Source organism: Bos grunniens, chromosome 5 (genome assembly GCF_055505025.1).
Source record: "Bos grunniens cultivar Pamir isolate PY7600 chromosome 5, Bosgru_T2T1.0, whole genome shotgun sequence".
Lineage (NCBI taxonomy): Eukaryota > Metazoa > Chordata > Mammalia > Artiodactyla > Bovidae > Bos > Bos grunniens.
Window position 1 is genome coordinate 70,463,011 of NC_141169.1, and position 144,179 is coordinate 70,607,189.

At 45.6% G+C, this 144,179-nt stretch overlaps 1 protein-coding gene and 1 long non-coding RNA gene across 2 annotated transcripts; one reads left to right on the plus strand and one right to left on the minus strand.

The window, feature by feature from the left end:
* Positions 1-9,407: 9,407 nt before the first annotated feature.
* On the minus strand, positions 9,408-88,781 carry NUAK1 (NUAK family kinase 1). Its single transcript, XM_086403981.1, has 7 exons — positions 88,239-88,781; positions 54,873-54,993; positions 34,149-34,300; positions 31,012-31,077; positions 18,789-18,908; positions 16,894-17,026; positions 9,408-13,970 (listed from the first exon to the last, which is right to left on the minus strand). Exons 1-7 carry the CDS (start codon positions 88,479-88,481, stop codon positions 12,817-12,819), a joined length of 1,989 nt encoding a protein of 662 aa, XP_086260107.1. The 5' UTR covers positions 88,482-88,781; the 3' UTR covers positions 9,408-12,816.
* Positions 88,782-90,025: 1,244 nt separating this feature from the next.
* LOC147372369 (uncharacterized) lies at positions 90,026-91,112 on the plus strand. Its single transcript, XR_015164865.1, has 2 exons — positions 90,026-90,817; positions 90,908-91,112. It is a non-coding gene; the product is annotated as an uncharacterized LOC147372369 (long non-coding RNA).
* The last annotated feature ends 53,067 nt before the right edge of the window (positions 91,113-144,179 follow it).

A 144,179-nucleotide genomic window follows, 5' to 3' on the forward strand; every position in this document is an offset into this window, starting at 1 on the left:
ACCTCGTTTGGGTTTTGGAGTAAATCTGGGACCCATCATTGGATCCAGGAGAAGGAGAATTCCAACTCATTAGAGTGGGTAAAGCACTCACTTGTGCAGCGCAGAAGGTCATTACAGCTGGTGGCACCTCACAGGAGTCACATTGCTTTAGGAGGGACTATTCCCCAAAGGAAAGTGACACAGAACATGCAGAAATGACAAAAAGGGCAGATTTCCACCTGGGAACCATAAGCGGCACAGAGTCGGTAGTCAATAAAAGCCAGTAGAAAGGAAACAAAAAGTCTTCTCCTAAAACCAGTATATTTTTCTCTCTCTCTCCTATCTCACTGGCCCATACATTCACATACAAGGAAGTGGATTCAAACAGTCCTGGGATCCTTGGAAAGTGGAAGACGATCACCCCACTATTACTTAGGCAACAAAGCTGAAGTCTCTTGTTACATCAGGAGGAAAAGACAAACCGTGAACTGAGGCATAAACTTCCTATTGTGAGGCCCCTAACTGGCAGACAGTGAATACCTCATCATTCTCAAGTAGATCATAAGCTTCAGGAAGCTTTCAGTAAATATCCTTTTATGTTGACATGAATAAAGTTGATAAGGTGTGGGCTATGTTTGAGGTAGTAGAGACTGAAAAGAGAAAAGAAAAAAAAACCCTGTGTTTCTGATGTCCCTTTGCATCTCACTCATTTCCAGATACTGACATTGAACCACCACAACGAGCCAAGTATCATATTCCCAAAATATCTGCCAGACATTCTTGCCATTTCAGCCTTATTGAATTACAATGTGGTGCAGCCTTAGAAATATAAATCATGGAGAAGCAGGAAATGCATTTATTTCATTAACCCATGTAGCCTTCATTTAAGGCCTGCTTAAGCCTCTCTTAGGAACAGCTCTGCAACCTCACCCTGCAAATACATTACATTTTGCTTTCCAGCTGCCGCAGACCTAGTGATAGACCATCATTTAAGTCCTGCCTCTCCTCAAAAGTCCTTTCTTTCCAATGCAGTTGCCCAGATGGAGTGCAGAGCTTTAAGATGAGAACATCTTTGTATGTTTTTGTTTGTCATTTCTTGGTCTCCTGGGCAGTTGTTGGCCAGACTTGCTTTTCGCTTCCATTCCAATCAACCAGCCACATAGGGGAAGAACTCATTCCTAAGTTTGGCAACAAACATCTGGATGACATGCAAGAGCCCTGATGACCTTTGGCACAGAACTTGGTGCTCTGTGGAGGGGCTGCATAAGCAAGATGCTCAATTGATTGCACGAGTAATGAAGATGGATGATTCGGTCATAGCAAGCAACTTTGCATGCTTAGATGACAGAGCAGATTTTAGGATTGGAGTCTCTGGAGTTACATGGCCTGAGTTCAGATTCAGGCCATGCACTTACCAGCTGAATGACTTGAGTCCATGACTCCCCTTCTCCAAGCATCCATTTTCTCAGTGGAATTAATGTTTGCCTCCAGGGCCTGTTGAGAGGCAGCTTCAAGGAAAAAGATAGTATGGAGGGAACTTGTAACCCAGGGGTCCCCAACCTCTAAGATCTAATGCCTGATCCTCTAAGGTGGAGCTGCTGTAATAATGACAGAAATAAAGTGCACAATAAATGTAGTGTGTTTGAATCATCCTGAAACCATCCCCCACTCCTTCCAATGGAAGGAAATTATCTTCCATGAAACCAGTCCCTGGTACCAAAATGTTGGGAACCATTGCTGTAACCTACAAAACATTACTTGCTTTGTTATTATGACACCCAGACCGAAAAAGGCAAGAAACATATGCTTGCCTCAAGTGGCTCAGCTTGAGGCAAATTTCAGAATGTATCCTTGCCACCTTTCCTGTGAGAATTTCTTTGTTTTCTCATCCAGTCCCATTTCCCAAGGAGCCATGTTGGTCTGCATTCTTATTCTCAGTTAGCCTTTAATACATTTCTCCTGAAGCACTGATGGCTGGCTTATGTTCAGTGGCTTGATATGTGATTCCTCCTGGGGGTTATGGTGCTTAATCAGGAAGGAGACCCTAACTTCTCTCCTAACCACTAGAGACCTCACCAGAGTCCAGGGAGACATTCTGAAAACGTCACCATCTGGGCATTTCCCACACGATCACATTAAAGTTTTGGGAGAATGAATAAGGAGAAGAAGAAGAAAGCAAAAGAGAACCTAAGAGGAGTTACTTCTTGTCCCCCAGCATGAAGAAAAGCCTAGTGTCTGGGATGTGGTAGTTATTCCATAATCTTGAATGGATAAATAATGATAGAGAGAATGAATGAGCAAATTAAGTGAAGAGCCACCCTGCATATTCTTCAGTCACAAGTAAAAAGAATAAATGAAAGCTCACTTTGGCAGGGCACCTATGAGAAGTTGGCACCTATGTAGCCAACTACAATGGCAAGCTCCTGGACTAATCCTCTTTGCTGGAATTACCAGTAAGCAGAATAATCAACTTGCCTTTCACTGACAGGATTTTTACCTGCCTGCTTTCCAGAGTGTGTTTTTAAACAGAGGGTGGGGATGGTGAAGAGGAACATGATCTTAGTAACATTGAAAGCCACAGGCTCTAAATTCTGTCATATCTGAGTCTAAGATCCAGTTCTGCCATGAATTATTTCTGTGTTTGGACAAATAACTAAACTTCAACTTCTATCTGTGAAGGAGAAACTCCTGTGGGATACGCCTTGCCCCACTGGTTTTTTGTTTTGTTTATATTTTTTTCTTTTACCAAAAAACCCTGCAAGACAGGGCAAATATATTAAACAGTTGTTTGCAGACATTAGACAATAAGCAACCTAGGACTATAATTGCCAATAGAAAGGAAAAAATGAGGTAACCAGAGGGCAGTTTCTGGTGAGAATCACCAGGAAGGGGAACCAGAGAAAATGACGGTACTCAGGAAGACCATGAAGACTAAGGCAGCTCGATTTGGGTCACAGAGTGCTGGAGAGGAGGGCACTGTGCAAAGAAAGATCTCCAGAAGTCTGCACAGGGACACTAATTTGCTAATGTGTAGGGGGAAAGTAAGCAAAGAAAAATAACATGAAAGAGAACTTTCTCGGGAGCAGCAAACCAAACAACTTCTGAGCTTACCCAGGCTGGAAATAATTCAAATTCCCACCAGCCAGAGTACAGAGACATTGATGAATTCATGTAAGTACCCAAAAGTACTTTTAGAGATGAAAGTAACAATATCTGAAAATCACACATCTAAAAATTTCACTAGATGAAATTAACAGCAGATTAAATACTATCAAAGAAAAGTGAACTTGAAGACATACTCCCCTGCCCGCAAAAAAAAAAAAATCCAAAACAAAGCACAGAAAGACTAAAAAATATGCCAACAAAGGCTCATTGTTTTAAAGAATAAAATGTGTGAACAATATCAAGCAGTATAACATATATAACTTGAGTTCTGGAAAGAGAATAAATATGAAGAGTATCTGAATACATAATGGCAATTTTAAAATCAAAATTTTAGCAAAAACAATAGACTTATAAATGTAAGTAGGTCAATGAACCCAAAGGATAAACACACAAAAAAAGCATACCAAGAGAAATCAGAGCCAAATTACTTTAGAAAAAGTGATAACTAGAAAACATGAAATGTTGTTCAGAAAAAAAAGACATGCTAGACACGCTATACACAGAGAAGAAAGAGGAAAATTTTCATAGACTTCTCATCAGAAACTATGGAAACCAGAAGACAGTGGCATATCTTTAAAGAACAAAAAATAAAAACTGTCACCTAAAATGTTATAACTGGAGAATATCTTTCCAAACTAAAGTTGAAGATTTTTGTCAGACAAAAGCTCAGAGAAGTTGTTACCAGCTAATCATTACTAAAAGAAATATTAATGAAAGTTTTTTCATAAAGAAGGAAAATGATACCAGAAAGAGAAACTTGGCACACAAAGTAATAAAAATACAGCAAAAGTGAAATCAGGAGTACACGTGAATTATATGGTCTGATTCTTTAATGAAGCTAACTCTATTTTAAAGATAATATTAAGATAATTAAAACAAACAGTAATGTACTGTGAGGTTTAAAACATGTAAAAGTAAAATGGGTAAAAACAGTAGAGGAAGTGAAAGTTTTTACATTATATCAAGTGGTATAATATTATTTGAAGGTAGATTGTGATTAAAGTTGGATGCAGTAAACTGCAGAGCCATCAGTTTACCAAAAAAAAAAGGTCTGTCCTCACTCTGATATGTAGTTGTGAAGATCTGGGGGATTTCTAGCCATCCTTGGGCCATATTTTTGCAAGTTTCGGGAAAATAATCTCTCCATATACTCCATGTGGGCTTCTGTGGCTTGGGATGACACAGCCGTCTACCTCCGTGGCATCATCTCCAGTCATTTTCCTAATATTCCTCTGCTCCAGTCACCCTGGTCCTTGTTTCCTCTTGAGTTCCTCAAATGTACTCCTTACTCAAAGCCTTTGCACTTGATGCTTCCTCTGGCTGAATACTTTCTCAGTACACAGCTGCAGGGCTTACTGCGTAACTGTCACCTAATCAATAAAGCTTTCTCTGACAACCGTACCAAAAATACTGCTCCTCATCCCATCCCCATTTCCTTGTCCTGCTTTATTTCTTCCATTGACTCATCATCATCTGTCACATTGTGTGTGTGTTTGTTTGTTGCCTGTCTCCTCCGACCCACCATGATTCTGGATCCCAAAAGGACCTGAGCATGTGATTATGAGTTGTTTCTCTCAAAGGGGAAGCATTTTCCCCCAAGTGTCTTAATTCATCATCATGATGCCCCAAATGGTGTTTATGAGAAGTCAGCCTAAAGCAGCACCCACTACCTGGGACCATCTGTACTTCATAGGGATTAAAGCCACAGCCATGGCCTCCTTGGAGCTAACCAGCAGGCTTGGTTCAGAGGTCCACATCTGGCTTTCTGCTTTGCATGCATCTTTCGTCTGGGCTCCAAAGTCTGATGGCTGATGCTTCTGGAATGCCCTAGGCACTGCTGAATCAGATGTTATTTAGCTTCAGTGATTCACAAATTCCAATTTGCAGGACTTTCTCAGGATGGCCATTTTGGGGAGCTCCTTTTCTCCATTGCCTCGTAAATGAATTTTTCCCACCCTGAATTTCACCTAACCGCAAGGAGTTCCTCTGGAAGTCCAACTGGAACCATGCCTGTACAATGGCCCCCTGCTCTAGGCTTTGAAGACACGGTGATGCTCTGCATCTTGTGTGATTGAAGATGCTGTTGCTGTGCCTGACCCTAAGCACATCCATGCAACCCAGACTGATATCCTGTGTTTCCATATGTTTCCAAGAAGTTGCTTTGTGCTCTCACGTCTCTAGGAGCAGGGTTGTGTTAGGCACACTAGCACAGGAAAGAATGTGTGGAGCCCTCTTTGGGGACACACCTGATTACATAGCTTTGGACAGAAGGGACCTGGCCACTGAAGGCCTATGTCCTCTTTACTGAGTTCTAAGACCCAGCAGGTTCTCAGGATGGGAAAGACTCACTGTTCATCCCATGCCAGTCTAGCATAAACAAATCTGAGTCAACTATGTTAACTCCATCTACTGATATCAGGTCTTCTAGAACCTGATGCCAATATCAGGTCTTCTAGAACCTCCATGTTTGTTGGGAGAATGCACAGACTTGGGCCAGCATCTTCATTTCTGATGGTATCTACTTAGCTTCTGCATGGAAATGCCATTTCCATGAACAGGAATGGTGACAGGATGGGTCATGTGATCAAGGAGCCTGACTTGAAGGATCATCCCAGGTGCACAATAGAACAATTAAAGTCTTGGACTCAGAAGCTGGTCAGTCTGGTTTGTATTGGAACCCAGGTCCACATTTAACCATTGGATGATCTGGACAAGCTACTGTATGTTTCCAGGACTGCTTCCCCATCTTTGAAGTGTTAGTTGTTCAGTTGCGTCCAACTCTCTGCGATCCCATGAACTGTAGCCCACCAGCCTCCTCTGTCAATGGAATTCTCCAGGCAAGAATACTGGAGTGGGTAAGACATTCACTTCTCCAGGGGATCTTTCTGGTCCAAGGATCAAACCTGGGTCTCCTGCATTACAAGCAGATTCTTTACTCTCTCAGCCACCAGGGAAGCCCTTCATCTTTAAAAACCAGAGATAAGGAAACACAAGGAACATTAAAAGAGGTAAAGCATTAAAGGGAAGACTCAATGCTGCAGCTCAGTAGGTACCTGGTTGCTATTAACAATACTGATTTTTGTTTATGCTGCCCGCTCACCCATGGTAAACAGGTGGAAGTTATGACAGAGCCATTGTTATGGGTCCATCTGATTTTATTTTACTTTTCACTTTTTTAAGTACTATATACTTGAAGACTATGCAGGAAGTTAGGTTGGGGTCAGGTGACTGATTTCTAATGATGAACACCACATCCAGTCCTGATCATTAAGAAGTCCTGACTTGTGCTCTCTCTTGCCTTCACTGGAATAGATAGAAAAGAAGGACCCCAAGATGACAGAACCACAGGATGAAAGAAGCTCAGATCCTGGAGTGCCCACGTGGAGATGGCATGCTCAGAAGAGCTGCCCAAGTTATATTGCACTTGGTGAGACTAAGGGCCCCTGAGTAACCCACATTTCAGGGCTGGCTACTTTAATATAACATAGCCCATCCAGACTAATTGAAAAATGAAAACTAGCACAGGGAGTGGACAGAGGAGCCAGTTGGTCAAGATAGAGTTGCTATTCCCAGTCAGGTAGGGACAGGAAGTGTAAATTTTTTATCAGTAAGAAAATAACTGTCAGTTTTAAAATAAAATGGATTGCTAATTTTCTACACAATTCCTTACTGGAACCACACAGTTGTGATAGAATGGGGCAGGTTTTATGATATGAAAACTTTAGTCTGCATTTTTCTGATCTTTATAGAACATCACTGCTCCACGTCCATGCCCCAAACTTCACATGGTTCTGTGAATTTAAAAAAAAAGAACCCTCTCCATAAATGTCAATACATTGGCAGCGATTTTCTGCAGTGGAAACATATTCTCCTTGAAAATTGCATGTCCTGGCATATGTCTCGTCTGGGGACCACCTGTCAGAGGAAGCAGCCATTTGTAATTAAGGATACACAGAATCATAAATGATCACAGCCAGTTCACATTAGAACGTGGCCACATATGTTTAGCAAAACACCAGACTTCCTGGATCATGATTGTGCTATACAAATGGACCTGAATTTAACCCTATAAAGCTCTGTTTTAAAGACACTAAAGCCTTTGCATACATTGTTCCCTCTGCCTGGAATGATCACTCTTCATATAGTTAGTTCTTCATCTTCAGACCTCTCCCCAAGGGTCATCTCTTCAGGGATGCCCTCCCTGACTACTCTTTCTACAAGAGGTAGCCTTCCCTTAATTCTCTGATTCTGGGCCCTATCCATTTAATTTATAGCTGTCACTGCAATCTAATTTGGGGTGGTGTTTGTGTGTGTGTGTGTGGGGGGTGTTTGTTTACTATCCATTTTTGGTGTTTGTTATTTACTATCCATTTTTCCCACTAGACCTAAGTAACCATGATATCCGTCCTATCTAAAATCCCAAATATATGAACTACTAAAGCCCCTGTAGTGTTTAAACCAGTCTCAGCTGAATTTTCTGATGTTATACCTGATTGTACAGCTAAAAATCTTCCTAAAAAATGTATTTCCTCTCTATATTGCCTTTCCTGATCTCTTGTTTATAAATTAAACAAGAGATCTGTGTCAGATCCTGTATTAAGTGATTTATTTCATTTAATCTTTACAATAACTCTGAAAGTTAGGATCGTTTAATGCTATTTTATAGATGAGGAAATTAATGTCCAAAAGTTGCAACAAATATGGGTCACTTTTTGTCAGGTTTACACATCCCTTCTTTTCAGACAGCAGCCCTCCCCCACTCAGTGATTCTGAAGGAGCTGTCACTCAAGTATACCACAAGGGTGGGCACATGATCCAGGCTAGCCAATCAGAGCATCTCTCTACATGGACTCTGTGATTGGGTCAGAGTGAGACATGTGACCCCAAAAAGCCAATCATGGTCCTTTTTTGGCACATAAAAGCTAATATATTAAACATCTCTCTTGACTCTAGGATCAAACTCTAAGAGGACTACATAACTCTGTTACTAGCTGGAGCTCTCTTGCTGCCATACAGAGAGAACTTGCCCCCAAATAAAGCTTACATCCGGCAAACGTCAGTGAAAAAGAGACAGAGGAATCACTTGAACTCCTGGATCAGCTGTGCCTGAGACATACATCTTGGACTTCTCAGTTGCACGAAGCAGTAAATTTGTCTTGTTAGGTAACAGGGTCGCTTCAGTCGTGTCTGACTCTTCCCGACCGTATGGACTGTAGCCCACCAGGCTCCTTCTATCCATGGGAGTCTCCAGGCAAGAATACTGGAGTGGGTTGCCATTTCCTCCTTTAGGGGATCTTCCTGACTCTGGAATCGAACCAAAGTCTCTTATGACTCCTGTATTGCAGGCAGATTCTTTACTGCTGAGCTACCTAGGAAGCCCTAACATGGTCTAAATTGGGTTTATACCACTTGCCACTGAATAGGATGAAGCGAGCACCCATGTAGAAGCTCAATTAATACTAATTTTCTTGATTTTCCTGAAAGTTACCACTTTACATTAACCTCACATAACCTCACCGACATAGTTTACAATATGTTAGCTGTGGCAATCCAGACAGCTCTATTTTCTGGCTACCCTTTACATGTCACATTTGATTCAGCCTCTACAACAGGGTTTCCCAGGTGGCACAGTGGTAAAGAATCCACCTGCCAATGCAGAAGACATGAATTCAACCCCTGGATCAGGAAGATCCCCTGAAGAAGGAAATGGTAACCCAGTCCAGTACTCTTGCCTGGGAAATTCCATGGACAGAAGGAGCCTGGTGGTCTACAGTACATAGGGTCACAAAAGAGTCTGACACTTCTTTGCAACTAGACAACACCTGCCCAGATGGAGAGAACCCTGGCAGGGTGCAGGCAGAGGAGGCTGACATGGCAAGCAAGTGTGGCTGAGTTAACCTTTGATGCTATCTCCAGTACAGGTTGCAGGAACCTGGTCAACTTTTTGGAAACTAAAACTGAGAACATGTGAATTTGTAAGCTATCGGGTAAGCCAAGGTGGGTCATTAAAACCTGGGAGAAGAAAGTAAGGCTATGGAAACAGAATAATAAAATCGGACTGTGAGAAGGAGCAGAAAAGAGGGCCTGGATCCTACTTTTTCAATTCCTGGTTCCAACTGCACTGCCAGCTACATTTCCTCTTCTGAGAACTTTGAAGAAATTTCCCTTTTGTACTTAAGCTAATGGGTGGGTTTCTGTTACTTAATACCCAGTCTATCTCTTAACTAAGAGAAAAACAACCAAATAAAGACACAAGTTTCCAGTTCAGTTCATGGCAATTTATTTAATTTAAAAATAAAAACAAACAAAAACAAAATCAGTTTCCAATGAAAATACAAACATTTTGGGTGGTTATCCAGCTTTTTTTTTTTTAATCCCCTATAGGCTGTCCTGGGCTCAAACCAATCAAATGAATGAAAACCAATTTTGACTGGAGCCATAAAGCATGTTGCACCAATTAAATTACACCAATATATTATTATAATACCTTTGAAATGCCTTTCAGACCAATAAATAAAAAAAGACAAATTCAAATAAAAAAGTCAACTTTTTATTACCAAAAAAAAAAACAGAAATTAAATAAAAGTCACAACATGGATTAAAAAAAAAAATGTGCAGTCAAGTTTCTCTCTTTTTTTTTTTTTCTTCTAGGAATGATACCATGCCAGTAAATCCCTACAGAACATTTCCAGTTTGGCAATAAGCAGTCAGTCAGTCATTCACATTTGTACTCAAGACAACAGGCTTGGCCTACACTCACCTGAGTTTCACCCCAAGAGGTACTCTTTGCCATCTGCAGAAGCAGCACCTTATAACAGGGATGGAAATTCAGAGAGCACTTGGCATTTTCATTTCACCTGAGGTCTTGAAGCACTTCCTGAAAACTGATCATGCCTTGAAATTTACCTGTAAAAAGAAGTATTAACTCTACTCCTTTGGCAGATGTGTAAACTAAGACACTGAAAGGCCCACGGAGGCAAGGAAAGGACCAGGAGAGCTGACCTCGAATCTCCTGCTTGGTCCACCAGGTCATCAAAGTGTCTCTCACTTGTAATTCCATGGAAATAAATCAAGCATGATTTCCTTGGCTGGAAGGGATGAGAGGACTTACTTAAGAAGGAAGGGAGCTGCTTTGCGGTCTTTTCCCTCTATTCCAAGTTTTTTCTTTCTTTAAAAGGACAGAGTCAACATCATATCCAGAATCAGAGGACATTAGCAGAATGTCAGAACTAGGCAGGGACTTGACAGACCAGCTAATCCAGCCCTCATTGAAGAGAAAACTCAGCCCCTGAAATACTGCAGGTGCCTAAGACCACCAGCAGACTAGGACTCAATGCAGTCTCTGCCTCTGAGTGGAGAACCGTCTTTGCCACAATCCACTGTCTGGGTCTGCTGAGAAAGAGAAAATACATGTTTTCTCTTTTGGAGGCTAGGGATAGAATGACTTTCCTTAATAGTGTCACTTTTACTTAAAGATTATAAGGATGGAAAATACCAAACAGACACAATCACTTGGGCAAAAGGAAACTACATCAACCAGTAGGTAGATGTTATACCTAAGTCACACTGACAGCCACTAACTAGACAGGCTGCCATGCATGAGGGACCAGCAATGTGGCAGTATAGGCTATCCAGAAAAGGTTGCATAAAGTGATACAAGGAAGAGGGAGCTTTAGAGGTTGGAGAATGCCCTCCACGCACCCACATACCCCACATACAATTTGCTAGCTATAGGTTTTTTTCCCTTTGAACCTATATTGGAATTCAGGAAGGAGGTGGAATTGAATGAAAGGAAACCCGCAAAGCTTCCCATATTACACTACTCGGCTCAACCCGAAGGGATGCACAAGCCAAAACCCCAGAGCTGGTGACAAGGGGAGAACTGGAGCCATCTCCTTTGGCAAAGGGCAGTTTCATTCTAATTAATGTTCTTAGTGTCTGAAGGTAAATTCCAATCTCAGCTCCCCATGTTGGTTTTCCCCCCAAACACCCCCCAAGACTAGTTCTTCTTAAATATCCAGGTGGCTTTCAGAAGTTGACCATCTTGAAACAAGAGTTTCAATTAGCTGGGGCCAGTAGAATCTGAGGTCGTCCCAAACTCCCAAATATGACCATCAATCCCAAACTCAGTATCTGAAGATGTCGCACTGTGGGAGTGATGTCTTCTCACTTGCAATGTGGGTGTCCAGGAGTTACACAAGTGAGTTATGTGACTTTTCAAGATAAGAGTCCTGTCACACCTCTCGTCTGTCTTCTCCAGAACCATCAGGAAGACGTCCAGGGAAATGTTCCCTCTCCCACTTTCTTCCTCCCAACCCACTCTGCTCTTTCAGCAGCTTATTCATTTGAGTGGCTGGAACCTTTCCCTCAAAGTCTAGGGGTTCAAACCCATGACAGAGAATACCTAGATTTGAGGGGGAAAACACCTTCTGCCTGACTTGACTTTCCTCCTTCAAATATCCCACCTACGCTCTAACACCCAGAAGCAAACTCGCCTACCTCTGAGGATTCTACACTGAGTGGATGAGGAAACTGTTTACTGTGAGTAAACAGGGTAAATAGTTGAGTCAGTTATTCCTTTGGAGACTATAGCCAGTATCACATCCAATTCAAAACATTCATGCAGGTGAGAACCCACAAGGCAGCATTCCAGTTAATATTGAGACATTAAAGAAATTGACAAGTTGCCCCCTCGCTGGTGTGGATCAATTTCCGTTCATTTAGAAAGATCACAGAGGGTCTCGAGCACTGTTCTACACCATAGTTTTGACCTCTGACACCACCAACTTTCCCCCTGTCCACCCTTGGGAGGTTGTGCTAAAGAGCCAGGCAGACACTAGGAAAGAAGAGGCAGACAACAAGAAGCCAAACAATCACCATGGGCTGACTCTAAGTCCTTAGCAGTGTCCAGAGCATTCTTTCTCTGACCAAGGCCCTGTCTTCCATTCAAGGTAGAGTAGCAAATTAACAAATGCCCCACGGTGGCATAAAAGAGACAACATAGATCCCATGGGATCTACACTAACACTCCCAGGGCTTAGCCAGGTCAAGGATGACAACTACAAGGCATGAGTGCCCCCACACCCCTTCCCCTCCCCATGACAGCCATTACTAATCAATCACAGCACTCCTTCCCACTGGGCTACTCAAACCAATGCACCCAGCAGCCCTTATCAATTGATCACTGATTCAAGCTCAGATAACTAAAATCGACATGCCCACCCTATGCAGTCAGACCAAGCCTGCTAACAACATGAGAAGGAGCAAGCTCTGAGTGATTTCGCAACAGATGGCTATAGTCTGTCCTGCCCTCCTCCAGAAGCATGTGGATGACTTCTAGAGAAATGCTTCCTCTCCCATATGCTCCCTCCCTATCCTGGAAGTGCTGGCCAACACCACCTCCCCTGGACAGCTGGTCCCCTAGGAGATGCCATAAAGCAAAATGCCAATTAGGATCCCAATTCTAACTGGCAGTCAGCAGGACTGGCCAACTGCCCACCTCTCCCACATAGGCACTGACTCAGCTTTCAAATTTGGCCAAAGCCAAACATCATCAATCCCTTTGTCAGTCTGTTGTCACGGCCATCAAAGAGGTAACCAGCTCCAGAGCCCAGTTATCATTCCCACTCCTCTCCCTCATACCCACCCCACCCCACCCCTGCACCCCGGGAGCTAGTTGAGCTTGTTGCAGATCTCTAGCGCCTTCTTGTAGACCTGAGTCACGTCATCCATGTCCGTGAGGAGGGAGAAGCTGCTGTCTGCCAGCCGGTTCCGGTACCGCTTCAGGTACTGGGGCCGGGGCCGGTTCTGGAGCCCCTCAAAGTCCTGGATCTGGAGGAAGTTCTCGGCAGAGACGCAGCTGCGGATGCGCTGGCGGGTGGGGCGGTTCTCCTGCAAGTCGAGCAAGTCGAAGGAGTCGCTGGACAGGACGCTGTCATCGCTGATGACGCTGGAAGGCCGGCTGTAGCTCCGGGAGAGGCCCTCAGAGGGGACACCCGGCTCTAGCAAGGATTCCAGTGTGGGCATTTCGGGGCTGGCCAGGGCCGGGTCCATGGTGCCCGCTGAGTACTTGCTGTTGTGCTTCAAGATGCCCTTCCTGCGACAGGAGAGGCTGTGGGATGGCACCCTGGCCGGGTCCGGGGGACTGGGGGAGGGGATGCTGCTGCCAAGCCCATCGTTACTGTCAAGCAGCTCCGAAGACTCGCTGCGCTCCGGGGATGAATAGTAACCCGATTCTCTCTGCTGGGTCTTTTTCAGGATGCCTTTCTTGGGCATCGTGGCCGACTGTTTGGGGCTGAGTTTACCTGGCACTTCGGCCTCTGGGGGGCTTGGCAGGGGCACAGCAGTCCGGCACAAGTCCTGTTCCAGCTTGAAAGTGGGCGGTAAGGCCGGGCTGACGACACCCTCGATGAAGCCAGTGCTGTGGGAGCGATGCTCACTGTTGCTCCGCTTCTTCAGGATCCCTTTGGGCCGCTTGGAGCTCAGCTTGGATGGGCTCTCGGGCACGGAGTCCTGGCCAGACTGAGGGAAGTCGTTCTCTTTCTTGGACTTCTTCAGCGACCGCTGACGCTCCAGCACGACCTCAGGGGCCCCAGGTTTGGCCAAGCCTTTAACTTTGGCTTCGGCTTCAGCCTGCAACCCTGTGGAACGGTGGTGCCAGTCGATAATGCGGGCCAAGAGTGGGGACTCGGAGCTGTGAAGGGCGTCACAGTCGCAGACACTGCTCTTGTAGCCCCAATTCACCCACCAATGGTTGGCGATGTCCTCGATGGTGGCCCGGCGGTCGGGATTCACCATCAGCATCCACCGAATGAGGCCTCGAGCATCTACGGGACAAGAAGCAAAAGGAACAATAAATTTTTTTGTTTATTTTTGGCCATGCCCTGCATGGACCAGTGATCGAACCCACGCCCCCTGCCATGGAAGTGCAGAGCCCTAACCACTGGATCACCGGAGAATTCTAGGAACAATACATTTTATGGGAGCTTTGGGCTTTGCCACAGGGCTGACACTCCAGGAGACACTCATTTGAGGAAAATCCAAAGGAAGCCCTAGTTCAGCCACACTGTGGAGCAGGAAGCTGCAGCCTTCCAGACTGGACATCAGAAAGCACCAGCCAGACTCAGAGCCACAGGCCGGGGTGCCGTCACAGCCTGGCATGCTTCTTCACACAGGTGATGCAATGTCGAATTGTTGAGCTTTCCATCAACTCAGATCTTTATAAAATGGGGAAGACCGGGTAACCAGGAAAGAATCCAGGCCCAAGCCCAAGCAGGGCCCCACCATTCTTTTGGTGGGTATCATCTTACCAAAAGGGAAACAGGTGTAGATTACCATGACTTTCTTTAGTCCTCCAAAGGTAGACTTATATAAATACACACTGCTCGAGTCATTGGGAAAGTATGTCAGCACAGAGAGGGAATTTTAGGGCTAAAATGGCAAAAAAAAAAAAAAAAAAAAAAGAGGCTTATCAGAGAGGGAGAGACAGAGAAGGATGGAGCGGTGCTCATAGCTGGCATACCTGGGCACTGAAAGGCACTGTACTCAAGGCTGGCCTGAACCCCAGGGCCTCAGCCAGGCTGAGACCCACACCCAGCGTTCACCTCCTATCCCTCTCAGACATAATCCACAGCCTACCCAGCTGTCGGATCAGAGAGCTGATCTCTATCTGCTATCCGTTTATGGCCCGTCTGAAAAATTCCATTTGCAAATTTCTGCTGCCAAAGAATTAAGGGAAAGCCCCAAAGGGATGTTGAGGAGGCCACAGGAACCAACTGACTCTCGCAGCTTATAAATCACTTTTTAAGATCAAACTGTGCTTCCCCAGTGGGGGTTGAATTATATCCTGGGAAGGTGCCACCTCCCCTCTGCTACTTATGCAGCTAATGAGTAGCTGGCAGGGGCCTGGCAATGGCGCCGGGGGTGAGGCACACCTCTGTACAGCAACAGGATGTTCATCCATTCGGTCAAGAAATAGTCTCTGAATCCCTGTAATGTGCCAGAAACTGTGTTGGGACCATTTGGCTACTGAGCCAAAAAGGCTACCATAGAGGTCACCCTGAATTTTCTCCAACAAACCCCACAGGTTGGCTCATTGAAAAATATATACAGATATAGATATGTGTATATCTATATCTATTTATATAAAATAAGTCAATGTTCATTATTCAGATTCTATATTTGTAAACTTGCCCACTCACTAAGCTGTATTTGTAACCCCCAAATCAACACTCGGGGTGCTTTCCACAGAGGGGCAAAAAAAGTGTTGCCCCCACTGTGCATTGTGTGTTCCCAGCTGAGCCAGAGCCAGGCAACAACATGGCACTGTCTTCTTGCTTCTGCTCTTGTGCTGTAAGTGTCCTTTTCATAATCCATTTAGTTCATGCTTTTCACATTGTTGCCCTTTTTGTTGGTGATTTCACTGTTGAAATGGCCCCCAAGTGTGGTGCTGAAGTGCTGTCTGGTGATTGTAAGGGCAAGAAGACAGTGAGGTGCCATGCAGAGAAAATATCAGACAGGTATCAGACAAGTATCAGACAAGCTGCTCTCAGGCATGAATTAAAGTGCTGATGGCTGTGAGTTTGATGTTCATGAATCAACAGTATAGTTTAAAAGAGGCATCTTTAAACAGAAATGTACAAAAGACAAGGACATGGAGTGATCCGTTGACAAAAACGTTGTGACCAGAGGCTCACAGGAGTCGAGCCCTGTATCTCCCTAGGAGCAGTGGCTCAGTATTCAGGAATTCAGCATTCACTGCAACTTTACTGAATTGCCACAAATAATGAGAATCAACTTGTGTGTGTGTGTGTGTGTGTGTGTGTGTGTGTGTGTACACATGTAGGATGCACGTATATGAAAGGTCTGTTAATTACATTCTAAAGTCGACTACCTATACACACCCCTTCTATACCCACATGATGCTCTCCTGTCAAGAGATGGAGCTTATGGCCTTGGTCACTTTGACTGATAAAACATGGCAGATGTGACCTTATCTGGCTTCCAAGGAGACATTAAGAAGACCTGGCAGCCACTTCTTCCTCCATCTTCAAGCCCTGAACTGCTATGTAAGAAGTCCAGGCTACTCCCTGGAGGGACAGGCCTGAGGAGGCTGCTCATAGAGACAGCCCACACAGAGGGACCCCAAGGTGTCCCCACAATTGGCCCCAACCTCAGCTACCATCTGACTGCAACTGCAGGAGAAACCCCAGCCAGGCCAGAGGAGCTCTCACCAATCTGGGAACCAAGAGACATGGCTCATCGAAGTCATTTAAACTGCTGAGTTTGCTAGGAGGTGGGGGCAATGGGACAGAGTTGTTCTCGGCCATGGTAATGAAACAACACCCATGCACCAGACCTGCAGTGGGGCAAGGTGTGAAAAAGAGTAGTTGCCACCCTCGTGCACTTAGAGTCTACCAAGGGATTTTATGTCTACACAGACTCGAAGGGATTTCATGTAATACTTTTTCCAAAATGTGCACCAATAGCGGAAAACAGAATCTAAACAGGGTAAGAGCCTTGCCCAAGTTTGCACAGCAAGCAAACAGGACTCTTAGCCTGCTCTGTAGAACAACTGATCTGCAGGTACCACATTGGAAAGGTTTGGGGAAAGCGGACTAACAAGTCAGCTCAGCAAAGATCTGGGGAGAAGAGGAATAGCAGCTGTCTTCCTTACAGACATCGACACAAAAGCGGGACATGTGAGCTGGCCTCGCCCAGCCCAGCCGCTGGCTGTCCATGGGTGCATACCTGAGGGCTGCGTGGGCTCCCGATATTCACCACTGCTGATCTGCCGGATGAGGTTCTTGTGATCGAAACCATCGAAGGGCATCGTTCCGTAAACAAGAGTGTAAAGCAGTACGCCCAAGGCCCAGCTGTCCACCTGAAGCAGAGAGAGACAGGACAAGTAGATTCCCTTCCCAAACATCAGCATCACAGACCATGAGCAGCCACCTGCAACGACCCCAGGAAGGGAATTTAGCACCTGGCAGCCAGGTTCCCACCATGGCCTGACACCTGATATGTAGTGCACCTGGGGCCTGCTTCAGAGCCTGACCTTTCCGTTTCAAACAGTCCTAATTGATAGAACTTTCTTCAATAGATGATCTTCTTTGATCCTCACTATAATTTGGGGAAACAGGTAGGGCCCTGCGTTATTTTCAGCCCCATTTGACAGAGAGGCCCAAGGGAGTTAAATGGTTTCTCCGGAGACGCCCCATCCCAGTGATGGAGGTCAGACAGGAACACGGATCTCTGGACTCCTAATTCAGGAATCCTGCACCGTCTTCAAATGGCTCAGAGGCTGCAAACCCAAATGGCTACAAGAGCCAAGCAGGCAACAAACATGAACAAGGCAAGACACAGGGTGGGGTACAACGTGGAGTGTTGGTTTGAAGGCAAACTGTGGCGGGCAGTCACCCATCTTAAGCAGGCAGCCTCCTCCGGCTAGTGGGTGCCACTGAGTCAAGCAGGCCCAGCACTATTAGAGCCTTTGGTTTTTCAAGAGAAGTCAGAAAACAGACTTTTATGTGAAATCGCCCACTGATTAAATGTTTGTCCACTTTTTTAGAAAGACTAACGTGGCCAAATAAAGTATGCTTGCTGGCCAGATCACAGGCTGCCAGCTTGTAACCTCGGAAACAGACCATCAGCGATCACAGGAGCATCCGTTATCTATGATAAATTTAGTGTCGAGTTTCTGCAGTTTTGTAAATTGGATCCTAGGCTCCTCCCTTACATTCTTATTTTAGAAAGACTTTACTGCAGTTGATGGAGGCTCTTGGCATCCATCTCTCTACCCTCTTGCCCTGCCCCTAAACACTCTCAAACAGATAAATATTTGGAAGAAAACATTTCAATCCACTGAACGGCTGCTATTTAAAGGATCCTAAGTAGATGACTCTGTCTGCAAATAGAACTATCTTTCTAAAAATGAGTAATCAGTCACAACTCACCCATTTTCAAAAGGACTTTCTCACATATACGTCTTTCATTGGCCCTGATAGGTTTAGGCATATAGAGAGATGCATTTCTCATGAGTCAGAAGATGCAATTAATGTATTAATGGAAATGTATTTCCATTAATGTATTTCCTGGATCAAAAATACATGCTGTCCAAAATGCATGCAAAAAGATTCACTGCAGACTGAGACAGTTTGCTTTCTGTTTTGTCTGTTTTGTTATAACAGGGAAAAACTAAAAACAATCTAAATCTAGGTAAGTGATTAAATAAATTATGGTATATGCATAAAATAAGTGTGTCATCACTAAAACCATGTTTTTAATAACAAATTGAGAAAATGTGACAATTTTAAGTTAATAAAAGGTGAGATATACACATATATAGTGGTCTCAATTATTTGAAATATGAGATCTACACTGGGGGGGAAAAAACCCTTTTAAAAAATCACATAAATATTAAGTGCTTATCTCTCATGGGGAAATTTGGAGGCAACTTTATTTTCTCTTTCAGGCTTTTCTGGATTTTTCTTCCAGATATATATATATACACATATATGTTATGGCTTTTATAATCATATAAGGTTTTGCTTGCTTGCTTTTATGGGTTTTTTTTTAAGTATTCCTAGGTTAAGTTCTTTCCTTCCCTTAAGCCCCCCACCTTACACACCAGGCAAGCTGCTTACCTCTGGCCCTCGGTAAGGCCTCCCATTGACAATTTCAGGAGAGGCGTAGAGTGGGCTCCCACAGAACGTTTGCAAGAACTTGTCCTTCTGGTACAGGTTGGAAAGCCCAAAGTCCGCAATCTACAAAGAGAAGTGAGACCCAGGGAGCCTGTTAGCACTGCAGTCAGTGTCTGCACGAGCTCCGCTCACACCTCCCAGACTAGAGCATCTGAGGCGCCCCTGGCTGGCTCTGCCAGCTGGGTTGAGTCATCCTTTGCTCTCCAGCCCTGAGCTTTCACAGAAGGACCAGTTTGCACAACTGGGCCTGTGACTCCCGACTGCAGTGCTTGGCACCCACTGCGTGGTCTATTACTTAAAAATCACTCTGTGCAAGGACTCTCTTCTCACATCAGTAAAGATGTACCCTGAGAAGTACCCACAGAATCACATGTTTGGTGTTTCTGATGAACACTAATGTTTATAGTTGCTACTCTGAGAACTGTCTGCGGCCTACCGAAAATCTCATGGCATCCATCCATGTGGTATATGCACCTACCTGTGCACCAGACATCGCCTACACACTGATCAGAACTGTGTTGTGCACACCTTGGAACCCTAGATGAAATGGACCCAGAGCACCGGGCTCTGTGTCACCACATTGCAGCCCACACTCCACCACCAGCCATCTGTGTGCCATGGAGCAGGGTCACTTAGCCACTCTGAGCCTCAGTTTACCTACAAGAAAATGGAAACCCATGATCCCTACCGTGTTCTAGATTGCAGGACTATTGTGAGAATGATAAGAAAAAATTAATCAAGGTGAGATTGTGAAGGCCAAGGTACTTTGTAACTTTCAAGTCTTTAGGGTCCAGCCAAATGTTTTTCTTAACCTTGCTTCTCTTGTATCACACACCCCTTGGAATCACTCTCTTCTCCTTTGGTTTCTTGAAGTGTTTTATTATCCTTCATGGCAGTGCTCTTCCATGTGTTTGTGTGTGCACCTATTCATATATTCATATAAGGCATATATGTTACATGTATACACATATTGTCACATGCATATGTATATTATACATTATGAATTATCACATATATTCATATATACTACATATGTACGTATAAATTTGTATATACATATATCCTGACATATACATAAGTATGTAGTATATATAAGTATATAGATACTACATATATATAGTATCTATATACTATATACTACTTATGTGTGTATGTATACGTCAGGACATATGTATATACAAATATACACATACATATATATGTAAATTCACCTTGCATACTAGGTTGAGTCCCCTGAGTCAGGTGGCAGGTTCCACATCCACCCCTCATCTTTGTATCATCCACTGCTTAGCCCCTGTCCTCACCCAAGAAACACCTGTCACCAGAATAGGCCTTATATTTTGAAAAGCACAAGATAATTAGTAGATAATATAAAATAATAATAATAAACTTAGTTACCACTTATTGAATAACCTCCAGTTATTAGGCTCTGTCCTAAGCACCTTAGCTCCTTACACTCTCCAATCTAATCCTATCTAAAATCCCATTTACACAACAATGTGAATGTATTTCATGCCACTGAACGGTACATCTAAAAATATCGAAAATGGCAAATTTGACATTATGGATGTTTTATCACAGTTTTTAAAAAACCCACTGAACAGATGAGGAAACTGAGGTTTAGGGAAATTAGGTCTTTCATCTCAGGAGAGCTAACTAGCAAGCGACAATGTAAACCAGGTGTCTCTAAAGGTTCAAGCCGCTGCCTTGTGCTACCCGTGGGCAATCTGCAAATTTCAGCCAGTCTAAGACAGCCTTCCATGCTGAGCCTCTGAAGACTTCTGCCCTACCCTACACCCATTTCCACTCGAGCCTTATAAATAGGGTGAGTGATTTCATCCATCCAGCTGAGGCTCTGAATGCAGGGCCAAGAAGCCAGTTTTGTAAAGTCACCCCAAATGAATGGAATGGCACAGAAAGCAGTTGGCACATAACCGCACTCAGAAAATGCATTCTCGGGACTCAGATTGCACTTAATTGCCCTGAATTTCACTTTCTTATCAAGGTCCCTCCCTGCCTGGCTTGCAGGAAGTTGGTTAGAAGCTTTAGGAAGCATGCCCTGTCAATCAGGACACGAAGGGACCAGCTGCAGCCCTGGAACATTCCAAGAAGTTGGCTAAGGCAGGAGCCGACACAGCACTGTGAATGCTGGTGGCATCTGGGGCACTGCATGAGCTTCCAAATACACACACACACACACACACACAAGACACCCGCCACCACTACGTGCAAATCCCCACATGCACACCCGAGTGCTCCAAGTCTAGGCATCCTCGCTTTCTTTGTAGCCCTTCTGAGAAGCGTGTTTATGTTATGTCCCACTCCCATCCTTACAGACTGATGTCTATCAGCCTCTCCCAGTAAAACTGTCATTGCTGCTGACATAAAATTAATAGAAATCTAGATTAGTCCATGTTCCTGGCACTTCAACAGAAAAGCAATATTAATCAACACATACACTTTTCCATCTTTGAGCCACTTGAACTTGGGCTGCAGCTCTAAAATTCCACACCGCATGGAGCGTATAACAACGGTAAGACAGGGAATGTCCACTGGTTCTAAAACTTCTCAAAGTCTCCATTTCTCACCTGTAAAATGGAGGTAGGAATAGTATCCAACCCCACAATGTCATGGTGAAAATTAAATGACATAATGTATGTGCCAATTACCATTTTAAGCATTTTTACAAAGTTGGAGCTCAAATACATGTGTCCCCTTTAAATCCACATGGGTAACTTGATTAGCTTCATTATACTCAAAGCAATACTGGTTTTCCCTTGGAAGTAATTATGTAAGGTTTCTTTTTCAAATACATAGGATTTTTTAAGTGAATTGAACTCAATAAAAATATGAAAGTGAAATAACACAGAAGATACTAGAAAAAGGCAAAGAGAATGAAATAAAAGATATTTGGGGATTTGGGGAAATGATTATTTTATACATGCTGCTAAGTCACTTCAGTCGTGTCCGACTCTGTGCGACCCCAGAGACGGCAGCCCACCAGGCTCCCCTGTCCCTGGGATTCTCCAGGCAAGAACACTGGAGTGGGTTGCCATTTCCTTCTCCAATGCATGAAAGTGAAAAGTGAAAGGGAAGTCGCTCAGTCGCGTCCGACTCTTCGTGACCCCATGGACTGCAGCCCACCAGGCTCCTCTGTCCATAGGATTTTCCAGGCAAGAGTACTGGAGTGGGGTGCCATCGCCTTCTCTGATTTTATACATAATAAAACAAAAAAGAATCCCAGAAATAGTTCCAACCTGAAAAAGTCATAATGGAGCTAGTCCTGCCCCTGCTCTGGAAGTGAAGCATATGAAGGTTAGAGGACGTAAGAAGATACTATGTATACAACAGTGAGAACCACTGTGCAGCACACAACTCCACTCAGTGCTCTATGGTGACCTGAACGGGAAGTCCAAAAGGGAGGGGTATATGTACATGTATGGCTGATTCATTTTGCTGGACACTAGAAACTAACACAACCTTCTAAACCAACTATACTCGGGTAAAAATCAGTTTAAAAAAGAAAAAGAATCTCTGCTGAAGGTCAGAGACAGAAGACCCATGTGAACACTGGGTTCTCTAAGACTCTCTGTAGCAGAACATCAGTTGTGTATTGAGACTGACTCTCCACCAAGGAGGCATCTGGTTTTGCTTTCAAAGTTGTACTTTGCTGACACACTAGTAAGCTTTGGAGGAAGGTAACCACTTGGCATTTGTACTGCTAATGGACTGCTGCTCTACCTTGTTCGGAACCACCTCTGTCCTCACACTGGGCTGTTCAATTCAGCCTGAACTCTGAAAAAGACGTCAATGCTCATGTCCTTAATTTCTGGAGTTTTGTTGCTTTCTAGAGGCGTGCCCTGCTGGATGAAAATCAGAGACACAAACTGGAAAATGATTATTCATATTTCAAAAGAATTAGCCTCGCTACAATATGGATGACCCTTGAAAATACTATTCGCCTAAGTGAAACAAACCAGACACAAATGGATAAATGTTACATGATTCCACTTATGTGAGGTACTTAGAGGAGTCAGGTTCATCAAGAAGCGGGGATGCCAGGACCAGGATGGGGGACGGGGGATGCAGGGGCAGGGGTTCGGGAATGGGGAGTTTCTGTTGAATGGGAATGAGTTTCAGTTTGGGAAGATGTAAAAGTTCTGGAGGTAGATGGATGCGGTGGTTGCAAAACAACGTGAATGTACTTAATGTTACTGAACTGAAAACCTAAAAATGCTAAACTTTATGTTACGTATATTTTACCACCACTGTTTTAAAAATTATTGTGAGTAATCCCTGGGAGTTCACCCAATGAAAAAGGAAGTACTGGCTTGCTGATGGTTAACCTCTGGGAAAGAAAGTCGATGTTGATAACATAAGCTGTGGTCAGACAGTAACTGCGGTGACTAAGAGGACGTGCATCGGACAGATCAGAGATTGTGCAGCTAGAAGAACCTGGAGCTAGCCTTAGACTCGGCACTGCCAGGTGATGTGGGAACTGCCACCAATTTCCTCATCAGCAAAACAGGAATAATAGTAGAACCCACCTCTAAAGCTGCTGTGAGGATTAAAGACATGTATGTAAAGCCCTGCAATAGCCCTAGTACTGGCCGACTCTATAAACTACAGCCATTAGGATAATGCCAAGGGTTTGGTTTACTTAACAACTGTTTGCTCAGACTCCACCAAAGAGCCAAGAGAAATGATTAACATCCATTTCCAAAATAAGCATGTCCAGCCTTACAGAGGCTGCATCATATGATGAGAAAAGCAAGGGATGCTGGGTTTGAATGTTTGAGCTCAAATCCTGGCCTCACCACCTACCAGCTGGGAACCCATTGGAAACTGAGGCTCCCAAGCCCCGCCCAGAGCCTACAGTGTCAGGGTCTGCACTGTCACAAGATCCCCAGGGGATTTGCTGCATGTCAGCCACTCTGACCCTGGGGTCCTTCAACTGTAACTTAGAGGATGATGGTTATGATGTAACCTACCTCACAGGGCTAACATGAAATCAAATGAATTGGTAGATGTTAGCCTTTGACTGTGTGGATCACAATAAACTGTGGAAAATTCTGAAAGAGATAGGAATACCAGACCACCTGACCTGCCTCTTGAGAAACTTATATGCAGGTCAGGAAGCAACAGTTAGAACTGGACATGGAACAACAGACTGGTTCCAAATAGGAAAAGGAGTACATCAAGGCTGTATATTGTCACCCTGCTTATTTAACTTATATGCAGAGTACATCATGAGAAATGCTGGGCTGGAAGGAACACAAGCTGGAATCAAGATTGCCGGGAGAAATATTAATAACCTCAGACATGCAGATGACACCACCCTTATGGCAGAAAGTGAAGAGGAACTAAAAAGCCTCTTGATGAGAGTGAAAGAGGAGAGTAAAAGAGTTGGCTTAAAGCTCAACATTCAGAAAACGAAGATCATGGCATCTGGTCCCATCACTTCATGGCAAATAGATGGGGAAACAGTGGAAACAGTGTCAGACTTTATTTTGGGGGGCTCCAAAATCACTACTGATGGTGACTGCAGCCATGAAATTAAAAGACGCTTACTCCTTGGAAGGAAAGTTATGACCAACCTAGATAGCATATTCAAAAGCAGAGACATTACTTTGCAAACAAAGGTCCGTCTAGTCGAGGCTATGGTTTTTCCAGTGGTCATGTATGGATGTGAGAGTTGGACTGTGAAGAAAGCTGAGCACCAAAGAATTGATGCTTTTGAACTGTGGTATTGAAGAAGACTCTTGAGAGTCCCTTGGACTGCAAGGAGATCCAACCAGTCCATTCTAAAGGAGATCAGCCCTGGGCGTTCTTTGGAAGGAATGATGCTAAAGCTGAAACTCCAGTACTTTGGCCACCTCATACGAAGAGTTGACTCATTGGAAAAGACTCTGATGCTGGGAGGGATTGGGGGCAGGAGGAGAAGGAGACGACAGAGGATGAGATGGCTGGATGGCATCACCGACTCAATGGACGTGAGTTTGAGTGAACTCCAGGAGTTGGTGATGGACAGGAAGGCCTGGCATGCTGCAATTCATGGGGTCGCAAAGAGTCAGACACAACTGAGCGACTGAACTGAACTGAACTGACTGAAGTGCCTTAAACCATGCCTTATACATAGCAGGCCTTCAGTCAATGTTAGTGATCACTACTTCCAGCTGAGTCTGTTTCCTTTTCTGGAAAAGGGAATTGCAACAGGCCCAACCACACGCTGTTGTGAAAAGCAAAATCAAACTAAATGAGAAAATCATAACAGCAGCATTGCTACACAACAGTCGCCATTCTGTGAGTGGTACGTATATTAAATTCTCACACCAACCCTAGGTGTTATCCCCATTTTGCAGATGAGGAAGCTGAGGCCAAGGGAAGGAATGCAGCTAGTCTGAGATGTGGGTGAAGAGCTGCGCTGGCTGTAAAGCTCCACATAAAGGGGAGTTATGGCTCTCGGTGGGTAAGGAGGACATGGGCTCTCTGTGTCACTCTTTAGGAAGACACACTCCATAGCTCTCTTGGAACCTGGAGTTCACCACCGTGGCTCTCCCCATAACAGCCTCGCTCGAGTTGTCCCAAAGTGAAGGTAGGGAGTGAACCAGTGAGCAGGAGTAAGTGGAGTTGGCTTCTATCTTAAGATCTAAGATCACACCTCCTCCCAAGAGAGACAGGAAATGACGCACCCCAAGCCACCTGGGGAAGGGAGGCGTGTTCAACCATGGTTTCCCGAAACAGCTGCTCTGACCACAGTGACTCGGGCCGCCTGGCCACAGCCACCATCGGCACTTGGAGGGTTTCCCCTTGGGCCTGCTGTCTCCAGGCCGCCTACACACAACGTCAGGCAACTGAAGCAAGAACGCTTGTGAGTGTGAGGATGCACTGTTGGATTTAGGGCAAATTTGGGTGGGAGAGTTAGAGAATTTATCAGGTGCCTGATCTTCACTGTCAAACAGCCCTTAGGATGGTAGCCAGCCCCACTGCTTATCAGCTATGGGAGCCTCATCTGTAAAATGGTGGTAATCAGACCCACCTTAGTGGAGGCATTCTCAGAACCAAATGAAATAAGGCATGTGGAAGCTCTGCCACAGGGTTCTGGCTTCTAGCAGGGGCTTAGACTAGACTTCCTAGTCTAGCCTCCATGACTTGCCCTATTCCTGTGTTTACTGCTTCTTCCCCTTGGAAGGTCATCATCACATTGGGCTTCCCTGGTGGCTCAGCTGGTAAAGAATCCACCTGCAATGCAGAAGACCTGGATTCGGTCTCTGGGTTGGGAGGATCCCCTGGAGAAGAGAACAGCTACCCACTCCAGTATTCTATCCTGGAGAATTGCATGGACTGTAAAGAGTCACAAAGAGTCAGACACAACTGAGAGACTTCCACTTTTTGTTTCACCCCTTGGAAGGCTGTCATCACATTCCTTTCTATTGAACTCCTACTCATCCATCAAAACCCAGTTCAGTCACCACAACCTCAGCAATGACTTTCTGATCCTCCCATAGTTCAGACCCACTGCTTCCTTTTAACAGGAAGGTTACAATGGGGCTATAATGCACACAGCAGAGCATCTGGGCCTGCTAAGAGATAAGGACCAAAGAAAGCTTTCTGGAAGAAGAGGACTTGAAGGTGAGACTCTAAGGATGGGTAGGTAAAGATCAATAGGAAGAGCATTCCAGGTGGAGGGAATTGTGTGTACAAAGGCCAAAAAGCCTAGTGAATTTGAGTTGAGTCCTATGCAAGGGGCCATCTCTGACTGCCCCCACCCCCACTGGCCCCTGGCCAAAATAACACCCCCATCCTCCAGCCTCACCCTGCATGGATTTTCATCACCACCAGGGAACTACATGATGTATTTATTGTTTGTGACCCCAAATGGAATTCTAAATCCATTAGGGCAGGTACCTTACCTTCCTCATTCACCTCCGTAACCTTCTCAGGCCTCATTATTACTACAGCTAGTTTAACAACTGCTAGAGCCTGAGCTCCGAGAAGAGAAGAACCTGGACATCTGGTTCACTATTAAATGCCCAGCATCTAGCACCACATCAGGTACATGGTAGCAACTTAGTAAATACTTGTGGTCGAATAAGTAGTGCTTATGGGAGATGTTCACTCTGCTGAATGGATAAGTGCAAGGATGGAGGAGTGAATACAGGCATTCATGGATATATATGTACCCACACACACACATAAGTGGACAAATGAACAAGCAAATGAATGGATGTGTGAATGCATGAACGCAGCATCCTCACATTCACATAATCAAAGCCCAGAGGTCCGTACCCTGAGCTGCCTATCCTGGTCTTGTTAAGCCTCGGGCCTTCCATTTCAACTCAGCCCTGGCCATTCAGAGCCGCTCTTATCTGCAGCAGTGGGTGTTTCCATTGTCATCAGGGGCAACGGGCCATTTCCCCTGCGTCCTTCTACTCTGAGCCCTGGGAGCTCACCAAATTCCCAGCCCTCTTTTCTTGGGGTCGGTTGACCCTGGTGCCGGGCCCTCTTCTCATTGTCAGGCACTTTAACAGGAGCCATCTATGGGAATTGTCAGCATTCCATTCTCCCAGAGAGTGGGATGTGAATCTGGCCCGTTTTTATTAATTGCAAATTAATGCTATGCTGGGTGTCTATTTTGGTAGACATGCTTCTCCACAGAGGACGGAATGCAACCCAGAGAAGCACATTGCTCTCATTCTTTCTGCCGACTGACTGTGTGAATATTTTTAGAAGCCGCACCCTTGCGCAGTGGCCAGATAAATAATTCCCAACGCCAGATGTGCTCTTTGCAAGTCAACATCAGGAAGGGAAGGGAAGAGGAACGAAACAAGAGCCATGGCTCACACCAAAATTGCAACGACATGTGACAAGTTTCCACCAGTAACATTTTTATAGGCTTCCTGGGCAAAGCCCCTTACCCTTGAAACACAGAAGATGGACCCACCTTTTGAGAGGCACCTGCTGCTCATACTCTGCTGGTTGGTAACAGACCTTCAAGGTCAATGCCCACCTCCACCCCTTCCACCCCCTGCCCCCTACCCCGTCCAGACACTGATGACATGGGATCTCTTGAACTCGGAGGCCAGCTTGCAGCCATGTGTCTGTCTGTCTTTGCTACAAGTGCCCTTTCTAAATATATTTCCAGCAAAATGCTGAGTCAGGAAGAGCTGAGCACATGCAGCCAGAAGAGAGATCAACAGCAGCTGAAACACATTTTCAAAAACCTTGGAAGTGGGTGTGAGATGATGAAAAGAGAATCTTCCTGGAAGTCAAACATGCGAATTCTAATCCTGGCTGTCATCCCTTCGCTGCAAAATCCAACAGTTCAGAGTACCTACTGTGTGACAAGCTCTGTGCCACTTTCCAGGGAAACAAAGACACAGTGATGTACTGAGGCAATCAGACTTTGTAGGCCATAACGGTTAAAACAGCAGTCAGAAAATGACCTAAAGACTCCTTCAAGCTCTAGGTTTCTCAGATCCTTTTAGGAGTCCTTGAACAAGCAGAAGGAAGGGATAGCATCAGAGAAAGGGAAGGTTATAGCTTCCCAGGTGATGCACTGGTAAAGAATCTGCCTGCCAATGCAGGAGGCTCAAGAGAAGTGGGTTCAATCCCTGAATCAGGAACATCCCCTAGAGGAGGAAATGGCAATCCACTTCAGTATTCTTGCCTGGGAAATTCTATGGACAGAGGAGCTTGGTGGGCTACAGTCCATGGGGTCGCAAAGAATTGGACACAGAGCACACACACACTCTTCTCACTCTCAATTAGGCATTTTAGGTTGGTAAATGCCAGGAGTAGAAATTCTTAAAGACTCCTAAGGCAAAAGGATCAAAACCTCAATTTTCATAATATTTAATGTATCTGCTTTTTCCCTACATAATGGTCAGGGACCCTGGAAGGAAGACTTGGTCCTGGGAGCTGAGAGGCCCTATATCACTGCCCTTTTGCTTTATGTAAATGAGCCATTCTCTCAGGCCTCCTGCCCATTGTTCCCAGCACAATTGCTTTCTGAATGCTAACCATTCTTCTCCTCCATTGGGGAATTCTATGACTCCATAGGAAGCTATGTGCCTTATCACTTCTGCTACTACATCGTGGGACCAGGAGGTCAAGCTGTACCACAGAACCCAATCCCTGAATGACAGGCTTGCATTCCAGGCCTTGTAAAGACTACGTCTTGTTTTGAGAGCTCTGGGAGCAGGTGGCAGGAAGAACCTGCAAAGAAAGTTGCCAGGGTGGAAGACACAAGCCCTTAGAATGTGTCTCTTGGAGCAGAACCCAGTTCTCTCGCTGTGGTCTGACCACCAAGCCCCAGGCACCTTCAGTGCAGCTGACTTCCTGTTCAACTTCCTCCTGGACAGCCAGCCTTATCAGCAGGTACCTTGGATATGAAGAGTCAAGTGCTAAGAGCTTTGACTGTCTAAATTCCTCACATCTGTCGTGGATTGTCCAGGACTAGGCACAGGGCCTGACACATGGTAATGAACAGATAACCAACAATCCCCAAAGAAATGGGCTGGCATCTCTACTGGACAGATGAGGAAACTGAGGTTTAGATAAGTGAACAATTCCTCTAAACACTGCCGTCAGTAAGGGGCAAGGCTGCATTACCAAACCAGGCCCTCCAACCCCAAAGTCACTGCTTTTCTTAACTGTGACTCACTGAACAGTGCTCAGATAAAGCTAAACAGAGTATCTTGTTCAGTCCTCAAGACAAGCCTGTGGGCATTACCACCTCCCTGTTTTATGGCTGAGGAAACAGGGTTAAGTGGCTCCCCCAAGGTCAAGCAGCTAGTAAACCACACAAGATGGAACTCTTTTTAACCCTGCAGCCACTGCTCCTTCAAGAATCATCCAACCACTTTGCCAGAAATGGAGAAACCCTGAGATTTCACTTCCTGTTCCTAGAAAGACTAATTTGACCAACTGTTTCCTTCTTACACGATGGACTACAGAGAAATACGTGATCACCGCCAACCACTCACAAAAAAAAAAAAAAAAACAAAGAGATCACCCTGACGTGTCTTCCAGGGGCCTCTCACAGGACGATGGTGACTAATGGTTGCCACCATGATCCACGAACAGAATCCAAACAGCAAGGCAACTCCACTCTCCCTGGCAAGGAAATAGTCTCCCTGTGACGCACTCCCCCAACTGAGAGCAACAACCAAAGGAGGGGATGATGCAAGGTCATTCCCGTGCCTGGTTTGGGGACCAGGGCTGAGACACTAACGTCACCAGCAGCCAATGGGAGGGACCCCTGGTGCCGGGAGTACCAAGGCCATTTCATAATGAAACCCATGCGGTGAGCTCCCGTTTATTTTGAAACTGCATTTGCTTATTTTGTAGCCATGATCAAAAGGCCATTTGGAGTGCTCTGCGGGAGGCACTGGAACCCTGTTGGCCAGGAGAGCTTTCTCCAGCTCCGGCAGCAGCCAGCAATAATATTCCCCATAAAAGTCAACCCCATCACTTTGCTGGTATGTTCTTTTCCCAACAGCATTTCAGTTTCCCGGTTCCACAGCTGGGGTGGGGGTGCGGATGAAGGAGAAGTAGGAGACAGGGGATGGGAGTGACAGAGGAGTGACCAGGATAGATAATAAAATTGGGGGCCTGCGGGCAAACCCAGCACAATGGTTCAAACTTGGGCTCAGTGGATCAGAGAGACGTGGGTTCAAACCCCCAGCTCCGCTGCTTACCACTGTGTCATTTCAGGACAGTTATTTAACATCTCTGTGCCTGAGTTTCCCTATCTGTTAAATGATATAAATAACAGTCTCTATCTCACACGGCTGTTGTGAAGATTCTATTTAAGTGATATCGGGCAAATATGATGTGACGTACAAATGCACTGGGCTACTCTAAGTATTTTGATGGTGATCATTACAGACTATGAGTTTCCCAAGGGCAGGGACAGTATTTTAAGTCAGTTCTTAGGACAATGTCTGGCATGGAGTTGGAGATCGATAAAAGCTCATTGCATGAATTCAACCAAACTGAGGGCTCAAGCCTCGTGATGCTCCCCACCCGGCCAGCCAGGGAAGGAAGTGGCTGTCTTATTCGTAGGCTGCAGCTTGAAGCAGCATTTAACCACCATCTCCCCGCCCCCCACCAGCTACAATCCCCAGGTCTGGCACATCCATCAGCGTGGCAAGAGCTTTACCTTAATATTACAGTTGTCATCGAGCAGTATATTTTCCAGCTTCAAGTCCCGGTGGACCACACCATTCTGAAATGAGAAGACATGCAGGGAATTGAATGGGAGTAGTTGGGATGAAGGAGAAATGTGGGGAGGGGGAGGAAGGGGAAGGAGGGTGAGCAAAGGGAAAAATCTTTGACAGATTAAAGTGCACCAGCGCCGGTGGTCTTCGCCCCCATCCTTCGGGGGCCTCTCTCACTGTCATGAAGCGTCCCGCCAGCAACCAGCACCAGCGACAGAAGAGCATTAGTCACTTGCTGCGTGGTTAAGGGAAAAATGACTGGAATCCATTCTCCCCCAGAGCCTGTAAAACAGCGGGGGGATTCTCTGTGGGAATGTCATTCCACCGTGTGAAAGCAGTATCGTCCCAGGCAGGGGCAGACATCGTCTGTCTGTGATGGCGATTCCCAGGGAAGAGGCAGATCTCCCTGCTGGCGGCTCAGAATGCAGGGCTCACAGATCGGGCTTGTCTCTCTGGTCTACCTGTCTCCCCAACACTGGGTTCAACCTTTTTAGACCCAGAAAACCATGCACAACTGTCCTGAGGATAACAGAAGCCCTTTCAAGGGTTATTTCCTAAGCAGCTGGGAGGGAAGGTTCTAGAAATCCCTCTCTTCTGGGCAGAACTCAATGTGGGGTGAAGGGTGAAAGGCGGAGAGGCCAAGGAGACCAAAGCAGACCACTACCATACTGCAGGACCTTTCCGTTCAAGCAAACACTGGCAAGGCTGGCTGCTGAGCCCAGTGACAAGCACACAGCCAGTTGTACAGTGAAAAGAAATCCTTAACCAATAGGCCGCTGGTCTATACAGCAGTAACAACTGTCCAGTTTAATTCTTTTTAAAACCCAACGATCTTTTAAGGGGGTGGGTGGGCAGGGAAAGAGAAGAGGAACTGAAAGAACCAGCTACTCAGACCGGGAGATGTTTTTAACATCATTCAGCATAAAAGACCTTTGCAATTGAAGCTGCCCTTTTAAGCAAACCAACTGGCTAGGAATTCTCTTTCATTCAGGATTTCTTTAGTTCAGAATCTGCATGTTCACAGCTGGTACTTTATTGCTTAGTTTCCTTTCCATTTGACAATTCTTAGTTTCTCCAAAAACACTGACCGAAGAGGTTGAAAACATGTATTTCTACCACTCTTTGTAATTCAAACCTTCAGGGATGTGTTCTGAAATCAGAAATGCACAAAGCAGGGCTCCTGAACAAAAGATACAGATCACAAGGTGGCTGATTTTGTTTAAGCATTGGAAGTAGTTTGGTTTACACGGCTGCATTCCTAGTTTTCATAAGATGGAAACCCCATTCATACACAATCCAAGTTTCACACTCTTAAATAATGAAAATAGGATCTATGATGCTTTATGATAATGCATGATGATAAGATACAAAACACTGTACAATCTGAATCATAAGTGCCTTTTGAGTCAGCTAGGAAGTCAAATAATGTTCATGGGTTAAGGATTTTAAATTGTAAATAATTAGAAGATGGTCATCCCAGAGTGACTCTCAATTAACCGGAATATTGAACAAACCAGAAGGCCCTGTGTTGCAATCACTTCGATGAAGAAAATGACTCTAGTTTGGAGGCTATGCTGGATTCAAGTCATTACAGTCCTCAAAGTGAGGGACTGTTCCAGGTGTGACAGTTCTGTGGAAAAGTATGAATGGGATGAAAATCAGGACTAAAGTGATAAATAATTGGGTGAAGTACGGCTTGGAGTTATCTGTGTACTTCACTCCCTTCTGCAGAGGCCAAGGGTAGCTAAACTAGGGGTATTAAGAGTACATCCCATTAGTTGTGTGGCAATAAACTGTACATGTGTGTACAAAACCTGGCTTCCCAGGTGGCGCTAGTGGTAAAGAACCCACCTGCCAGTGCAAGAGACTTAAGGGACTCGGGTTCAATCCCTGGGTCGGGAAGATCCCCTGGAGGAGGGAATGGCAACCCACTCCAGTATTCTTGCCTGGAGAATCCCATGGACAGAGGAGGCTGGCAGTCCATAGGGTCCATAGGGTCACAAAGGATCAGACACAACTGAAGTTACTTCCCACACTCGCACACTCGTACATAACCTATGTGGATGTAACCTATGCAAGGAAAAGAAACCAGGGCATAGAAAGGTTCAGAACCTACGGTCTGCTAATTCCAGTTCTGGAATTTCTCTTAAGTCAATTATTCAAATGATAGAAAAAAGGTTACTGTAGAAAGATGTCAATCATTATTTATAATAGCCAGGACGGCGGAGCCTGGTGGGCTGCCGTCTATGGGGTCACACAGAGTCGCACACGACTGAAGCAACTTAGCAGCAGCAGCAGCAGAACGTCTAAACATCCAACAATCACAATAATGACAGAGAATTTTTAGTAACATAGGAAACTGTTTAAATTAAAACCCTAAGTGAAAAAAGTAGCAAGACAGAAATATAAAAATGCTTACAAAGTGGTGTCTGGATTGGATCCTGGAATGGAAAAAGGTCACTGGTAGGAAAACTGGTGAAACCCAAGTTGGAAAACTGGTGAAGCCCAAGGAAAACTGGTGAAACCCAAGTAAAACAAAACTGTGAGTTTTGTTAATCACAGTATACAAATGTGGGTGTCTCCGTTTTAATGAGTGTACAACAATCTTGTAAGATGTCAGCATCACGGTAAACTGAGTGTGGTGCATGGGGACTCTGTACTATCATGGAAACTCCTATAAACCTAAAATTATTAAATAAGCTTTTATTAAATGTGAGGAGTAGAGGGAAGAAGATTGGAAAGAAACAAACAAGAATGTTGATAGTGGATGATTCCTGGATTCTGGGATTCAAGGTGATGGTGATTTTCTTCTTTCTAGTTTATAAATTCTCTGTATATACTACAATGACTACAATGGCATCACCGACTAGAGGGACACGAGTTTGAGCAAACTCCAGGAGTTGGTCATGGATAGGGAAGCCTGGCGTGCTGCAGTCCATGGGGTTGCAGAGTTGGACACGACTGAGCGACTGAACTGAACTGATACTACAAAGAACAGATGTCACCTTCATAACATGAACAGAATCACGTGGTCCCATGGAAACCACCTGCAGCGGAAGCAGTGGTGGGCGGGCCGTACCTTGTGACAATAGTGCACGGCGGAGACGATCTGCCGGAAGAAGTGTCTGGTCTCCCGCTCGCTGAGGCGCCGCCGCTCGCTGATGTAGTCGTACAGCTCCCCTTTACTGGCGTACTCCATGATGATCACAATCTTATCTTTGTTCTCAAACACTGCGGGGGGAACAGCGACACACAAACAGCCAGTTTAACCGACAAGCTCACTTAGGACTACAGACAGCACAGTAGAGAGAGGCGATGGTGGAGATGTCACTGCACAGGGAGCAGACCAGTCAGGCCATCAGCGTGACGAGGAGAGGGGCAAGTTGCCCAGCCAGGTGGACAATGACATCATCGCTGCTCTGACTGGACTCGCCTTGCTAACGCTGCAGGATAACTGCCTCTCTTCTGAGGACCCCACCCACTTCACCAGGTTCATTTCTCACAAGCCTCTCCCACTTCTACATCTCCCTTCTTGATGGGATGATGGGGAATAACAAACACAACGACCATTTATTAATCACTGGATATGGACCAGCTACCTGGATCCCCAAATGGGTGGCTGAACTTGTCACCTCTTTACTCAAAACCTTCCAGATTCTCATCTTACTCAAAACAAAACCCAAACTTCCAAATGTGGCCCCCAGGTCCTACAAGTCCTATGGGCCCTTCTTATCCCTGTTACACATCTGTACATTTATTCTCTCTGTCCCATTAGAATGTAAAGTAGGCGGGTCTGTTTTATTCACTGAGGTATCCCAAGCATTCACGGCCTTTTGGCAAAGGGGTTCAATCAATATTTATTAAATGAGGGGCACTCAAAACTTCATAAATGCATTCTGGACTGTTACAGTAAACCACTGCATGGCACTAAATGCTTCTTTCTGCTCAACCCTGATATTCTCTAGCAATGACACTCAAACTCTGTTAGACTGACCTAGGAGTTCTAGGCAGTCAGATGCCCATGGGGCCAGGTCAGAGGAGGACATGAAAGACGGGCTCCAGGTCCTCAGCTCCACCTCAGCCAAAGCTATTCCACTGCTGTTTTATGAGCAGAAAGCTTGGGGCTTTCACATATGATGTCTTTTGAGCAAGGACAAAATAATCATTGTGTTGAAATCCATCAGTCCCAAAGGATATAGTATAAAAATGTTTGTAGGATACCCAAGGCCCTCCTTCCCAGGTAGACACCTGCCTACCTCTCTCCATCTCATCAGCTTCTGCCGCTCCCTGTCAGGCCCCCTATGCCCACTGATGCCAGACTGTTCACTGTTTCTCACTATCACACACACACACACACACACTGCTGTCTCCTACCTCCATGCTCTTCCCTCTTTCTTTACTCCCACCTGTCTGACCTACCAGGGCCCCTCCAACTCATCAGGCAACAATAAACTCAAATATGGCATCCATGTTGCCTCCTTTCTACCTCTTACCATACTTTCAAACTGTGTGGATATATTTGCTGACTTACATATTTATTTCCTCTGTCTGGACTGTGAGCCTAGACTTAGAGACGTAATAACTAGTTTTGGAACCAGACACTCCTAAGTAGATTTCTGGATCTGCTTCTTACTTGCTGTCTGACTCTGGGAGAGTTGCTTGCCCTCTCTGTGCCTCACTTGAACAGTAAAATGTAAATATATCAGTACATACTTCTAGAATTTTGGGGAGGATTTATTGATATCTGGTATTTTAAATGCTTATAACAAAGCCTGCCTTTTCACTCAATAATGTTAGTTATTCTTGTTGGTATCAATACTATTGGACCCCAGGACCTAGCACTGAGCCAGACACACAGACACACTCAGTGAACCGGAACGTGCCCGGGCCTGGGTCCCCTGTCCTCCCACATCTTGTCACTGGCTGCTAGAAGCTCAGGCCCCTCCAGTTCCTTTTTGGCTCCTTCAAGTCCAGCCAAACCTCTCTGATAAAAAAGAAGGGAGAAGCAGGAGGGCAGGGAGGAGGAGGAGAGAGAACAGCCAGATAAAACTGGCTGCTCCCAAGTCTCCTGGCCTCGCTGCACCCTGCAGTCTTGGCTCCTGCTGGGGATTTCAGCCTGTTGTGCACTTTTCATTGACAATAAACTCTGGAAACTGGAAAACCTGCCTCAAGATGCATGGCTCAGCCTCAAAAAATGACAGAGTAACAGGCCCTGGAGAGGGCAGCAGGTTTTCTAATTTTAAAAGTTGGGGTGGCAGAGCGGGTTTGGGGGTAGGTAATTGAGGGGGAGAGAGAGAAAGTACTTTGATAGGGAAATAAACACGGAGCCTCACACTTCCAACAAGCCTGATACGTGCTTAAAGAAGGCCAAAGCCACTGGTCCCTTCAGTGACCAGCAGAAGGTGTGGTCACTGGCTGCCTGCATACAAGAGGCCTGTGACAGTGACCAGACGTGTCCCTTTCCAACTGGCTAACTTGGTATCAAGGAGGTATAAACACAGTTCTGTTTGACATAGTTCAATGTGCCAAATATTTTACTACACAGCTTCCAACAGTCAGTCCTGCTGCTCCTATCTCTAAAATAGACCCTGGTTCTGTCCACCTGTCTCACGTTCCCAGGCATGCCTTTCCTAATAATCTCCCCCAATCCTTTCACTCTTGTTCCTTTGCTGACTGTGTTTGGAGGGGCTGGGGTACAGCCAAATACATGTTTCATGGAGCACTAGTCCCGCAAGACATCCAGAGGAATAAAGGGTTCCACGGTCAAACATCGGTAAAATACTTGGAAAATGCTGATACTTGATCACCCCTGGAGAACCTGGCTTCTTTAACCCTGAGTTTTGCAGGGTGATTTGGCCATTTCAATATTCTTACTGAACTAACTAGGAGCCAGTTTGGGAAATGCTGGATGAATGAGGCAAGAGCCCCACTGTTGCCGGCAAGGCTGGTGGGCAGCTGGGTTAAGAGAACTGTTCACGTGACCAGGCCTGGCTCTGGAACCCCACTCTTAAGTCCTCCAGTAGGAAGCAGCTGGAGTCTCGGGGTCAATGCCATAACTGCAACCCTGTATAAGGTAACTGCAAACATTTCTAGACTTGGAGCATCAGTGATTCATCAAGGAGGCCATGAAGTGTTATATATGAAGCTTTCTGAGCCCTTCCTAATAATAGCAGCATTTTTGGAAGGCCTACTATATGCAGGCACTGTGCCGATATTGCATGAATTATATCACATGGCTTTGGTCCTATGACTATCCCTGTTCTACAGATGAGAAAGCCCAGGTACAGTGAGGTTAGTGACTGCCATGGCCACAAAGCAAATACAAGGCCTGAGCCCTCGAATGACTGCACACTCCACGCTCTTAGCCCCTATCCTACTATCCACATACATCAACCTCTCTGAATCTCAGTCTCTTCATCAGTAAATAAGGCCAGGAACCTCCTCACACAGTAAGGGGAGATTCAGTGAGCTCACGGGCCCTAGCCCCCTAAGCACGGTGCCCAAGCCACTGCTCAGTCACCGTGAGCTATTCTTGTAATTACTCTGTCTGCTTCTTAGGCAGCTCTGGCAAAACAAAACCCTAAGACTTTCCTCTCCCCACTGGCATCACTCTTTAAAACATGTGGTGGCTGCTCCAGAATCACAGGATTTTTGAGCAGGAAGAACCTTAGAGATCAGCTATTATTTTTCCAGAGTAGCCCAAGATTTATCACATATAAGAGCAAGGCCTTGGGAATTCGTCCTGAAGAATGACCGGTTTCCGCACCCCCAGCTCACGGCTCGGGCTTGCCTACTGTAAGGTCTCTATCAGCCAGGTGATAGGAACACTCTCAGCCATTCTTTGGGCAAAAAAGGGCCGCTTCCCTTGGGCACTTTTACAACTGGTTATTTATAAGCCCAGAAATCTCGTCTGTGTTTATGTTATTAGTCACTAAGCAAAAGCTTATTTTCCACCAGTTGGGAAGGGTTTCCTTTCTGAAAAATGAAAGCCTGTGTCTCTTGGCCAGACAGTTTTACCCAGAAGCCTGGTGGCTCCAGAATGGTAAGGAAAACTATGGCCCTTGACAAGCCAGGCCTACCAGGAAAATTAAAACCCCTGAATAGAAACTGAGCTCAGCTTGAGTCAGCCTACAGTGTGGGGCCCGAGTCCATGTGGTGCAGACCCAGGTTTTTAACAGAGCAACAGAGCTTTACAGAGCACCCACGGGGGTCAGTGGAAGAAATCTCTACCAGGGTAAGAAGGGGAGGAGACACCAGCCGTCAGAAGGAGCAGCGTGAGCGTGGGGGAACCAGGAGCGTGTTAAGCAGGCTCACCAGAGTGGACAGTGCCGGGGACTAAGACGAGAGAAAGAAGGAACAGACTATGAATAGAACACAGAGTCCTTGAATGCCCACAAGGAGCTCAGCAGACATGTGACCAAGAAAACCTGTGACCAAGAGCCCATAAGGAGCTCAGCAGACATGAGACCAAGACATTGCCAAGAAAAATAAACAGATGGAACAAGGGACAGGGTAGCATCTAGGATCCTGGACCCATGAAACAGTGCAGGATTTCATCACATCACCCCGAGAACTTCTCCAGACAGTGATCCCTCCAAGAAGGCTGATCCATAATCACTGTGCATTGTTAGTTGCTCAGTCATGTCTGACTCTTTGCAACCCCATGGATGGCAGCCCACCAGGCTCCTCTGTCCATGAAATTCTCCAGGCAAGAATACTGGAGTGGGTTGCCATTCCCTTCTCCAGGGCATCTTCCAGACCCAGGGATTGAACTCGGGTCTCCAGTATCACAAGCGGACTCTTTATGGTCTGAGCCACCAGGGAAGTTCATCATAATCACTGTAGTGAACATTTATTGAGCAATTACTACACACCATGGATTGTCACATCCAACCCTAACAATCCTATGAGATTAACATTATCCCTACTTCATAAATAGGGGACCAGCACTCAGATCATGAAACAATGTGGCCAGCACCCTGCAAGTACCCACCATGTCTTCTTCAGTCACTAACCATCTCCCCAGGGGTATGTATATAGGCCACTATCACAGATTAGTTTTGGATTTTGAGTTTTCTAAAAGTGGAATCGCATCATGTAGTATATTCTTTTGTGTATGGCTTCATTCGTTCAACATTATATTTGTAAGATTAATCCATGCTGTTCTATGGAGTCAAAGACTATCCATCTTCACTGCGGTAGAGTACTCCAATTTGTGAATGCATCCATTCTGCTGGTGAGAGACATTTGGGTTGTTTCCAGGTGAGGGTCACTACGAACCAAGTCGCTACGAACATTCTTGTGTTTGTCTTTTGACACTGCTCCGTATGCATTTCTGTCAGGAAGATAACCAGTTAGGATTTGATCCCAAATGTGTGTGACTCAAAAGCGTGTGTTCTCGTCATGACTCTGCACCACCTTCCTCCATCATAGGTTTACCCTTCTTGCCTAATACTCAATAAAGACTCTCTTTCATTAACCAACATCACTCCCTTTTCTGAAAATGCTTGTTTATCAGCCTATCTGAAGCATTTATCTGAGCATCTCGCTACATGATAAAGGGGATACAAACATAGCATAAGACACTGTTTTATGGAGGAGTTGCTATCTAGTTGAATAAAACTGCATGCATGCATGCATGCATGCATGCTAAGTTGCTTCAGTCATGTCCGACTCTTTGCAACCCTATGGACTGTAGCCCAACAAGCTCCTCCATCCATAGGACTCTCCAGGCAAGAATATTGGAGTGGATTGCCTTTCCCTTCCAGCACTTACAAGTCAAGGGCTAACCTGTGAGATACAGACTTTAAGTACCTGGATGATCAGAGAGGAAGATGGGAAAGGCAGTCTGAAAGGGAGTGCAGAGATTTCCTAGAGAAAACAAGGGTGGAACTGAACCATCAAAAACGCCTTGCATTCTGTTTGCACGAACTGGTTTTACCATTGTCTCAGCAAATCCTAAAATATCCAGACTCTCTCCTTTTTCTCCTACTGTTCCACAGAAGGGCCTTCTTTCCAGACACTCACTTGAAGTATTTGTCCTGTTTTCTGTTTATTTTCCATTTTAAGGGAGAGTGGGAATTGGTTACTATGGTAACAGCTACTTCTCCCAATTAATTCTGAATTTCATCAGATGTTGAGTTTGACAGTCCAGTTCTGCCTTCTGATTGCCTGGCTTTCACAATCTCCCTAATTACCCGACTCCTAACCATTCCCTCCTGCTGCCCTCAGGGTTAATAACACAACTTGTAGAACTTGAGAAAATGCATATGATAAAAACAATGCCCTGGCCTGGGAGAAATGCTGATGAGTGAGGAGATCGTGGGATTTCAACCATCCACTGGCTGCTTTAGAGCCAAAAAGAGGCCATTTAGGAAGAAAATGGGCTTGGGAAGGGAGAGGGTGGGAATCATTTAATGTTCCAAGAGAAGCAGGTTATAAAAATTTGAAGCTATCGTTCTGCTTTACATGTAACCTCAAGAGAGGCAGGCAGGATTTCCATGGTGGTCCAGTGGTTAAAAATCTGCCTTGCAATGCAGGGGATGTGTGTTCAATTCCTGGTCAGGGAACTAAGATCCCACCTGCCTCAGGGCATAAGCCCTCATGCCACAACTAAGACTCAATGCAGCCAAATAAATTAAAAAAAAAAAAAAAAAAGAGGAAGGCTCATTTGTTAGTTTTAAGCAAAAAGCCAAGGGCCTAAAATGGATCAGTCAGAATTCTTTTCACGCCTTTGCGTTCCATTAGCTCCATTTTCTAAATCAGTTCCAGGATGCTGCCCTTCCCTCCGTGGTGGGGCCTCCTCACATTGCCAGCATTTTTATTACTTTCCTAAAACCTCAGACCATTCCACTCCTCAGGGATGCTCTTTTATTAAAGTTCAGAAGGACCCTCGCAGAAAGCCTCTTTCTTTTTCATTTCAGAAATAGAGTGATCTTTCCTTTGCAAGAATTGTCTGCAGCCTAATTAGGTCATTTAGTCAATACAAGATTCATTCTTCAAGAGTTCCCTCCCCAGAACTAAATTTCAAACACCTCATGGGTTCACGGCTTCATAAAACGGTCCTCTAAACCCTTACATCAGAAAGCCTAGGGCAGTGAGAGTGAGAAAAATAACCTAAACTGGCAGCTCTCCCATTGTCCATGAGTTGGTCAGTGTTGACTCAATGTGTTTCCTGGTGTGGACAATGAAAGACTCTTTAATTCACTCATTGTCTTTTCTTAAACCAAAACTCTGGATGTTGGTTGGCATGCCCAAGGAGAACCAGAGCCAATCAGGCCACCCACAGCCAGCAGTGGACTCCACAGAAGGCAGACGAAATGAAAGAAAGTATATAAACTACCTAAGGAAGAGTGGATGCAAAAGCCTGGCCAAGAACTATTCATCAGTGTTATCTGAAGGGACCAACGGCAAATACCGAGATGGCAGGAAAATAGCCAGCAGAGGGGTTGTATGGGAGAAAGATGCCAATCAGGGAGCCATGTTGGACCAACTATTGGACTCCACCCTCCTCCAATGAACTTCTAGGAAAAAGCATGCTTCTTCAGTTTGGGCAGTGAAGGGGTAGAAATCCCATCCTCTGTGAAAACAACCTTCATCTCCCTCCCCCGAAAATCACTGTAGGGGATTTCTCTATATGGTTTCATTCCACCTTTTTTTTTTTTTTACTTTCTATTTTGTATTGGATTCCTTCAGGATCTAACTTGCAGAGTCTGAGATTTCTTTGATTTTGGAATATGTGCTCTGTCCCTTCCTGTAGGTATGTGCAGCTCCGAGATTGCTTTGGAACTCCACTGGAAACTGAAGAATGGATTCCAGTTAAGACAACCAGTCAATCCTAGAGGAAATCAACCCTGAATATTCATTGTCAGGACTGATGCTGAAGCTGAAGCTTCAATACTTTGACCACCTGATGCGAAGAGCCAACTCACTGGAAAAGATGCTGGGAAAGATAGAAGGCAGGAGGAGAAGGGGACGACAGAGGATAAGATGGTTGGATGGCATCACCAACTCAATGGACATGAGTTTGAGCAAGCTCCGGGAGATGGTGAAGGACAGGGAAGCCTGGCATGCTGCAGTCCATGGGGCCGCAAAGAGTTGGACACGACTGAGTGACTAACAACAATTTTGTATTGGAGTATAGCCCTTGGACTGCAAGGGAGATCCAACCAGTCCATCCTAAAGGAAATCAGTCCCGAATATTCATTGGAAGGACTGATGTTGAAGCTAAAATTCCAATACTTTGGCCACCTGATTTGAAGAACTGACTCATTTGAAAAGACCCTGATGCTCGGAAAGATTGAGGGCAGGAGGAGAAGGGGACGACAGAGGATGGGATGGTTAGATGGCATCACCAACTCAATGGACATGAGTTTGAGTAAACTCCAGGAGTTGGTGATGGACAGGGAGGCCTGGCATGCTGCAGTCCATGGGGTCACAAAGAGTTGGACATGACTGAGCAACTGAACTGAACTGATAGCCAATTAACAGTGTTGTGATAGTTTTCAGGTTCATCCCCCCTTATCACCTAGGGTGGATAAGTCAGATTTGCGGTTATCACACTTTTGGTTCTGGTCACTGCTTGACCCTCCAGGAGTGGCTCATGACTTTCTTTTCAACCCTAAATCCTAGTCTGCTTCATTAGACAATAGAGTGCAGAGTTTAAGAGTTTGACTCCCAGTTCAAATCCAGGTCTGCCATTTACCCAGCTGAGTGACCTTGGCAAGTTACTTAACCTTTCTGTTCCCTCAGTTTCTTCATCTGTTAAATGGAAGCTTCTAACCTCATCGTAAGGATTACCCCAGCACATAACAGTAAGCAGACACATAAGTATCAGCTGTTATTATTAGGCAGCAGGTCTTGGTTTAACAATGAAGAACAAATGAAGACATGCCTGGATCAAATCCAGGATTATTATGAATCTGTGTTGGCAGAATCCACTCCTGAGATTGTATTTGTGCCCTTGGACAAGAGAGGTTCCAGAATAGAGGAGATCGTGAACTAACACTCAAAGGCATCAAAGGACTCAGCAAGCCTGGCTCTCTTAACTAGGGTCCATTCTTCAGTTCCCAGTGGAGTCCCAAAGCACCGATGTCGATCTTGGATTCACACCTACCAGATGAACCTACTCTACAGAATTGCTAGAGCGGGCAGAGCACAAATTCCCAAATCAAAGAAATCTTGGACTCTGAAAGTTATAAGTTACAGTTCATCAAGTCCAGTCCCCCTTTCATGATCCAAATGCCCCTGGAGGGTATGGTCATTGTAAAGACAAGTCCATGAGCCTTTCTAATAGTTGCAGCCTTGGCAAATTTACAGAGACATCCCAGTTCATTTCAAAAGACCCTATGTTACATGGCAATACAGTTCATTTTTTTTTCTTTAAAAATTAGCTTCAAGTACAAGTGGTATTATTTGAGGCACTAGAAAATATTGAATTCCAGGAAACCCAAGAGGGCGAGGCTGGACAGCCAGGGAGTAGCATTCGCGTTTGGTTGTTTTATGTCTAATCTCCTGCCTCTAGAAAAATGACTTGGGTGTAATCAAATGAAAACAATGAAAATTATACACTTGAAGGTCAAATAGCTAACTTCATAGGAAACTCATTAAAAACGTGACTGGACAGATTCATAGCCCAAGAGCTTGTTCATCTGATTCTAAGTGAAGAAAACTCTCTGAGGGCTGTGCAATTGATTGGGGGTGGGTCCTCCATTTGGATCCAGTCTGATGAGAGAGACTTCATGTGGAACTTGTGAATCTGGCAGCAGAGGGAGTGTGTTAAAGTACTCAGCAATTCGCCATGGGTTCAGAAGAGTAAACACAAGCATAACACACCACTTTGCCAAGTTCAACAAACTGTTTCATGGGGCTCTGAGTCCCTGATGAGGGCAGCAACCAAAGGGCTGAGGAAGGAAACCCAGGCCCAGAGGTATCGCCCACGGCTCACTGGTGACGACTGCCAGATGCATGTTCTGCTCTGGAATCCACTGATGACAAATGATCGGACCAAGACAACCGTTTCCTCCTAGTTGGAGGATCAAGCCAATCTTTCTCAGCCTGGCCAATTAAACTGAAATCTCTAGGGGTGGCATCAGCATTCCTTCTTACAAACACCCCATGAGATTCTAATGTGCATCCAGAGCTCAGAATCACTGACTTGGGCAATCTCGCCTCAACCCCACCACCACCCAACAGAAGTTTCTACTCCAGCCAGCAATGACCTCTCAGATCTCTAACATCACATCAAGAACAACTAATATGACTTTATTGAGCATAGAGCTTGGACCATGCTTAGCAATTTTATTCATTATCTTTTTTTAAGATGTTTTTTAATGTGGACCATTTTAAAAATCTTTATTGAATTTTTTTATCTTACTGCTTCTGGGTTTTTTTTTTATGTTTTGATTTTTTGGTCATAAGGTATGTGAGATCTTAGTACCCCGAGCAGGGACTGAAGCTGCATTCCCTGCATTGGAAGGTGAGGTCTTACCAAGACTGCCAGGGAAGTCCCTACCCATTAGCTTAATCCTCACAGTCTTATAAAGTAGCTAGCTATTGACCTCATTTTATAGCTAAGAAACCAAGCCTCAGAGAGCTTAAGTCACTACCCCAAAATCACACAGTAGTAATTGCAAAGCAATTGATTCATTCAAATCTAAGCCCATTTGGACAAGAAATACATACTCACCCTACTAGACCTATTAGACCAGTACCTGGAACATAGGTGCTTAATACATTTTTGTAAAATGAATGAATGAATGACCACAGAAATGAAGAAGAACATGGGGTACTATTAGTGACCAACAGATCTTGTTAGATCGATTCAGCTGTCCCCTGCCTTCAAAAGGGCCAAAGTCCAGATCTGCTTCAGTTCAGTTCACTTCAGTCGCTCAGTCGTGTCCAACTCTTTGCGACCCCATGAATCATAGCACGCCAGGCCTCCCTGTCCATCACCAACTCCCAGAGTTCACTCAAATTCATGTCCATCGAGTTGGTGATGCCATCCAGCCATCTCATCCTCTGTCGTCCCCTTCTCCTCCTGCCCCCAATCCCTCCCAGCATCAGAGTCTTTTCCAATGAGTCAACTCTTTGCATGAGGTGGCCAAAGTACTGGACTTTAGCATCATTTGCTTTAGCATCATTCCCTCCAAAGAAATCCCAGGGCTGATCTCCTTCAGAATGGACTGGTTGGAACTTCTTGCAGTCCAAGGGACTCTCAAGACTCTTCTCCAATACCACAGTTGAAAAGCATCAATTCTTCAGTGCTCAGCTTTCTTCACAGTCCAACTCTCACATCCATACATGATCACAGGAAAAACCATAGCCTTGACTAGACAGACCTTTGTTGGCAAAGTAATGTCTCTGCTTTTGAATATGCTATCTAGGTTGGTCATAACTTTCCTTCCAAGGAGGAAGCGTCTTTTAATTTCATGGCTGCAGTCACCATCTGCAGTGATTTTGGAGCCCAAAAAAATAAAGTCTGACACTGTTTCCACTGTTTCCCCACCTATTTCCGATGAAGTGATGGGGCTGGATGCCATGGTCTTCGTTTTCTGAATGATGAGCTTTAAGCCAACTTTTTCACTCTCTTCTTTCACTTTCATCAAAAGACTATTTTTAGTTCCTCTTCACTTTCTGCCATAAGGGTGGTGTCATCTGCATATCTGAGGTTATTGATATTTCTCCCAGCAAGCTTGATTTCAGCTTGTGTTTCTTCCAGCCCAGCGTTTCTCATGATGTACTCTGCATATAAGTTAACTAAGCAGGGTGACAATATACAGCCTTGACATACTCCTTTTCCTATTTGGAACCAGTCTGTTGTTCCATGTCCAGTTCTAACTGTTGCTTCCTGACCTGCATACAGATTTCTCAAGAGGCAGGTCAGGTGGTCTGGGATTCCCATCTCTTTCAGAATTTTCCACAGTTTATTGTGATCCACACAGTCAAAGGCTTTGGCATAGTCAATAAAGCAGAAATAGATGTTTTTCTGGAACTCTCTTGCTTTTTCCATGATCCAGCAGATGTTGGCAATTTGATCTCTGGTTCCTCTTCCTTTTCTAAAACCAGCTTGAACATCAGGAAGTTCACGGTTCACATATTGCTGAAGCCGGGCTTGGAGAATCTTGAGCATTACTTTACTAGCATGCGAGATGAGCGCAATTGTGCGGTAGTTTGAGCATTCTTTGGCATTGCCTTTCTTTGGGATTGGAATGAAAACTGACCTTTTCAAGTCCTGTGGCCACTGCTGAGTTTTCCAAATTTGCTGGCATATTGAGTGCAGCACTTTCACAGCATCATCTTTCAGGATTTGAAATAGCTCCACTGGAATTCCATCACCTCCACTAGCTTTGTTCGTAGTGATGCTTTCCAAGGCCCACTTGACTTCACATTCCAGGATGTCTGGCTCTAGGTCAGTGATCACAGCATCGTGATTATCTGGGTCGTGAAGATCTTTTTTGTACAGTTCTTCTGTGTATTCTTGCCACCTCTTCTTAATATCTTCTGCTTCTGCTAGGTCTATACCATTTCTGTCCTTTATCGAGCCCATCTTTGCATGAAATGTTCCCTTGGTATCTCTAATTTAGTTGAAGAGATCTCTAGTCTTTCCCATTCTGTTGTTTTACTCTTTCTTTGCATTGATCACTGAGGAAGGCTTTCTTACCTCTCCTCGCTATTCTTTGGAACTCTGCATTCAGATGCTTATATCTTTCCTTTTCTCCTTTGCTTTTCACTTCTCTTCTTTTCACAGCTATTTGTAAGGCCTCCCAGACAGCCATTTTGCTTTTTTGCATTTCTTTTCCATGGGGATGGTCTTGATCCCTGTCTCCTGTACAGTGTCACGAACCTCATTCCATAGTTCATCGGGCATTCTACCTATCAGATCTAGACCCTTAAATCTATTTCTCACTTCCACTGTATAATCATAAGGGATGTGATTTAGGTCATACCTGAAGGGTCTAGTGGTTTTCCCTACTTTCTTCAATTTCAGTCTGAATTTGGCAATAAGGAGTTCATGGTCTGAGCCACAGTCAGCTCCTGGTCTTGTTTTTGCTGACTGTATAGAGCTTCTCCATCTTTGGCTGCAAAGAATATAATCAATCTGATTTCGGTGTTGACCATCTGGTGATGTCCATGTGTAGAGTCATCTCTTGTGTTGTTGAAAGAGGGTGTTTGCTATGACCAGTGCATTTTCTTGACAAAACTCTATTAGTCTTTGCCCTGCTTCATTCCATATTCCAAGGTCAAATCTGCCTGTTACTCCAGGTGTTTCTTGACTTCCTACTTTTGCATTCCAGTCCCCTATAATGAAAAGGACATCTTTTTTGGGTGTTAGTTCTATAAGGTCTTGTAGGTCTTCATAGAACTGTTCAACTTCAGCTTCTTCAGTGTTACTGGTTGGGGCATAGACTTGGATTACTGCCTAAAAACCCTGCTGCTGCTGCTAAGTCGCTTCAGTCGTGTCCAACTCTGTGTGACCCCATAGACAGCAGTCCACCAAGGCTCCCCCGTCCCTGGGATTCTCCAGTCAAGAACACTGGAGTGGGTTGCCATTTCCTTCTCCAATGCATTAAAGTGAAAAGTGAAAAGTGAAAGTGAAGTTGCTCAGTGGTGTCTGACTCTAAGCGACCCCACAGACTGCAGCCCACCAGGCTCCTCCATCCATGGGATTTTCCAGGCAAGAGTACTAGAGTGGGGTGCCATTGCCTTCTCCGCCTGAAAATCCTAGATTAAGGTTTCTTCTGCCAGAGGAGAAGTGTTAATTGCTCTACTACAGGTGTTTCCAAACCATTGATGCTCACAGAGCAGCCTTGCTTTGGTTTCTAATCTAACCTACTGAGTAATGGTTATTCTATGATGCTTCTCAAACTTGAGAGTGCATTAGAGTCACCTAGAAAGGGAAAGGGAAGTCGCTCAGTCGTGTCCGACTCTTTGCAACCCCATGTACTGCAGCCTACCAGGCTCCTCCGTCCATGGGATTTGCCAGGCAAGAGTACTGGAGTGGGGTGCCAGAGTCACCTAGAGGACTGGCTATTACACAGCACATCCAGGCCTACCTGCAGGGTTCTGATTCTGTATGTCTAGGGCAGGGCCCAGGAGACACTGATGCTACTGGTTCTGAGTCTCTGTCAGAGAACCATGCTCAGATGTATTATTCAGCAGTTTCTTGGGATCCTGCCACCCTCAAGGGGTTCTTTTCCAGGGAAGCAACAGTTTCTGACTCCAGGACCTCTGCTGGGTTTGTGGAAACATGTTTTACTGGCCCAACTGTCTCTGGCCACAAGCTGTGAGGGAGGAGAAGGCAGGAACACCCTTCATTGGAGCCTGGATTTTTAAAGCAGTGATTCTTCACTAAGAGACAAGCAAACTCTTTACCTGCTGAGCCATGGGAGAAGCCCATATCCCCTTCCAGAAAGATCTAATGGAATCTCAGAAGGCACAGTTTGCTTGAGAAAGCATATTATGTTTCTAAGAAGCTGGAAGGAGCTTTTAACTGATGTAAACTCATGCAAGACATCTCCATGGTAGGAGTTCTGAGAATTGAGTAGAATACAGTCTCTTTCACATCTTCTTTCACATCTTTCACATCTTCTCATGGGCAGCAGGTTTAAGGCAGATGGAGCCAGGCCATGAAACTCACATGATTATCAAAAGAGACACATTTGCTTGCGATTTTGTTTCTGAAGTTTGAGAGACTCTCCCAAAGGCAAGCGATCATAGCTGACAGATGCCAAACAGCCATCCTACTTTGTCCCAGAAAGCCAGGCTCCCTCTTACCTAAGACAAGGGATGTGATGAAAGGGCTAGCCAGTTCCAGAATATCACAATGCAAAGGGCCAAGAGAGAGATGTAATCTTTCAGGGCCAAGAAGAGAGATTTCCAGGAACAAAAACACCGAGGGCATCAAAGTGAAAGCAGCAGCCCAATCTCCCCCACTCCCCACCTTTCTGCTTTTACGTGCGTGACTGTTACCAGATGGGTGCTGTTTCCCTGAAGTGTTATGCAGCAAGACACTGCTTCATGGTTTTGCAGATTTGAATCTCCGGGGCTTTCAAAGGGGAAATGGGGGTGAGACAATGTGCCTTTGATGTTTGAACTTGGGTCCTGAAATCAGAACCCCGGGCAAAAACCATTTTTATCTCTTCCATCCTAGGCAACCAAGTTGAATGCTCAGGCGGACACTTCCTTTTCAGCTGTTCTTTCCTTATTGTCAATTACCTCCCTGCTGAGAGCATGGAATCCCTTTGACTGAAAACAGGGGTCCATCTTGAGACCAGTTATTTCTTTCTTCCTTTTCTCTCTTGATTAGGTTACCCTTAGTATCACACACCAGAAGGTAGATGTCTATCCCCTCTTATTTACTTAGCATTAGCAGCCAGTGATGGTTTGTGTTTACACAGAGTTGACAAATTTGAGGGCCAATCACGTTCACTACAGGTCAACACGAGAGTAACCCTGGGGTCTGGTTTAAGAAAGAAACATTTGAAAGGAATTATTTTGGAGATCTGGTGACCAGCAGCACTGATTTAGTGAAGCTGCAGATTTTATGAGCCTGCAGATATTGTGTGGTGGTGGTTTAGTCACTAAGTCATGTCTGACTCTTTGCAACCCCATGGACTATAGCCTGCCAGGCTGCAAGTACTGTGAATAATATACAAATAACTTACATTTCCATGAACTAAAGCTCAGAAAACACTTGACCAGTGAGTTCACCAGACTGGGGACCCAAGCTTCTTCTTGAGATATATGCAGAATTATTTTCTAAGGTACACACCATGCTGAGATTGAATGCTCTCACATATTTAAGACAGTAACCACTATGAAGGCCAGGAATTTTGTCATGACTGCTATTATTGTTTCTGCTACTGCTGTTGTTGCTAGGGTATGTTTGGTGTATATGTTTGTGTGTGTGTGTTTTAAATCACAAAGGTCCTTGTTCAAGAAGAAATTGTAAAGTTCACTTGGCTAATGTCCCAACAGCCACTTAGATGCCTGGGCACTGATTTTTCACTCCAAAAATTAATGCATCTCAGCACTAAGCTAAGGCTTTTGATTGGCTCATCAAATAATCAGCTGTCAAGAAGAAGGTTCCCCTTTCACTCTGTGAGCTGCAGAGACCAGTGTATTAACTGATAAACTCGGGTTTCATCACCATTGCTGTCACCACATTGTCCATGCCATGCTCCAGGGTTCAAAAGGAGGGGACAAAGGCCAGGCTGAGGGGGATGCCTGGAGCACAGTGGTGGGCTGAAGAACCAGCAAAATATGACATGAGGTCAGAGGTCCAGGGCTGAGGACTGGCAGAGGAAAAAAACAAATGCAGTAAGAACTTTGTGCTAGGGCCATCAACTAGTCAGCATACTCAATATTACAAGCTGAATGTGCTGTGCTTAGCTGCTCAGTTGTGTCCAAATCTTTGCAATCCCATGGACTATAGCCTGCCAAGATCTTCTGTTCATGGGGAGTCTCCAGGAAAGAATACTGGAGTGGGTTGCAATGCCCTCTGCCAGGTATAAGCTGAATATCCCCCCCTGAAAAAGTTCATATGTCAAAGTCCTAAACACCTAATTCTTCAGAATACAACCCTATTTGGAGTCTTTAAAGAAATGATTAAGTTAAAATGAGGTCATTACAGTGGACCCTAATCCAAAAATGGGCTTCCTTGGTGACTCAGTGGTAAAGAATCAGTCTGCCAATGCAGGAGATATGAGTTCAATCCCTGGGGGAAGGTCCCCTGGAGGAGTAAATGGTACCCCACTCCAATATTCTTGCCTGGGAAATCCCAAGGACAGAGAAGCCTGGCGGGCTACAATCGGTGGGGTTGCCAAAATGACTAGTGACCTTCTAAGAAGGAGAAATTTGGATACAGACACATACAGATGTGAAGATACATAGAGAAGACAGCCATCTACAAGCCAAGGAGACAGGCCTTAGAAGAAACCAACTCTACCCACACCCTGGTCTTGGACTTTCAGCCTCCAAATCCAAAATAAATTTCTATTGTTTAAGCCACCCAGTCTGTGGTAGCAGCCCTGGCAAGCCAACACACCCAGCAAGTCATGAACCTGCCTCAGGTTCTACAACCACAAAATGGGAACACCTAGGCTGATTACCTCCTGGGTAGGCTGCAGGGATCAAACAAAAGTAGGTATGGGAGAGCTCTGTGCACAAGGCAGAGTTCTACAGATAACATCAGGATGTCTAACCTCACTCTGGGTGCTGCGTTCTCGGGTCCTGAACAGGAGACAGATAAAGTCACAAGACCTGGAGACTCTGGGGTCACAGGCGGAGGGTCACAGCTGGAAACACATTTTGGGGATCACCTGTTTCTAACCCCTTGGGAAGGGAGGGGAGCTGCCCTCCTCCACAGTTATTTAGTAGATGTGGGAGAAAAAGAACTTGCGTGGGAGAAGGGAAAGAGAATGGAACAGAAACTGGAGATCTCCAAGAAATTAAAAGAAAAAAAAAGGCATATTTAAGTTCCTGGGAGTTCTGTGGATTAAAACAATACCTTTTATTTGTAAGGTACACTGCTGGTCACAAAACATTTAAAGGCAATATAGTTCTTTTTAACCTATTTGAGGTCAGGAAAGGCTTCCCTGGTGGCTCAGACAGTATAGAATCCGCCTGCAATGTAGGAGACCGGGTTTCAATGCCTGGATTGGGAAGATCTGGAGAAGGGAATGGTGACCCACTCCAGTATTCTGGCCTGGAGAATTCCACGGACTGTACAGTTTATCCTTCTGAGAGTCTGATGAAAGCTATGCATTCACCCGCTACCTAGAGAAAAATAACTCATGAACTTAACACATAAAATATTATATACCAACATGGTCTCATCCTACAATAATGAAAATGCTCTATATCTGTGCTGTCCAATATGGCAGCCATGAACCACTAGTGGCTGTTGAGCAACTTGAAATGTGGCTAATGTGACAGAGCAACAGTATTTTTTATTTATTCCAATTAATTTTAATTCAAATATCCATCTATGACTAATGACTTCTGTTTTAGACAATATAGTTATATACTATTCCAGAGGCTTTACAGACCCCTGCTGCTCACCCATGAAACACTTTGTCAATAGACCCCACATTAAGAACCACTTGGGATGAAGCTGACATAAACTTCTCATCAGTGACTTTTTGGAACCTACCTGTATATGTATCATCTCATTTAATCCTGCTGCCAAACCCTAGGAGAGGAGTAGAATGGCTATCCCCATTTTATAGGTACAGTCACTGAGGCACTGCAAAGCCAACCATCCTGCCCAAAGTCTCATGTCTAGTGTAACTCAAACTCTTTCTTGACTCCCTAGACCAGTTCGAAGGGTTTTAGAAATTGAAGCCCAAGCTCTCGCCTGAGGCCTTAGTAGAAATTATTTCTAGTCACCCAAAGAACTTTAATGCATGCACATCTTTAAAGTTACAAGCAAAGGCTTCTCTTCTGGAAGCCACCAGCAAGGCCTGAAGTAAGGCCATTTTGACCTTGATAATAGTATATGATTCCATTGAGGTTCATCTCTGGCCTTCCTTTGAGAAGTAGACAGACTCCTGTTTCCCATTCAGCCTGAAGAATTCCCAAGGCCAAGGAGGGCATGATGCTAATGAAGAAGCAGGCTTCTTGATGCCAGATTTCTGTGACCATAAACTGCCTCCCAAATAAAGAACTGGAAACTTCACACTGGATTAAAACTCTCTCTGCCTTCCCGGCAAAGAAGCTTTCAGCTCTAGGCCAAGAAATCTCAAACACGGAAGTGCGCACAGAGCACGTGACCCACACTGGTCCAAGCCATGCACGGTGGCCTTCAGGTTTCCACGTTGGGCAAAAACACTCCACATTTAATAAAATTCACTTTCATCCTGCATTTTGTATCTCGACTCACTTCTCACTTCTGGAAATTCCCCTCAATTACCAGGCGTATTCAGATTTGTTTCTATCAGCCTGGAATTCTCCTTTTGTCAACTCTTCCTCGGGCTTCCCTGGTGGCACAGTGATAAAGAATCTGCCTGCCAATGCAGGAGATGCAAGAGATGTGGATTTGATCCCTGGGTCAGGAAGATCCCCTGGAGTAGGAAATGGGAACCCACTCCAGTTCTTGCCTGGAGAATGCCATGGACAAAGGAGCCTGGTGGGCTACAGTCCATGGGGTCACAAAGAGTGGGACACGACTGAGCACACACAGGCATGCAATTCTTCCTCAAGAAAAAATTCCCTTCAAGGTCCAGCCTGGATGCCATATATTTCCATGAAAACGTCTAAGCTTAGGTCTCCATGGTCCCAGAATATGTTATTTACATATCTACAGCAGGCCCTAGGACTCTTACATTTCTAACAAACCCAACTGATGCTGTTACTACTGGTTCAGGGGCTGAAATCAGAGACTCACTGCAAGAGATGTTTGTGGAATGAATAAATGACTGAATAAATATAAATTTCCCATAAAACCCTATCCCCAAGGGCCCCAAAAAATGAGCTTTAGAAAAATCAAGATAAAAGATATTACCAGCACTTACTTCTAGATGAGGAGCAAAAACAGAAATAGCAGGTGGGGGGAAAAAAAAATAGCAAAAATCAATAGGGAACCAGAAGAAGGAAAATTTGAAATATCAGAAAAACTTTAGGGTTACCATCTGGTTTCCTCTTAGCCCTTAATGTATAAATTATGAAGAACAGACCAGAAATTAAAAATAGATTTATTTTTCTGAATCATATATTAAAAATATTCTGTAGAACTGCTTTGACTCAGTAAGTCCAAGACTAGGACTATTTCATAAGAAAATAATCAGAAATGAATGTAAAAATGATCTGCAAGGGAAGTCATTAAAAGCCCTGTTTATTATAACCAGAAATGTGAAACAATTTACATATTTGACAAAAGGAGATACAGCCAATAAATTATGGTATGCCCATAAATGGAATACTATAAAGCCTTTCAAAAATGCTCTTATAGGGGAATATTTATTCACATAGGAAGAGATGTATGATATAAAAAATGAAAAACAATAAAGCTAAAACCCAGTATAAACAGTATGATCTAATTTTGGATTAAAAAACACATACATATACAGAGAAGTAGATAAAAATCTAAATATGGATAGAGAGCTATTTATCATACTAATAATTATGTTAATTTTAACAGTTATATTTTGATCATTTTTGCAATTAACACATGTTGCTTTTCTAATTTTTTAAAGGATATTTTTTTAATGTGAGTTGATTTCTTCCTGTGAAGGACCACAGAAGTGAAGCGTGAGCATATATATAAGCTTTTTCCCTCCCTATGTTTCACCAAACACCAACAACGTGCGTTCTATTTGTAAAATATCTGTCACACCAACTGATCCCTCTTCTTTCTTGGTATTTCTTGGTCCGGTTGGAAATTCTTAACTCAAACAGGCTAACTTTCAATAAGTAATGACACCACCCCTGAAGCGTCAGCTTTGGGGAATGACATTTACAACAGAGCCACCGTTACTTGGCCACCCAGAAAACTGCCATTTTTCCAGAAAGCATGGGTGTCTCACATACTGGCTTTCAATAATGTGGGTTGCTTAGCAACTGCCAAGAAACTGGGAAGATGGAAGAAGGCACCAGCCAGAGCTATTTTATGACCAAAGTACACTGTGCTACATGTGTCTGGTTGCATTCAAGGTAACCAAATAAGAGATAACACCCGGCTATTTTTGCATCATGAGGAAAAATACTTGGCTTCTGCCCAGAAAGGCAATTACCTAAAAATCTTGGCAGGCCCCATGGTATGAGAAATGGTCACTGATACGGGGGTGAAAAAAAAATCACTGACCTTCATAAATACTGATGATATGAGGATGGTTGAGGGATGACATGATCTCAATCTCTCGTCTGATGTGAACCATGTCTTGTTCATCCTTAATTTTGTCCTTACGAATGGATTTTATAGCCACCTATAAAGTCAGGAAATGAAATGTTACTCAGAGACCTAAACAGATGCAAATCAGCCATTGGGAGAGTTTAGAAAATAAATACAGATGTTACTTGTTGGCAGAACTGACAATAACCAAAACAAAACTTCGAAATACCCCCTATCATGTCTTTCATTTATAGCAAAAACACCCTTCTCCAGACAACAGAAAATATCAGGTTTTAACAGCCTCAATTCGGGATGGTGTTTCCCGCCCACAAAGCAAAGGGCTCCTTCAACAGGGCCAGATTCATTTACTCTAGGAATCCTGATCCTTTTTGAAAGAAGAAAAAAAAGAAAAAAGAGCTTGGTGTACAGGAGGTCAGTGACTAACACCAAAAGATGAAATCAGCATCAATCGGCCCCACCGTGCAGCTGCCACAGTGATGGACAGAAAAGGCCTTATTGCATGGCCTGTCTGGAGGCCAATTCTGATTAAAGCTTGGATTTTAAGACTTTAGCCTATGCTGTGCTAATGCAATTGCTCAGAAGCCAAATCCTCCCTACATCCTTCCTCTCACTAAGGTACCTTTGATAGCACATGATATGACCAAAAAGCTCTGCTAAAGAAAAAAATCAGAGTAAATCCAAGAAAACAAAGCTAGACTCCCTGCCTGGCCCCGGTTGATCCCAAAGCTCCATGCCAATGTGGTCTGCAAATCCAAACTGTAGAGAATTCCCAGGGCCATGACACAGAGCACTTACTCAAAAGAAACACAGAAATAAAAAAATTAAAAAACAATTTTTTTTAATTAAATGACAATGGGAATCTCATAGGGAAAAACTATGTTTGCCAATGGATTCATCTCTGCTCATAAACAAGTTGGTTGATAATTTCATCTGCCCTGTTTCTAAGGGGGGCAAAAACTACTTTGTGGCGGGGGGGGGGGGGGCAGGTTTTGCTGCCAGCTCTGAAAGCCTGCTTGGTTCCCTCCAAACTGGTCCTCTTGTGACCTCAGCCCTCAACTTAGCACTCTTTCTTGGAGGAAAGGCAGTAAAACCACCCCTCGGATTGCAAAATCACAAAGCACTCTGGAGAAAAAGTCCTTGTTAGCAGCTGCCCAGGGTCACACCTTGACTGTCTAAGAGTCAAGCAGGGGTGGTCTCCGCAGGAATGCACTCATCTCTGTGAACATTTGCAACTTCTGACTTGCAGCAGATACCCATGCAGCCCTAGACTTGGAAATGTTTCCATAAAATACAACCAGTCCAAGAGAACTAGGAAACTCTCATTATTCTTGATTTTGCTATGTGTTGGTTAAATCAACCAGCAGGTCCCCGGATTTCTCTTTTGCAGAACTTTCCCCAGTTGTCGTTAAATCCATATTGGTGTCATTAATATAATAGTGGGGATCTTATTCATTGCTTTAGCTCCAGAGCTTAACAACAGGCCGGGCACATGGCAGGCCTGCGAAAACACTGAGCATGGGCAAGCAGGGAGAGGGAAGGAAAGGGAGAAGGAGAGAAGGAGAGTGGACAACGGGGAGGGGCTGATGCTACTGGATGGCTGGGAAGCCAGACCAGGGAAGTGATAGTCGCACTGAAGCACAAAAGGAGGGACCATTCCAGTCGAACGTCACCACCAAGACAGGAACGTTAGGTTGATGGCTTAGGATTTCTTTGCATCCTACCTATATGGGCCATCGAGGAATGGGGAAAGCAGAGGAGGAATACATGATGCCCAGGGGCAGGCAGCATCTGCCCTACACTGTGGGTGGACCACACGGCTGGAGACAAAGAGATTGCACAGAGATGAATGAGCTTCCAGCTTCAAGGCCCCCTTTCACCAGGGTGTCAGGCCCCCCAGCTCACCCAGGCCCTCACCTCAGCCCCATTCAGGACACAACAAGAAAAGCCTGCCTTTGCTTACGTCAAATGTAAAGACATGACTGGGAGGCTTTATTTTATCAAAGCGGGGCCTGCAATCCTGGGAGCCTGCTCTGGAGGAAGCCGACAGTGAACACACGCAGGCCAGGGAGGATGTGGGTGGCTCCTGGACCAACTACTGCATTCCTCTATGAACTAAAGATGGGCTGAGGGGAGAAACCACCCCGGTGATTATGGAGCAGGCTGAACTTGGCCTTGAGGAGGCCCTATTGTCAAATGACAATAGAAATAAATTCTTTCACCATTCAGGGTCAGGCGAGGGTAGTGACATTCTCAGGGGTAAGAAAATAATCCCACCTGTCAATCTCCCCAACAGTCCAATGAAGGAAAGTGCCCACATTCTAAGCAAACCCCACCCCAGCACTGAGAAAACTAAAAGGGCTCCATATATGTTAACAGCCGTGGTGGCTGTCCTTCTACAAAAGCTTCCCTCATCCGACAATGAATCTTCTATTAAAAGTGTAAAAGAGGACTCATTCTGCCCCTATGTCAAAGGCATAGTGGGAGACAAATGCTAGAAATCACTTAGAACCGTGCAACTGTCGAGGACAGAGGGAAGACATTCAGTTCAACTCCCAAGAGCGGTGTGATGATTCACCCAAGGTCACAGATCCAATTACTGGCCAACCATGAGAGCAATAAGGATAAGAATAATAGCAGGCATTCAAGAGGCACTTAATATATGGTACAGACATCAGACCGTGGTTCTTTACGTCCTTAACGTTCAGGCTTCAGCTCCATGGTCCCTTAGGGAGACCTTTCCTGACCCTCCAGCTGCTTAGAGCTCCTCCCCTACCCTCTCACTCCCTTCCTGCACAATCTGAAATTAGCCTGCTGCATATTCAGCCGGAAGCCAAATCCAGCTACCAAGATGTTTCCAGAGGAAACCCAGAGAGCTCAGAATGGTTGTCACTTTTTTGAAGAGTTGTTTAAAAGAGGAGAATGAGCTCTTAAATGCCGCTCCTGTAACGTAAGGTAGTGCCTCCTTTGTGGAGTGGAAGGATATAAACGGAGGGCAGCACACAGTGAAGCAGTATGGCAGGATGGGTTATGAACTTGGCTTTGAGTCCGGGCTGAAACCACATGCCAGCTGTGTGACCTGGAGCAGGTGGCAAAACCTCTCTGTGCTCTTGTTTCTTCATCTGTCAGGCAGGAAAATACAGCACCTGTCTCACAGGTCCTTATAAAGATTAAATAAATGGCTCAGAATATGCCTGGCCCAGGATAAGTGCTCAACAAATGTTTAAGGCAGAGAAAACGCCCCATAGATAGAGCCTTCCTTTCTTACCCTCCACGCTGGGAACAAACTTAATTCCTCCTGCTTCCTCATGGGGCAGCAGGAGAAGGTCTAGGGAATGGGGACCCTGCTTTGTTCTCACAAGGCATTAAGTGAATGAGAATTTCTCTCCTGGGTCTTTAAATTGTACCCTCAGCGGAAACGTCCAGAAACTCAGAGCAGCTGGGCTCACGGGAGCATCGTGGCTCCTGAGTCTGAGACCAGACAGGAGGAGTAACAACTGGAATCCAAAACACAGCCTCGGGGCCATTTTCCCCTTTCTTCTAACAGTGGCTGCCAGGTGAACATGGGAATCAAATGTTCCCACTTAGAGACAGAAGTCTGACGCGTGGCATCCACTTGAGCCTTTCTGGATTTTGACTGTTCGTGGACTTAATCCTTTTGAGTGCCCATCTGGGACTGAGCACAGTGCTGAGATGTCGTGATGCAAAGTGATTCTGCCCCAGCCCTTGGGGAGCAGGGGATGAGAGGACAAGGGCAATAAGCAAAAAACACACAAGTAATTACATGATTACCCTCATGGCCAAAGGCTACCAAAGAGACCCACAGATACACGATGTTATGGAGCAAACCTCCTCTCCAGTTTTCCTCAACCCTCACCCGTATCTCCCAGGTGGCTCAAACAGTAAAGAATCTGCCCGCGATGCGGGAGATGCGGGTTTGATCCCCGGGTCGGGAAGATCCCCGAGAGTAGGAAATGGCATCTCACTCCAGTATTCTTGCCTGGAGAATCCCACAGACAGAGAGGGGAGCCTGATGGAGTACAGTCCATGGGGTCGCAAACAGTCCGACACAACTGAGCAACTAACACACACACCCACATCTACAAAGAAACAGAAGGAAAGGGCCCAGCAGGAAAAGACTACCAAACGTCTGAAATCATAAACCCTCTAAAAAATAGGTTCAGTTTGTCCCTGCAGGGGTTGGAGAGATTTCACTGAAGCTGGGAACCCAGGTGTGTGAGCCCAACACACAGCCCGGCCCCTTTCCGAAGTGTTCCCAAGTCTAGACAGCATCGTGTGCCTTATAAAATGGTCTGCTTTTAAATAAGGCCACCTTATCGTTTAATGATTAAACCTTCTGGCTGTGGACCTGCAAATTCTGCCCCGCGGTGCCTGCCTGTTTAAGAGGCAAACGGCCCAGCCAACGCTGATCCCTTGTTTAATGTAACAGCCTTCTCTTCTGCAGTGTTCATTTTTCCTTTTTTGAATAATCACCCAAAACCACCTGCTCTGCAGCCACTTTTCCACAGTGGCTATTGTGAATGTTCAGAGCTCAGGGATGTAGGCAGGGCTATGCAGAGCAAAGCAGTATGATCAAAATTCAGGCTTTTGCTGACTGGGTGACCTCAGGTGAACCCAAACCTCACAGGTCTCAGTTTCCTCATCTGTAAAATGGAGTCGGCAAGTCCTAACTCTTGGGGCTGTTACAAGGAGGGGAAATAATGTAAGTAAAGTGACTGGTACTCAGGTATTCACTGAATGGCAGTGACTATAACAAGGTCTGTCAGGACAATATAGTGATACAGGGTCCTGGGCCACATGTAAAGGCGTGACAAGCCCACAGTATATCATCATATTGACTTCCCCCCTGCTGATTTCTCCCACACATATCCTCCCCTTCCCCATATTTGTACTGAGGCAATAGGTGAAATTTTATATCCACCCTGCCTGCCTACAAAGAGCAGGGCAGCCAGCCATCTTCCTGGCCTGCTTTGAAGAGTGGGGGAAATCCTAGGCAGACTGCATATTTGAGCCTCTAACCAAGAGAATCACTACCCTGCTCCCTCCACAGCCTCCTCCCATGATGCTCATTGATTGACACATGTCAGTCTGAAGAGAGGGTTCGAGAAGAGTATCTGTCAAAGGGGTCCTGGGTTTCACGTCAAAAGTGAAGATTTTGAATCCAAAGGTCTAAGATGGAGCCTGGGATTCTGGATTTCTAACAAGCTCCCAGGTAATGAGCCTGTGATGTCAGCCCAGGGACCACACTTTGAGGAGCAAGATCTTAATGCTTTGTCATGAGCCTTAACATTACCAACATTCTTAAAACAGTAGCAATATTCTTAATAACAACAACACCTAATATTTATAATGTGTTAACCAGTTAAAAAAGTCCAAAATGCAGTACTTGGATGCAATCTCAAAAACGACAGAATGATCTCTGTTCATTTCCAAGGCAAACCATTCAATATCACAGTAATCCAAGTCTATGCCCCAACCAGTAACACTGAAGAAGCTGAAGTTGAACGGCTCTATGAAGACCTACAAGACCTTTTAGAATTAACACCCAAGAAAGATGTCCTTTTCATTATAGGGGACTGGAATGCAAAAGTAGGAAGTCAAGAAACACCTGCAGTAACAGGCAAATTTGGCCTTGGAATATGGAATGAAGCAGGGCAAACACTAATAGAGTTTTGCCAAGAAAATGCACTGGTCATAGCAAACACCCTCTTCCAACAACACAAGAGATGACTCTACACATGGACATCACCAGATGGTCAACACCGAAATCAGATTGATTATATTCTTTGCAGCCAAAGATGGAGAAGCTCTATACAGTCAGCAAAAACAAGACCAGGAGCTGACTGTGGCTCAGATCATGAACTCCTTATTGCCAAATTCAGACTGAAATTGAAGAAAGTAGGGAAAACCACTAGACCCTTCAGGTATGACCTAAATCAAATCCCTTATGATTATGCAGTGGAAGTGAGAAATAGATTTAAGGGCCTAGATCTGATAGATAGAGTGCCTGATGAACTATGGAATGAGGTTCCTGACATTGTACAGGAGATAGGGATCAAGACCATCCGCATGGAAAAGAAATGCAAAAAAGCAAAATGGTTGTCTGGGAGGCCTTACAAATAGCTGTGAAAAGAAGAGAAGCGAAAAGCAAAGGAGAAAAGGAAAGATATAAGCATCTGAATGCAGAGTTCCAAAGATTAGCAAGAAGAGATAAGAAAGCCTTCTTCAGCGATCAATGCAAAGAAAGAGGAAAAAAAACAGAATGGGAAAGACTAGAGATCTCTTCAAGAAAATCAGAGATACCAAGGGAACATTTCATGCAAAGATGGGCTCGATAAAGGACAGAAATGGTATAGACCTAACAGAAGCAGATGATATTAAGAAGAGATGGCAAGAATACACAGAAGAACTGTACAAAAAAGATCTTCACGACCCAGATAATCACGATGGTGTGATCACTGACCTAGAGCCAGACATCCTGGAATGTGAAGTCAAGTGGGCCTTAGAAAGCATCACTACGAACAAAGCTAGTGGAAGTGATGGGATTCCAGTGGAGCTATTTAAAAGCCTGAAAGATGATGCTGTGAAAGTGCTGCACTCAATATGCCAGCAAATTTGGAAAACTCAGTGGTGACCACAGGACTGGAAAAGGTCAGTTTTCATTCCAATCCCAAAGAAAGGCAATGCCAAAGAATGCTCAAACTACCGCACTATTGCACTCATCTCACATGCTAGTAAAGTAATGCTCCAGATTCTCCAAGCCAGGCTTCAGCAATATGTGAACTGTGAACTTCCTGATGTTCAAACTGGTTTTAGAAAAGGAAGAGGAACCAGAGATCAAATTGCCAACATCTGCTGGATCATGGAAAAAGCAAGAGAGTTCCAGAAAAACATCTATTTCTGCTTTATTGACTACGCCAAAGCCTTTGACTGTGTGGATCACAATAAACTGTGGAAAATTCTGAAAGAGATGGGAATCCCAGACCACCTGACCTGCCTCTTGAGAAATCTGTATGCAGGTCAGGAAGCAACAGTTAGAACTGGACATGGAACAACAGACTGGTTCCAAATAGGAAAAGGAGTACGTCAAGGCTGTATATTGTCACCCTGCTTAGTTAACTTATATGCAGAGTACATCATGAGAAACACTGGGCTGGAAGAAACACAAGCTGGAATCAAGATTGCCGGGAGAAATACCAATAACCTCAGATATGCAGATGACACCACCCTTATGGCAGAAAGTGAAGAGGAACTAAAAAGCCTCCTGATGAAAGTGAAAGAGGAGAGTGAAAAAGTTGGCTTAAAGCTCAACATTCAGAAAACGAAGATCATGGCATCCGGTCCCATCCTTTCATGGGAAATAGATGGGGAAAGAGTGGAAACAGTGTCAGACTTTATTTTTCTGGGCTCCAAAATCACTGCAGATGGTGACTGCAGCCATGAAATTAAAAGACGCTTTCTCCTTGGAAGGAAAGTTATGACCAACCTAGATAGCATATTCAAAAGCAGAGGCATTACTTTGCCAACAAAGGTTCGTCTAGTCAAGGCTATGGTTTTTCCAGTGGTCATGTATGGATGTGAGAGTTGGACTGTGAAGAAAGCTGAGCACCAAAGAATTGATGCTTTTGAACTGTGGTGTTGGAGAAGACTCTTGAGAGTCCCTTGGACTGCAAGGAGATCCAACCAGTCCATTCTGAAGGAGATAAGCCCTGGGATATCTTTGGAAGGACTGATGCTAAAGCTGAAACTCCAGTACTTTGGCCACCTCATGCGAAGAGTTGACTCATTGGAAAAGACTCTGATGCTGGGAGGGATTGGGGGCAGGAGGAGAAGGGGACAACAGAGAATGAGATGGCTGGATGGCATCACCAACTCGATGGACATGAGTTTGAGTGAACTCCGGGAGTTAGTGATGGACAGCGAGGCCTGGTGTGCTGCAATCCATGGGGTCGCAAAGAGTCAGACATGACTGAGTGACTGAACTGAACTGAACCAGATGCCAATGGACCGTATCTCATTTAATCCTAACTACAATCCTAATCCCCACTGAACAAAGCCACCAAGTCACCAAGAAGATAAATACTGCCTAAAATTCCACAGCCTGTAAAAGACGGAGCGAAGATTTGAACCCAGGCTGGCTGAGCCCAGAAGCTGCTGATTCTTGAAGTTATGGATAAAGTTGGGGTGGACAGCAAACACGGCAGGTGAGAGAATTTCTCCGAAGATCCCAAAGAATCTCCAAAACCCAGTGTGATGAGCATCCTCCAAGCAGATGAAGTTTTTTACAGGGTCCCATGTGAGGTCCCGGGGAGGCAGGACTAGGGGACCAAGCAGCAGGGAAGAAATGGGGCCATAAATATGGCATCAGTCTCACTTAGTGAGAACAAGTTTGAGTTCTGCTCCAGCAACGGGAGCTGGCCACTTCCCTGCCATTCATAGGTATGATCTCATAGCCAGCCACATTCCACAGGAGCTGCAGGGCACTGCATCAGAGGTAGCTTGGGGGGGTCTTTTCTTACCAAGGGGCCCAGAGGCCACTAGCAGTGGGAATGGTTACCCAAGTCAAGTTGGAGAGGTGGGGGTTCCTGCCCTGGTCTGGCTGATGGTCAGAGTTCAAGGCCAGGCACAGCTCCTTGTGGGACCCATGGGTCCAAAGTTCCCTAGGATCACCAAAGAACTCCCATTAAGAAAGGCTATGCCCAGCCGTGACCATGGTGATGCCAGCCAGAAGGCCACCTTCTAGCCAAAGCCCCTGATTCATCAAATGACCCCCAGCATTTTGTGAGGAGTCCGGCCAACTCAGGCCAACACTCACTTCTGCAAGTTGCCGTGATGCAACCAGCCCCGCAGGGACGCAAGCCAGCTCCGCCGCAGGGCCTCTGGGCCTCTTCCCTTCTGGCCTGTTGATTCATGTCGATACACGATACATGGATGTTTTTTCAGACAGAAGCGGGTTGGAAGCCAAGAGTTGTATCAACAGGCTCCGAGGAGAGGCATCCTGATGCCAGGGAGCACGGCATGTGTAAGAAAGAGCTTTTTCTTCAAAGAAAAGCATCCTACCATTTGCTGCCACCAGCCCTTTAATCATGCAAGAGGTTATGAAAATATAATCCTAAGTAAATCAGCTCTCAATCTTCAATTTATCAAAATTCCCCATAAAAGATGCTGTTTCCTCAGATGACACTGATTTTTTTTTTTCTACTGCCATGAAAAATGTGTTCTATCTCCAGAACTAAAATGGCAAACCAGACTTTGATTTGACCAGGCCAGGGCCCACCTAGGACCCAGGGACATTTCTATCTACTTGTATAGCCATCTCTGGTTCCATGCCCGCCCCTTCAAGGGTTGAGTGGAGCATGTCATCATTACACGTGGCGATGCTGCAAGGGGAGTAGAATTAATGACTAAGAAACTGAGGGCAGATTTACACTCCCTGTATGGCACTGAGGTTTGTAAACAGGAGATAGTGGCCAGGGCTGACCAAGTAGAAACCAAAAGAGCCACTGATGGAAAGTTAGTGCCAGCAGCAATGCCAAAGCTAGCCACGAGCATTTGCATTTGATTGTTCAAATGCAAACCCCAGGGTCCACCCCAGACCTACTGAGTTCGAGCATGAGGGCAAGCTGTAGGCACCCAGGTGATCCTACAATAGTGATGTCTGAGACCCATCACCTTAAAGCCCAATCAATGAGGCTAAAAGGGCACTCATTCCATAACTTAAACTATGAGGGGAGTTCCCTGGTAGTCCAGTGGTTAAGACTTCACCCTCCCAAAGCGGGGAGCACAGGTTTGATCCCTGGTCAGGGAACTATAGGGCTTCCCAGGTGGCGCAGTGGTAAAGAATCTAGCTGCAATCAGGAGATGCAAGAGACATAGGTTTGATCCCTGGGTCAGGAAGATCCCCTGGAGTAGGAAATGGCAACCCGCTCCAGTATTCTTGCCTGGATAATCCCATGGACAGAGGAGCCTGGCGGGCTATGGTCTACAGGGTCACAAAGAGTCGGACACAACTAACCACGTACACACGGAGAATAAAATAAAAACGGTACACCCAAAAATAAAAAATAAATACATAAAGATGAATTAGATAGAGCTTGAGTCAAAAAAGAAAGAAAAAAAATACCCTGTAGCCAAAAAGCTAGATAATTAAAAAAGCTAGATAATTCAGGGAAATTCATGAACTGCCTATCTATAAAGAAAGGAATTTAAAGCAAGTTACTTCCTTGAGGAGACTCAGTGACCTGAATGAATTTGCCCCTGGGAAAAGGAAGGTTTGTTCCCAGAGGACATCTGGGTCATCTGGACGTCTGGGGCCCGTCTTAACCCAAGGCAGGCCTGTGGATGCCCAGAGACCACAGACGCTTGCTGCTCATGGGTTACTTATGGCTTCGCAGGCCACCTGGAGCTCCCACGCCGGGTCAAAGTGAATGTGTCCGAAGGAAGAAAGAGCAAATGAGCTCTGGAGCCCCGCCCCCAGTCCTGCCTGCTCTGTGAGAGAGGGTCTGCCTGGGGCTGTGAGGAACCCCCTCTTACTGGGATCTGCTGGAAATCTCTATGAAACAACCCCAGGGCTCCTTGCAGGAAAGGCCATCTGGTAGCAGAAGAGATGCCACAAAGGCAACACCAGAGTCCCAAAACGACTGAAAACGTAAGGCTGGGACCGCAGGGTTTATCTGGGGACTCACACTGAAAGTGAGATGCCACAGCAACTCAGAAATAAAATACAACAGCAACTTGGAAATCTAAAGGGCAGCAGCTCTTGCTCCGGGTTTTAATCATTCTGGGGAGAGGACAGACCAGACCAGAGGGCTGAGGTTACTTCTAAGTAGGACAGCCTCAAGCAGTAGCATCTGATCACTCTGACACTGTTTACACCACGGCTTGAATAAGCTTAGGGTTGTGCAACTCTGATTCATCCAGCTCCAAGCCCAGCAGAGCCCCAGCCAGCAGTGCTGCTAAGAAAGCCAGCCTCAGCCCCTCGGCCCTGTCATCAGTCACAGGAACGTGGCCCAGGAGCCCCCCCTTCACAGGGAGGTCCTCGGGCCACCATGTCACAGCCTCAGTTACCTCATCTGTAGGGGAGGTGACAGAGCACCAACCCCACAAGGTGGCCGTAGGGATCACATCAGATCAGATCTTGCACGTGGTGAAGGGTGAGAAGGCATAGCCAGTACCGTTACTGCCAGCAGACGTCTGAGCTGCAAGGACCCCCGAATGTTCTATGCCAACCCCCTTGTTTTACAGATGAGGAAACTGAGTCCCAGGGAGGTTAAAGTACAGACCCAAGTTCACGAAGTTAACAGCAGCACTGGAACGGCAACAAAGGTCCTCAGTTCCTCTCTAGTCTGGGATATAACACACCTAGGGTGAGGATTCCTAACAAATTCCAAACCATAGCTAGCTTCAGAAATGAAACTGCCACCCCAAAAATATCATATATTAAGGCATATACATGGAATCTAAAAAAATTATACTGATGAACCTATTTGCAGGGCAGGAATACAGACGCATAGAGAACAGACTTGTGGGCCCAGAGGGGAAACGAGAGGGTGGGACTATTGAGAGAGTAGCATTGAAACATATATATTACCATATGTAAGACAGATAGCTAGTGGGAAGTTGCTATATAACCTAGGGAGCTCCCTACAGTGCTCTGTGACAACCTAGAGGAGCGGGATGGGGTGGGGGGTGGGAAGGAGATTTAAGAAGGAGGGGACCTACGTATAAATATGGCTGATTCATGTTGTATGGCAGAAACCAACCCAACATTGTAAATCAATTATCCTCCAATTAAAAATAAAAATTTTTAAAGGGGTTTAAATTAACATTTACATGTAAAGCAGGCCCCAGCACAACAAAGTTCCTATTATTAATAAATTGAGGTGGGGGGCAGTGACAGCCATTCGTAAGTGTGCTGGCAAATCAGGATCCATTTCACAGCACGACGCGTGATTTCATTCCATTTGATGCCAGGGAGCTGTCCTCACACAGACATGCTAGGGACGCAGTTTGCAATCCAACTCAGTCCAAACCTTGCTGCAATTCCTGAAGCCTGATTTGATATCACACATGGGTAGGCATACCTGGGAGGTTCTTATCCCATTTTTTCTTAATTCACTGAAAACACTTCTTTTAAATTTTAACTTCAGACTCCCACTGGATCAGTGACCCCGGGAACCAATGAAAAAGAGACAGAAAAGACCTAAGAAACAACATTAGTTTTCCAAAGGGAGAGGAAATTAGCTAATTGAGTTGGCTGATCCAGGTGAACAGAAGAAAGAAAAGAAATTCTTCATATCTTATGATGGTAGGATACACATAACACACACACACAAATGAAAGGACAAGGCTTTAAGTTTTCCTTTTTTTCCATGGGTGATTTCACAGACAAGTGAAAGAAGGGAGTCTTCAGAAGTTATTTTTATCCTGACTCAATCCCCCTTAGTCTGAAAAGGGATGCATAGCAATTAGGGTGCACAGACAGAGCAGACAGGAAGGAACAAGAGGATGGGCTGCAGTCGGTCCCCCCAGAGGCCTCATTCATCATCTCCTCAGAAGCAGCAGCTTCTTTCTGAGGAAGCTCGCAGTGGCTCTCAGTGTCCATTAGCCAGAGAGTTCACAGGCTGGTCCCTACTCCACAGCCCCCTGCACACACACCCACAATCCATCTGGATGCTTGTCAGCTCCCTAATTACCGCCCTACCATCCTTCCAGGGATGCTGTCACAGCGGGACCTCCGGCTACAAACATACAGACCCCACCCAGCACTGACAGCCTGACTCTCAAGGAGCAAGCTCAGCCCCCTTGCATCCGCCACCACATCAGGCCGGCTGCCTCCGGGACCCTCACCCAGCACCCATCACTCAACTCCCACCCCTGGGGACACTGGGGCAGGGTCTGTTGGTCTCCACAAGGACTCAGGGAGCAGCCTGGGTGTGTCCATGCCCCTGGACATTTGTGCTTGTCATTTCCTCTGCCCAGATCCCTCCATGCCCTACTGTCTGCAACTAACTTCTCCAGCTGACCACCTCCTCCACATCCACCCCCTGCAATGAGCCCCCATGGCACATACACAGATCCCCTTTCATAACCTCACTCACCATTACTTGTAGCTTTCACTTACACAGAGACCGTTAATCTTTTATTCACTGCAATGTCTCCAGTGCCTAGCAGGTGACTGGTGTTTTGTAAATGCCAAAAAGCTGTGTCTGAAATGACCCTCCCGCATATCAAAAAGACCTTTATAAAACCCTAAAACAATAACAGGGCATCTTATTCCACCCAACCTAGCCCCCAGCTTCCTGTCACTGACTCCTCTCTTGCTGAACTCTCAACTGTCAAATCCCTACTTATCCACAAATTATTGAGCCTGAAATTCCTTGTCTTTAAAATGGAGTGGTAATAGTGCCCACTCCAGAAGGGCTGGAAGAGAATTCACAACAACAGCTAATGGTAATCATAATAATCACCAGTTATCAAGCCCTTATTGTGTGCCAGGCACTGGGCACCACTCTGTTAAACCTCTCCACTGCTCGTTCACTCATTAAAGTCTTGCTAAAACATTATTTCTGCTTGCTTGATTAATTTAAACTGAGTCTGAGGGAGGTGAATAACTTGCCCCAGGGCACACGACTAATGAATAGGAGAGCTGGGTCTCACTAAACCCAAAGACCACATTCCGAAATTCGGTACCAACACTGACAAAGCAAGGAGCACAGGGCCTGGCATTTAGTGCATGTTTAGAGGAAAAAAAAAAGAAAGAGCTGAATCAGAGTCTCTGGAGATGCAGGTCCCACCAAAGCCACACTGCACTGCTTTGTCCCCACCCTAAGTCTTTTCTTTTTTTAATTTAAATCATTTCATCTTCAAAAACACAACCTCTGCTGTTCCTTGCTGCTCTCTGTGGGATCAGTCAACACAGCTGAACAAAGGCCAGAATCAGACAGGAGGGTCTGGGAAGTGCACCCCTAAAATGATGCAACAACGAGTCAATTCTCCAGCAAGCAATTCTGGGAAATCTGCTCTGGATAAGGCACTGATCAAGGTTTAGCAGATCATGGGCCTACCCTTCCGGTTGCTTGTAATTCCCTAGAGAGGGCAAAGAACAGGTGGGCTCTGTCCTGCCCTGCACCTGTTCATCCTTCTACTAGTAGGAGCACCCTGACTTTGCACTGGGGATCACCCCTACCCCACTGGATACAGTTTTATAGAGACTACCAGACGAGATGCTTCACGTTCCCTGTGCCAATGAGTAGACACGTGATCCAGGGTTTGGCCAAGGAGATGCTCTTTCTAGGACTCTGAGTCCCTGGCAAAGGGTTCTTTTGTGAGGTAACAGGCAGAAACTGATGTCTGTGTGCAGAGGCAGGGCCTCGTGAGAAGTCCTTCCCTGCCTCACTCCCCATCTCCACCCCTGAGTCTCACTCTTGCTCCTAAAAACGGAAACGAGTCCCACTATGCTCAGAGTATGAATTGTCCCATCCCCAACAAAGAGACCCTGCCCTGTCCCCTTATACGCCTCTTGTTGTGAGCCTTACTCTCCATCACCTCCAGTATAAGATGGACCTCTGACTACTTCACTTCACTAGTACTAGTCAAAATACCATCATCAGGACCCAGGAAGGTTAATTTTTACAATTTCCTCTCACGCCCCAATAAAGCCAGAGTAAATTATTATGGAGTTTTGCCCTTTTCTTTTCTGGTTGACAGGGGGTCCAGTCAGGTCATTTTGATCTATCTTGCAAAAGAGGTACAGGAAGTCCAACTATATTCTCTGCCAAATGATGTTCACCCCTATAAAATATGTGTGTGTGTGTGCTCAGTCATGTCCAACTCTTTGCCACCCCATGGACTGTAGCCCACCAGGCTCCGCTGTCCATGGAATTTTCCAAGCAAGAATACTGGAGCGGGTTGCCATTTCCTACTCTAGGGGATCTTCCCAATCTAGGGATCAAACCCGAGTCTCCTGCACTGGTAGGGGATTCCTTACTACTGCGCCACCTGGGAAGCCCCTATAAAATATTTACCAGTTGTTATAAACTGAATTGTGCTCCCCTCCCCCCAGCATTCTTGCCAGGATAACCCAATGGACAGAGGAGGCTGGCGGGCTACACAATCCATGGGGTCACAAAAAGTCGGATGTGACTTAGCGACTAAACAACAACTGCCATGTATACAATGTCATCCACTTTATTTTGCACTTTCTACAACCCATAAGGCAGGCTACTTATTTTGCAGAAGAAGGAAACTAATACTGGGGAAAGGAGTGCCCCGAGTCCCTGCAGGTCATCAATGCAACATCCCAAGTTCAACCGAGGTACCTGAATTGTGCACCCAATACTACCTGGGACATACCTGTTTCCAAGTGTCATCAAATGGAACCACAGGGAAAAGAAGAAACACCCCAAGTCCTAGCACTGCGATGCTTCCTTTTTCTGTCATTTAAACCTTGGGGAAAAACTAGTTCAGATATAGAACTATTCCCCGTGGGCGATCTGGCCGGAGAGCTAATCAGAGCAATTTGAGTGCACGGCTAAACGAGGACACCCCTTCCTGGACCAAGCCTTGCCTTTATGGCAACACTTCATAAGAACCATTCCCTTACAACAAAACTGTCAAATCCAGCAACCACAGGCCAGAAACATCCCAGCTGAAGCCCGCCAAGCTGCTTTCTGATGTACTGTACACACAAATACCAATATTCCCCAGATGTTCTCCATGTAAAACATTTGGTTTGAGACACAGCCCTCCTTGCCCCAAAACTCTTACATTTGTTTAATGGACTCATACAGTTCAGCTAAAATATCCTGGAGCCGACATCTGAGGCCAGCCAGGCTCTGATGCAAGCGCCCCATCTGCAGAAAACACGAACAAGTAAATAAGACCGTCCTCCCCGAGATTTATGCGCCCTGCATCTCTAAGCAGGTCATAAAATGTAAGCTATGTATGGAGACTGATGCAAGTTGCTTTCAAGTGTGTTTCTGCGTCCATCTCGGTATTAATCTAAGACTGATGTTCAAAAAGACAGTAGGTCTGGCATGCTGAAGAGGAGGCTGCATCCTGCTTCTCTTTTTTTAATTAATTTTATTTATTTATGTATTTATTTTTGGCTGTGCTGGGTCTTTGTGGCCGTGCGGGCTTTAGTTGCAGCAAGCCCAGGCTACTCTCCAGTTGCAGTATGCGGGCTTCTCATTGCAGTGGCTTCCCTTGTGCCGGAGCACGGGTTCTAGGGCATGCAAGCTTCAGCAATTGTGGTTCCCTGGCTCTACAGCACAGGCTCAATAGCTGTGGCGAGCATGCTTAGTTGCTCCACAGCATGTGGGATCCTCCCAGGCCAGGAATCGAATCTGTCTCCTGCATTGGCAAGCGGATTCTTTATCACTGAGCCACCAGGAAAGCCCTGCATCCTGCTTCCTACTCCTTCAGAAGTTAAAAAATCTGTCACTCGAGCAACCTAGGTGAATGAGGTGAAGGTAGGTTTTCTCCTGGTTTTAGTTTTCCAAATACTCCGAAGTCATTTATCCCTTAACCCACAATCTGGAACACAGGCAAAATGTGAACAAAATGGAAAATGCAGTGGACCCTGAATCAACAGAACCAGCTCACCCACATACTAAACTGAGTGAGTCTGGCTGGCCCAACTCCCCCCAAAATGGCTCATTCCATTACATGAGAAAACAGTACTTTTCTAGATTCACTGTCACGATTCTAGACTCTAGGTTCATTTCTAGATTCATTTCTAGATTTGTGGCCCATTCATCTCTGAAGATTGTATGAGGAAGGGAAATAAACTCTTAGAAAAGCCACTCCAAGAAATGGCCTAGAATCTATCCACTGAGCCCCTGAATATGGTCGCCCAGCGTCTTCCTGCTACCATGGTTCTAATAAGCTTGTCATGGCAAATCTGTAGGGAAGTGGGAACATGAAACTAGGAAGCCACTACAGACAGCCTCACTGATGGATCAAGGCAGGATAACTAGCTTTACCTTTCATCTTTAACTTTTCTGTACCTTGTGAGTTTTCAGTTACCGAGCATGCATTATGTTTGCTAGAGGTGAAAGAAAAACATTATCGTGTAAAAGGGTCACAAAAAGTCATGGAAGCTGATGAAGGAGCAGATTGAGAAACTATGAACAGCAGGCATGGGATCGCCACAATACAGCACTGAGAACAGTCTAGAAGTTCCCCCAAAGACATGAAGAAAATGTTTAACTACCTTCGAGGTACTTTGCTTTAAGAAGGAAGGAAGTGTACATCTTGAGAAATCTTGAGAAACATTTCCTTAAGAAACGGCTACAATTTTTTTAAAAAGACTGGCTTGTACATGGACGAGTTTCAATTACCTGAAAAAATATATACGGAGCTCTCTTATAACTTTTTAGTATTTCCACTTGACCAATGCATCAGACTAACGATAATTCTCCACTTTCTTGATTGGGACTCATGGCAGGTTGAATCCTAGAGACTGCTGGGCTGCTTTCTGCTTTTCCTGCCCTCTTCTGTTCAATCAGCCAATGACCGACCACCATCCCAGCCAAGCCAACTGCCCCAATATGGCAGCTTCTATAGTCCATGGGACATCTCATCCTCCCAGTGTGTGAAAGTGAAGAATGAAAGTCACTCAGTCATGTCCAACTCTTTGTGACCCCATGGACTGCAGCCTGCCAGGCTCCTCTGTCCAAGGGATTCTCCAGGCAAGAATACTGGAGTGGGTAGCCATTCCCTTTTCCAGAGGGTCTTCCCAACTTAGGGACAAAACTCAGGTCTCCCGCATTGCAGGTGGATTCTTTACCATCTGAACCACCAGGGATGCCCAAGAATACTTGAGTGGGAAGCTTAATCCTTCTCTAGCGGATCTTCCCAACCTAGGAATTGAACTGGAGTCTCCTACATTGCAGGTGGATTCTTTACCAACTGAGCTACCCGGGAAGCCCCCTCTCCTCATCCTCCAAAAAACACCAGCAAACCAGGCTACAACTGTAACTTCCCCCACTCAAGGATAAAGATCCCCAGATTTCAGAAGTGTTTACACTCATTATTGCCAAGAAAAGGCGAAATGCAATGAGACAATGTATAAAAAATGCCCAATACTGTCCAACATACAGTACGTGCTACGAAACTGCTTTTTAAATTATTGTTATTAACAAATAGGCCATATGCAGAAATGTGTGTAAGTAAAAATCCTGCAGCAAAACCTTCCAAATACGAGGTTGAGAGGACGGTGTCAGAGGGCAAAGGGAGACGGGGGTTGGGAGACAAGGAACAGCTGTAGCCTCTTTTGAAAGGGGACAATTCGGGTCACCCCAGTAAAGAAGTCCCTCCAAATGTACTTCTGTAGCACTCAGGGAATCGATTTTGCAGGATGGAATTATTTCCCTGAAATAAACAGATGCACAAAGGTCGCTACAATTGAAGCCTAAAAAGAAAACAAGCCAGCTGCCGATTTACGGGCAGCCTCTGATGCAACGGAGCAAAAGGTCCCCGGCTCAGGTCCAGTGGGATGGCTTAGGCCCCACCAGCCCTCCCTGGAGGAAGGAGGCCACACAGGGGAGGGGCCTTGCCTTGCTGCGGGCAAGGTCCTAGGGTAACCAGGCACAGAGGGGACACCTTCAGGAGTTGCAGACCCTAGGGCCCCTGTTGTCAACAGGCTCCACCATGGACTCAGCTATGCACTGAGGCATCTGTTCAAAAATGGGCCCCATCCTCGAGAGCTTCTAAAAGGGCCCTAGGCTATTCTAATGCTCAGCGGGATGGAGAACCCACAGTGTAGGGGGAAGAGCCCACAATGGGGTCAAATGTGCCTGAGTCTTTAACTCAGGTGCTACCCTGCTTCCTTGAGCAGATGAGTTACCCTTTCTGAGGATCAACTTCTCTAAGCGCAAAGTAAGGATAATGGTCACTTCACGACAGAGTCACTGTGAAATGGAATGAGGCATGGAAACACTTACAGAGGGTGATTATCCTACCAAGCTCACTTTATTCTCCTTCTTTCAAGGTTCTCCCAAGAGGGTCAGGAGTTCTGGCATCTCTCAACTCTAAGGGGTTGCCTGCCTTGCTAGGTGGGGGGAAAGGGCACGTCGTTCCTTATGTTGAATCCCCCCCATCATACACACAAAATATCCACACTCAGAACCCCTACTGGGTGATATGGGCTTGTGTGCTAAGTCGCTCCAGTCATGTCTGACTCTTTGCGACCCTATGAACTATAGCCTGCTAGGCTCCTCTGTCCAAGGGATTCTCTGGGCAAAAAAATACTAGAGTGGGTTGCCATGCCCTCCTCTAGGGAATCTTCCCCACCCAGGAATCAAACCCACGTCTCCTGTGGGCTCCTGCATTGCAGGCGGATTCTTTACTGCTGAGCCACCGGGGAAGCCCCGAAATAGGCATATTCTATAGCAAAACTATGTAAAGAATGGAGTCCCAAGCAGCAAAATGAGGGAACAGCTAGTTGGTAAGATTTGCTTTGCTCTTCCTGTCCAGAGGACAACCTAACCTGGGGGCAACACTTTCTTGGGAGGTCCCTGCCCCTGCCTCTGTCTCCTCTATGAGCTGCAAGCCTCTTTCACCTTCCAGCACCACACAGGGCAAGGTCATCTTAAGCCCAAGGGAATGTCTGAATGAATTATGCTCCCTGAAGCCAGGGATGGGCATTTGTAGATCCACAGAGTTCCTAAGGCCTACATGTGTTAAGTCCCTAAACAGGCATTTCATAAATATACCTGGAACTTTGATTCTGAGTAACTGGCAGAAAAGGATATAAAGGCACATTTGACTTTTGGGGAGCAGCAGCTCAAGGCCCAGTGACTGAGAGCAGCAGCTTCACAGCACTTCAGGGTTGGAATTCCACCTACAAGTAGTGTAAACATGGGCCAGTGACTTAATTTTCTGTGCCTCAGTTATCCACTGTAAAATGGGGATGATAATGCTGGGCATCTCCTAGGGGGACCATGAATTAAGTCAATGATTCAACAAGCTTAGACTACTGCCTGACCCAATTCCTGCTAAGTAATTGTTTGCTATTATTGTTATTCCTCCATGGGATAATAACAGACAAAGAGATCTCAAACTATGGCTCCAATATAAAGGTCTGCAGTCTTAGGAGGGCTCCAGTTATCACAAAAGGTGGAATGAAGAAAGTGGGGTGATATATCCTCAGATGAATGCAGAGAGCTTCCCACTGTTGTGTTTCCCAAGGACATACCATGGACCAACCCCATCACGTTTCCTTGTGGTATTTGGTCAAATTGCTGAAGACTCGCAGGTCTCCATAAGTCCCCCTACCCCGCTGGACCAAGCTCTCTGGGGTGGGTGTGAAGGATGGTACATTTTAACAGGCACACCCAGAGACTCCCATGTCCCTGCAAATCTAAGAGCCCTTAGACTGGCTAAGCTCCTTAACTAGAGTCATGTCCATTTGCTCACCATCACAGCCTTTAAGCCTTGCACAGAGTATGCCTGACATATACTACATGCTGGACAGGTATCAGGTGAATCCATTCAAGCGTTACAACTCTGAAAGTATTCAGTCAAGGTCTGCTATATGGCAGCTACATGCAAAGTGATGCTAAATCAGACAGACAACTTCATTCATTTACTCAAAATCTTCACCATGCTTACTATATACTAGGTAACTGTACTAGACCCTGGAAATGCAGAAAAGATGATGAATGAGGTTGCTTAGAGGTAATTACAGATGGTGACAAGAGCTATGAATGGAGCTAATAAACAAGGAAGCGGATGGAGCATGCTGTCATTAAGCTCAGCCTCTAGAGCAACACCATCCTTTAGAACTTTCTGTGATGATGGAAATTATCTTCCCCACACTGTCCGATGGTTGCCACTGGCCCCGTAGGGTTATCTAGCACTTACCATGTGGCTTAAGGAACTTAAGGTTTTAATTTTATTTCATTGTAATGAATGTTAATTTTAATAGGCACATGTGTCCACAAGAGACAGTGCAGGTCTGGAGGAGGAAAGAGATTAGTAAACGGGAAATTATAACACAAGGCACTCAGTGCTATGCCGGGGGGTGAGGGGGGTCAAGCACCATGTGTTATCAAATGCCTCTCACCCAATTACCAGATGCTCTAACATTCTCTGGCTCTGGGAATCGAAAGAACAAGGTCAGGTACAAGGCATTGTACTTGGGCTGGAATTTTTATAGGCCACGATCAGTTGGAAGTGGTATGCAGCCCGGCCAAGCCCCAGAGACCGTGGTTCAAGAACATCCCATCGTCCACCAAGCCTGCCCACAGCTGCCAAAGAGATCTCTCTCATCCCGTCATTCCGCTGACGGTCATTTTGTCCTTGGCTACAACATCCCACTGGGCCTTGCATGGATTTTACGAGATTTCTTTGCTTCAAGCATAAGTACGAATACAAGCCTCCTAAATTCCACCGGAAAATTGGTGGCTAATCCAAACATTTCATAAAATTAGAACTCATTGTGGGGCTGAAAGGAATTCAGACTGTGCTGCCACCAGAGAAATGCAAAATATTTGTTATAATTTCTTCCTTCATGAGCTGTTTCAACCAGCAAGGGCTCTTTCAGCTTGACATTAAAGAAGGCGGTGGGGTGGGGAGGGGAGGGCTGGGAGAGTTTTTGTTTTTGTTTTGTTTTCTTTGTGGTTTGCAAAAAGCATCACCAGATGATGAAAAATCGAGGAATCCTGCCGGCCTCCCTAATCCCTCGGCTAGCAGGGATAATAACTGTCCCCATCTCGGCTGCATCTTGGCTTTATAAAGAGGGTGTTTTTCCTGGAAAATTGTACTTTTGCTCCTTAACTTTCTTCTTGGGCTTTAGTGACAGAATTTTTGATATCCTGAGATTTCATCAGCAAGAGAGATACCTGCAATCATTCATTCAGGCATGCATGCAGGCAGGTCAACAATACTGATTTGCCAGGCACTGTGCGAGGCACTTGGGCTACACCAGGAGACAAAACTGGTGAAAATCCAAGCCCTGGGAGAGCCCGCCTTCCAGGGAAGGGAGACCAACAACGGAGGATTCAGTGACTCCCACTTTGAAGCAATTTGGAGACCAGACCTAAAGGCTCACCAATTGCAGAATCTGGATGGGGCTGGAGTGGAAGTCCAAATCAATCCTAGAACGCTCATCTCACAGAGAAAGTAGCTGAAGAAGTACAGAAAAGGGGATATAATTCTCCCAAGGTCAAGCGGCTCACATGGTGCAATGGAGGAACCAGCCCCCAAGCTTCCTGACCACATCCCCAGACTCCTAACACTCCACAGCCATTCAACCAACATGGACCGCCTTCTTCCTGTGCACCAGACACGGAACCAGGCACCAGGAGTAAGACATGGAACAACTGGCTTCACAGAAACAAGTTCCTCCAGTTGCTATTTTCACAAGCCCGGAGACAACAGTGAGTCTGGCTGGCTTCAGTGGGACTCCACCCCTGGCCCCCAAGTGTGTGTGAAGAACCAAAGCAGGAAGCTGCAGAAGATTCCAAGGATCCACACCCGTGAGAGGCCCAGCAATTACTACCTTGAACCTGAAGGCAGATGGCCCAGGCCTAGAGCCCAGCTCCATGACTCTGCGAAAGTCATGTGACTTCTCTAAGACTTTCCTTCCCGGTCTGCAAAATGAACATACTAATAATGCAGGTTCAAAGGAGAGAAGGCCCCTAAAGTGGTTAGAACAGTGCCTGGCATACATGCACCGTTCAATGCGTGTTTCCTGCTATTATGATCATTAGGGAAAGGATCGTCCTTCCACTCTGGACCTTCCTACACATTCAAGAAGGTGGCTACGAATCAGTGGAGATTTCCACTTCATCCCTCCCATCTCCAGGATTGATACCACCAGCTGCCAGCATTCCCACTCACACACTGATTCCCTCCCAGAGCATTCCATTTGATTCTGCCTGGGAAACAGAGATCAATTAACTGTGAGGAAGACGCAAAGTGAGGTTCTCCTGAGCGGGTGCATCACAGTCCTGCCTTTCCATTCAAACACGTCCATGTGCTGGGCTGAGCTCACCAGGTCAACCCAAGTCTCAGTCTCTTCCCTCCCACGGCTTCTGCTAAGTGAGAAAGATTCACTTTCTAGTCTACCCAGAGCTAGACAAGCTGGAATGTTACATCAAGGACCGCTGAGAGCTTCTCAAAGTTTGCTGGCAGCTCTTCTAGTTGATAACAAGAAAGTCAAGGCTGTATAACCAAAGTATCTGATACAAAGCAATGAAATTCTAAGAGATGAGAGAAAGGGAAAAAACACACAACAGGGAATGGGTCTCCTTCAATAGACGGGCGGGAGGGGTAAGTGCGCACCACAAAGGCTGGGAGGCTGGGGATGTAGAAATGACAAAGGGCAGCTGCATGTTCTAGAACCCAGAGCTGGTTGAGTTCCTCTGGGGCAGAGGCTATACTCTGTCCCCTTGCCCCGGCCTCCCCAGTGCCCACACAGTGCCTGGCACAGAACAAGAGCTCAGCCAAAATGTGCACAAATATGTTTAAACGTGCGACCTGGGAGAGGCAGAAGGAAAACTGACACCTGTTTCTACTTCTTGGAAGCCATCTAGAGTCACAGCCGAGAGCTCAGACAGACGTGAGTTTCATTCCAGCCATCATCCCCAGGTCGTCACAGACAGTGCATCCCTGGGGGCTTCAGTTCCCTCTGCAGTAAAACGGGGGCTGTGATAGCATCTCTCTTGGAGGAGGGAGGGTCTAAGAATGACCAGGAATTCAGTGAGACGATGCAGGCAACACACTTACCCCAAGGCCTGGCGGATATAAAGTGCTCCACAGAAGTGAGTCTGATGGCGTGACTTCATCTTTAAGGATGGCAGAGTAGTAAACATGAGCATCTATTCTGCCTTTTAAATGAGGCTGCCAAAAACATGCCTTTCTGTGGGGAGAGGGCCTCCTCCTTGAAGCCTTGCCTCCACCCACCTGTCCCCCGGATGAAGGAACTCCCTGGATGCCGAATGCCCCCCATCACTGCTAAAAGCACGGGACACCCAAATGCACAACAGAGAGCAGAGGTGGCCACAGGCCTCCAGCCTCCAAGGCAAAGTCCCCTAAACTAAAAGTACCCAAGGAATGAGTGAAGATCCCATCAAGCAACCCAGCAGAACATGAGACTGCCTTCCTCTGAATCCTGAATAATAACAGTCTATAATTATTGACAACCAGCTACATGTCAGGCACTGTTCTTGGCACAGTCCCTGACAACCTGGGAAGTAGGTTCTACCATCATGCCATTTTATAGATGAGAAAACTGATAGCTTCTTTGAAAGTATTTTCTAACTCACATGGGTTGTCCAGAACCCACTTCATAAACAAGCTTAAAAAGCAATGTCTGCCTTGAGCTGAAAGGAAATGCAGGCTCTCCCTACACTTGACAAAGCCTGCACCAAACAATCTTAAAAGGGTTTGGGGAGCCAAAGATACTTCCCTTTCCCGCAACAAAGAGACCTCCTGCCAAAAACCAGGCAAGAGGAAATGAAGTCTGTTTCATCAGTTCCATTCAGCAAATCCCAGGATTCTCTTCCTATGAGCTGGCAGGGACCTTGCTGAGCATTTTGTCTTGGTCTCTCGATTTATAGGTGAAGAAAAGGGATTCAACACTGGGGCACCTACTGTGTGCTGTCCCGTGCCCAGGCTGCTGGAGATACAAAGACAGCTGAGCCCCTGTCCCGCCTTTCCCAAGAAGAGGGCTCCTTCAAGAATAACACTTCTCTATGGGCCAAACACTTTTCTAAGAATTCGACAGACAATTCGTTGATCTTCACAACCACTCCCCATTTCATAGATGAAGAAACTGAGTCTCAAATTTACACAGGATGTTAGAGCAGGGTCTCAAACCCCAGTGCCTGGCTCCAGAGGCAGACTCAGAACCACTCCTTTTGTACACTTTCCTTCCACCTTCCTGTAGGAGCTTGGGGTTATGAGTGTCCTTGGCAGCTGGGGTGAATCATACATGAACTGAGCCCAATCACAATGAAATGACAACAGCCAGCAAGGATTCCCTCCAACCTGCACCCATCAGTTGCCTCCGTGGCTTTAGAGTCAGAAGAACTAGCGATACACAAAGTGTGACACCAGCGGGAGGGGACGGGATCGTAAGGAAACACTGACAAAGCAGCAGCTCCCTTTTCTTACGCTGGGGAATTGCCCCTTTGGCCACAGAGATGCAAGCTGCGCTCTGAGCCATCTGGACACCGCCCTTCCCCTCCCTTCCAGGGAAAGAGGGAACCAACCATGGCGGCCTCTTAGCACCCTCCCATTAAACACCTCCGGCTGCCCCTCAATACCTCTAAGGAAAGTAAACCAAGTGGAATTCTTTTCTCAAGTTTTAAAGGCAAATCACGACGGTGTCTTTTCCAGACATACATTAACTCTGCACTCCAGCTGGTTTACAATTCTTTAAGTACTTGATTTACAACCCAGGGAGAAAATGTTTTGAAAATCTTGCAAATGCATTTTGCATCTCAAGCTTGCCTACTCCCAGAGCTGATCACCGGGGATTCTCAGACAGGGTGGGGGATGCAGTGAAGGGGGGCGGTTGCTGGTGGCTCCCGGAAGTGTGGGAGTGACCAGGGAGACCAGAGAGTTGCAAAGAACTGCGGGAAGCAGCCGCCAAGGGTGGGAATCAGCTCCCTTCTTCCTCCCTGCAGCCTCAGCGCAGAGCTATGATGGAGAGGCACCTGGCCATGCTGGGCCGACCCTCCACAGCTGTCCAAAGGGTGATAAGGAGAGGGGTGACCCGGAAAAGGGGGAGGATGGGGGCCCAAGGGGCCTTCCCTGCTGCCTCCCACCTCCACAGACCCCTCCCTTCTCAGGACTGCTGGTGTACTCTTCATGCAGCTGTTTATTCATTCATTCATTCATTCACACTGAGCATCTACTATATTGCCTGGCTACAGGCCAGGATGCAGTGGTAAGACAGTGACCCTGCCTCCCTCCTAATGGGGGAGGAAGGGGAGGGTGTGTGTACAGACAAATCATCAAACCCACAAGCTCTGGAGGAAACTGATACAGGCCCAAGACAAGAGGATATGGAAGCAAGAGTTGGGCAGCCAGGCAGGACTTGAAGGATATGCAAATTCAGAGTTTAAGTCCTCAGCCATCCATGCGAAAGTTTAAAGCAGGGACAGCCACGACCAGGAATAAGAAGGCCACCAAGGTGCTCGTTGCTTGCACTTCTCACTAGCTCTGATTTCCAAGAGCCTAATATGCACAAGCTCTGCATCGGAAGGCTCCCAGTCCTACTTCTCATGGCAATCCCACTTTGTTGTATGTTGGCAGCCGCATTTTCTAGAAGAGAAAACAGAAGCTCAGAGGAAATATGTGATTTTGCCCAGGATCATCCAGGTGCTGAGCCGCAGGGGAGAATAGGAACCCAAGTCTGTCTGATTCTACAGCCATTTCTTCCTCCTCATTCATACCCTTGTGCTGTGCTCAGTTATTCCAGATGTGTTCATGACACGCCCCAACTAAGTCCTCAGTACCTCCATGGCAGGACTTGTCATATTCTGTTCTGAAACTTCCCACTGTCCTGGGCACTTTAGGAAGCCCTCGGGAAATATACCTTGCCAGAAGGAAAGGAAAAGATGGGACGACCCTAGTGGAGGCTGTGTCTTCATGATAGGGAATCTTTAGCCCAGCCCCGGGTTGAACATGCAGTTAAAAGTTTACTGAAGAGCCTCACTGTGAAGTCAACATCTGGCTGCCTCTGGACCATTTCCAGAGAATTTTATCAATACAGCCAGACTCTACTCACGGGTGGGTCATCTGGCCCGGCCCCTCCTGGGCCCTGGGCCTGGGATCTTCTCATTCCTGCACTGCACAGTGTCGTCTGGGCTGGCAGGATGATAAATGCATTCTGCTTTAAAGCAGATACTTCGCAAATCATAACTTACAGATGCTCCAGGACTTTCATGTGGGAAAGACAAATGAGACTTAAGCTGTCTGACTCCGGGGCCACTGAGGACAGGAAGCCACAGCCAGGACGGCTCTCTCCTCTCCACGAGCACAAGACCGAATGGGAATTCGAGCAGGGAAGGGTCTGCCTGACTTTGCAGACACTGCTATGTTACCCGCCATTCATTTCCAGCCATTGTCTTTTCAAGCCCACAAATCAGAAAGCTCTTTGAGGTCAGGGGTGATGACCTACAGCTCCCATACCTCCTGAAATAGTTACTCACTATTGTATTCCCTTCTGTGCCATCCCACAAGCCTTTTGCCCGGGACCTCCTATGTGCCTGGCACTCTGCTAGGAATGGACAGCAGATCCAAGATGGCTGGATGGGACTTGTCAGCAGACAAGACACCTTGACTCAATCCTTATCTCCTGCAGCTTCCTGGGAGGAAGTGAGATCAGACATCCTGGAGTGGTGAGGGAGCACTTCTGTCGCTGCAAAGTGAACCAGGTGACCTCCAGAGGGCCCCAAGGGATTCCAGAACCTGAGGCTGCTGAAGGCACAAAGAACTCAGTGTGTGCCCAGGAGAAGCGCTCCTGGACCTGCTTCATTAACAGACTTGTGGCCCAACAAGCAGACCTCTCTCCCCGCCCTCACCCCTGACACCATTCCGATCTTTATCTTCTCATAGCTCAGCTCTTGAGAAAACCTCCAGGTTGGCTCCCTGCTCCAAGCCAGCACTGCAGATCCCTGGGCTCGGAGCCCCGCTGTGATCAGAGCCCAGCTCAGCCCACCTAGGGGAAGGGAGCTGGCCACAGTCTTCACGTTCACACTGCCTGAGTCCAGGCCCCGACTCTGCTGCAGCGTGTGACCTCAGCAGGCTAGCGAACCTCTCTGTGACTCAGCCTCTTCATCTGGAAGATGAGAGGATTACAGGATTGTTATGAGAATTAAATTAGTTAAATGGACCTGGCACGTTATAAGCACTCAAGAAGAATTAGCTGCTATTATTTATTGTTATTAAATGTTATTATTATCCCCCTATTCCTATCTTACCTGCCTTGCCTCCTACTGCATAAAGCCCATATTCCAAGACATCTGGCCTGCTCACCCCAGAATCTGCCCTCTGCCTGAAAGCTTCCATATTTCGGTCTTTGGAAATACAAATCAAGGGTCATCTTCAACAGCCCTTGCCCTCCCTAATCCTACAGTATTCCCTGGCCCTCTCTCAATCCCCTTCCTGAACAATGAGAAACCTCTCAGGAAAAGCATCTCCTCATGGATAGTTCTCTTGAACAGGAGCAAAATACCACATCCAAATCCGGAGGTCACAACAAAGATAAAAGGTTCTCCATGTCTCCAGCAGCAGTGGGTCTCAAAATAGACTTGTTTGATGCTTCCTTGCTACTTAACCCTGGGCAAGTTACTTAAACTCCCAAGTATTGTTTTCCCCATCTGTTGAATGGGTCTGAGGTAAGTGTGTGCCTCTTAGGGTCATGGTAACAATCAGACATGAGAAAATATCTGTAAAGCACTTAGCACAGCCTGACATACCCCAAACTCTCAAAAATATTGGCTGGTAGTAATAAGAGCAGTTGTGGCATTTGAGGGAGGGGGTGTTCCTATCTAGCATGGCACTCAAGTTAATGAACTGATCTTCAATGAGCTATGTTTCAACTTGAAAATCTCCAGAAGTAATCAATTCCTGTACAGAAGAGGTACCCACAGCCTAGCAACTGCTCACTCTTGTCTCTTCCACCAGACTATAAGTTCCTTAGGTCTTATCCATGTGTATGCCCCAGAATTTAACATGGTGAGAAGCATATGGCAGATGGTAATAAATCTTTGCTGAACTGAGCAGAATTAGTTCAATATTTGTAAGTACATTTCATCATTGCTACTAGATTATAAACTCTTTTTTTTTTTTTTAGATTATAAACTCTTTAAGAGTAAAGATCATGTCTTGTTCTAGTAAAGATGTATTAAATGAGTGATGGAGAAATACCAAATGAAGAATCAGGTTTTTTAGACTCAGCCTACTCAGTTACCAGCTGTGCAACCTCAGAGAAGTCACTTGACAATTCTGTGCCTTATTTTTCTCACCTTAAGGATGGATGAAAAGTTTGGACTACACATCTGTCGAGGTCCCTTATACCTTAAAACTGGGTTTGGGCCTTAGCTGCAATATGGTACCCCAGCCACCCTGCATATGACAGTCATCCACCCCTGGTTCGGCAGGCCAGCTTACTAATTTGCACCCCTGAGCTGCAGTTTTCCAGCATCAAGCTATGAATAACTTTGGGCCAGTGCTTAAAATGCCCACTTTTAGTCAAATCAGTTGCTTTGCCGGGTAAGGATGCTCCATCACCCATCCCAAGGCATCATAGTAATTTGGGGGCACAACTGACCCACCAGCTCTGCCATTCCCATGCCAGACCCTCCCGGAGACCTGCTTCCTGCTCACACCACACCTCAAACTACTCACAAGAGATAACTTGGAGCAGAGAGAGAGTTGAACTTAGTTGACGGTGAGCTGATCGCATAACACCTCTCCCCAAAACGTTGTTTATTTTTGCTCTTGGATTTTTTGGCAATTCTCAGTGCAGCCTGAGGGTCCAGGGAGCTTGGCTCAAAGAAAATGCCATGTTATAACACAGGGCCCGCTCTGCAGCCCTGCCCGAAACTGTATCAAAACGAAAGTTGTGCAATAAACAAAGCCCAAATTCAAGGCCTTAGAAATGTGTTCAGATCCTATCAGAATCTGGCTGATGGTCTTGGCTTCCTATGGGTGCACTTCCCTAATTAACCTGAAAAGTTGCTTATTTCTCCTACCTCTCTCTGAGTGAGTTAATTGTCCAATGCATCATGCCTCTCTGATGGTCTTAAAACCTAAATGAAAGTCCAAGTGAAATGAAGGGGAAAAAAATCTGCTAAAAAAAGAAACTGAATTTGCTAATTTCCCCTTTTAAGGCTTTCTAAGGGCTTCCCTGGTGGCTCAGCTGGCAAAGAATCCACCTGCAATGTGGGAGACCTGGGTTCAATCCCTGGGATGGGAAGATCCACTGGAGAAGGGAACAGCTACCCACTCCAGTATTCCGGCCTGGAGAATTTCATGGACTGTATAGTCCATGGGGTCACAAAGAGTCAGACACAACCAAGCAACTTTCACTTTCATATAGGTTATTTTATTCAATTCTTACAACTAGTTCATGAGGTGGTACTATATTAGCCCATTTTACAGATGAGGAAATGGAGGCTTCTGAAGGTTAACATAGCTTGCCCAAAGTCACAAAGCTAGTCAGGAATCAGTCAGGATTTGAATATAAGCCAGGGCTCTTAGTCCTTCTGCCAGAGTGCCTCACTTGTGCAGCTTATAAACTCTGGAAGAAGCCACTTTGAGTCCTTTCTCATAGACATGCCCAGACAGTAGCAGCAAGACTACATTTGGGATGAAAAGGATGCCTGGAGAATGCCTGGACCACGTAGAGGGCTGGACCAGCTGACTCCAAGTTCCTGATTCTGCAAACTCTCTCTTCCGAACTGTCTTTCACAGAATGCTGATGCTCCGTGGTGTGCTGTTTGACTCAGAAGGCCATTCCAGACATGCAATTAAAAGCCACAAGATTCTTAAACAATTCTCTGTCTCAAGGGTGCTGATTTCATAGCATCTCAGGCAGCCTAACACCCAGCACTGTACTTGGGCCACTTGCGTTGGCAAAGCAGCTGAAAGGCGCGGCGCCTCTTGGAAAGTGCTCGGAAAGGCTTGAGTACAAACGAAAATAAAGCATCACTTTGCAATTCTACCCAAAGACCTAAAAGGCAGAATTGAGACAATGTGCTCTGAATTTGGAATCGCACCTCAAAAGCAAGTGGATATTCAGTGTATCCTTGGAACCACAAGAAAACTCCAAAGTCACACTTCAGATGAAAATTTCTTGCTGCTCTTGACAGATTCTGAGTCACCAAGCACTGTACAGGCAAGAACAACTTGCTGACCAATTTTTTCTAACGTATGTTTTATTTTCTGTCCAGTCAGGCATAGGGAATTTTCCACCTGACAATTTCTGTTTCTCACTTAAGGTCTGACACCATCTGTGAGCAGTGTGCTCCACGAGGGGGGCTGAGGGGACGGAGTTGAAGTCAAGGAAGCCTTCCCTTCACTCAATCTGTTTTCTCATCTGCTTAATGCATCTACTTAGATGATTTTGCTAACATCCTAAGCTTATCAGGTAGAAAGCAGTCTGGGGATTGCCAGTTTCTGGATGTGGATCTGCTACCAGATTGAGAATCTTTACATAATCTTTGAGTAAAACAAGAGATTGAGCTGTAATGAGTAGCACAATGGGAAACTGAACGGAGAGCTGGACAACAGAGGAGGACCCAACAGCTTGCTGTTGTGAAATGAGCCTCTTCCGTTCTCAGGGCGCCCCCTAGTGGCCATTCGATTAAATTCCGAAGGAATGTTCAGAGTTTCTGCAAATAAAGGGAAAGAGACACCCACCACAAGAGAAAGGCAGGCTCGCGCCTACTGATGCAATCAGTCCCTTTCGTTCTATCCTAGTCCGTGGATCAGACAGCTATCAGAGGGAATACCTGAGGCCCCAGTGAAGCTCAGAAAGATGTCTGCCATAAGACAAGCTTTCACTCTTGCAGTTGGCGGCAAGCTACTCAGCCTTCCGGAGTCTGTGCCCCCTCACAGATCCCAGACACACCCTTACCACTCAACCCCTCACAAGCTCACATCCTCAACCTGCAGCTCCAACCGCGTCTGGTTTTCATTACTCCGCTTTCGAACTTCCCAGCATGATTCTTCAACAGCTATTAAGACAACATGAGCAAGGAGCTAGGCTTAGGTTTTGCTTATTCAACATCCAGCCTGGGGAATATCACCTCAGACAAAAAGCATGAATGAAGCGCACGTTTCTCAGCCTCCTCTTCCACAGACCTTCGAGTGTGCTCCTCAAAGGACATTCCTGCATCTCCTCTTGAAAATTTTCAATCTACAAAAATGGCACCTGCCCTCTCGACTACTTGCTATAGATTTTGTTGATAGGAGACAGCTTTAAAATACTATGTACAATCTCTCAAATTTCCAGTTAATCTATAATGGACTTTAATTTTTAGGATCTGGGATAAAGCTGTATCAACCCAAAGAGTGAAGCCTAGAATGAAGGAATTATCCAGATAAACCAATATTTGAGAATTGGACTGGCTGAACTTTCTGATTGGTGTCAGGTTTTGTCCACAGAACTGTCACTGCACAGATGCAAAAGAAAAATACTGACATCAACCCACCACTTACTTTATTCAGCAGCCCATTTTGCTTTTCCCCTGTGATCATTTGTTAAGTTTATAAGCAACCCTGGGCTCCCAAACACCCCCCAAAAGTGTGCACAAGGAGTTTCATAATTACTTCCTGACTTTGGCCCTCAATCGATTAAAATCCATCTGATAACGCTGAAAATGAAAGAACCATGTTAATTTTCTGCCACACACCACACAAAATCTTTCTACAATAGTCAGTCACTTTAAACCCAACCCTCTAGCCACAAGCAGCGTGGATTGCAAGGGCCTGTTCTGCAGAAAGGAAAATGACAACAAGCCAAAGTTGGGACAATGCAAAGACTCCAAAGCACTCAAGATGTTACTTGGGGCTGAGTAAATGGCCTTAGGACCCTGGCAGGGTTACAGCTGTCACAAAGAGTGGGGAGGCTGGGTCAGACCCCTTACACAATACAGCAGTCTTGCAGCCGGGGCCTGAAAGGCCATTGAATCTGCAACTCAGTATGGCTATCCATGCCCTAGGCATTTCAGTCCTTCCAGAAGCCAGCAGCAAACTGTCACAACCCTCAGGCATGAGTGTTGAACCTTCACTTCTATTCCCTAACCTTCTCTCTTAAAAACAGGCAGGAGTCCGTCCTCCCTTGCAGCGACCTCAGCACCGCGGCGACGGGGACTGGGAGGATGAAGGGGAGCGGGGGATGGGGTGGGGGGGTCTCATTCATCCATAGGATACGGGACCAGGCGAACCAGCTCCGAGCTGCGGATGTGGCTGTGTGTGGAGTTACAGCAATAAGGCATTCCAGGGCATGAATGCGTGCCCGCGAGGGAGACCCCAACGGTCCCGATGGTGCAAAGTGTTTGCAAATCATAAACACTACTTTGCTGCTGGGATCAAAACCCCCAAAATATGCGCAGACAGGATGTAACAAGTGTTTCGGGAGAAAGACACGCCTGAGCCACGGGGGGCTGGAGCGGCGGGGGCGGGGGTGAGAGTGAGGAATCTGTCTGGGGGTTCCGGGGAAGCCCCCTCTCGGACCAGAGACCCCCCCTCTGCGCCCCCAAACCCCGTCGCGTGAGCGCTGCGTCCCCAGCCGCGTCTAGACCGAGCCCGCCGGGTGTCCCCCCAACTCACCACTCGGCCCGAAAACCTCTCGGTGGCCCGCTTGACTTTGCCGTAGGTGCCTTTGCCCAGGGTCTCCTGCAGCTCGTAGCGGTGCTTCAAGTTGTGTTTGTGGTGATGCCGCTTCACACCGTGCGGCTTCCTGGGTTCCGGGGTCGCCGCCGAGGGGGCTGCACTCGCCCCCGCCTCCGGCGGAGAGCCTGGCGCCCCCGGCCCCAAGTCCGGGCCGGCCGCGGGCGCAGCGGCCCCCTCCATGTCCGAATGCAGGGCAAGCCGGGCCGGAGAGGGCAGGACCGAGCACAGCGCTCGCGGTGTCGGGGTCCCCGCCGAGAGAAAGCGGGGCGCGCTCAAGGTCGCCCCCGCAGCATCGGGAAGGCGGCCGGCTCCCGCCGGGGCTGCGGCTGGGTCACTGGCGGCGGCGGGGACTGCACATCTGGCGCCCCCGGCGCGCACGATCCGCGCACCGCCCAGCGGCCGCGGCGAGCTGCGGCGCGTCGGGCGAGGTGGCGGCGGTGGCAGGGGAGGCGGTGGTGTTCGCAGAAGGGAGGGGAGAGGGGTGGCTCCGAGCGCAGGAGGGGGAGTGTTATGTGGGGCGCCGCGCCCCCAGACCCCTCCCCGGGAGGACGCGCAGACTGGGCGGGCGCGGGGGCGGGGGCGGCGCGCGGGCCGGCCCCCGGGGAGGGGGGCTAGGGGCGGCGCGGCCGGGGCTTCCCCCCACCTCCCGCCCGCCTCCCGGGCCCGGGGCCACCCCGAACTGGGAGGGGGATGGAAGCGTGTCGCGACTCGCCCTTTGTGCAGCGCCGGCTAGGCCGTGCCGGCGGCCAGGGGGCTTTGTCCTCGCTCGGCTGGGAAAGAGACGGGGGGGTTCCCAGCCCGGGCGCCCCCTCCCCCGGCTCGCCCTCCGCAGCCGCCGCCGCTACCGCGGGCTCTCCACCGCCGCCGCCTCCTCGGACTCCGGCTCCGGCCGCTCGGCCTCCCTTCCTGCTCGCGCCCTGGCTGCGGCGGCGACGGCGGCGGCTCGCCGAGCCCCGGGGCCGGGTAGACGAGAGTGCTCGGAGCCGGGGGCCCCCGGGGCCCGCTGGCGATCCGGCCGGGGGCGCTGCGGGCTCGGGCGCCCCTTCATTTTCTTTTGGGTGTCGCCGCGGCCGCCAGGCCGGAGACGGGGAGAGGTGGGGGAGGGGAGGCGCGCGGGTGTTGGGTTACAGGCGGTGAGTCACGGCTCCCCCTCCCCCGCCGCGGTGCGCACCCCCTCGCGCTCAGCCCAGGCTGCCACCCGCGCCTCGCAGACCCCTATCCCGGCTGGCGAAGGGCTGCTCTCCCGGGCCGGGGTCGGGGCAGCTGCGCGCCCCTGAAAACCCCAAGAGGGGCGCGTTGACCTCGGCCCCGCGCCCTCGCCGGAGAAAGGCTAAGGCGGGGAGGAAGGGAGGCTCCGAGGCTGAATCTGCGGCCGGTCGCCGCACTGCAGCCTTCCGACACTATCCAGGACTCCCGCCTGGGAGAGGAGGAGAGTTGGGTCGCTAGAGGTGCCTGGATGCAGCTGGGCGCCTACCCTGCCCGCCAAGGCTGTGTTTGGAGGTGGGCAAACCAGGGACCTCGGATGGAGCAGGGCCTGAGACTAGCTAAGCCAGAGGCGATAGGCAGGCCTCTTGGCCCCTTGGGCGTTTGTATTTCTCCTTTAACTGAAATGGCCAGATCCTGGAGATGGTACCCAGCACCCCACCCCCACAAGCGAGGGTCAGGCAGGAACGGCTACGACTGTGGCAAGACTGCCACCTTCTAAGAAGTAGCAAGGGAAAATAAGGAAGAAGGCAAGAGAAAAAGAAGGCTTCGGGAGTTGTTTCAATAGTGTGGTATACCAGACTGGGATGGGAAGAGTGAGGGGTGAGGAATGTCTGGTGCGTTCTGCAGATGGCGTGGTGGTTCATTTTTTCACCAGTGAGCCGGACTCGCCCTTCCTCCGCAGCTCTCAGGTTCATCCCTCTGCATTCCTGCTGTCTTCAGGCCTGTCTATACCTTATCACCTTACCCTGGATCCCGCAACAGCACGTCCTCCCTGCAAGCCCCCTCTGCGCTGCCAGAGTAATAGCCTGTAACACTAGTCACCATAATGTGTCCTCCACCCTTGCAGGGTCCCCCTGCCTGCCTCCTGCAACTATTCTGCTTTTATACAAAATCTGTAGACTTTGCATATGTAGATTAGAAAGTCAGTATAAATAACATGCAGGTTGAGCCTGGCTTCCTAGTGGCTAGGCTGTGTGACATTTGTCAAATGACTTAACCTCTCAGAGCTTCAGTTTCTTCTTGAAGTATAGATTACTGGATCTGTTTTACAGGTAAACGGATCATGTCTGTAGTGGTAATTAAAACTGTTAACCCTGGGTCTTTCCCTTCCCAGGGATGTGGTGTGCTGTGCTTAGTCACTCAGTCGTATCCAGCTCTTTGTGACCCTCTGGGCATGGGATTCTCCAAGCAAGAGTGGCTTGCCATGCCCTCCTCCAGGGGATCTTCCCAATCCAGGGATCGAACCGAGGTCTCCAACATTGCAGGCAGATTCTTTACCATCTGAGCCACCAGGGAAGCCCCTGAACATGGTAGGAATCCACTACCCCATCTCTTGAAATTAAATGTGGCCACATTACTTAGACCAATGGAATGAGAGCAGTGATGTGCATTGCTTTTAGGTGGAAACTTTGAAGGACCAATGGGTACATGCCCATGTCTTGACAATCCTGAAAATGCAATGTTGGCAATCACAACAACCATGAAGAACAGATATAGAGCCTCCATCATCCAGCCTGGGCCTCTGTAACAATGGCAGAACTGGCCCAAGTAACCTGCATTGTAAAAGTAGTGTGAGCAAATATTAAACATGTGTTAAACCAGGGAGATTTAGCAGTTGTTTGTTACAGCAGCATAACCTAACTTATTCTGGCTGATGGTGATCCTCCCCAGTGCCTAGGACTTAATCAGTATTGAATAAATAGCACCTACAGTGTGCTGATCCTATTTTATGACAGTAAACCCTGTTTTCAGTTGAGGAAACCATATCAGAAAGGTTAAGTAATTGGCCTGAGATTACACAAGTTGTAAATAGCCACACCAGGAATTACACCCTACCTGTCCAGTTCCCAAGCGTGTGTTCTTCCACATATGCAGTTCTACCTCTCCTTAATTGGGAAGGATGGAAACAGTACAATGCCTGGCACAAAGTCATGCCCAAGAACAGGGAGTTCCTCTCCAGACTGAATTCCTATAGCATTTATAATTTGAACCACACTTTAGCACAATGTTATCGTGCATTGTGCTCGAGTGTTTTCACATAGATAAAGCATTTCCTCCAACAAGCTCCCAGGCTCCTTGGTTAAGAGCTTGAGTTCTAGAGTCAGACTGCCTGGGTTCAAATCCCTGTTCCACCACTCATAATTGAGCATTTTGGACAATTGTTTTCCCTCTCAATCCTTCTGTTCTCTCATCTGCAAAATGGTGATGGTAATAACATAGGTGGTATTGGCAGTGGTAACAGTAGGTCTCGGGGTTGGTGTGAGGATTGAGAAAATCAGTAAATCATGGCTATGAAGATTATACTCATTTTTCACCTTCTTATGACTCTTACTAGAATTCAGGCAATTATAAGCAGGTTAATCATACTGCCTGCTTAGACTCTGATTTCTGGCTTCATTATGGATATGGGACCAATGTTGTCACATTAGCAGTTGGAAGCGTAACATCCACACTGTCCTACAACTTATATTTTCATAAGGCCCACTATTTGTTTTTTATTACACTTTCCATTGTCAAGGCAATTTAAAAAATAGAAAGTAATATTTGCTCTCTTAAGAAATAGCTGTTTAGAAGACCTCGTAATGCCAGTTATGGTTTATCTGCTATCTACCGTCTGCCAGGACCTTTATATATATTGGGGGCTTCCCTTGTGGCTCAGCTGGTAAAGAATCGGCCCGCAATGTGGGAGACCTGGGTTTGATCCCTGGGTTGGGCAGATTCCCTGGAGAAGGGAAAAGCTACCCACTCCAGTATTCTGGCCTGGAGAATTCCATGGGCTGTATAGTCCATGGAGTTGCAAAGAGTTGGATACGACTGAGCAACTTTCACTTTCACTTACATGTATTACCTCTAATCATCATGAAACTGCAAGATGAGTATTAATGATCCCCACCTAGCTGTTCACACTGAGTCTCAAAAAGGTTAAGTTGTCTATGATCAAGCTTTCCTCTGATCCCTGTTCCAAGCTGCCTAACATCCCAGCTCATATCCATGAATGTGTATGCTTTGGTTAACTAAAGTCTTACGTTTTTCTAGACGAGGTTTTGAAAAGTTACCAAAGGTCGTAATATTTCTAACTTAAGTATGTTGTTTGGTAGACACCTTATGATAAAAAGCAACCCAGGAAAGTGTTTGTTCTTCACAGTGGCAGATTTCTAGTTGTTGTTCAGTTGCAAAGTTATGTCCGACTCTTTGTGACCTCGCCAGGCTCCTCTGTCCTTGGGATTTCCCAGGCAAGAATACTGCAGTGGGTTGCCAGCATTCCCTTCTCCAGGGGATCTTCCCGGACCAGGGATTGAACCTGTATCTCCTGCATTGGCAGGTGGATTTTTTGCCACTGAGTCGCCTGGGAAGCCCAGATTTCTAGTTGCCCACCAAATATTCATGCTTCTCAAGCAGGTGAGCTCACAGACAGCTGCTCTGCTGGGAATGTATGTCCCCACTTCTCTTGCATCCCAGTGTGGCCATATGACTGGTTATCTCTAATGGAATATGAACAGAAGTGATGTGCATTACTTCTAGAGCAGAGTGTTGAAAAATGGATGTGTATTCCCCTCTTGGCCTAGCTGTAAGTAGAGGGCTCCAAAGCCCCAGAAGATGGTGAGGTCACCAAATAAAAGAAGCCTGTGTTCCTGCATCACCTTAGGAATAAAGCCAACCTCTGGCCAGGACATTGGACTGGTACATGAGTGAGAAGTAAGCTGCTACTGTGTTAAGCCCCTGAGATTACAGAGTTTCTTTGTTACAGCAGCTAGTACTATCCTAACAAATATATACAGTTTATACCGTACGTGTGTTCAGTCACTCAGTTGTGTCCAACTCTTTGTGACCCTATGGACCATAGCTCACGAGGTTCTTCTATCCATGGGATTTTCCCAGCAAGAATACTGGAGTGGATTGCCATTTTCTTCCTCCAGGGGATCTTCCAACCCTGGGATGGAACCCTCTTCTCCTTCATCTCCTTCACTGCCAGTGGATTGCTTACCACTACACCACTGTATTTACATATAAAAAGCACAATGGGAGATTATAACAATCTCAATATTTGGAACCCAAAATGCCACTTTTATGTTCTCTGGCCACTTGCTTATTTAAAGAGAAAGCTTATTATTTGGAACTGGAAGTTTTTCCTCTAATTTTCCCTGTATTACATGTATCCAAGATCCAAACAAGAATAGTATTCAGTAGTCATAAAATGATTTAATAAGAAATTTAGTCATTCAACAATATTCTTGTTTTTCCCACTACATACCAGACATCTGGGGCTGAGAATGCACTGTGACAGGACAGGCCTGGTCTCATCTTAAGCAAGCTGAACATCTTACTCACCCAGTCTGTGGGTAATAAATACAATTTACAGCTTTCAACTGACCTCCAGCCACCAAACTTCTTGGGAGATCCCAAGCTATTTAGAAGTGCAAGATATGCTTAAAAACTAAAATTTCCTTGTACATCAAAACAGAATGCTATGTTTCTTCCCCTGCTAAGTGGCTAGAAAAACAGTAAGAATGGTGGATAAGAGCATAGGCTTCAGAGTCAGAACTGGCTGAGATCAAGTCCTGGCTCTACCATTTTCAAACTGTGTGGTCTTGGGCAACTTCTTTGTTTCTCAGTTTCCCCATCTTTAAAATGGGGATGCAATACCTAGCACAAGGGGTGTTTGTTGAGGATTGACTGCATTAATGCAAAAAATAAAAAGCACTAAGAACAACATGAGATAACACGAGACAGCACCCAATAATGTTGGCTGTTACTATCTTTGGCCACCTTCCCACTGGAATGACATTTTGTGTATACAAGGATATAGTGGACAACCATTTCAGGGGGCTGACGTGACACCAGGAAAAGGAATTATCAAGAGAATCAGTGGATATTACAAGTATTCAACTGAAATAACCCAGGTTGAGATCCTACTTTCCATTCTTCTCATCTACTTGCTGATTGAGGGGCCAGAAGAGTCCTGTTGGGATCAGCATCCCTTTGGGTAATCCCTGGAGAATGGGACAACCCATGGGTCAAGAGACAAGGCTCCTGACCCCTGTCATGCCCATACCCCGGTACTTTGGCCAGGTACCTTCACCTCTCTGTGAATCCTGTCATCAGGCAAGATGCTCCTAAGGGCTGACAATTTCCGACCCCTTTTGGAGATTTCAGTTTTACATCCCCAGCATGTTCCTTCTTTTCCTCCCTGCTTCATGCACGTGTGAAGTGAATGGAGCAAGTGGACGATTGGCAGCAGCTCCATTTGCTTTGTTTTCTCTGTCCTAAACTTTATACTGAAAAATAAGATAGCAGCTTCCTGTGGGAACACAACAGCAGGGATTCGTTGGAAGGTTCTGTTAGAGAAAAGAAACTGAAATGTGATAAATTCCCCATCAACAGAGAAAGCGCTGGCAGGACTCCAGCAGGAGCAAACAATACTGTACCACCCTGGAAAGAGTGGCTGCCAGAAAGTCGAGAGCATACACGTGTCACATGCAGAGATGCACTGGGGTCATGTGGGAATAACTCTAATTGGCTACAATAGAAGAGCCTTTGGGTTTCAAGGAAGTTGAATGGAGATTTCTGGGCAGGTTCAGGAGATATAATGAGTTCTTGATGGGGAGGAGGGGATAGTTAGGGAGTTAGGGATTGACATGTACACACTGCTAGATTTAAAAGGATAACAAATAAGAATCTACTGTATAGTAGATCTACAAAGAATTCTTTACAATGTTATATGGATGGTCTGGGATTTGGGCGGGGAGGGTGAAGTGAAGTGAAAGTTGCTCAGTCGTGTCCAACTCTTTGTCACATCATGGACTATAGAGTCCATGGAATTTTCCAGGCCAGAATACTCCAGCGGATAGCCTTTCCCTTCTCCAGGGGATCTTCCCAGCCCAGGGATCGAACCCAGGTCTTCTGCGGATTCTTTACCAGCTGAGCCACCAGGGGGTGATGGATACATATATATGTATGGCTGAGCCTCTTTGCTGTCCACCTGAAACTATCACAACATTGTTACTCTGCAATATTCCATTGTAAAATAAAAAGTTAAAAATAAAAGTCAAGATATTAGAGATAGGGTTTCCCTGGTGGTCTAGTGATTAAGAATGCACCTGTCAACACAGGGGATGTGGGTTTGATCCCTGGCCAGGATGACCCCCCACAATGAAGAGCAACTGAGCCAATGCACCACAATTACTGAGCCACCTGCGGCAGCTACTGACGACCCTGCGCCTTACAGCCCACGTTCCGAAACAAGAGGAGCCACCACCATCAAAAGCCCCTGTTTGCTGCAACTAGAGAAAGCCCACGTGCAGCAATGAAGACCCAGTGCTGCCATAAATAAATAAATATACCTTTTTTGGAAAAAGATATTAGAGGCAGCCCTGCAGAAATAATTAATAAATAAAAATAAAGAGTTTTCCTTTATTACATTTTATAAGTGTATTCCTTATACACTCCCTGTATGGGTAAATGCACTCAGTCACATTAGCTACATGCTTACCACAGGCTCATCGTGATTCTAGGTACTGCAGATACAGAAGTGAACAAAAACTAACTCCCTGCCTTCATTCAGTTTTGTTGTTGTTCAGTCACTAAGTCACCTTCCACTGTTTGCAACCCCATGCACTTCAGCATGCCAGGCTTCTCTGTCCATCATTATCTCCCTGAGTTTCCTCAAACTCATGTCCATTGAGTCAATGATATCATCCAACCATCTCATCCTCTGTTGTCCCCTTCTCCTCTTGCCTTCAGTTTTTCCCAGCATCGGGGTCTTTTCCCACAAGTCTGCTCTTCACATCAGGTGGCCAAAGGATTGGAGCTTCAGCATCAGCCCTTCCAATGAATATTCAGGGTTGATTTCCTGTAGGATTGACTGGTTTGATCTTCTTGCTGTCCAAGGGACTCTCAAGAGTCTTCTCCAACACCACAGTTGATCTCCTCTCTGCCATCCTTCCTCCACGTGGTCACCATATGTCGTTCCTAAAGCACAGTCTATCTGACCCTGAATCTCCCTCCTCTGCTATCTCCTGTGGCCTTCAGGACAAAGTTCAAACTCCTTAACCTCACATACAGGGCAGCTGGACAGGGTAATAAGAGTATCAGCGTTAGCATCAGAAAGACCCGCGTCAGAATCCTGGCCCTGCCTATCAACAGCTGTGTGATTTTACCGAAGTCACTCAGCTTCTCTGACCTTGGTTTCTTCTCTTTTCTCCTTGTCCTGGATATTACTATCTGCATGTCCTTGAGAGCAGGGACTTGGTCTTGTTCCCTCTGTATATTCAGCATGTAGAACAATGCCTAGCACATAGTAGGTCCTCAACACATTCGTGTGGACTCAGCCAATGAGCTACTCTAGAAGAAAGCATGTTATGGTTGCTGGCTCACAGGTACCCAGCCATGCATTTTTCTTTGGCTGAGTAATGCCTGCTTCCCTTGCCCTGATGGTCTGACCCTAAAAGCCGTCTCCTGATTTGTATCCACACCACCTCCTCCCACTTAGCATCCATTATTTCTGGGGTACCTCACTCTGTTTTATATCTCTCCACCTTTATACATGCCGTACCCAGTGCCTAGAACATCCCCTTTCCTGCCCTCCAGGTGACAAACTCCAACTCACCTTGGACACTGAGCCAAAGATGTCAATCTGCCTCTGATCCTGCGCTAGACAGAACAGAAGGCTCTGTCCCCAGAGCACTCAGTCCCTGGGTCTATTACAGCACTTACATCATGGCAGTGTAGTTACTCAATTGTGTGCCCAGCTCTGCTCGGTTTCCTGAAAGCTCCAGGGCATTCAGGTCTAGAACAGCACCATCCAATAGAAATATAATGTGAGCCACATATAGCGTTTATTTTTTCTAATTCATCATTTTTTCTTTTTTTTCTTCTTTTTTTAGTATTTCTTTTTCTTTACTTATTTGGCTGCTCCAGGTCTTAGTTGCAGCATGTGGGATCTAGTTCCCTGACCAGGGATCAAACCCGGGCCCCCTCCACTGGGACCACAGAGTCTTAGACACTGGACCACCAGGGAAGTCCCTGTATAGCATTTAAACTTTTCTAACAGCCACATTAAAAATTAGTTTAAAAACTGAGAAATTAATCTTAATCCTATATTTTATTTAACCTATTCTGTTCAAAATGTGATTTTAATGTGCAGTCAAGATGTAATCTTGACTGTAATATTAAAAAACTCATTGATGAGATATTTGACATGCTTCTTTTTGTGCTAAGATATCAAAAATCCCTTGCATAATTTACTCTTACTGTAAATATCAATTCAGAGCTTTGTTTCCAATGGTTAAACTGAAATGAAATCCTAGCAAAACAATTAAGCTGTATTTAACAGAAAAATATTTTCCATTGTCCCAAGGTTTTCTGCTTTGAATTTTAATTAATTGCATGAAATTAAAAATTTAGTTTCCCAGTCACATAGCCACATTTCAAGCACTCAATAGCTACATGTAGCTAATGTCTATTGTATCCAACAGTACAGAGCTAGATCTTAACTTCATTCTAATAGAAGTATAGATCTGACTTATAATGCTGCTGCTGCTGCTGCTAAGTCGCTTCAGTCGTGTCCGACTCTGTGCAACCCCATAGACGGCAGCCCACCAGGCTCCCCCGTCTCTGGGATTCTCCAGGCAAGAACACTGGAGTGGGTTGCCATTTCCTTCTCCAATGCATGAAAGTGAAAAGTGAAAGTGAAGTCGCTCAGTCGTGTCCAACTCTTAGCGACCCCATGGACTGCAGCCTACCAGGCTCCTCTGCCCATGGGATTTTCCAGGCAAGAGTACTGGAGTGGGGTGCCATTGCCTTCTCTGAACTTATAATGAGTGCCATACAAACACTTGAAAGATGACGGATGGATGGATGAATTTGACTATCTTTACTTTCTTTCTAGTTTATCTTCTTATTTCTTACTCTGAAAATACATAGCCCCAGAAAGAAAGAATGAACTTAAGAAAAAGGTGAATCCATAGAAATCTTCCTTGAACTCCAATTTTTCAAGTTGCCCAATGGGCAAAGTTCAAAGGCATTAAACTTCTACTCTCTGACCCACTTTCACACAACTCAACAACCCAGCTCAACTCTGCTCAGATGTCACCTTACCGATGGGGTCTTTCCTCATCATCTTGCTTAAAACTACAGCCCACCCTCTCCTCCCCCACTCCATCAGTGGTGCTCCTTACCCCCTTTATTCTTCACTATTGCATTTACCAGTGTATAATATTATGCATGCCTGCTAAGTCCCTTCAGTCATGTCTGACTCTTTGCAACCCTATGAACTGAAGCCACCAGGCTCCTCTGTCCATGGGAATTCTCCAGGCAAGAATACTGGAGTGGATTGCTGTGCCCTCTCCAGGGGATCTTCCCCACCCAGGGATCGAACCCACATCTCTTACCTCTCCTGCGCTGGCAGGTGAGTCCTTTAACACTAGTGCCACCTGACAGCAGGATCCTCTATGACCCACCTCCCAGAATATCGGAAATAAAAGCAAAAATAAACAAATGGGACCTAATTAACCTTAAAAGCTTCTGCACATCAAAGGAAACTATCAGCAAGGTGAAAAGACAGCCTTCAGAATGGGAGAAAATAATAGCAAATGAAGCAACTGACAAACAACTAATCTCAAAAATATACAAGCAACTCCTACAGCTCAACTCCAGAAAAATAAATGACCCAATCAAAAAATGGGCCAAAGAACTAAATAGACATTTCTCCAAAGAAGACATACAGATGGCTAACAAACACATGAAAAGATGCTCAACATCACTCATTATCAGAGAAATGCAAATCAAAACCACTATGAGGTACCATTTCACACCAGTCAGAATGGCTGCGATCCAAAAGTCTACAAATAATAAATGCTGGAGAGGGTGTGGAGGAAAGGGAACCCTCTTACACTGTTGGTGGGAATGCAAACTAGTACAGCCACTATGGAGAACAGTGTGGAGATTCCTTAAAAAACTGGAAATAGAACTGCCTTATGATCCAGCAATCCCACGGCTGGGCATACACACTGAGGAAACCAGAAGGGAAAGAGACACGTGTACCCCAATGTTCATCGCAGCACTGTTTATAATAGCCAGGACATGGAAGCAACCTAGATGTCCATCAGCAGATGAATGGATAAGAAAGCTGTGGTACATATACACAGTGGAGTATTACTCAGCCATTAAAAAGAATTCATTTGAATCAGTTCTAATGAGGTGAATGAAACTGGAGCCTATTATACAGAGTGAAGTAAGCCAGAAGGAAAAACACCATTACAGTATACTAACGCATATATATGGAATTTAGAAAGATGATAACAATAACCCTGTGTACGAGACAGCAAAAGAGACACTGATGTATGGAACAGTCTTATGGACTCTGTGGGAGAGGGAGAGGGTGGGAAGATTTGGGAGAAAGGCATTGAAACATGTAAAATATCATGTATGAAACGAGATGCCAGTCCAGGTTCAATGCACGATACTGGATGCCTGGGGCTAGTGCACTGGGACGACCCAGAGGGATGGTATGGGGAGGGAGGAGGGAGGAGGGTTCAGGATGGGGAACACATGTATACCTGTGGTGGATTCATTTTGATATTTGGCAAAACTAATACAATTATGTAAAGTTTAAAAATAAAATTAAATTAAAAAAAAAAACACTAGTGCCACCTGGGAAGCATATAATATTATACAATTCACTTATTTGTTGTGTTTGTCTGGACAAAGCAGAGATTTTTATCTATATTACTTGCTCATGAATCCCCAGGACCTGGTATATAATAAATGCTCAATAATTCTTTGTGAAATGAATGAATGGATGGATAAAAAATTTGAGTTCCAGCTCTTTCATCTGCTAGCTCTATGAACCCAATAAGTAAGTAAAGATTAAACCTCAGTTCCCTCATCTGTAAAATGGATATCATAGTAACACTTTATAGTGATAAATATACTTTATATTTATTAAATATATATATAAATAAATATATTTAAATAAATATACTTTATATTTATTGTACAATGTGATCCTATGGGTTAATACTTATGTTATAGGACTAAATAAGATGATGTCTATGAAGTGTTCAGCATGGTACCTATTTGTGATAAGCACTGACAAAAAGGGAGCTTCTATCTGACTGTTAAATTAATAATTTTATTCAGTTTATTTCATCAGCTATAACAACCTTGTAAAGCAATTACAATTTCCCAAGTAATTTTATCCCAAACAAACAAACAAAAGAAAACCTAGGTCAGGGAAAAACAGCCTTGGGATCTAGATAGCCTACATAATTGCCTGTATTTACCTGTCTTGTTTTTATTTGTATTTCTAACCCTGGGATACGGGTCCCTCAGCCCTGCCCTGCCAAGACCCAGGGCAGCTCAGTGCCAGGCCCTGTGTCCATTATGTTTATGGTCACCAGGGACTTAGGCACTGAACGCAGGCTGGAGAAGGGCATTCCGGGCGTGGCACCAACCGGCCTGTGACAGCAGAAGTTCCTGGCCCACCTGCTCTAGCGCGGTCCCCTGGGCCTTAGATGGCCTGTGGCCTGGCAACTGGGCCCAACTGGAGCCAAGCTGCCCAGGCAGCCAGCTGCTGAGGGACGTGTTAGCTGCCTTCCCAGCACCTGCAGCACGTGCCCCAACTTCCTCTTGAGGATCTGCCGCTTCAGCTCCCTCTGCAGCCTCATCTTTTGAAACCCTTAATTTACCAGGCATCTTGCCAGTCTCCCCCTCTCTTCTCAATCTCTGCATCTCTGTGTTTTTTCATTTATTCACGCAACAAATGTTCCTTGAGCGTCTATAAGAGGCAGTCCTTGTGGCAGGACTGGGGATCAAGAGTCATCTAACAGAGTCCTCTGCCCTCAGGAAGTTTCTAATATCTCCCATGGGCTTGCTTGACAATCTACCAAACGCCTTGACACGACTGGCTTCTTTTCATTCTCATAATGATATTTTACTTGGGATTAGAGATTTTGATTTTTCCCACATTTCACTGGATGTGTTAAGAGACTGAGTGCCTTATCTAAGTTCTCACAGCTCATAAATGGGGAACCAGGGGCTCAAACTCAGGTATATTTGGCCCCACCGCAGCTAGTATCCAAGCAACATCACATCTCACAAATAGCAGTTCTATAAAAGTCACAAAAAGTCAGCTCGCTGAAAGATAAGGTCCATTTGAATGGCTCCAAAGAGAATTGATGTTTTGTTTGGGGAGGAGAGAGACTGATTCCCTCCCTAAACAAGACAGAAGTGGGGGTGGGGCAGGGATCTGGGAACCAACCAAGAACCAGATGAATTGGGAGTCTCCCCAGATGTCTTCCCCTGGTCCCTCCAAAGCATATATCTGACTTGGGATTCCTGAAACCTCAGAATCCAGAGCCCTGAATACCCAAATTAACAGAATGTGGACAAAAGCAGAAAACACAGGCCCAGGTATGAACCACACCTCTTTCCCTGCCTCCCCCCAAGAAATGCCAATTCTGATGTCCCTACCCTGAAACCTGAAGTTCTCTGGAAGGAACTTCAGGTGGCATTATGAGTAGAAACATTTTACCATAGCACCACCAAGTGGCCGAGTCTCTGCCCACAAAAATCTCTATGAAACAGGCAGAAGAAATTTAGTTCACTTCAGGGCAAACCAAGGCACAGATTAACTAATGACCAGGACCGAGACGGAAAAGGAAAAAAAAAAAAAAAAACTTGGCTAAAATGGAAGCAGAGTGGAGAGTTTCAGGGGCGATCCAGGAGGCGTGGATGTCCTCAGGCCCAGGAAAAGGCAGGAAGTCAAAGCTTTTTCTCAAGAATTTGGCAGGAATTTACAGACTGCCAGGGCTGCAAGTGGCCAGCTCTTCACTCTTTGTGCTCAGTCACTCAGTCGTGTCCGATTCTTTGCGACCCCATGGACTGTACCCCACCAGGCTCCTCTATCTATGGGGATTCTCTAGGCAAAAATACTGGAGTGGGTTGCCATCCCCCCCTCCGGGGATCTTCCCAACCCAGGGATCGAACCCAGGTCTCCTGCATTGCAGGTGGTCTGAGCCACCAAGGAACGGAAGCTGAGGGAAGCCCATGCTGTGACAGTGGGACAGAAGAGCAATGATGTCCTCTGTGAACGTGTATCCCCTGTCTGATCAAATTTAATCCATAAAAATCTAAGAGAGAGGTATGCACACTCCCCAGTTTTACAAGTAAGATAGAGCAGGGGCCCTCACCACCTTTTTTTGTGCCCCACACAAGCTGAGACTGATTTTCACATGATTACGTGGTTGGAAAAATCAAATAAGAACAACACTTTATGATATCTGCAAATTACATGAAATTCAAATTTCAATGCTATACATAAAGATTTCTTGGAGCACAGCCATGCCCATTTATTTATGTACATCTGTGGCTGTTTTTGAGCTATAAGAACAGAACTGAGTCATTTCAACAGAGACCAGATAATCATCAAAGCCTAAAATACACATTGCCTGGCAGAGAAAAATACATTGACCAGCTCCTAGGACAGGGACTCAAAGAACTTGAGGAATCCAGGGAGAAGTGATGTGATGGAGAGTAGAAGATGGAGTTAGAGGACCAGGTCTGCCACATGTGACCTATAAAATGGGAAATAATATTCCATCACAGGGACATTGTCAAAATGAAAAAAGAGGGGGCATGTTTGTGAAAGTCACTTGTGAAACACTTTCTATGTTGTTCATTACAGGGTCTTGATGTGCTTTTGCTAAAGAAATGGACTGTATGTAGCTCTCAGTCTCCAGATTAGAGTATAGTGAGCCACAAACAGGATAGGACGAAGAACCCGACCTGGCTCCAGCTTGACCTCCTGCTCTTTCAAACATCAAGCTACCTCGATGTTCTCTGAAAAGGGCGCTGACCAGACCCTCCACACCTTCATTAAGCTGGAAGGGCTTTTAGGGAAGTTCGTATGTCCTTGGGAGTATTTCCACCTAGTAGACTCGCACTCTGGCTCTCACCCCTGGCTTTCACGTGTTACCAACGGGCTTTCTTGTCAGCAGCACAACCATATTGAACTGTGTTTTCCATCTGGTGCATAATGAGGGCTCGATTAAAGGGAGATGTTATTTTTGACTGTTGCAGCAGCTGTTTCTCCTCATGCATCTTGGTAACCCTCTGCCCCTCAGATCAGAACTACTGAGAACCACCTGCTAAATGTGAATGAAGCACCAACAAGCAGGGGCTTCCCTGGTGGCTCAGTGATAAAGAACCTGCCTGCCACTGCAGGAGGCATTGGTTTGATCCCTGATCCTCGAAGATCACACACGCTGAGGGGCAACTAAGCCCATGCATCCCAACTATTGAGCCTGTGCTCTAGAACTGGGAACTGCAACTATTTTTAGCCCACGTGCCACAACTACTGAAGCCTGAGCACCCTAGAGCCCGTGTGCTGCGATGAGAGAAGCCACCGTGATAAGTCCACATACTGCAACTAGAGAAAAGCCTGCGCGATAACAAAGACCCAGCCCAGCCAAAAATGAATAAATAAAAATATTTTTAAGAAAAGAACTAACAAGCAAAAGAGCAGCATGCTTCATTTGGTCCTCCTGATGACATCCACGAGAGCTGTGCTATTGCATAGTTTTTTTTTAACTAATGATAACACTTCCTTTATTTTCTTTAATTTACTTTTGGCATGGCATGTGATCTTCATCCCCTGATCAGGGATTGAATCCAGGCCCCCTGCAATGGAAGCACTGTCTTAACAACTGGACTGCCAGGGAAGTCTCAGCTATTGTATTATGGTGTCCGATCTTCACATGAGCAATGTTAAGACCCAAGAATCCCCATCCCCCATAGAAATATGAAATTCAAGCTAAGGGTTTAGATTTTGGCTTCTGTTGGGCCTCTGTTTCCTCATCAATTAAACAAGTATAGTCGTCAAACATCATACTGGGCTGCTTAGGAGCATCCAGTGAGAGGCAGGAATATGAGAACATCACTTTTGCGACTCATAAATGTAACAATTCACTCTCCAAGAAATGTACTTAACAAAGCACAGATTGCCTGTTCGACTTTAGCCAAAAGGATGAAACTCTGATTACTGAATTTCAAGCATAGCCAGATGAGCTTAAGAAGTGTCAGTGCGAGTGAAAGAGAACTTGCCATCACTTTTGCAAATAAGTCCCATGTGACAGTGTTGGCCAGAGGTGAGCTTGTCCTCTAAGGGTATTTTCCTGGATTTGTAAAGAGTACAACCTCGATTATGATCCTGGCCTCTTGAGTGAAACATATAGACAACAGAGTTGCAAAGATAGTTGATCCTGCAAACTGCATCCATGTTATTCTAGGAGTACCTGACATAGTCCCTGTTTACAAGCACCCTGTCAGAGCTACAGGGGTTTCAGGCTACATCGAGCTGGGCTTTGTTCATTGCACTGACTCTGCCATATGTAAAAGCCCATCTGAGGACATCTTTCAGATTATACACACAAAGAGGATTATTTAACACTAAAAAGTCTCCCAATAGAAAATTACCTAAACTGTCTAGACTAAACCTTTGCATTAATGCAATCACATCTACTCCTTTGAGATAAAAGGCTTTATCAGTACCCTAATGTTCAGGAAGGTACCTGTAGGAATCGCTCACCTGTAGGAATGAGTATTCTCTCTCTTGCCTCAGCAATCGTCTCAGCCATCACTGTGGTTATATCCAGTCCCAAAGTTCTCATCAGAGCATGATCCAGTTCAGTTCAGTTCAGTCGCTCAGTCGTGTCTGACTCTTTGCGACCCCATGAATCGCAGCATGCCAGGCCTCCCTGTCCATCACCAAAGCCCAGAGTTTACTCAAACTCATGTCCATTGAGTCGGTGATGCCATCCAGCCATCTCATCCTCTGTCGTCCCCTTCTCCTCCTGCCTCCAATCCCTCCAAGCATCAGGGTCTTTTCCAATGAGTCAACTCTTCACATGAAGGGCAAAGTATTGGAGTTTCAGCTTCAGCATCAGTCCTTCCAAAGAACACCCAGGACTGATCTCCTTTAGGATGGACCGGTTGGATCTCCTTGCAGTCCAAGGGACTCTCAAGAGTCTTCTCCAACACCACAGTTCAAAAGCATCAATTCTTCAGTGCTCAGCTTTCTTCACAGTCCAACTCTCACATGCATACATGACCACTGGAAAAACCATAGCCTTGACTAGACGGACCTTTGTTGGCAAAGTAATATTTCTGCTTTTCAATATATTATCTAGGTTGGTCATAACTTTCCTTCCAAGGAGTAAGTGTCTTTTAATTTCATTGCTACAATCACCATCTGCAGTGATTTTGGAGCCCAAAAAATTAGTCTGACACTGTTTCCACTGTTTCCCCATCTATTTGCCATGAAGTGATGGGACCGGATGCCATGATCTTAGTTTTCTGAATGTTGAGCTTTAAGCCAACTTTTTCACTCTCCTCTTTCACTTTCATCAAGAGAGCCTCTGGCTAAAGACTTTCAAGGGTTACTTAGGCCAGTGAGAAAGGGACATGTAGAGGTATACAGCGTGGGCCCTACAATGTCAACAGATGCCATCCAGCCCTGAAAGCGCATAGTTCCCGGCTCCTTTTCTGTGATTGGTTTCACTGGAGTGTTGCTGTTCACACTGTTGCTCTGATTGGCTATATGCAAATAAGCAACCCCTAATACAGTGATCCTAGGTATGTTCTTAGTGCCCAGGCTGGCTATACTACCCCCTCATCTCTCTGTCATTTATGGAGGTGTAAATTAATCTGTCTTACTACGATGATGCCACAAAGGTGAGGAAGGAAGGGAGTTCTCATGAGCTGATGTAGGTTTCCAGAACTAGGAATTCGAGATACAAGTCATACATTCATATACCCTGTATACTCCCTGGTGAATCAGATGGTAAAGAATCTGCCTGCAATGCAGGAGATCCAGGTTCAATTCCCAGGTCAGGAAGATCCCCTGGGGAAGGGAATGGCTACCCACTCCAGTATTCTTGCCTGGAGAATTCCATGGACAGAGGAGCCTGGCAGGCTCCAGTCCATGGGGTTGCAAGGAGTCTAACATGAATGAGGAACTAACACTTTCACTTTTTTAATTTTTCATACACCCCATAGTAAGTGTTCAATAAATACTCTCTTTTCTGATTTGATTCACTACCTCCATCATCTTCCCCAACCATGTGGTTGGTTCCCCTCCTTTGAACTTTCATATCATCATTGAAATTTCCTTTTTTTGAAACTGTTTATCCGTTTGTTCTCCCCTCTAGACTGGGCAGAGTCTGGGTCTCTTTTTCTTTGTGTATCACCAGTGCTATTACTGTGCTTGGTACAATGGTCCTAAGTAAATATTGAACTAAGCTAAGCTAAAGCCCACGTGTGTAACTATAAAGAAATGAGACTGGATTTAAAAATACATTAAGACACACAAATCCAAAGTAAATGGTGTCCATTTCAGAGTACTCACCATGGGGTGGGGGAAGAACCCTTGCTGGACACTTTTTGGGAAGAGCTTTTTAGTGTGTAGCACATTCTTTTGAACAGCCTTAGTGAGAATGTACCTTTCTCCTGTCGTGAGAAGGTTTATATAAAAATGCTTTTAACAGCAAGGAACAAAACAACGAAGTAAAAGTGACAAACAGTGAAGACATATTATTATCTTACATGACAAAAAGCCTGGAGGTACATTCTTCCAGAGATGGCTCAGCAGTTCAAAAAGACATCAAGGACACAGGCTGTTTCTATTCTTCTGAACCGTTCTTAGTTTATTGGCTTTTCTGTAACTTTGGGTTGTTGCCTCATGGTCACAGATGGCTGCTATAGTTCCAGACATCACATTCTCATACTATTGCTTTCAAAGTAAGAAAGGCTGGGGTGGGGTGAGCCCTTCATGTGTCTTTCTCTCCTTTTATGAAAGATGAAAATACTTTCCAGCCTACTCCCTCCACCAGAACTTGGTCACATAGTTATGTTTATCTACAAAGAAGGCTGAAAGTAATAGCCAGGCATATTTAGGTTCTGAGAAAGGAGGCAGGGAAGGAGAAAGGAAGTTGGGGGGCAAGTAAGAAAATTTCTCAGAAAGCTGATCTCCATTAGATTCAAGATTCAGTTAGAGCCAAAAGAATCCAGTAGTTAACTTCAAGGTTTGGAATCCCATATAATAACCTGCTGAACACTAACTGTATGCCAGCTTTGTAGTAAGGAGAAGGAAGACCACATCATCCTCAAAGCCAAGCTGAGATCGCTAGTCCACCTTCAGCAGTATACAACTGATTCTCTCCTCTGCCTGATTCCTGTGTTCTTTTCTCAGTTGGTTCACATCTAGAGGGGAGGAGAATGCAATAGGGTTATACCAATCCCCTAACATATAGAATGCTCTGACCTCTCCCAAGCTCTCCTATGGCTAACACCTACTCATTATAAAAAAAAATTGGTAACAATAGCTAACACTCACATAATGCTTATTATATAGTCACTGTTATAAGTACTTTTCAAATACCCGTTTAATACTCATGCAAACATTATGAGGTAAGTACTGCTTTTAACATCTGCATGTTAAAGATGAGGGAACAGAGGTACAGAGAGGTCAAGTGACTTGCCCAAGATCACACCCCAATTCAGAGCCGGGTTTCACTTTGGGCAAGATGGCTGGAAACCATGGCCTTAACCACTATATTTTACTGCCTCTGACTTCTCTACACCCCACCCCCACTCCCAGGCTGGATGAGGAGAGCCCATCTCTTATTGGTGTCTGCAATACTCCATCCACACTGCTAAAGGCCACCCTGACCACGCTGTATCAGAATGATCTGTTTAGGCATCTGTCTTCCCTTTTGGCTCTGCGATTCTTGAGGACAAGGACAGCATCTTATTCTTACTTTTATCTTCTCTGCCTAATAAATTGCTTCTATTTATTTATCCAACATTTCATGAGCATGACTAATGGCAAGCGCTGTGTTAAGTGCTGTTTCATTATTTCTCCCATTCACATGATGTCCCAGATGATAGCAAACTTGTAAAGTTAGAATGATAGATTGTTTCCAAAACCAGCCTGCCATCATTCCCCTCCTTGAATCAATTTGCCCATTCCTTGAATCTGGGCTGACTTTGTGACTCACTCTGACCAATAAAATGCAGTGGAAGTGACATTCGGTCAGTTCCAAGCCTGAACCTCAAGGGACCTTGTCCACTTCTACTCTCTCTCTTGAGGTCTTGGACAACTGCCACTGGAACAAGCCCGGACTGGGTCACCCTGTTGGAGGATGGGAGGTCACATGAAGCAGAGATGAGCCAGCACAGCCGAGGCCACCCAAGACCAGCCAGCCCCCAAGCCATCCTGCAGCTGACCACAGATGCGTGAACCTAGTGTTGTAAGTCACATCTGGCCCAGATAAGAGAAGCAGGGAGTCACACCTAGTCTCATGAGCTAAATAAATGGCTGTTGTTTTAAGCTACTAAGGTTTAGAGTCTTTTGTTACACAGCACAAGCTAACTAATGTAACTGATAACTCTGGTGTGCACAGAATGGTAGTGAAAGTTGCAGTAACCATGTCCAGACTCTCTTAAGGACAAAGAGGCAATAAGCACTCATCTTCTTCCCTTGTCAACTGGGTCAGAGACCCCAGTTCTACCTCTTCCTTTTTTCCTCTCACTCCAATCACATGGCCTGTGAGATGAGAAAGGACCACAGTGGTTCCAAATACTCTGTGAAAATAAGCCAGACAATCAAACAGAGCTTTCATTCCAGTTCCAAGGGTTTTCATCTACTGGTTCTCAAACCCTGAGATAAATCTTGCTCTACCAAGGAATGGCTACTGTGTATCCCCCAAATTAGAACATTTCAAAGGAATGTTCAATGAATAAAACAAAGTGCCAGGAAAGCCTCTTATTCCTCTTGAGGGAATGAAGCCAGTTCCTTTGGAAGTGAACTTGAATCCTGGAAAGGATTCAAAACATGTCTGTTTTTCTGGTTAGTGATTAAGGACTCAGCATTTCTGGAAAGGGATGAAATCTTGTTGTTCTCTCACCAAGTCTTGGCTCCTCTGTCCCCAAAGCTTTCACTTTTCTCCTCTCTGGTTCTATCACAATAAACTGAGACAGCTCTGATCCCTCTATTAGCTTTTTGTGGAGTGGAGGTGCCTCCCCACTGCACGGCATATGGTACCTTAGTTCCCCAACTGGAGATCGAACCTGCACCCCCTGCATTGGAAGCACTGGCCCACCAGGGAAGTCCCTTTATTAGCTTCTTAATTGCTCTGCTGAGTTTATACAACCCACGTCAGGAGCCTCAAGTTGCATTTCTAGGAGTATAAGTGGGAGAGCAGAGGCAAGTTTCCTGGGAATAGTCTTTATCATTTTTTCACTGAAAAAAATTCTAGTAAGTAGGCACTGAGCTAGGTTCTGGAAATAAAATGGGGTAAAGACCCAGGACCTGACTTCCCAAAGAAGGAAATGGGGAAGGAAGACCAAAAGTAGAAGATGATCTTATAACTACCAATGGGTTTTGTTCCTTTAGTTAAAGTTCCAAGGTTTGTTTTGCTTGAAGCTTTCTTTATTGTAGAGCCTGGAACTGTGCTGGGCTAGGAAAGACAGAGTTAAGAAAATAAACAGGATCCACTTTCATAAATATAACAGTAATTATTATTAATAATAACATTGCTAGTATAACTTCCTTGGTTTGGTTTGGTTTTGCTCCTTTTTGTGCAAAAATATGCATAGCATCAAATTTACCATTTTCATCACTTCTAAGCATACAGTTCAGTGGTATTAAGTACATTCACACTGTTGTCCAGCCGTTGCCACCATCTGTCTCTGCATCTTCTTCTTCTTCCCAGCCTGAAACTCTGCACCCATTAAATACTGATTCCCCTTCCACACTCCCTCCAGCCATCACCATTCTACTCTTTGTCTCTGTGCTTTTGACTACTCAAGGCACCTCATAAAAGTGGAATCAAACAATATTTGTCCTTTTGTGACTGGCTATTTTACTTAGCATAATGCTTACAGGTGCATCTGTATTATAGCTTTCATCAGAATTTTTTTTTTTTTTTTGAGACTGAACAATGTTCTATCCTATGTCTACACCACATTTTGTTTATCCCTTCATCCATCCATGGACACTTGGCTGCTTCTACCTTTCGGCTTCTTTGAACAAGGCTACTGTGAGCATGCATATCCAAGTATCTCTTCACGTCCCTGCTTTCATTTCTTCTGGGTGTGTACCCAGAGATGGAATTGTTGAGTCAAATGGCTATTCTGTAGTTAACTTCTTGAGGTTCCACCATACTGTTTTCCACAATGGCTGCACCATCTTACATTCCCAGCATCAGGGCACGAGGATTCTATTTTCTCCGTATCCTCACCAATGTTCATTATTTTCTGAGTCTTTTTTTAAAAAAATAATATGCATCCTAGGGAATTCCCTGGTGGTCCAGTGTTTAGGACTCTGCACTCTCACTCCAGGGAGCACAGGCTCAATCCCTGTCAGGGAACTAGGATCCCACAAGCCACACAGTGCAGTCACAAATAGTAATAATGGCCATTCTAATGGATATGAGATGCTGTTTCATTGTGATTTTTATTTGCATTTACCTAATGATTAATGATGCTGAGCACCTTCTCATGTGCTGATTACCCTGATTGCCCATCTATATGTCTTCTTTGGGCTTCCCAGGTGGCTCTAGTGGTAAAGAACCCACCTGCCAATGCAGGAGACACAAGAGGTGCAGGTTCAATCCCTGGGTTTGAAGATCCTCTGGAGAAGGGCATGGCAACCCACTCCAGTATTCTTGCCTGGAAAATCCCACGGACAGAGGAGCCTGGTGGGCTACAGTCTGTAGCACCGCAGAGTCAGACACAACTGAAGCGACTTAGCAAACAAGTGCACACACGTCTTCTTTGGAGACGTGTCTATTGAGATCCTTTGGCTTTCTTTTTCACGAGCATATGCTGCCTTCCTGTTTTGTGCCAGGCATTCTAGCAAGCTCCACAGATGCATTATAACATTGCACTTAACCTCAGGACAAGCAAATGGTTATTGTTCCTATTTTGCAAGTGAGGAAACTGAGGCTTCTTTCATTATTTGCTACCTAAGAAGGGGCAGAGAGGGCTTTCAAGGCCCTGCCTTATCTCAGGCAGGGGAGACCTGTGGGACAGCAGCCAGGTCAGGGGCTGGGGGGACCCAGTGCAGTCTGGTCCAGAAGGGCTGGTCTTGCCATCTCCTGTGTTCCTTCCTGCCTTTTGCAGCACTTTTTGCCTCTTTTTCTTCTTCCCCTTCCTCTTTCCCTCCTTTCCTCTCTGAGCCACTGAATGTCTCCTCTCTTCCTGCCCAGATCTCATAAACTCTTAGCACCTCAGTGAAAATAGCTCCTTCCCCCAGAGGATTTTCATTTTCAAAGGCTTGAACTGGAATAGAAGTACCCAGAAAGACCCTCTAGAGGCCCTGACTGTGAAAGCTGAATCTCACATGGGCTGAGACTACTGGAAAAAGGGCAAGCCAACCCCAGCCCCACCCCACCCTGATGATCTGATGACTGGTTCTTTTTTATTTCCTTGCATGAGGAAGTGTTGCCCAGCTATTCACTAGTTCTAATACAATGGGTTATTGGCATAGCTACAAACTAACTGGTAACTACTCTGTGCCAGGTAGAGCTCTAAGCACTTTACACATATTCACTCATCCTCCCAACCTGGTGCCATTGAGAGATGCAGAGACTGAGCCTCAGAACACTGAGATAACCAGTTCAAACTCTGACTGCTCATAAATGGTCCAGCCAGCACTCCAACCCAAGTCATGCAGTTTCAAAGCCTGAACTTAGCTGATACTTCATACCACCTACAATTTTCTCCTAGAAGAATTTAGAGACATATATACCTGATGGTTGGGTTTTCTTGGTGGCTCAATGGCAAAGAATCCACCTGTCAATGCAGGAGATGCAGGTCCAATCCCTGGAATGGAAAGATCCCTTGGAGAAGGAAATGGCAACTTACTTCAGTATTCTTGCCTGGGAAACCCCATGGACAAAAGAGCCTGGTGGGCTATAGTCTATTGTCTATAGGCAACAGGATTATAGATGTTTTTGATTTTCTATGATATTCATGACAAGTTTCTTAATGGTCTTTCTTTTTGAAAGAAATGCTGATCCATTGGTGAGTAGGCAGAGCCAGTGAGGGCAGGGGGCGGGATGAGGGGGCGCATGGATATATTTGAGCACCTGGCTTCTTCTGATTTTTCCCTGAAATCACCTTAGGAAGAGAGGTACCTCAGCTGCATTTGCAAAGACTCCCCCCTCAAGCCCTCTCCTGACCATCACAGAGCTCTGAGCCCAACCCATTAAGAGCCCTTCTTTTCCCCCAAAGTGGCCAGAAGTATCAGCTAGCCCTCTAGCTGGGCCTTTGTCCCCCTGTAGTCCCCACGTGAGGTGTGGAGCCCACCCCCAAAATCCCTTGCTCTCTGTCTGTGAGGGGAGTCAAAGGTGGGCTCATTTGTGAGGACACCCCAGGCTTCCCAGGCAGTCTAGGAGTCAGGTCAAGACCCCTGGGCAAGAAGGGCCAATGCCCCTCACCCAGGCAGGGGCTGGGCCCCCAGAGCCCACCAGCCCTCACCAGAGCTGTTCAGTAAGAGAAGGGAGTTTCCCACACCTCGTTGTCACTTCCATCTTCTCCCCACCTCCACCCCCTCACAGCGCCCAGTTCGATTCTCTTTCAGGACCTGTTGGAGATCAGAGCAGCTCTGGCTCTGGCAACAAAAGCAGGTCAGATGGGAAAGTGCTGCTGCTCCCAGGGTTATTTACATTTTAAATAGAGGAATCTTAGCAAGGCAGCCCCCAAGGAGGGCCTTTAAGGGAGCAGTTTCAGGCAGTGGTGGGTCTCTTGAGAAAATGAAGGTGTCACAGGGCCCTTGTTCGAGACCATAATCAAGTTTCTACTACATTTCAAAGTAGGGCCACCAGCCGGGTCACTGCCCATGGCTGCTTCTGAGAAGCTAATCTAACCAGGATCTAGCAACACCAAAGGGAGGAACCAGCTATTGAGACAGGAAAGCAGGTCCAAGCAAATGAGTCTAGGCTCCACCCCACTCCCCAGCTCTGTGGAGGCTTCCAGGAAGCAGCAGTCAACAATCTCTGTGGGTGGCAAACAGCCCCAGGCCAAGAAGTTGAAAATCCAGTGTTCTGCGCCCAGCTATCTCCAAACTTGCTATGTGACCTTGACAAGATAAACCTCTCTGAACCTTGTAGTCATGACTGGGAGAGGGTAGACTACATGGCCTTAAGGTCCTCGGCAGCCTCAGTGTGCTAAGATCTTCCTCTCCTTTCCCTCCCTCCCCCTCCTGCCTCCCTACATCTGGAGGCCAAGAGCCACAGCTACTGAGCCAGTGTGCTGAAGTCTGCATGCCCAGAGCCGTTGCTTCGCAAATAGAAGCCCGTGCACCACAATGAAGAGTCGCCCCCGCTCACCTCAACTTGATAAAGCTTGCTTGCAGCAACAAAGACCCAGTACAGCCATAAATAAATATACAGACTTTTAAAAAGAACTGAGAAATAAAATATCTAAAAAAAAAAGAAGCCTATATATATATATATGGGCTTCCCTGGTGGCTCAGTCAGTAAAGAATCCCCCTGCATTGCAGGAGACCTGGGTTTGATCCCTGGGTGGGGAAGATCCCCTGTAGAAGGAAATGGCAACCCACTCCAGTATTCTTCCCTGGGAGATCCCGTGGACAGAAGAGCCTGGCAGGCTACAGTCCATGGGATGGCAAAGAGTCGGACACAATTTAGCAACTAAACCACCACCACAAACACACACACACACACACACACATACATATATAACTGAATCACCACATGTACACCTGAAACTAACACAATATTGTAAATCAACTAGACTTCAATTTAAAAAACAAAAAAATGAAGACAAAGGCAGAGGGTCTGGCTCAACTCAGTCCAGAGATGTCTGGAAACTGCAATTTTCACATTTAATCAACCATGGCAAGCTGGATTAGGGACCGCATCTCTTCCCAGGTTCCACAAAGGTCCAGACCCAGATAAAGGACCTGCCCCAAGCTCGGCTAGTTGAGCTGCTCAGCCCACATCCAGGATCAACCAAGGCTCCTCACTGGCTCTCTGGTTTCAAAACAAAACTTGAAGGAGAACTGCATTCCGTGGAAAATCTTCCAGTAACAAGACTCCTGGGAGCACTAGGGGAACAGCATCTGTCAAGCATTGGTTTGCACAACCTGTGACCAAAAACAGCCTTTTAATGTCAATACCAATCACAATCATCGCACCTTGTGTACTTAGACAGCGCTACTGACCTTTCAAAGCCCTTCATCTGGGCTTAATTTGGCCTTGTGCAACTTTCTAAAGTAGGCAGAGCAAAGGACTTACAAATAACTCAGTCCTGTGTCAGAGACGGAGAAACTGAAGCCCGGAAAAATAACAGAGCTGGCAAGAGAGATACTCAGAGTTTGAACCAAATCCCCTAAGTAAAGCTCAGTGAGTTCCCCCACACCAGTGCATCCCAAATGCCATCTTCAGATGGCTGCCCAGCTAGCAGTATCACAGCCATCCAGACTCCACCACAGAGACATTAGAGGTCTTGGATGTCACCTCCAAACAAGCAGTTTTTTTAATTTCCAGCATGATGCACAAATCTGGAGACCACTGTCCACTATACTGTGTTCACAGAATCTGGGATTCCTAGAAATTCTAGGCTAGAGAGATCGTCAGAGCTCATTAGATACAATCACCTGTTCTGCTCAAACCACCCCCTACACCTCAACAAGTGCTAGGACACAGGTTCTGCTGTAGATCGTGCATGCGTGCTCACTCAGTCGTGTCCTACTCTTTGTGACCCCATGGACTATAGCCCGCGAAGTTCCTCTGTTTATGGGATTCTCCAGGCCAGAATACTGGAGTGGGTAGCCTTTCCCTTCTCCAGGGGGGTCTTCCCGACCCAGGGAGTGAACCCACGTCTCCTGCGTCTCTTGCATGGGCAGTTGGGTTCTTTACCACTGATCCACCTGGGAAGCCCCCAATGCAGTGTGTTGCTGTTGTTCAGTCACCAAGTCATGTCCAACTCTTCATGACCCCAATGAACTGCAGCACACCAGGCTCCCCCATCCCTCACCATCTCCTGGAGTTTGCCCAAGTTCATTTCCATTGAATCGGTGATGCCATCCACCCTTCTCATCCTCCGTCACCCTCTTCTCCTTCTGCCTTCAATCTTTCCCAGCATCAGCGTCTTTTCCAATGAGTTAGCTGTTCACTGCAGTGTAAGATGCAGCAAATAGTACAGGCTTAAATGTAGGGGTAATTTCTTTTTTTCTATATTTAATTTTTCTGTGTATATTCTTTCATTCTATATTTTTATATTTATATTACAGTAAACAATAGAGGCTGATTAGGGCAACTCCCTAGAGGTCAGACACAGGATCTTCTCTGCCTTGGATCCTTTAGGGTTTGTTGCTGTTTGAGCTCCCCAGGAAACAGACTCGGGATTGAAGACCAGCATACAGGGTGGACATCTATGGAAAAGTATACAGACTGGATTGAGCAGAGGGAGGCGTGGGCTCTGAGGCAGTCACAGCCTCAGCCAACCCCTTGGGGTGCCCTGCAACTGCAATGGCTTTTCAGGGTTGTCCGATTTGAGGTCCTGAGACCAAGACTTTATACCACACACAAAGATTGGTCACTGGATCCTGTCTGCCCCAGGGAAGACATGTGACCTTGGAACAGAAAACAGGGTTCAGCCGAGGGCACATCTCAGCAAGGGTTGAGAGCTGGGGGCCAGCAGCTGTCGGTACAAATCCTTCAGTCCTAAAAGGTAATCACAGCACAGCATCCACTATGAAGTGATTATGGGTTGAATTGTGTCCCCTCTAAGATTTATACATGGAAGTCCTCACCCCCAGTGCCTCAGAATATGACTTTATTTGGAAAACTAGGGTCATTGCAGATGTAGTTCATTAAGCTTGGATGAGCTCATCCCAGAGTAGGGTGGCCCCTAATTCAATATGACTGGTGTCCTTATAAAAAGGAGAGATTTTGACACATAAATGCACACAGGGAAAATGCCACAAAGGCAAAGACTGGGGTGATGCATCCCCAAGCCAAGGAAAATCCAAAGATTGCCAGCAAACCATCAGAAGCTGAGCCACAAGCACAAAACCGACCCTCTCTCACACCCCTCAGGAGAAACTAACTTCTGCTGACACCTTGATTTTGTACTTCTAGCCTCCAGAACAAGGCCAGAAAACAATAAATTTCTGTTTTTTAAGCTGCTTAGTTTGTCGTACTTTGTTACAGCAGCTCCAGAAAACTAATATGGAGATGTTGCCTTCATCTACATGGTCCAAAATGGTTTACCACCATGTCTGCATTCCAGCCAGTAGAAAGGACAAAAACAGAAGGCAGGGAGACCGCCTCCCTCACTTCCTGTCACATCCCATTAGTCATAACCTGATCACATGGTCATATCTGTTGCAAGGAATGCTGGGAAATGAAGTCTTTATTCTGGGCAGCCATGTGCCCAGGTAAAAATTAATTACTAAACAGTGAGACTAGTCCTCCACAGGGGCTCAGTGGTAAAGAATCTGCCTGCAATGCAAGGGATGCAGAGATGTGGGTTCAGTCCCTGGGTCAGGAAGATCCCCTGGAGGAGGAAATAGCAACCCACTCCAGTAATCATGCCCAGAAAATCCCATGGACAGAGGAGCCTGTCGGGCTGAGTCCCCGGGGCCACAAAAGAGTCTGAGCAACTAACCAACAACAACAATGAGACTACAAATAAAGTTAGGGTTAGGATGCTCCCATTGATCCCACCTTTTGCTTAGACTACTTGGTGAGCCTGATCTAAGACATCCTTTTTCAAGTCTTTCCTTAGCTCACTGATTCTTCTCCCGTGCTTCTGGTTATAGGCATCCTAGTTCTTCCTCCTACAGTTGAAGACATGAAGTTTAGAGCACACATCTGATAAGCATCAGAGTCAAAATTCAAACCCCATCACTCTGTCTCTCTGGGGAATGAACATAGTTCCTGGAGTCCAGAGACCTTGGGTGAAGGGGTAGTCCTATCCCTCACCAACCACATGACCTAATCCAGCCATTCAACCTCTGAGCATCCCATCTGATTCTTTTTTTTTTTTTTTAATTTTTTTTTTTATCCCATCTGATTCTTCTGTAAAATGGGAATAACAACATCTCCTCCCCTACCCTCCAGGATTATGGATGAAATACTACATGTGACACGCTTTTCTAATTGCAAAATACTAGCCATTTATTCATTCATCTGTTTTTCTATATCTTTCCCTATTTTATGAGATTGTTAAATTGAAGATGCCACATAGACTTGAATGTCCCCCAAGAGCACCTGGAAGTCTGTTGGTCCTCGGAAAATGTGCAATAACTCCAGGTTGAGAAATCCCAAACACATTTGTCTTCCTAAAGTAGAGGATATAGATTTCATAAGGAAAGTAAATATGTTAAGAAATTACTCAATTTCTTAACTCACGTTCCCAGCTGTTCTTTGGAAATGCTGTGGATGGCATTTGGCATGATTAACAAAGAAGAAATAATTTATGTGAATGTCTGCATGTTGTTTCTCAAAGTAGCTATTAACAACACAACCAAATAGCATGTGTTTTTCCATTCTCTGGAAAGCAAGAAATATAGAGCTGTTTTTACCCCAGTTTTTCCAAAACAAATCACCTTTTTGCGATGGAAAATGTTGCCCTAAGGAGAGAAAGTTTCAGAAAAATTCTGAGTGAGTGAAAGAAAACAGAGCACCCAGTGGAAGTTCTATTTAATGAGAACAAGAACCTTAGCCATTAAACCTGAATCTGTTCACAGCCCATGTCGCTCAGTTGGCATCTACAGGCAGGCATGCTGAAGTCAGACAGACCTAGGTTCAAATCCCACTGTGATTGTTCGTGGAGTGCCCTGGGCTATCTTGTCATTTCCATAAGCCTCAGTTTCCTCTATAAAATGGGGATGAAATACTCTCCTCATAGGCTTCTGGAAAGGTTGAATGTGGTTACATATTTAAAGTACCCATGATGTGGTAAACTGAACATCATGTCTTTTCTCTGGCTGCACTGGGCACATTTAATCCCATTGAACATATCACACTGCCCTAAACAGCATCTCCTAGGACCACACTCTTCCTAGTGATGCCTACTAAAATATTCTAGTTTCCAAAACTGAAGTTAGCCTCTCATGTGGGCATGCGTGCTAAGTCACTTCAGCCGTGTCTGACTCTTTGCGACCCTGTGGACCTGTCCATGGGATTCTCCAGGCAAGAATACACTGGAGTGGGTTGCCACGCCCTCCTCCAGCCTGGGTCTGGGTCCTCCAGACCCAGAAGTGGACTGAATCCACATGTCTTAGTCTTCTGCATTGGCATTGGTTCTTTACCACTAGCGCCACCTGGGAAGCCCATGCCTCTCATCCTGGTATCTAAAACAATAGGGATTGGGTAAAGAACGAGAAACTGGAGCAGGCAACCCACTCCACTGTTCTTGCCTGGAGAATCCCATAGACAGAGAGCCTGGCAGTCTACAACCCATATGGTCACAAAGAACCAGACACGACTGAAGCAACTTAGCGCACATGCACACAAAGAAAGGGGAAATGATTTTGTTCTCTTATTTGTATTTATTGTTCTAAACAACATTGCTAAGTCCAAAAAGACCCATCAAACAAGAGATGTCAATGCCTGTGGTGTGTGAGGAGGTAAGGTGGGGAGAGGAAGGAGGCTGAGGATGTGGACCAAGAAAGAAGGGGAAAGAGAATTTCCACTTTTATTTTAAAATTTCATTCATATAAAAATATTTGAGGGAAAGAAGATAAAATATCAACAGCAATTCAAAGTGGTAGCTACATGGATATCTAGTAATAATATTCTTTGTACCTTTCTTCATGTTTCACTATCAAAATTATTTCCAACTAAACAAATTTTTCATTGAAACCATAATACATTTTTTAATGGCAAGAACTTCACTAGTATCCTGGCTACTCTCACAATTGATATCATTTGTATCCTGTTTCTTTTTCTCTTTGCACCTGAGTGTAGCTGTTTTATACAGAGCATGATATATAATCCCTCTGCACATAGGGATGTGCCAGGATATGAGTAGCAGGCCCAGGTGTTTTGTGGGGCAGTTTGCCCAAGGCTTCCCTAGTTGCTCAGACAATAAAGAATCTGCCTGCAATGCAAGAGACACAGGTTTGATCCCTGAGTTGGGAAGATCTCCTGGAGAAGGGAACGGCTACCCACTCCAGTATTCTTACCCAGAGAATCCCATGGACAGAGGAGCCTGGTGGGCTACAGCCCACGGGGTCACAAAGATCCAGGAGTGACTGAGCAATTAACACTTGCTTAACCCATGTAATAGGACAGAAAGTAGATGGTTCATGTTACAAACAGCCAAGCGCCTGTGGTCTTAAGGGCAGCCAGCTTCAAGGATTTTTTTTCCCTTGCCTGGTCCTTGAGTTGGCAAGCTCTGAATCATAACATAACACCTGCCTGCTTTAGCTCTTCATCGATCATTGATTCATTGATTCGTTCTAAAAGTCTGTTGTCTGTTGAGTGTCTCTCTGTGCGGGGCCTGAGGAAAGTGAGTCAAGCCAGGTGGTCACCCTTAAATAACTCAGGGTCAAATCTGGACAAGTATGCATCCCGTGAGAGATTACACAAAGTGATAAGACCCGATGATGATGGAGAGAAGCAGAAAGCATGGGGGGTACTCAGAGGAGACAGGGGGAATGAATACTCCCCAGAAGAAGTGATCACTGGAATGGGTCTTGAAAGAAAAATAAGAGTTTGCTAACATTTTAAACTTGGGAGATTATTTTGTGCTTTTAAATCCAGATGTTTGAACTTATCTTTAAAAAAAAAAAAAAAAAACCCAAACAGGAGATCTGACCATGCTGGGGAAGAGTTCTACAGGGTGAGAGTCAGCTGGACCTGAGTGCCTGAGCAGGTGAAGGGATTCCACAGCCAAATCCCATCAGGTTCAATTAACCCCATATGGGCTGGTGGTGTAGAGTGCTTTGCACACCCTCTTGGGTTTCTCTCAACTTTGTGGGGGGGTAGGGAGGAAGGACGTATTGGCTCCCACAGGCAGAGGAGCCTGGATTCAGAGAGGTTCCCTTCTGGAATCTTCTAGGGTGGAGACAAACTGCACCTGCTAGAAGTAAGTCTGGGTCTCTTGCTTCTGGGCCAGAGAAGTCCCCATCGTGATGAAGGTATTGGGCACCAAGGGAGGCCAGCCGAGGATTTGGTTTAGGGGGTATGGAGAATTCAGTTCTCTGTAGATTATACCTCAAGGCCCACTTCCTTCCCTATGGGCTCACAGGGAGGTGTTCCTAGGTAAAGGAAGAGAGACAAGAGACTAGTTGAGATGATCCCAGGCCCAGAGGTAACTGGAATGAGATGAGAGCTGGGAAGAGTAGGCAAAGGCTGCACTGACCTACTATCAATAAAAAGCCTATGTGCTAAGTCGTTCATTCATGTCTGACTCTTTGCAATCGATGGACTGTAGCCCAGCAGGTTCCTCTGTCCGTGGGATTCTCCAGGCGAGAATACTGGAGTGGGTTGCCATGCCCTTCACCAGGGGATTTTCCCAACCCATGGATCGAACCCACGTCTCATGCATTGCAGGCAGGTTCTTTACCACTGAGCCATCAGGGAAGCCCCTATGAGTCTGTAAGTTGTATTATTTCAGTTTCATGTGCTCAGAAAATAACTGATTGAAAACCATTTTATAGGTGGAAAAGCACTACAAGAGTTGATTGGCACCAGTTATTTCCAGGCCGATCTGTATATCCCAAACTCTGGGATATTTTTTAAAATTATGGTGATGCCATTTGGATTTGGCCAGATCACTCAGCTAGTAAAGTGGCCAGGCTGAGATTCAAACCTTGTTAGCACTATGCCACATGGTCTTTGCAAGATGTGGCATAGCATCCAGAGTTGGGGGAGCACCTCTAATGCTCTGAGGTTGATGTCATGAAGGAAACCTTGCCTCCCCAAAGACCCAAACCCCCAGCACCCCACCTCACCAGACCCAGCACCCCAAGTCTGATCTTACCAGCAGTCCTGAGCTTGTACTGTGTATTTATCCATCCCATGCCCACACAGTAAGTTGTGAAATATTAGAGTAGATGACCTGGTTCAACCCTCTCTTTGACAAATGAGAAAATGGACACCCAGAGAAGTAAAAGGACTTTCTCAGGGTCACACAGCTAAGTGGTGCCTCTAGTCCTAACTCTGACTGACTTCATGGACTATAGCCTGACAGGCTTCTCTGTCCATGGCAATTCTCCAGGCAAGAATACTAGAGTGGATTGTCATGCCCTCCTCCAGGGACTCTTCACAACCCAGGGACTGCAGGCAGATTCTTCACCATATGAGCCCATTTCTGCTAGAACTGTACCCCAAATGCTTTGGCTTCTAGCCCACTTTCCATTTTTCCTCTCTAGGCTTAATTCTCCCAAGTTCCATTTCATTCTTCTAAGAAGAAGAATCATTAGTCCCAAATGGGAAAGAAGGCAAGCTTTTATGCCCCCTAAAGATCTTATTTCCAATATTCAAGGGATTATTGCAAATGACAATAAGTAATATTAAGTTATTGAAGCAACCCCATGTAAAATGAAAACATTGTCTCTCAGAAACTGGCTCCAAGACCATCTTTCAGAAATTAGAGGGAAAAAAGAGACTAGAATAGGGCAGGAAAATCACCATCAATCCAAACTGAACACATGAAAGGTCCAAGGCTCAGCCCAAGGCGACAAAAATAGCCAATTTCTTTCAATTACCCCATTTTCCATCCCCTAAACTAGATGAGGACTGTCATCTTATTGGCTTGTCAACCTTCAGGAAACTTGACCCTGCTCTTTATTTATTCAATTATCTCCCCAGCCCCAGCACTCAGCAGAGAAAAGCGTGTGACCCAGCAAACTCACTCCCGCTCTGGGGCTTCTCTACCTTTCCTTGCCCAAGAAGCTTCTCATTTCTCTATTCGGTTACTTTTAATTTCCTGACATCCTTAAAGTCTGTGCTTATACCACCACTCCAGGCATGCAGACTCTGGAATCAGCCTGAAGTATAGCTGTATAAACTATACAGATTGCCTTGAGTATTGGAGCTCTCTGAGTCTGTTTCCAAGCCTATAAAATGGGGATAATGAAATGACACAGGACTTTTGTGAAACATACATAAGATTATGTATATCAAGTAACCAACACATAGTCAGCCCTCACTCATAAAGGCTGGTTTTGTCCCCCAAGGCACCTAGCATGACACACATATCAACCAGCCCTTTAGCTCAGTGAAGTGAAGCCGCTCAGTCGTGTCCGACTCTTTGTGACCCCGTGGACTGTAACCCACCAGGCTCCTCCCTCCATGGGATTCTCCAGGCAAGAGTACTGGAGTGGGTTGCCATTGCCTTCTTCAGGGGATCTTCCCAACCCAGGGATCCAACCCGGGTCTCCCGCATTGCAGGCAGACATTTTTACCTCTGAGCCACCAGGGAAGCCCTCCTTAGCTCAGTAGACCTTACTAATTAACACTCAGAGTACCACAAAAGATTCAAGGTACTTTAAGACATAGAGGGCCCAAAGGGGAAATAGTTATCAAAAATAAATAAATGGAATGCATTTAACTTAGTTCTATGAGGTGGATGAACTTAGAGCCTGTTACACAGAGTGAAGTATGTCAGAAGGAGAATTAGAAATTTCATGTATTAGCACATATATATGGAATTTAGAAAAATGATACTGATGAACCTATTTGCAGGGCAGGAATAGAGATGCAGGCATAGAGAACAGACTTTGGACACAGCAGGGGAAGGACAGAGTGGGACGAATTGAGAGCGTAGCATTGATATATATACACTACTTTGTGTAAAACAGATAGCTGCTGTATGGGTACCTGGAGCTCTGTGATAACCTAGAGGGGTGGGATGAGGTAGGAGTTGGAAGGGGTTCAGGCGGAAGGGGACATATGGGTACTTATGGCTAACTCACAATGACGTATGGCAGAAGCCAAAACAATATTGTAAGGAAATTATCCTCCAATTAAAACTAAAGAAAAATATTCCACAAAGGTGAACAAAAATAAATAAATTCTTCCTAAAAGCTATTAAAAAAATAAATGAATAGGAAAGCCATGTCTCTTTTTTTTTTCAAAAATCAGAATTGAGAATCCTAAGAAATAGGACTAGAGACAGAGTTGGAGAAGAATTCAACTAAAGGCATTGAGAAGTTCTATAGAAAGAAATCTGCATATCTTGTATTGTCTAACTTATTTGGCTATAGAAACTTTTGTCAAGTAATACCTCTTAATTAAAAAAAAAAAAAAACCCTGCACTTTAGGAACTGTTAGGAACAGTACACTTTAGGAACTGTTGGTTAACTATCTTAAGAGTATAAATAGCTATCCCTGGTCAAGGTGACTGTTATGTGTTAGGCATTTCAGTGACTCGTCTGGGCTCACACAGACCTGAGAACTGTTGTTGTCCATTGGAAGCAATAGTTTCTAAGGATTTTCCCGACATTACACAGGCTACCATGTAGGAAGCATCTGTACCCAAGTCTGCCCAACTCTGAAGTCCGTGGCTTTCCCCCTGTACCATACATCCTCCCAATTCTATCTGATTTCTACCCCTTTCTTCCCAACCTGAGCTGCAGCTAGTCCTTCTCTCTAAGGTCCAAGGGTCCAATGAATCAGACAAAACTCCACAACCAAGCGATGGAGAGAGTTTGCCTTTGGTAAGCAAGTATGCACAGTGACTCTCCACAGACACCACCCAGGCTTCACCCACCTCCAGTCCCATCTTTCACAGAGCATCTCATTATACCTGCTTCCAGAAATATGTCATTGAAATCTCTATTTGAAGTCACCAGGGAGGTGGTATTCTGATTATTTTAGCATAGTTAAATCCTGATCTTTTTCTAATATGTGTCTAAAGTAGAGTCAGGGACTGAGTTCTTACCCAGCTCCATCTCCAGTCACAGGTATGACCTTGAGCAAATCCTCAAGATGCCTCCTCTCTAGATTTCTGAAGTCCCAGGTGTACAAGGAATAGGGTGGACCCAATGACTAATCTTTGGGTCTCCCAACCTGCACATGAGATAATCTGGGTTTATGATTTCATAAAGACTTAGGTTCTGCAGTCCAGCTAGGAATCCTGGCTCTATCACTTACTGTATGACCTTGAGCAAGTTACTTAACCTCTCTGTTCCTCAGTTCTTTCCTCTGTCAAATGGGATTAAATCAGAGAATAAAGGCTTTGAAGGGTGATCAGAACAATGCCCAGCCCATTGCAAGTTCTTGATAAGTGTTAGTTTCATTTGCATTAGCCTTGTTGCAAAGCATTGCCTAAGAGGTTGTCATTGTTCAGTCACCAAGTCATGTCTGACTTTGAGATCCCAGGGACTGCAGCGTGCCAGCTTCCCTGTCCTTCATTATTTCCTAGAGTTTGCTCAAATTCATGTCCATTGACTCAATGCTATCCAACCATCTCATCTTCTGCCACCCTCTTCTCCTTTAGTCTTCAAACTTTCCCAACATCAGGGTCTCTTCAAAGTCCAAAATGCCCTGGTTTCAGGACCAAGCTGACCTCTTACCCACAAAGCTCATTCCCTTCTCCCCTTCTTTCCTCCTTCCTCCCCTCTCCCTCCAACTCTGCCTTCCACCCCCTTCTCAGCCTCCCAGTCTGAATCCTTCAAAAAGGAGTCTCCAACAAGGCTAAATGGAAAGCACCCCGCCTGAGGATAGAGAGGCTGACCTCTCACAGTTAGACAATGCTCACAGTGGCCAATGGAGCCGCACAAAGTCGGGGGCAGCAGCAGGGTCAGCAGAGAGACTGGCTGGGCCGCCAGCCCATTTACTAACACCTGGCACCCTGCCTGTCCCCAGGCTCCAGGGCCTCTGCAGCTATTGTGAGGTGGGCTCAGCCACCTGGACCCCACAAAGGCAGTGGCTACCCAGAGCTGGCCCCAGAAACCAGCAGGGGGGTTTCACTGTTGCAGCTGGACCAGGGAGAAGCTGGTGGGGTCCGGGGGAGGGGAGGAGGAGACAAAGATGGGAGTGTGGAAACGGACAACAGTTAAACATGCTAGGATTTTCAACAAGAGCTGGCGCTTTTTACATGATGATTAGGAGATGGTGCTGGGGAGGGAACAGGTGAGCTCACACAAGGCTGCACCACTGTGCCACCCACAAGCCCCCATGTCACCCAGCTCTTCCATGCCCCAGCTCCCTGAAAGGACCGAGTGAAATGATACATAGAAAACTCTCAGAAGACATGAAATAAACTCATCAGAAATCTTAACTATTATTATCAGCAGTTATTCATTTATGCCTCACAATCCTCTGAGACAGCAATTATTACCATCTCCATTTTCCTAATGGAAAAATGAGACTTTACATTTTCAAAGAGCTCATATTTGGATCCTGGGTTCATATACAGCTTTATTTCCAGTGTCCACACTGATGCAAAGACACCTTTTGCCTGGGGTGAGGTTCAGACTGCCCCTCTCTAGCACATTCTTCTCTAGCAGAGACAAAAGCTATAAAGTGTGTTATTCAGGCATTGTCTGGAATGTGCCAGACACTGACTACAGGGTCAGGGATACAATGTGAAGCAAAAGAAGTCATGTCCGCCCTCATCAAGCTTACGGTCTGTGACTGACACGCACAGATCAGACCAGAAGGGGTGAGAGTATAATTCCTACATGAGGCAAAAACTCCAAAGCTGTGCAGTCCAAGATGGTAGCCACTTGCCCCAAGTGGTGATTTTTATTCAACTTTCAATTAAAATTAAACATAGTCAATAATTCAGTTCTTCAGTCACACCAGCCAAGTGCCCAGCAACCAATGGGATTAGTGTCTACTCTACTGCTCAGCACAAATACAGAGCATGCCCATCATCATAGAAACTTCTACTGGAAAGCATTGCTCAAGAGGAAAGAAACCAAAACAATGAGTTCTGGAGGTTCAGACACCAAGTGGCTTCCCATAGGAAGACGCACTTGAACTAAAGCTGAAGAGTGAGGAAAAATCCAGGGGTAAGGAAAGCTGGGGAAGGACAGGAAAGCCTGGTAGGTAGGGTAACAACACCCATGGAAAAAGCCTGTGGTGGGAGGGACCTATGTGACTGGAATGCAAAGAGAAAGAATGGAGTGGTTAGGAGTGGAGTCTCTAAGGGGCTGACTGGCTGGTTTGCATCCCGACTATGATTCTTCCTAGCTGTGTGCTTTTGGATAAGTTACTTGGCTTCTCTGTGCCTCACTTCCTCACCCATAATATGAAGACAATAAAAGTATCTCCTTCCCAGGATTTTCTTGAGACTGTCCAGAGTCCAGAACATATTTAGCCCTATATGTAAGACTGCTTTTATTATTTCTGGCATAAGATGAGGACAGGGAGGCAGGCAGGAGTCAGTCTATGCAGGCCTGGTGGGCCATGGAAAGAATGTTGGTCTATAACCTGAAAGTAATAGGAAGCCTGAAGAAACATAGAAGGCAGGGGGTAACTGTAGGCACCAGTAACAGCAGCTATGACTCAATACCAGCCAAGTGTTAGAACATGAGACAGTGAACTCAGTATTACCAGGCCTTCCAATTAAAAAAAAAAAAAAAAAGTTGGAAATTCAGTAAAGTAATTAAATACCCTAATTTTTAAAAGTAGACCTCTTATTTCCCATTTTTTGATATTTTGTGTGACAAACCAACCACCTTCTAGGACTTCTGGTCTACCTCACGATCTGCAACTCCCCAAACCTCCATAAACCAAAGTCTATAACAAAAGCCACATCACCTGGTGAGCCAGGTGGTTTCAGGAAAAACCAATAGATTGCCTAGAATACAAGTGGCACATGAAAAGAGTCACCAAATTAAATCTGATCCAAATGGCTACACGACTGCACTGGAGGCCCTCAGACCTGAGCAAAGGAGCCCAATGATAAAAGCATGCACAAGCTTCACAGCCCTTTTACTTTTATTTGTTCACCTTTCAGTGGTAAGAAAGAAAATATATGAAAATCAGTATTCTCGTCACTAATCAGTTGTTAAATGAAGTATTCTCAGCCTCTGCCCAGAATCTGTCAGTCCTTTCACCCCAAAAATATAGGAAGCGAGTGTTCATTTGGGAGGTCTATGCTTCATGTCATTTCCTGGTGCAAGGTTATAAAGCGAAACCACTTAATTGGACATGGGATTAGGTGGGAGAGCAAGAGAGGATAATAAAGAAAGACTGGTTTGATGAAGAAAAATGTTTGAATGAAAGCCTTAGGACTGAGCAAGAATCAGGTATTTTAGGTTTTCATTCTTGACACCTTAACCTTCATTGACTATTGCTTTTTCATAGAAGTTCTTCTTCCAAAAATATTGAATGTCTAATGCATACTAGAAACTGGGACACAGAACCTGGTTTCCATGCTCAGGTAACTTACAGTCAACTAGTCAGTGATTACCATTCCTTCAGACTAAGCAAGAGACCCAATTAAGCACTTGCTGTAGATGGTAAAACATTTGTAACAAAGAGAATAAAGAAAACTCTGACTGGCTTCCTGGAGGAGGAAATGGCAACCCACTCCAGTATTCTTGCCTGGAAAATTCCATGGACAGAGGAGCCTGGAGGGCAACAGTTAATGGGATTGCAAAGAGTCAGACACAACTGAGCCACTAAGCACACACACTGACTGGCTTGAGCATCTTATTAACTGCCCCCTTCCCCATCTACTCCCCTGATCAGGGAGGAAAGGTGGTCATTGGTCTCCTTAGGGAAGACTTTACAAATACCAGGAAAGTGTAGAAACTCTTTAGAAAGGCTTCTAGCACTTCTTCCAGTACTGGACTTCCAAGGGTCAAGCTCAGTTCAGTTCATTTCACTTGCTCAGTCATGTCTGACTCTTTGTGACCCCATGGACTGCAGCACGCCAGGCCTCCCTGTCCATCACCAACTCCCAGAGTTTACTCAAACTCATGTCCATTAAGTCGGTGATTCCATCCAACCATCTCATCCTCTGTTGTCCCCTTCTTTTCCTGCCTTCAATCTTTCCCAGCATCAGGGTCAGCTCAGCAAACAGCAATTTAGAAACACTAGATTTTCTCTCTAAGAAAGGAGGGTATTTTATTGGGTGAAGTATTCCAGTTTGAGCTGGCACTGGGAGCTGGAGACTGAAGCTGAGGCTGAGGGCTGCCAGCAGAGGTCCAACCTCCTTTCCATCTTCCCCCATTGCCCTCACTGCTCCTATAAGTAGATGAAGGGAGGGCAGGTTATAGGCTGGCTGAGCGTTCAGCTTTGAAAGCAGAAGATAAGATATATGATACAGAGACATAGACAAAATGCTTCCAGATCTTAGGTCAGGGCCATCTAAATTGGACTAGGGCAGAATTATTAACTTACAGTCTGTAGACTGACTTTAGAGATCCCTGAACTTGGGCATAAAAAAAAAAGAAAAGTGTTATCTTAATTTTTACCAACCTGTAACTGAAATGAGAAAGCTCCTTCTCCTAGGAGTGTAGGCAACAAACCACAGTGGCATAGTGGTACTCACGACTTTGGCACAAATTATAATCACAGATACTCTCATATCACATTTCATTTGTGACAAAAACTTTGAAAGAGCATGTATGTGCATCATGACACCAAAACCATGGTAAATACTAGACTTGCTTCTGGATCTTGTTATCTAATGCATTAAGAAGAAGCACATAGGTTACTATGTCACAAATTCATTTTTTTTCCAATGAGCTCCAAGGCGTTAAAAGATTAATGGCCCCTGGACTGTAAGATTCAGGTGTGGTCTTTAAAAGGCAAGTTGTTTACATTCAAAGGGTGTGAATTAAAGCAGGCAAAGGAAAGGGGCAGGGAAAAGGCATTTGAGGCTAGGGAAGAGCATTTGGGAAATCAGTTGCTTTCCAGGCACCATAGCTGTTTGGTGTAGCTCAGTTGGTAAAGAATCTGCCTGCAGTGCAGAAGTCCCAGGTTCAACTCCTGGGTTGGGAAGATCCCCTGGAAAAGGAAACAGCAACCCATTCCAGTATCATTGCCTGGAGAATTCCATGGACAAAGGAGCCTGGCAGGCTACAGTCCATGGGATCGCAAGAGTCAGACACAATTTAGCGACTAAAGAGAGAGAGAGAGCTGTTTGGTGAGGCTGCTCAGGGCCTCTTAGGCTGGGGAGAGCTGACAGGGTTCAGAGGCTGTGTGTAGCTGTAAGCCTATTCACCTTGAAACTCTTCTTCACAGAGGGCCCAAAATTCAGGCTTCTCTTCCTAGTCATCTAGTGAGATTATATCCCCATTGAACTTTTCATGCATGTGTTGAAAGTGTTAATTAACCAAAAAAAATGTTTTTTAAACAATTTTCCTAACTCTATTTTGACATATCTTCGTTTTGCTTCAAGGTGCTCTTCCCTGCACCCCAGCCACACCCCTAAATTTCCACCTTGGTGAGTAAGGAGAGATGTCCATAGTCCTCTGCTGATTTCTGAGAAAGTTAACCTGGCCAAGAGGGGGATTTACTGGAAGTGGGGAGGAAGGTGAGGTCAGCAAAGTGAATGAGGCCCAGATCAAAGAGTTGGGATTTTTCCCCTCTCTATATATATGTACGTATATATACATGTGTATGTCTGTGGCTGATTCATGTTGATGTATGGCAGAAACCAACACAATATTGTAAAGCAATTATCCACCAGTAAAAAAAATTAAAAATAAAAAAATAAAGAGTTGGGATTTGGTTCTGAAAATTATGGGGAAGGGGGATGGTTTAAGTTTTTTCCTCACTGTCATGCAAGTGACAAAGAGAGGATAATGCTCATTTACTGATTTTTCTTCCAACAGATATTCCCTTTCTCCTGGCAATAGTAGCTCAGTTGCCTTTAGGAGAACCACCTTTCTACAGCTCTTGGGTCAATAGCATGTGACCCAAACCCGGTCAATCAGAGCACAAAATCCCCCAAGTCATACAGTGATCGATTTAGAAGTAAGCCTGTCACAGTAACTCTATCTTTCTGACTTTCCAGGAATTGTTTCAGGAATATTCGCCCAAGTTGGTCCAATCAGAGTGACTCTTAGGATTTGCGCAAGCACTATTGGTAAAAGAGTGTCACTTTTAAGCTAGACTGGATTAGCCTAGAGAAGATGGTTAAAACAGCTATCTTCCCTGAGGATTATGCAAAAATGAGAAAGCAGAAAAGTAGAGCCAAGAGGTGGAGAGAAACGGCATCCTAATGATAATACTACACCTCTGGGTAAAGTTGGGCCAAATTTATCCTGGAGTTTTCAGTTAAATAAACTATTAAACTCTCTTTTTTTTTTTTATCTTCTGCTTGTTGAGTTGAGTTTTCTGAAACTTGCAACCAGAAGAGCCCTAATGGACACAATCAGATGATCTGGTTTTAGAATGGGCATGCCTTCTGTGTGGAGGGGAATGCCCAAGAGGCTCCTGCTTTGGAGGCAGGAAGACCCAGAATGTCAAAGCTAGAGACCATACATGGAGAAGGCAATGGCACCCTACTCCAGTACTCCTGTCTGGAAAATCCCATGGACGGAGGAGCCAGGTGGGCTGTATAGTCCATGGGGTCGCGAAGAGTCGGACACGACTGAGCGACTTCCCTTTCACGTTTCACTTTCATGCATTGGAGAAGGAAATGGCAACCCACTCCAGTGTTCTTACCTGGAGAATCCCAGGGACGGGGAAGCCTGGTGGGCTGCCATCTGTGGGGTCGCACAGAGTCGGACACGACTGAAGTGACTTAGCAGCAGTAGCAGCAGAGACCATACAAGCCCACTTTCCCTAAATAAGGCTGCCATCACAGACAGCCGCAAGCTTCTGAGGGCCTACAGCAACCAAGATTCACTTCTCACTCACATTGCTTGTTGGTTGCAGGTGGATTGCGGCTCTGTGGCTCCACTCCAGATGTCTTCTGAGTTCTAGGATCCAGGCTGGGGAGCAGCTCCTCTTAGTCTCATGGCCGAGAGTAAGAGAGCAGCAACCGAACCATACCATGGCTCTTAAAACTTCTGTTCAGTGAGCGACCCTGTCATGTTTGCCCACATTCCATCTGCCAAAGCAGGTTTATGGCCAAGCTGACATCACTGGAAGCACCGAAATCTATGTGGCAATGGGCACCTATGTCTAATTCACTTATAAGAAAGGCAGTGACTGATTAGAACAGTAACAGGACTCACTGTCAAGACTTTGGAGACAATTTGATTCAAGCAGTTCATTTGACAGAGGGAGAAACTGAGTCCTGGATTAAAGTAGCCTGCTCACAGTCATGTGGGTCATCAGTGGCAGTGTGAGGGTGAGAACCCAGGTCTCCTGGCTCCCAGTCCAGAGCTCTTCCCTGTACCCCAGCCACTCCCCTGAAGTTCCACCTCGGTAGGTGAGGAGAGATGTCCGCAGTCCTCTCACCCACACAGTGTGCTTCCCTGCACTGGTTGCTGGATAATTGTCAGGACAAAAGGAAATTCTCCAGAATCATGATCTGAGATGGTTTCTTCCAGGCATTTAGTGAGAACAGAGAACAGGTTTGAGGTGATCAAATGTCTAAGAAAGTATAATTCTGCAACATTTAAAAAAACAGATTTAGATTTAGAACTAGGGGTTTGGGGCTTCTTCCTCTTATTATGACTTGATTTTTCTTTTTACCATCTTTTAATCCTAGAGGAGAAGATAAAGTAATGGCTCTTGAATATCTAGAAGGTGTCAGACACTGATAGATTTGACATATGTGTAACTTTATTACATGTGCTTTCCCAGGTAATTAGGAATTTTAAAAAATATTTCTGAAGTGACACGTTGTTCTGTCCTTCCTACCCCCTTTTTGTAGCAGCCCTGAGGATACACAGAATATAAGAGAAGATGGGTCATCCCGTGGTACTACTCTCTTAGACTTTCAAACAGCCAAATATTCCATATAACATATTTCAAACACAAACTATATAAACTGACTATAGACATTGAGAATTTTAGAGAAGTCACAGTCTGAAAAATCCATTTACCTTGATGCCACCAGGAGTGATCTTCCAGATCTGGGCAGAGCATTTGGGTTTGTGTTCAGCCTCCCATTGTCCTGAATTCCACTGGACCCAGTGACTTGCATCCTGTTACAGAAATGCTTCCAGCAGAGACTGCCTCAGTGGAATCGGGGAGGGAGGGGGCCCTGGGGACCCTGGGTTGTATATGGAAGCCTGTCAGGAACCTTCCAGTCTCCTTGCCTGGACATCTAAGTCTCTGATCCAAAAAGAGAGGGTGGACTAGGCAAACAGTAATGATTACCAGCTGAGGGAAATGGCTACATTCTATACTCTTCACTGGCCTTCACCATATCTTTGGCTCTTCCTACCATCTCACCTCCAGCTCTGATGTCTCTATTTTAATTCCCCCCAGAGTCACCATCAGTTCTGAGGGTCTCTCTTGACTGAATTTTTTCATCAACTGATACCCTAGCTCATCCAACCCTCAATATAAGCTTTGTGTGATGAATACTATTATCTCCATTATGCAGATGAGGAAGTGAGGCTCAGAAAGAAAACAGATCAATTTTGGCCACAAAGATATGGAGCCAGCTTTCAAAAACACATCTGGCCAAATCCAAAGCCATAGATGCTGGTATTCATTCACAGATAGGATAAAGTCCCTACCGTCTCCTAAATCCTGTGTGAAATTGGAAATAAATGATAGATGAGACCCACTCCTCATGTAATGTATTCCAAATTCCCTCAACAGATAGTGTCTGAGATCCCACTAAATGCCTGAGCCACAGCAGTCTATAAGCTACTAGCAAATGCAGACAAATTCCCCAGCAACTAACAGCTTGATTGGCTAAGTGTTACAATGATGATCTGTCAAAGGGTGATAACAGAGAGGGTGGGTGAGAACCACCTTCCCCACCACTTGCCTTGCACTGGTTTTGACAAACCTTGGAATAGGTCTACCCAACCCCACTCTCTCCGATTCTAATCATCCCCTTCCTTAACAGCTCATCAAAATCAGGGACTTGCAAGGACTTAGGGTATACTGAGTTTGGGATTATCCTCTGCAGCTATAGAAAACTGTATGGGAGCAGTGCCTTAGGCCAGAATTAATTTCCATCCAGGAAACCAGGCAGCTCCATCATGGGAGGGTGCAGGAAGAAAGTCTGAGATGGTTCTGGAGAAACACAAAGATGGTTCTGCAGTCAATTACTGATGGTAAGTGAAAAATCAGATCAGCTCCCTGGCAGCAAGGCCCAAGAGAAGCAGCAAAATACCACAGAACCCCCATTCTCTGTGGCCCTGAGGACATGACATCTAAAAATAGACACACAATACCACTGGATATGCTGTGGATTTCACAACTGCTGGCCCAGCACAAAATGTTTGGCTTGAGCCAAATCAGGATGCAATGAAAACCAGCCAGGAAGGCGAGCCTGACCAAGATCAACATTCACCAGGACAACAGCAGCTCCTCCATCCATCAGGATTTGACCATGAATTTGAACATGGAGTTACCCACTGTCCTCCATTCTTGTTCGACTCACTCTGCAACTTACAGAAAACTTGCCTTGCATGCCAGGGACTTTCTAAGACATCACATTTCAGGGACACCAGAGTGGAGGTACTTGTGGAAGCTTGCCCTGAGAACTGGAAAATGAGTGAGCAATGTCCATAATTTCAGTGTGAGAAGAAACAAGCGTGGGTTGTGGGTGGATGGGATAAGAAAACATTTTAAAGAGAAAATAATGACAAACATATGAGAGAGAAAGGGCATGGCCCAGGCTGGAAATGTGTAAGAAAATAAAAGGAAAACAAGAAAAGATTTGGCATTGTACTTATAGGCTTAAAACCAATTTTAAAGTTGACAGTTCTACTCTGCTGGCAAAACTCTATTTTTATAGTTCATGAGATATTATTTACTGAGTAGGTCACATGTGCCAGAAGCTGCTCTCAACTCCTCCCATGTGTTATTTCATTTAATCCTCACACCAACCTTATGGGGCAAATACTAAGAATATTCCCATTTTTCAGATAAAGAAAGCAATTTAGACTCATGAACAGACTTTAGCAGTCATCTTGGCCAGTGGGTTCCTAAGCTGCCTGGTACATCAGAATTATCTAGGGACCCTGTTCTAGATACCACCAACCTCAATTGGAAAAGGGACAGGAGTGGGTCCAGGAATCTGTGTTTACAGAGGACCCCCAATTGATTCTCATATACAGCCTTGTTTGGAATCCACTTGCCAATCCAACTAACCTCTTCACTTTCCAGACCAGAAAACTGAAGCCCAGAGAGTTCTAGTATCATGCCCAAGGTAATCAGCCTGTTGGCAGCAGAGCCAAGCCTAGAACCCAGGGCTTGCAATATGGCGCTCCTGCAATCACATCATACATTCCTCACAGCATCCTAAATGAGGGATCTTTCTCTCCCACTGAATCAACAGATATGCATCACATTCACCCATCTCTAGTCCAAACCCTTCAACTCAACTCAGAACAACTACACAAAATTTTGCTGAATACTTGCAGTGAGCTACACACAATCCTTGCTGCTAGGAATTCCCAGTGAATAAGATTAACATGCACTCTTACCCCCCTAGAGCTGAAAATGCAGCCGAAAAGAATCATCTTTCGAAATATAACCAGCTTCCTGAATGAACTGAAATCAGTCAAAAGCAATTCAGTTTTCTCATCACTGCCTCCACAAACCTACTTCATCTTCCGATTCCTTGGAAATCTTAGGTGCCGTCAATTGATCCTGTATTTATTCTGGCCACCCTTAGGTATTAAAGAATAACTTCACATTTCAGGTAATTTATAAAGTCCCATTTAGTCTAATGGCAAATTTCCAATCTTTCATCCAGTTAAAGAGTTCTCCCCGAGCCTCATCTTGGGACCAACTCAGGCTGGGAAGATTCAGCAGGGAAAGGGAATGTCTGAGCTCCTTTGCTGGGTTCTTGGGCTTCCCAGGTAGCACAGTGGTAAAAGAATCCACCTGCCAATGCAGGAGATGCAAGAGACTTGGGTTCGATACCTGGGTGGGAAAGATCCCCTGGGGGAGGAAATGGCAATCTACTCCAGTATTCTCGCCTGGGAAATCCCATGGACAGAGGAGCCCAGTGGGCTACAGTTCATGGGGTCACAAAGAGTTAGACACGACTGAGCAACTGAGCATGGACACATGCATGCCCTTCTCTTACACCCACTGCTTTTTTTGGCAGGAAGGAGGGGTGAGAGAGGTAAGGAAGATGAGAAGATCTTAAGGAGCCAGGGTCATCTGTCTTGGTCAAATGTCCTCATTAATGCATATGTGTAAACACTTGTTTTTCCTCCTGGCCTCCTCTAACTCCCTGATATGGGCCATGCCTTCCCCAGCTGACCTCTCAATCCCTCACTTCCAGTCACCTGGACTCTCTATTGGAGTCACAAGGGATCTCTTGGCTAGAGACCCTCTCAGCATAACTCAAGTCTGGCTCCTCCTTCTCAGGACTATACCCAGGCTCCCACTGCCATTGGGAGAACTGTTTATACCAGTACGGTCCTTATACCTCTTTCTCATCAAGGTAGAAAGTCAGAGGAGAAAGTCAGACCTCCCAGCATAGTTGTGCACTAAGTCCCTTCAATGCCAGGGATTTTTCCAAGTGATTCTCTGAAATGATTCTCCTCATTTGGTGTGGAGGAAGGAGAGAGAACCATTCACCCTCCTTTTCCCCACTCTGACTACTCATTATCCAGTCTCTCCAGATTTATCCCCACTACCACCTCATTGTTTGTCCTCCAAGTGTCTTAACTCATGTGGGTGATGTACTAAGAATCTTTTTTAATAAAAACTGATTTCACAATCCCTTAGCATGTACTACACAGATGGTCTCAACCTTAGGGACTTTCCCAAAACACCAAAAAGTCAAATTTAACAACCTGTTATATGAGAAATTACAGACTTAGGGTGCCAAGACAACATACAGCAAGGGCATTTGGAGCCAGCCCACTTTAGTTTACTAAGATTTTTCCCTCACAGCCCTCAGCTAAAGTACCAAGTCCCTCCTCTTCTAGGCTTCAAGAGAGACAGGCTTTCCAGGGAGCAAACAAGCAGGTCTTTGCTATAGCTCAGGATTCACCCTTCTCACTCCATCAAAATAACTGCTGCTTTGCATTATACAGTATATATATATAGCTTTATACACGTGTAGACTTCTGTCCGTATCTTTAAAATCATAAATTGTAAATACTTATGAAGGTAGTATAGATCGTGGTCATAAGGATGATGACAATGACCATGTCAGTCAACAACGATGATGACAATTAGGAGTGAAGAGGCAAAGAGAAATGATTAGCTCCTACTTTCTATCTTTTCTAACTATTAATATACTGTCCAGCCTTCCAGGTCCAACTCAAAAACCTAACATTTCATCAATACCATTCCAAAGATGTGAAATACCTTGTCAAGTACTTCCTGTATGTTGAAGAGCACATTGTAGTAGCCAGCCTCCAGGATAGTCCCCAGTGACCTCCATCTTCTGTTATTCACACCTTTGTGCAGTTTTCATTCACACTGACTAGGACTGACCTATGTTACCAAAAGAATATTGTGGAAATGGTGTGTGACTTGAGGCTAGGTCATTTATTTTTTCAACTGCAATTTCTGCCTTGATCTCTCTTTGAACATCTCCTCAGGAGAAAGTCAGCTGCCATGTTGAGAGAATGCTCAGCCAGCCTTCTGGAGAGATCCACCTAGCGAGGAACTGAGGCCTCCTGCCAAGAGCCAGGGTTGACTTCCCAACCATGTGCACAGCCATCTGAGAACTGGCTCCTCCAGCTTCAAGTAAGCCTTCAGACAACTGCAGCCCCAGCTGACACTTTGATTTTTAACCTCACGAGGACCTTTAGCACCCAAGATGAATAACTCTTGAGTTCCTTACTTACAGAAACTGTGTGAGATAATAAATGTTCATTGTTGTTTTAAGCTGATACATTTTGCGGTAATTTGTGACATAGCAATAGATAACTAATATATTATGATGGCTAAAAGCATGAGCCTGCCTTCAAATCTTATCTCGATCACTGATTAGAGATAAGTCCAAGATACTGTGTGATCTTGGACAAGTTATTTAATGTCTCTGAATGCCAGTTTCCTCATCTGAAAAATGAGGAAACAAGAATACTTGCTTCAGAGACTCAGAGAAGATTCAACGAAATGAAATGAGCCAGTAAGGCACTTAGCACAGGATCTGACACAAAGAAGGCACCAAATAAATATTAGTTATTATTGTTAAGACTTGCAGAAGTTTTCCTGATGCCCACATGAAATGATCTCTTCCTTCTGAATTCTAAGAATGTTCGCTATTATTCTGTGAAAACAGAAAGGGAATGGAGGACTTCTCTGGTGGTACAGTGGATAAGACTCTGCATGCCCATGCAGGGGACACGGGTTCAACCCCTGGTCCAGGAAGATCCCGCATGCCATGGGGCAACTAAGCCCATGTACCACAACTGCTGAAGCCCTTGCTCTAGGGTTTGTGCTCCACAACAAGAGAAACCACTCCAAGGAGAAGCCTGTGCACTGCAACAAAGAGTAGCCCCCACTCACCACAGCTAGAGAACGCCCATGAGCAGCAATGAAGACCCAGTGAAACCAAAAATAAAATAGTCTTTTTTAAAAAAGAGCAGGAATGGAAATGGAGTTGACATTATCTGACCATGAGTTACTATACAAAGGACTTGACATGTATTATCACATCCGATCTTTGCACAGTCCTAGGAACGTGAGGCGGAGAAGGCAATGGCACCCCACTCCAGTACTTTTGCCTAGAAAATCCCATGGACGGAGGAGCCTGGTGGGCTGTAGTCCATGGGGTCGCTGGGAGTTGGATACGACTGAGCGACTTCACTTCCACTTTTCACTTTCATGCATTGGAGAAGGAAATGGCAACCCACTCCAGTGTTCTTGCCTGGAGAATCCCAGGGACGGGGGAGCCTAATGGGCTGCCATCTATGGGGTCGCACAGAGTCGGACACGACTGAAGCAACTTAGCAGCAGCAGCAGGAACGTGAGGGCACAGGAGGGCCTAGAGGAGCTATCCCACATTGAAGGTCAGGAAGGGCGGCAGTGAGGAAATACCCCTTGTCCAAGGTAAGGAGCAATGGCTGCGCTTTGCTGGAGAAGCCGTGAAGAGATACCCCATGCCTAAGGTAAGAGAAACCCAAGTAAGACGGTAGGTGTTGAAGAGGACATCAGAGGGCAAACACGCTGAAACCATACTCACAGAAAACTAGTCAATCTAATCACATGAGGACCACAGCCTTGTCTAACTCAGTGAAACTAAGCCATACCCGTGGGGCAACCCAAGACGGGCGGGTCATGGTGGAGAGATCTGACAGAATGTGGTCCGCTGGAGAAGTGAATGGCAAACCACTTCAGTATTCTTGCCTTGAGAACCCCATGAACAGTATGAAAAGGCAAAATGATAGGATACTGAAAGAGAAACTCCCCAGGTCAGTAGGTGTCCAATATGCTACTGGAGATCAGTGGAGAAATAACTCCAGAAAGAATGAAGGGATGGAGCCAAAGCAAAAACAATACCCAGCTGTGGTGGATGTGACTGGTGATAGAAGCAAGGTCTGATGCTGTAAAGAGCAATATTGCATAGGAACCTGGAATGTCAGGTCCATGAATCAAGGCAAATTGGAAGTGGTCAAACAAGAGATGGCAAGAGTGAATGTCGACATTCTAGGAATCAGCAAACTGAAATGGACTGGAATGGGTGAATTTAACTCAGATGACCATTATATGTACTACTGCAGGCAGGAATTCCTCAGAAGAAATGGAGTGGCCATCATGGTCAACAAAAGAGTCCGAAATGCAGTACTTGGATGCAATCTCAAAAACAACAGAATGATCTCTGTTCGTTTCCAAGGCAAACCATTCAATATCACAGTAATCCAAGTCTATGCCCCAACCAGTAACGCCAAAGAAGCAGAAGTTGAACGGTTCTATGAAGACCTATAAGACCTTTTAGAACTAACACCCAAAAAAGATGTCCTTTTCATTATAGGGGACTGGAATGCAAAAGTAGGAAGTCAAGAAACACCTGCAGTAACAGGCAAATTTGGCCTTGGAATACGGAATGAAGCAGGATAAAGGCTAATAGAGTTTTGCCAAGAAAATGCACTGGTCATAACAAACACCCTCTTCCAACAACACAAGAGAAGACTCTGTACATGGACATCACCAGATGGTCAACACCGAAATCAGATTGATTATATTCTTTGCAGCCAAAGATGGAGAAGCTCTATACAGTCAGCAAAAACAAGACCAGGAGCTGACTGTGGCTCAGACCATGAACTCGTTATTGCCAAATTCAGACTGAAATTGAAGAAAGTAGGGAAAACCACTAGACCATTCAGGTATGACCTAAATCAAATCCCTTATGGTTATACAGTGGAAGTGAGAAATAGATTTAAGGGCCTAGATCTGATAGATAGAGGGCCTGATGAACTATGGGATGAGGTTCGTGACATTGTACAGGAGACAGGGATCAAGACCATCCGCATGGAAAAGAAATGCAAAAAAGCAAAATGGCTGTCTGGGGAGGCCTTACAAATAGCTGTGAAAAGAAGAGAAGCAAAAAGCAAAGGAGAAAAGGAAAGATATAAACATCTGAATGCAGAGTTCCAAAGAATAGCAAGAAGAGATAAGAAAGCCTTCTTCAGAGATCAGTGCAAAGAAATAGAGGAAAACAACAGAATGGGAAAGACTAGGGATCTCTTCAAGAAAATCAGAGATACCAAAGGAACATTTCATGCAAAGATGGGCTCGATAAAGGACAGAAATGGTATGGACCTAACAGAAGCAGAAGATATTAAGAAGAGATGGCAAGAATACACAGAAGAACTGTACAAAAAAGATCTTCACAACCCAGATAATCACAATGGTGTGATCACTGACCTAGAGCCAGACATCCTGGAATGTGAAGTCAAGTGGGCCTTAGAAAGCATCACTATGAACAAAGCTAGTGGAGGTGATGGAATTCCAGTGGAGCTATTTCAAATCCTGAAAGATGATGCTGTGAAAGTGCTGCACTCAATATGCCAGCAAATTTGGAAAATTCAGCAGTGGCCACAGGACTTGAAAAGGTCAGTTTTCATTCCAATCCCAAAGAAAGGCAATGCCAAAGAATGCTCAAACTACCGCACAATTGCACTCATCTCACACGCTAGTAAAGTAATGCTTAAAATTCTCCAAGCCAGGCTTCAACAATATGTAAACAGTGAACTTCCTGATGTTCAAGCTGAATTTAGAAAAGGCAGAGGAACCAGAGATCAAATTGCCAATATCCGCTGGATCATGGAAAAAGCAAGAGAGTTCCAGAAAAACAACTATTTCTGCTTTATTGACTATGCCAAAGCCTTTGACTGTGGATCCCAATAAACTGTGGAAAATTCTGAAAGAGATGGGAATACCAGACCACCTGACCTGCCTCTTGAGAAATTTGTATGCAGGTCAGGAAGCAACAGTTAGAACTGGACATGGAACAACAGACTGGTTCCAAATAGGAAAAGGAGTTCATCAAGGCTGTATATTGTCACCCTGTTTATTTAACTTACATGCAGAGTACATCATGAGAAACGCTGGAATCAAGATTGCCAGGAGAAATATCAATAACCTCAGATATGCAGATGATACCACCCATATGGCAGAAAGTGAAGAGGAACTCAAAAGCCTCTTGATGAAAGTGAAAATGGAGAGTGAAAAAGTTGGCTTAAAGCTCAACATTCAGAAAACAAAGATCATGGCATCCGGTCCCATCACTTCATGGCAAATAGATGGGGAAACAATGGAAACAGTGTCAGACTTTATTTTTCTGGGCTCCAAAATCACTACAGATGGTGACTGCAGCCATGAAATTAAAAGACGTTTCCTTCTTGGAAGGAAAGTTATGACCAACCTAGATAGCATATTCAAAAGCAGAGACATTACTTTGCCAACAAAGGTCCATGTAGTCAAGGCTATGGTTTTTCCTGTGGTCATGTATGGATGTGAGAGTTGGAGTGTGAAGAAGGCTGAGCACCGAAGACTTGATGCTTTTGAACTGTGGTGTTGGAGAAGACTCTTGAGAGTCCCTTGGACTGCAAGGAGATCCAACCAGTCCATTCTGAAGGAGATCAGCCCTGGGATTTCTTTGGAAGGACTGATGCTAAAGCTGAAACTCCAGTACTTTGGCCACCTCATGCGAAGAGTTGACTCATTGGAAAAGACTCTGATGCTGGGAGGGATTGGGGCAAGAGGAGAAGGGGACGACAGAGGATGAGATCGCTGGATGGCATCACTGACTCGATGGACGTGAGTCTCAGTGAACTCCGGGAGTTGGTGATGGACAGGGAGGCCTCACGTGCTGTGATTCATGGGGTCACAAAGAGTCGGACACGACTGAGTGACTGATCTGATCTGAGGAACCTGAGGGAGTTGCAGCCAAGGCATATAAGTCATGTTCAACCTACTGTGTTGACATGTGTGTCTTACTCAGCAGATTGATGGGACTAGCCTGGCAGAAATTGATTTGCATGAGGGACCAGGGAGCACCCTAGGAAATAGGCCACTTTAGGGATCAAAGATTTTTAACCTGGTGTGACAGGTGAAAGATGACCATAAATTCTTTGACACTTCACCCATCAAGAGGCGGATCCTATTTCACCTCCCCTAAATCTGAGTTGGCCTGTGACTGTTTTGACAAATAGAATACAGTGAAAGTGACACCATGCCAATTTTTGGTCTAACCATCGAAGAGGACGAGAACTTCTTAGGTTCTTGGAGCCTCCTGATCAGAACAGTCAGCAGGCAAATGCCATGATTCTAGTTCACACCACGTGGAACAGCAGAATAAAAGTGTTGCTTTAAGCCACTAAGTTTTGAGCTAGCTTATCATGCAGCATAAGATATATCTGGGACATCTGGGGACCACATATCCCAAAGTGCCTAAATAGAAGTCAGGGAGTACAAAAATTTGGAGAAGGAAAAAAAAAAATGCATCTTTATTTTTACTAACCTAGAACTGAAATATATTTTTCATTTAGAGTGTAAGCAGCTAACCACAATAACATTAGCTGCATCTAATACTTTAGCTTTGATACTGAAAAGGGATTTATGGGCTTTTCCCAAACCACCCAGATGGGTTGGGGAGTGGGTGCATGTGAATGTATGCATTCACAGACATACACACACACACAGCTTAAGAATAACGGAAGACAGTGAAAGCACAGCAGAGAGGGTCCAGGGCAACAGGCCAGTGTTATGCGGGGGTGAAGGTTGATTCTGAGCATGAGGTCCTATCCCCACACTGTCTCTGACTCATGCCTGAGCCCCGGAAACAAGGGGGCTACGTGGCGCTAGTGGTAAAGAGCCCACATGCCAGTGCAGAAGACGTAAGAGATGCAGGTTTGATCTCTGGGTTGGGAAGATCCCTTGGAGGAGGGCGTGGCAATCCACTTCAGTATCCTTGCCTGAAGAATCCCATGGACAGAGGAGACTGGCGGGCTACAGTCCACAGGGTTGCAAAGTCAGACACGATTGAAGCAACTTAGCATCTACACAAAGGAGCTGTTTACTGACATAACTGCAAGACTGAAAGTCCACAGTGGGGACTTGCCTGGTGGTCCAGTGGTTAAAAATCTGGCTTGCAATGCAGGGAATGAGGGTTCGATCCCTTGTTGGGGAACTAAGCACAGATGCTGCAACTCCTGAGCCCATGTGACACAACTGGAGTCCGAGTGCTGCAATAGAAAACCCCGTACGCCACAACTAAGACCTGAGGCAGCCAAATAAATTAATAATTTTTTTAAAAAAGAGTCCCCAGTGGCATTTAATACAGCAGCGCAAACAGAAACAGACAATCCAACAAGAGCCAGAAAGAAAAGTAGAATGCAGCCAACATCTCCGCTTGGCTGCAAGGAAGCTGTGAACACAGGCTTGTTCTGGGGGCAGTTATTTGGAAATCATGGAGGAGAACTCTAAACTGGTCTGTAGTTTCACAAAATATAAGGGGGAAAGAATAGACAGTGATTCTTTGGGGCAATTCAGTGACACCTTTTTTCTCTCATGGGCTGTATGACAGGCAAAAGCATTACCCTTTTGCAGGGGCCCTAAAAGTTTCAATTACTTAACAGAAAGCATCCAGGCAGGAAGTGGCAGAATCAGGATTCAAACTCAGGTCTGCCTGGCTCCAGCATGCACATTATTTCCACAAAATTGGCCCAGCCTCACCTCCTATGATTCCAAATCTTGGTCTTCTTAGACACATCCTGAGTTCCCAAACATTTGTGTCTTTGCTCACATTGTTCCCTTTGCTGAAGGTTCTTCCTCTGTCCCTCCTACCCTGACTCCTGCCCTTGAAAATCCCCTTTCACATGAAACTTTCTTGATCCATCAGAATTTATTGTTCTCTATATTTCCATAAGTCTTCCCTGGAGGCTCAGTGGTAAAGAATCCACCTACAAGGCAGGAGGTACTGGTTCAATCCCTGGGTCAGAAAGATCCCCTGGAAAAGGAAATGGCAACTCACTCTAGTATTCTTGCCTGGAGAATCCTCTGGACAGAGAAGACTGGCTGGCTACAATCCATGGGGTCTCAAAAGAGTCAAACATGACTTAGCGACTACACCATCACCACCATGTTTCCATAACCCTTCATTATAGACTGTCTCACATTGTGAGATTGGCCTATCTGTCTCCCTGGTTAGATTAACAACAGA

Coding starts and splice junctions, on each gene's coding strand:
- NUAK1 (XM_086403981.1), bottom strand. CDS start 88,481: ATGGAGGGGGCCGCTGCGCCCGCGGCCGGCCCGGACTTGGGGCCGGGG. Junction 18,909..31,011: donor ATGACAACTGTAATATTAAG/GTAAAGCTCTTG, acceptor TTCTCTTTGTAG/ATTGCGGACTTTGGGCTTTC. Junction 17,027..18,788: donor GGCCTTACCGAGGGCCAGAG/GTAAGCAGCTTG, acceptor TCTCTGCTTCAG/GTGGACAGCTGGGCCTTGGG.